Source organism: Ictalurus punctatus, chromosome 27, assembly GCF_001660625.3.
Source record: "Ictalurus punctatus breed USDA103 chromosome 27, Coco_2.0, whole genome shotgun sequence".
NCBI lineage: Eukaryota > Metazoa > Chordata > Actinopteri > Siluriformes > Ictaluridae > Ictalurus > Ictalurus punctatus.
The window spans coordinates 9,906,700-10,034,507 of NC_030442.2; the positions used below are offsets into that span (position 1 = coordinate 9,906,700).

Genomic DNA, 127,808 nt, shown 5'->3' on the forward strand with positions numbered 1-127,808 from the left:
TTGCCACTTAACAACCACAAACATGATAATTCAGGGCTTGGTACATTAATTATATAAATTCAATAAAAGTTTACTCACTGATGGGATGAACATTGATTTATGCAGGTAATTAATTAGGTTATTTATCCTTTTATTAAAATAAAACATTAATTAGTACAAGTGTAAGTACATTGTTAATATTGCTTATGGTGTATTAATGCTGAAATACATGGTTTGTTCATGTTAACTAATGCATTAATTACATAGGTAGATGTTGACCTGCTATGGCATTTCTGACTGTTACACCTCCTGTGGTGCCCATAGGGTTCCCTCTCTCGTCCTTCAACCTTGACAACATGCCGAACACAACCAAAACGATGCAGGCATCCACTATGACTAAGGCTGTAGCAAGCCCCACTGGCAATGTTAATGCACAATTGCCTAAAACTGGCACCATTAATGCATGCTCACTGCCACTGGTTCCATATGACATAGGTCAGCTGCAGGATCGTCAGCCGGGTACCAGCGTTCAACAACGTTTCGCGCCTTTAACTTCAGAATGTTTCCTGATGGTGGAGCAGTGGTAGGGACGTCTTCATGCCACCCACTGCAACTAGACCTCAGGTTCTGTGTTACTAATAATAATGCTAGTATTACCTAATGCATTAAATAATGTCAATTAAAGAAGCCATAATGTACTTTTTGATAGTCAGGATGACTCATAGATGACTAAAGTCAACAGACAACAACTGTGTTTTTTCTTTTGGCAAGTTTATGAAAATAGATGTTCTTCTGACAAAAGCATCTTTGCAAAATAAAAATTTTGTTTATACTAAAAAGAAAACGCGCAAATGGAGACATTTAAAAAAAAAAATCGAGTAGTCATTGCCCTGAATAGAATTAAACGAAGCCTGCAGGAGAGGCTGAAAGGGAGGCCTTATTTCATCAGCTTGGCCTGACAGAGCAGTTATTCAAAAACATTAGGTGGCAAAATATAGCTTTTGATGCAATTAAAATGCATGGCATTGTATTTTTTGAGGAGTGGAAATGTTGAGGTCTGACGTCTTCAATGGTTATACGTATGTCTAGTCCTGTACCAAAACATTTATCCAGTTACATTTTAACTTCCCAGAATGTGCCACTCAATTTATAGCCCTGTTGGTCATCACCATCCTCTGGCTGCTGTGACAGAAACAATTTTGTGGTTTCTCTCAATAATTTGCTAGAATTCTAAAAATCTGTAAAAAATATTAAAAATTACTGTAAGGTAACAAACAGCAGTACTACCTGCAAAAATCCTTGGTGTAAAATGAACACTTACAGTATGTGTATATTGTAAGTTCAACATGCACACAAAAAACACATCTCACAAAAGTTAAATTCGATAACACTATTGTTATTTTAATATTAGAGATTTTGCTGTGAGCAAATCACAAACAATAAATACTCCAAAACTGAATATCTGTAACACTTTCATTCAATGGAATATTTGTAATGTTATTCTTATTGTTATCATCTCTAATTTTCCTAACCGTTTTCCATTTGCCATTTCAGTTCCATCAGGACTGTTTATATTTAAAGTGTTTTGAATGAGCCTGTAGGAGCTTCAGTGTTGCTAAGGGCATAACTCTTTATGATGCCTACTGCACACCAAAAAAATCTACCTAACTTGCCTCGTGGATACTGCACTTATTTTCCATCACCTCATCAATACAGTACATGCTGTAGCTGTGGGTAATCTGTGAGCACAAGTTCCCATTCAAACCCTGGAAAGTTTAAAGTGGGAGGGACAGGGTCTCTCAGTCTGGCTTGGATCTTGACTGAAAAGTGTAACTGAACTGCTTGGAGCAAACTTCAAACGGGTCCCCACTGTGTCGCTGTATGACTGCTTTGTCCAGCCTTCTCTAACTTCCCCTTCTCTAACTTCCTCTAACTTTCATGGTCATTACATGAATGTAAATCCAAAGGAATCTGATATTTTACATGATTTTACCTCATGATAAATCTGATGAGATTTAAATAGATGGCTGGTTTTAGCCATGCACGAAAGACTACATATGTGACTTCTTGAAAATCAGTGCCTTAAGACAACCTGATGCTCAAACACATAAATCGTCAGCAAGGACTCAGAAACAGACAAAGCTTTTTTGCTGAATGAACAAATGCTGAATGTTATCTTGCATCTTCCAAGCCCATTTGACAGCTTTAACGGGACAAGTTGCTTTTACCAAGTGTTGGCAGATAGAATAAAGTTTTAAATTGAAAATCATTTGATATACAGGTGGCTTCAAATTAAAATCTGCTAAAGGACTCCATCATATAATTGACAACCAAACAGTAGACTTTAACAAATGATTGACATTGATGACACACACGGTTTCAATTTAAGCCTCAGGGGACCAGTGGACATTTCAATGTACTCAAGAGCTCTTTTCATTAAAAAGGCCAAATGCTTGAAAAGTTCAAGCATCCTCCTCATTGCCAGTCTTGTGGAAGAGAAAACCCAAACCTCAGAGGAAATACATGAGCTTCTTCACAAATTTGTGCGAGAATGCTGTGCTCCTTCAGGCAGTTGTCATTCCAAGTGCTTTGTACTATCCTGCCCAGTGGCATCCAAATGTATTTTATGTTGCCTCACAGGAGGATGAGAGGAAGCTAGTGACTAATAAGTGTATGCAATCAGGGAGAACAGGGTATACCTTTATGTAAGTGGTCCTAAACTGTGTCACTTTATTTTAGACCTGGCAGGTAGTCATTTGAATTTATCATGAGTCAAAGTTCAAACCCACCATGAAATGTGTAAATATCAGCAAGACATTGTGACACAGTTGTGATGAACTTTTACAGACTTTCACTAGACCCCCTAAGATGCCCAAAGAAGTTTTTCCACCTAATGCTTCCAGCCATCAGGAGATCTTTTACAGTGTCCTTCTGTTAAAATTTCATGTGGTGTTTTTAGAGAGAGCTGTATCTATTTATTTTACTTCCTGCTGGAATTGAACAGGGCATTTGTAATTCACGAGTGTCTACAGTTCCACGCTAATCCCAGAGCAGGAGAGAGTGAAGCCAATTTTTTCTCAACAGGACTTTATGTAACACAAGCCCACATACCCCACTGCACATATGTGCATTAACCTGTCAAATATACAGCAGTACTGTTAGACCTTGACTAACATTGCATTGGACAGTTCAAATGGAACAAGAATGGTGCATTATGTGGGGGAAAAAGGCAATGAATCCACTTTCTGTTTCAGTTACCTGTGTTGGAATTGCACAAGCTGAGTTTAAATCTTTTTTTTTTTTTTAATATCACCAACATTTGGTGAGTTCTCTCTAACAAGCCTGCTACTTTGGGCAAATTTGGTTCTTCTTCATGAAAAGCCAATAAACCAATAATACACGTAGTAGTGATTAACCGTTTTTCAAAATCATCTCTATAAAAACAAATGTGCATTTGTTGGTAACTGATGAACTACAGATGCATTTATGCATTTATAACTATTAATATAACGTCTCAATATAACCTCTATTTTGGGGGGCTTTTTCTTAGCCAATGTAAACACAGATTCCTGAAATTCTTAGAACTAAATCATCCTCTCCCACCACTAACTGTTTCTCTCTGTAGAATTACCAGGGTGGTGCGTCATAGGCAAATCTAAATATGCACGAGATGAATTTCTCCACAGTTCACTCATCCTACAAGAAAGTCAAACCAGTCATGGTTCCTGTAAGGGTCTATGTGTTTCCTGAAGTCTGTGAATGTTTGGAGAAGAGAGTAACGGAACACTATACCCTTATGCTATGGGACAGAGCGGGCATTCTTCTCGTCCTGCTTCAACAGCTGATTGAAGACTGTGTTCTTTGCAATTAACATGTTTCACATACTTGCACACGTGCTTGCACACCCATCACAAGTCACAGTGTTCTAATGGGTTTGTAGATATTAAGAGTCTCAATGATCTTAACTTTGAATTAATGGATGGAGGTTATTGTGTGCAGATTAGATGCTGGCTGCCATTTTTGAACGTAAATACAGTTGGAACCAAAAGATGCTCCCCAATTAATGTTTATTACCTAACTATCCATTTTACGCTATGTTATACATTATTTATTTCACAGCATTGTTGAATTCTAAAAGGTGTTGATTAATTTTCTATAACAGCACCGCTGTGACAATAGTGCCAACTGTGATTCAAATCAGACCTCACTAAAGCTTGTGAGGCTGAATGGGCACACCAAAATCTCATGGAAGGCCTTCCAAGAAGATTGAAGCCTATCATAACAGCAAAGAGGAGACAGACTAGATCTGACTAGATCTGAACAGACTAGAACAGACTGAACAGACTAGATCTGTAAGGGGATGTTCCACAAGCATATATGGGTGTGATTGTCAGGTGTTAACATACTTTTGGCCATATACGATATGTGGAGATTGTATTCGTTTATCATAATTGATTAAACAAAACCTTCTGAAGACTTTTGAATCTCACTGTTAGTGATTTTACTGTCCGTAAGTGGCATAAAGTTAGGATGAGGATAAAGGTGTGGATAGGTGAGTATGAAAGGCGCATGTAGTCTCAATAATGGCGCCCCACCAACTTCTCTTAAGGACCATAGGAATGGGAGAGAAAACAGTTTTAGTTAAGCCAATAAGATTAAATTCTATGCTCTCTCTCTCTCTCTCTCTCTCTCTCTCTCTCTCTCTCTCTCTATATATATATATATATATATATATATATATATATATATATATATATATATATATATAAACATACATAATAAATTTAAAAAATAATAAAACAGAGCTTTTGGAACTGCTTGTGCTTTACTTGGGATTTACACGTTGAATATGGTTTGATCCTTTCTAATAAAGTTCCAATTATAATAAACATCCAGTTATGGTATACAACCACCAGTGCGTGTAAGGAAATAACTTTGAGGCTTTGAGGTCATTTTTTTTGATACACACTAAGCTTATGTTGTTGTATCCACTTAAAGATAACATGATTTTCTTTTCCATCCCTTCCTAGCAGACTTGGCAGCAAAGTACTGACCAAATAAGGTTTTAAATCCAGACACAGTTACAGCTGCTGATAAGAATTTTGAGGCAATAATAAATAAACACACTTTTACTATCAGTGTAACTCAAATGTTGGTAAGGTCTGATACAATGGACAGATGCAGAGCATTTATAATGGCCCTGTTGTACTAGTCTGACTCAGCGGAATATGCGAAACACCCTTCACTAAATAGAAAACACATGTGAAAGGTGGGCTCCTGAGGGCCTGCTAACAGAGCTGCTTTTGTACGTTAAAGCCAGAGGTTGATGGATAACTGTAATAGATTTGCAAAGTTCCAGCTTAGTCTGTTGGTTCTTTTGTCAGCATTTGAAAATACTCCCCAACTGCTTGCATGGATGTACGTAACTTACTGACGTACAAGAAATACAAGGAAACTATGTATTAAGATGATCTTGTGTTTGAAGCTAAAATAAAGGTTTTCAGCCATCCAGGTCATTCCAAATGTTTAAGAGTAGTGAATTAAAGGAAAATTCCACCCTGAATGACATAGTACATAAAATTAAGATTTATAATGATATATTTTGCATATTCTCCCCATGCTTCGGGAGTCTTTCCGGGTACTCCGGTTTCCTTCACCAGTCCAAAGACATGCACTGTAGGCTAATTGTGATCTCTAAATTGCCTGTAGTGTGTGAAAGGGTGTGCGATTGTGCCCGTCCAGGATGTCCCCCGCCTTGTGCCCCGAGACCCGAGTTTTTTCAACACAAAATCTCACACACACCCCCAAAAAAAACACATTTTCCCAACAATTGACTGTCTTTATTTTCACAACATGTTAACAACACAAACTTGTAAGCATCGACATTTAAACAAGACAACAGAGAACAAAAGAGCAAACAATGGAACAGACCAGAAGAGAAAGTGTGTGTGTAGAGAGAGAGAGAGAGAGAGAGAGAGAGAGAGAGAGAGAGAGTGTTTGTGTGTTAGTATGTTTGCTAAATAAACTAATTATTTGACATATATTCATTAATATTTAACAGTAGCGGAGGAATGCCCCCAAATGTAGCGAAGTAAAAGTAAATGGTAAATGGTCTGCACTTATATAGTGCTTTTATTCAAAGTGTTTACACAAAAATTTTAAATGTGTTTCATTCACCCATTCACACCAATGGTAGCAGAGGTGCCATGCAAGGTGCTAACTTGCCATCGGGAGAAACTTTGGCTTCAGGGTCTTGCACAAGGACACTTCGGCATGTGGAGTCATGTGGGCCGGGAATCGAACCACCAACCCTACAATTAGTGGACAACCCGCTCTATCACCTCAGCCATAGCTGGCCCATTTCTGTGATTAAAAATGAACTTGAGTAAGAGTATGGCCAGTTAAACCTACTCTTAAAAGTACTTTTTTTCTTTCAAAAAGTTACTCAAGTAAATTTAATGAAGTAAGTGTAGCACGTTATTTCCTTCCTCTGCTCACAGGTATTGAAAATAAAGCACCAACCAATAAATTAGCATACAAATCACTAAACGCATCACTCATTACTCATTTCAATATAAACATATTTAATTTGTTTTCGGGTGGAGTTTTTCTTTAAGGTGACTGGACATGTGGTATATTACTGAAAGTGCTTTTTCACATGTGAAGTTATTCATCTTTGCTTATCAGATGTACTGATGAAGCCTCGCAGATGAAATAAAATGAAAAAGTCTTTAAAATGATGTAAGTTTGTAATGTTGTAAGTGTCATCATGACTTCATTCTCCTTTAACCTTTCCAGTAGGTGAATATGGTGTGATGGTTTGTTATCAAGTTCTGTTTACATGTGTCATGTGGATGACATTAGCTGCAGTCCGGGTTTTCATTTGAAAGGGTAATATGAGCTTCATCAGCATTTAATCGAAGGACTTATTACTTATTATCCTTACCTTACCGAACCACATTAAGAACAAGAAGAGCTGTCTTATAGCCATAGTCTTGATGGCATACTTTGTTTCTGCTTACTCTTTGTGCAATCGAATGTCAGGATTTCTAGTCACAGAACGACACTGGAAGTTCGTTAAAATTAAAAAAACAAAAGTGCATGCGTAAGTTTATTCGAAAGCATTTATGTATAAGCAAGAGGGTGGGCTCCGCATGTTGAGTGTGCTCAATGAGCAGCCTTGTTAGTGCAAATTGTTGATCTTGCTATTTATAAAATGCTCTATTCATAAATGGAATAGAGGCCCACTGTGACCACACCTATCCAGACTCTGACACTGTGGCCAGAGAGGAGGTCCATTGCCATTGCAAGGCTGGGGTATGACAAGCAAAAACAAAGACGCCTCAAGGAAAAGCTCCAGGAGCTGACATCAGTTACAAGGTCTTGGCTCCGATCTCGAGCTCACACACAGCCTCTATGTTCCACAAGCAGGAAACAGGAACGGTTGTCTATAATGGTTTAAAGTTGTTTCAGTGTGGAAGTGAAGTCATTGTGTGGTTGATATATCATGTAATAGATGTAGCTTTGGTTATTGTGGCTCAGTGATTTAGAAAATGATATATCAAATGATACAGTGTATGTCATGATACAAGGAATGCCATTCCTTTTTTTTTTTTTAATGAGCACATGATGCCTTGTCAAAGTGTGCACAATAGATTACAGTAGTCATTTGTAAATAAGCAGCTAATCTCTTTCATCCAAAAAAAAAAAAAAAGGACTGAGAATAATGCAAAGAGACTTGTTTCCAAACATACTTTGTAGACGGTATTAAACCATTAACGATTGCACTATTAATTATCACCTTTTAAGAGATATGTTTAAAAACTTACTCTACATTGTATGTATTGATTAAACCATTAACTATTTATTATAAACTGTTACCTATGCATTAACTATTAAACTGGATAATTAAACCTTCACTTCATAACCTTTTTGATGTATATTAATGAAGCAGCATTATTAAACAGTGGAGAAGAGTACTTGGTGTGTTTATGTGGCTGCACGTCCTCGAAAACCTAAGACATTCATTCAAGGTTGGATTTGAGTCCAATTTTTTTTTTTTCTACACTTAAATACTGTATGCTGTAACTGTCACGTTCACCATGGAAAATTCCCCCCACAACCGCCAGAGGGCACTCTCACTCACAATTTGTTGAATTTCTTCTTTTTCCTGTTGTCTGGCCCACTTCCTTCCTTGTTTCTACAGAACTGTTTTGTACTATTAATAGTATCTTTAAAATGAATTGGATCTAGGATAGCCTTGACGGAATAATACTGCATTATTCTTTGTCCCCAATTTAATTATTACATAGATGTTGTAATTAGATTATTACATAGATGTTGTGATCTTGGTTGTGATTAGAGCTGCAACAACTAATCCATAAAATCACTAATAATCGATTATGAAAATTGTTGTCAACGAATCCCATTATTGATTAGTTGGTCTCCGCGCGGCAAATGGGAGATTTACTCATTACATTACTTCTGTTCAGAAAACATGCCTCGGAGAGTAAATACTAAAGTTATGTCAGAAATGAAGTATTGTACACTTACACTGTACACTCTACTGTCTAGTGTGTGGATTTTATAAAGGTAATATCATCTCAAATATAACACTAGCGGGGTTTTTTTTTATACTAACTGGAAGTATAAGCCACGACGGCGCATAACGTCATACGCATGCTAGCATTAGCAAATACCCAGAGTCACCGATAATGACTTTCTTCAGTTTACTTTCTGTCAGCGTTACCTTTTATTCCCAACATGACCTCAGTCACCATCAGACGGAGGCAAAATCGTCACGTGACTGAGGAAGAAAGTGTGTAACCTCCAAGTCCTCTAAGGGAGGCAAGCATTTTAAACACCGTGGAAATCAAACTGATGCACGAGAACAAACTTATGTTATATCCAAAATGCTACACTGTGTGTAAGGGGTAGGGGAAACTGGTGCAAGCTGCTTAAAAGGTTTAGTTTAATTTAAGTTTATTGTCATTATATGCTGTATTTGCGCTCTTGCAGTGTAAATTCTGTCGTTTATTATAACGGAAGTGATGTTAGTAACGAGGCCGCATTGCTGATCATGCGCTGTGCAGACACGCTGATACACAGAGCGCGAGTAAGATCTGTAATGTCTAATTCAAACATTATGATCAAAAGTAAACACAAGTAAAATAATATTCCTAAAGGCAGTGAGTAACAGAAACCACAAGGTGCAGTGAAAGTGAGTTTTTATTATTAATGTAGGACTGTAGTTTAATTCGGTGCTTTTTGTGCATCCATAAACATAATGCATAAATACTATAAAAATAAATTATATATATATATATATATATATATATATATATATATATATATATATATATATATATATATATATATCACTTCCATATATATATAATTTATAGTATTTATACATTGCTTTTATGGATGCACAAAAAGCACCCGATTAAACTACAGTCCTACATTAATAATACATATTCTTGTGTGTGTGTGTGTGTGTGTGTGTGGACAAACAGTTGTGTAAAGTTTTAGTCTGAAGTCTCAGTTTGTGGAATTTAATTTAAATAATAATAAAAAATGGTACTGAAAGCTTGCCCCGTCCAATCCGATTAATCGAAATGCAATTAACTCCCCATTAAACTGTCCAACTTTCATGAACAATTTTTAGATGTGTAGAAATTAGTCATGCGGTACAAATTATTCAAAAACAAGACTATTTTCAAGATGAACTGGTTTAACAAAGGATTCATTTCTGTTAAAGCTAACCCTAACAAGGTGGATGTTTGTGTGTGTGTGTGTGTGTGTGTGTGTGTGGTCCCACTAGATATTTCTGTCACATCATCATCAAAACAGAAAAGAATGACAGGTGACAAAGTTTTATAATGTTTCAAAAACATAAAATAAATTAATAACAAGAAATATAGTCAACAGAACTGACTGAATTAATCAATGATTATTTCCTCACCAATCTCAGAGTGAATAGTGTTCAGACGGATTCAGGGATGAAGAGTTCCTAGATTTAGATTTAAAACACTGATGGCCTACAGTGTCAAAAACGGACCAGCACCCACCTACCGTATCACACCCCGCTCTGCACCGTGCTCCCTCTGATCTATAAACACTGCTCGATTACACCCAACATCTCTCAGGGTACAAGGAAGCCCTGGCAACTAGGTGGTGGATTGAACATCCCCTGTCAATCCAAACAGCTGTCACTGGCTGTTTTCAAATGATGACTAAAGACCTACCCCTTTACATAATACTTAAATTAGCTCTTTGTTATTTAAAAAAAAAAAAAAAAAAAAAAAAAACATTCTTGTGTGTTTTTCATATCATACTAACCTCCCCAACAGGGGTTTTTAGACCTATGGTACTCTTAGTGTCTGACTTAGTGAACCAGTATGAGGATGTGTTTATTGATAGGGACATTAAAGCACTTGCATCTGACAAATACCACTAGTAAATGTAAGTGCAGTCAAGTGAAATGAATGCTGAGAGACTTTTACCTCAGGTGATCAAAATGTTGTGGATAATGCTGACAATCAAAATGATCACTGGTTTCCCAATGTAAACGTATAATACTTATAATAAAATTTGCAAACCTGTTGTTTTCAGAACCATATGTAATAGAAAATGTCAGGATTTGACCTTGTGTGAAGGGTTTTCCCAGGCTGCCACACATACAGTAAAGCCTACTGACTACCTGGGGATGTTATTGTTTCTTCTGGTGTTTTCTGAACAGCAAATTTAGTGTTCCCCTAATTGCATCACTTCATAAATGTGTTGCAAGTGCAGTTTAGGGGAATCCCAGCGTATGAATGGGAAATAATAGCACAAGGAGAGTGCTCAAATCCCTCCTATTTTAACGGGAATTTTCACAACGGTGGGGGATTTCAACAACCTGGCAACCCAATCGATTTCGCGGCTTTGGCTCTAGTGACGTTTGGATTCAGGAAGAGGTAGGGCTTTACCAGCTCAGACGCTGCTAGCAAAGGTAAGTTGCTAAAACACTTCCAAAAGGGAATAAGGAAAACTCTTTATGGAAATAACAAGAGGTGTCGAAAGAAAACAAAATATAAAAATATACACATAGCTAGCTTTTTTTTAAAAAAAAAAAAAAAAAAAAAAAAAGCTCAATTGAATGTGAGCCGAATTAGTAGGGGTAGCTAACTTAGCTGGCTAGTTAGATAGTTAGCTAGCTAGACTAAAGTTAAGCCAGCTAACGTTAGCGGATTGTAGAATTTATACTTTATACTCATTTAAGCTTTCAGGCAGAAAGGTTTGCAGAACTCTAACGCCGTATCTTCGAATACTGTGTTGTTTGTTGTATGAGTTGAAGTTGCTGGTTAGGAAATTTGAAAGCCGAGCTAACAAGCGTTTCAAAAGTTTAGACAACTTTCACCCCCACGGCCCCGCCCAGTCATGTGTGTTTGGGTTTGTGTAGCAATAACAAACATCGTGTGTGTTTGTGTTTGTGTTTGTGTGTGTGTGTGTGTGTGTGTGTGTGTGTGTGTGTGTGAGAGAGAGAGAGAGAGAGAGAGAGAGAGAGAGAGAGAGAATGTAAATGTGTTTATATTGGCTTTATCTCGTCATGACTGAGGTCCACTATCACATAACTTCATAACAGTTATTATTATTATTGTTTTTGTTGTTGTTATTATTTTACATAGTAGTTGATGCTCTCATTAAGGTTACCATGATGCCATAATTTTGGCTCCCAGTAGGGGTGTTCAGTATTGTTACCTCTTTTCAGACGAAAGTATTTAAAGCGCACCCCAAAAGTGGATAAACATAATGATGATATAATATGCAAATTTCCATATTAATTTGTTCAGCATGATCACTGGCATATCAAATTACAAATCAGGGTACATGAAGAAGGAAGATGTTCACTTAGAATATAAATTAGTTGAATAGAGTTTTATGAGAGTAGAAAATAGTAGATAATAATTTATTTCTTATAGAGAAAAAGTCATATTTTCTCATGGCACCATAAACTAAATTTTTATGCATTTACAAAGTATTATACTTTCTATCAAGAACACTTTGATGGTGAGCGGTCGTAAAAAGAAGAAGGGTGGGACAAGCAGTGGTGATCAGGGATTGGTCGCTGGGAGACGGTGGTGATCAGGGATTGGTTGCTGGGAGATGGTGGTGATCAGGGATTGGTCGCCGGGAGATGGTGGTGATCAGGGATTGGTCATTAAATATGACACAAAAAAAACAAAAGGAAATTAAAACATCAAATTGCCCAGTTGTTCTTCTTTCTAAGGAAAATATTTTTGACTTTCCAGGAAATCTTTTACATTGAGTATTAATCACGTTGTAATTTTATACCAAAAGAGAGAGTGTCAGGGGAAAAAAATGAGCACTGAGCTGAAGAAAATGAGATGGTTGTTTCTGTGAATTCTAGTCAGAAATTCCTTGTTTTTCTGTGTGTCTGATAGGTGTCATGAATGGTAAAGTTACAAACGTTAGTTGTAGCTACAAAATCCGCCCTATGCTTTTCGGCAGCAGACTGACGGATTGAGAGCCTCTAGAGTGAAGAACTTGATTGGCTACATTTTTTTGCACAGCAATTCTTAACCAAATGTTTGTTCTGAAAGCCAGTGTATTATTAAAATGGTTATGACTGTCTTAGTAAAGTATTATCATTTAAAAGTGGTGTACTTTAAAAATTAGGCTATAGACAATGTTAGCGATAAATTTGTTAAATAGATTATTTACAATGTAAGAGGGGCCGCGAGGGTTTCTAAGACGCTTATAGGAATTCCTTGCATGGCTCCGCCATCTGTGTTTATATGCGTCACACAGCGTCAATGCACTACAAAATTGACAGTATTGAATTGCCATTATTGGAAAAATATTAAATATTCACATGCATTTGACCTATTCATAGAATCCATTTCTCCATTTCCTGGTCATCTTATTACTTATAGTACCATATAAAAGTTACATGCATAATGATGCATGTGTTGACTGTGTAGTCTCTGGGGAAAAGGTGACATCTTAGAGAGTGCATAGGCCTATATAATATTCTGTAGCAGAGGTTCTTAACCTTTTGCAACTAAAGCCCCCCAAGCCTTGCCTTTCATATGCCCCCCCCCATATTGGAGGAGACCAGGTACAATGATTATCTATTCTATATAAAATCGATCTACTTACCTACCTACCTACATATACCTAATCTGTTTTTGATAGATAGATTTTTTTTTTTGTACTTTTTTAAATTACTTTTCATAACTTATGATTTTTAAAAAATAACTATTTTATGACTTTTATAAAGCTATATGATGGACAGGTATGGAACATGAATGATCAAAAATCATTCTGAACACTATAAATACTTTGAACAAGAGAACTAGGCTCTGATAATGTGTACTATTTTACATGTATAACATGTTGCATTACATTCGTCTTGCATCCTAAAAACATTTGCATATGAATGATGTAAACTAGAAAGAAGGGCGCGTCTCGTTATCCATGACATTGATAAATCTCCGGCTCTCAGCCACTCACTAAACAGAGCAGATGCAGAGAGAGGTGTGAGTGCAGCGGGAAAGCAAGACCGTGCGCTTGCAGGACAGGGCTGGCCACATTTGGAAAGTTGCTAAGGTTTGTCTAAAAAGTCGCTAGGCGCTTTTTTTTTTGTCCTCTTAAAAAAAAAAAGTCACTAATCGGCAACACTGCTCTGCACTGACAGCTAGATAAAAGGCAGGCTAAACTCAGCCTCTCTCCAGCAAAAAGAAAATGCAGAGTGAGAGAGAATGCAGCTTTTCACTTATACACATTCTATTTGAAAACCAATAAAATACAGAGTTCCCAAATGATGCCCTGTCTGTTTTTTTCTTGAAAAAATCCACGCCCCCCTTCTGATCTCTGCACGGCCCCCCAGGAGGGCGTGCCCCCCGGTTGAGAACCACTGTTCTATAGTGTAAAATATTTTGCGTTTAAACAATGAATATAATTTTCAGTACAACAGTCATTTATAAAGAAGTAAGGTAAAGTTGTTTGATGCTTAATGCAGAAATGTACCAGTGTACCACTAACTGGTAATATTTTTTCTTCTCATTCCTCTCCCGTTTTTATTTATATAGATGGCGTGTGGTGACATGCATAAATCCAATCCCGATGAGTATCCATTCTCCAGATGTATGGCTGAAATGGAGAAGGAGAGGGAGTCATACTTAAGCCCTACAGAAAACCCATCCACAATTAGTGTCTCATCTGGCACCCAAGCAGAACAGCAAGGCTACGATGTTGACTTTGACCCTCCACTGGAGAGCAAGTACGAGTGTCCCATCTGCCTGATGGGTCTAAGGTCAGCTGTGCAGACACCATGTGGCCATCGCTTCTGCAACAGCTGTATTAAAAAGTCCATCAGGTGAGCTTTTTGCCATTTCTTGTGCTGTACATTGAACTGGGAGCTTTAAGCCAGCATTTTATATCATTATTATTATTTTTTTTAGGTTTTGGCCAGTAGTAATGATGTACACTAAAATGTAATCTAAAATGGCTTCTGAAAAACTCATCTGACCTAAATTTACATTGAACGCGTTGCATTCGTTTACCAGCTTATGGTATCACGTATAGTAGTATTTAGTATTTTATTTAGTTAATATTGTATTTTATGCCAAAAGCATAAATGAGTCTTAAAACAGTTGAAATACCCATCCTCCACTATTCTATTGATACACATATAGCTTATTTGCTAAAACATATATGTAACAGTTCTGCAGCAAGTAACATTTTAGGTAGTGAAGGACACAAGTAATTGTACTTTCATTCATGTATGGTTCAGACTTTTTAATTTAAATATCAAGTTATCAATTAATACTTATTTTATTTGCTTTTGAATACAAAAAAAAACTATTTGTAAGGCTTATCCCTAATTTTTAATTCGAATACATTTGCTGACTTTATAGTTTTGATCAACTGTAATATTGTCTGATCGTCCAAAAATCTATAACGGTTGTCAGAAATAGACAGACCACTTATCATTATTGGCGTTGGCTCTGTAAAAAAAACCTATACATTAAAATTTTAAAGGGACATGAATGCCTTTTTGGTATTATGAATCCTGTGAAATAAAAAAAAAAGCAGTAACATACATCTTAAATTCCATGGTGGTCCCAGTTGAGGATCAGTAAGACTGAGAAAAACTCTAACTTGTTCATCTTTCTGGCAGGGACACAGGGCAGAAATGTCCAGTTGACAATGAAGTGCTGACAGAGGACCAACTTTTTCCAGATAACTTTGCCAAGAGGGAAATCCTCTCTCTCACTGTGCGCTGCCGCAATTTTGGCTGTAATGAGAAAATGGAGCTCAGACACTTTGAGGTAAATTTTTATTAATATGGTGAACATTCTGTCTGATCCCAGAACTGCTGATGTGTTCATTTCTGACGAGAAAGAAAAAAAATTGGGTTAGAGGAAAACCACATTAAAGTAATATGAGCTTTTGTATGTTAATTAAGGTGTGTATTTCCTCTGCAGAATCACTTGAAGCTCTGTGAATTTGCCACAGTGCCCTGCCTGCAGTGTAATGAGCCTGTATGGAAGAATAGTATAGAGGAACATATGAACCAGGAGTGTTTACAGCGCCTGATCACATGCCCTGACTGTGCAGAGAATATCATCTATGCTAACAAACAGGTGAGAGGCAACTTAAAGAACTGTCCCTTCAGCTCTAAAACCAACTCTTAAAGCTAAAATATGGACTGAAGGGTTTGAGAAAGACCATGCTTGAAACTCTCTACATAATAAATTCAGCTTTCACAAATCTCTCCCTTTAGTTCTTTGTGTTGTTTGCATGGTGAAGTTTGACACTGACTGTACCACACGTACCTAATTTGCTTCTGTCTGCCTCTAATACGGGATGGGCATGAGTATTCAATTACTCACAAGTGACAGCAATGATTGGTCATTTAATAAACAACACTTGATTTATTTATTTTGCAGCTTAATCAGATATGTTCGAACTCATTTGAAGTTCAGTTTCAAGCAACAAACTGTGAATCCTTCCTGAAATGGAGCCATATTCTTTTCAAATTCTACAAGTCGTTATGGTGGCATTTTAGCTGGAACTGCAGTCTGATTGGTTACAGTGACCTTGGGGGCCAGCACTCGTACACACTTTACCCTAGTACCACATGCATGTGATGTTAGCACAGTAGAAAGAATTAAGCTAATTGCTAAAAATAAATGTATCCCCTGCGACTTGTTGAAACCAGGTTGTTGAATTGTATTTTTTGAGTTTTTCAAATCACCATGGAATGAGGTTCATCTCTGGCCTCTTGCCATTGTCTGGTATAATCCACCACTTTCCTGTTGTTCTCACAGATGACTCTGTACTAGACACTGGAAAGTTGGACTTTATGTATCTTACCTTGATCATTCAGCAACCAGTCTGCTGTAACTTTTGGCTGTGCACTCCGATTCACATTAATACATATTGAACTCAAATGGAAACACTTGACTGAAATGTTTCTCATGATCTTAAAAATCTTTTGATCTGAAGGTGTATAATTAAATGTTTGAAATCAGTGTTGTAGACAAATACAATCGTGCCAACATATTCATTTCTTTTATTAGAAAAATAACATTTTATTTACAAAAAATATTTTTTTGAACGGATGACTTGGAGCGAAATATTCCGAAAAGCAGCCAGTAAGTGTCCAGCGTAGGTGTGAACTCCTTTAATACTGTTTAAAAAACCTGCTGATTCGACCAGCTTCCTCTCCATTCACAGCTGACGCTTGACCACGCCTACACCCCCCACAATTACATAATCTATACATGGTCCAAAACGTTACAGTGCAAAATAAACACCGAAATGAGGTTACCTGATTTTTTTCAGATGACCTGATATATGTATGTATATTAGAGCTGCAACAACTAATCGATAATAATCAATTATGAAAATCGTTGTCAACAAATCTCATTATCGATTAGTTTGTCTGCGCGCACCACGGGGTACAATTACTCATTATGTTACTTCGGTTCGGAAAACATGCTTGGGAAAGTAAATACTAAAGTTGTTTCCCAAATGAAATAATATACACTTACACTGTGCATGGAGTACTCTACCGTCTAGTGTGTGAATTTTAGAAAGGTACTATCATCTCAAATGGAACACTAGCGGGTTTTTACTAACCGGAATTATAAGCCACTTCCTAGTCGACGGCGCTTGACGTCACACACAAGTAATGCGACACCACTAGCTTTAGCCTCAGAGTCACAGACACTGAATTTCTTCAGTTTACTTTCTGTCAGCGTTATTTTTTTTCCCAACGTGCCCTCAGTCCTCATCAGACGGAGGCGAAATCATCACGTGACTGAGGAAGAAAGTGTGCGACCTCCAAGTCCTCTAAGGCAGGGGAGCATTTTATATTAAACACTGCCGAGAAGATTTATAAACTTTATAAAGCAGAGTTTCTGCAGCCTGGAAGCATGACAGGGGTGCGGTCGCGAGTTGCTTAAAAGGTTTCATTTAATTCCGGTTTATTGTCATTATATGTTGTATTTGCGCGCTTGCAGTGTAAATTCTGTCGTTTATTATAACAGAAGTGATGTTAGTAACGAGGCCGCGTTGCTCCTCACGCGCGATCCAGACGCGGTGATGCACAGTGTAGTGCGAGTAAGATCTGTAATGTCTACACTATGATCAAAAGTAAAATAATATGTCTAAAGGCAATGAGTAACAGAAACTACAAGGTGCAGTGAAAGTGAGTTTTTATTATTAATTTAGGACTGTAGTTTAATTCAGTGCTTTTTGTGCATCCATAAAAATAATTCTATCTATTTATCTATCTATATTTATCTTATTTAGTTAGTTTATATTTATATTATATATAAGTACTTATGCATTATTTTTTTATGGTTTCACAAAAAGCAACAAATTAAACTACAGTCCTAAATTAATAATATATATCCTTGTGTGTGTATGTGTGTTGGGTTCTTTTCTGTTTTGGACAAACAGTTGTGTAAAGTTTTATTCTGAATTTATATTTGTAACACTCAGTTTGTGGATTTAATTTTAAATAAACAAACAAAAAAAAAGGCACTGAAAGTCTGCCCCACCCATCTGATTAACCGATTAATCAAATAGATATAAATAATAATAATCAACCAACTAATCGATTATGAAAATAATCGTTACTTCCAGCCCTTATGTGTGTGTATATATATGTATGTATAATATGCATCCATTATTGATTTCTGTAAGATCAAATGTTACTTTTTACCATATGTGTTAATGTTGTGGTAATGTCTTTTCTGCAGTTTCATGAGCAGATGTGTCCCTTCGTGAATACAGTGTGTGAGTACTGTAACATGGAGTTCATTCGGGGTCAGGTGAGCAATGCATTTTATATATGGGCATATTTTCCAATGAGTTTAACATATCTCAATATAATCTGCTTATTAAGCGGACTATCATGATATGTGTTTCAGTTGTCATCACACTGTGCCACAGACTGCCTGAAAGCTCCCGTTGCCTGTACTTTCAGCATGTTTGGTTGTCAAGAAAAGGTAAAACCATACTGCAGAGATGACATCATTTAACTTTTTGTTAATTTATTTCACTTTGAGTGAGGTAATATACTTATGACGGTCTAACAGAGTAGCATAGTGATTCATGGAAAGGATTAGGCCTTGTATGTCACAGAATGCAATTTACATGCTATTAACAGAATAAATAAGTAACTTCTTTTGTCTTAGATGGCAAGGAACGACCTGGCCCTTCACATGCAGGAGTTCACTCAGATGCACATGCGCTACATGGCCGAGTTCCTGAAGAACCAGACTATGAACGGCATTCCGCCAGCTCCAACATGTGGCCCTTCGTGTTCTTCCCCATCTGAGCATGGTGCCTCTGCCAGGGTGGGAGAGCCATGCCAGTGCAGCCAGGACATGCAGCAGCTACGTGAGACTGTTGTGGAACTCGAGGGCCGCCTCGTGCGCCAGGACCACCAAATACGGGAGCTGAGCATTCGCAATGATACACAGCATACGCAGCTAACGGAGCTACGCAAGAAGCTGGCGTCGCTGGAAGAGAAAATGCACGAGCTGGAAGCTCAGCAGTACCAGGGTGTCTATGTTTGGCGAATCGAGGGATTCTCAGCTCACCTGCACCAACAAGAAGCCGGACAACCAGTTGTGCTCCATAGCCCACCATTCTACACGGGTAGACCGGGCTATAAGCTGTGCCTGCGACTGCACCTGCAGACACCAAGCGCACCACGTTGCTCTAACTACATCTCGCTGTTTGTGCATACAATGCAGGGTGAGTTTGACAGCCAGCTCCCATGGCCCCTGCAGGGCACCATCCGGCTGGCTGTGCTGGACCAGGCTGAATGCCAACACCATGTTGAGATAATGGAGACCAAACCAGACCTACAGGCCTTCCAGAGGCCCACAGTGCTGCGCAACCCCAAAGGCTTTGGCTATGTCACCTTCATGCAACTGCAGGCGCTGCGCCAGCGAGGCTTTGTCAAGGACGACGTGCTGCTGGTGCGCTGTGAGGTCATGCCACGTTTCGACACCAGTCTCAGGAGAGAGGGCATGCAACCTCGAGGACCTGAACCATCCCTCTGAGCTTGTTGTAATTACTTAATCTCATTGCTGTTGCCTTAGTTCTCAGAGACACATCTTACTAGATCCAAAGTTTCCTTTTGTTTTAAGAGAAGATCATTACATTACATTTATGTACGACTTTGAAGCAGTGATCTAAAAGGACTATGTCTTGAAGTACCACAAACAAAACAGTACATTGCTTTAACGTCTCTGAAATGCTGATTAAACAGGGGCGTCATAGATTCGCCCACTGAAAGAAACCAGAAGTATTAAGAGCAGCTCTAGGGGGTGTACTGTGAAACCAAGAACCTGCTTCCTGTGTTTGTTTGGTTTTTTTTTTGGTTTTTTTTTCATATAATTTTCTTAATAACTGAATAGCATTTTGTGAACGAATGCCATCATCCTAAAGGAAATGGTGGTGTGTAGCAAAACTAATATCTGTAGGTACGTCTACCCTGAATGCACTGGAGAAAGTAAAATAATTTCATAATAACCCCCTTTTGTAATTGATAATGTATGTGCTGCCATAAGATCATCACACACAATACCACTAATAGAAAGAAGTAACAAAAAATAACAGGTACATTCATTTGACAAATAACAGAGTATTGTTTTCTTAGAAGAACATTATCCAGAAGTTACAGCATGAAGTCAGAGCTCCAAAAATAGGGTATTTGGCTGAACAACAGAGCTATTCAATCATAAAGGAATGCAAAAGCCTCAAGGTGAATCATGTCAAGTATACAGCCATGTGAAAAAATAAGTACACCCCATGGAAATTGTTTTTTGACACATAAGCAAACATTTGGTCATCTTTGAAATGGTGCCTATTACTAAAGTTGATCTACATGAACAAAACCACAAGGAAAATTAGCTTTTCAATCATTTATTCAACAGAATTTTCAATAAAGTGATATTATTCTGTGGAAAAAGTAAGTACACCATTGGCCTCAGAAGCTAGTATTGCCCCCTTTAGCAGAAATAACTTCTTGTAGGCGTTTTGCATAATTGTCCACTAGACTTGCTGGAATTTTTGACCACTCTTCCATGCAATATTCTTTCAGTTGCAAGATGTTTGAGGGTTTTCTTGCATGTACTGCCGCTTTCAATCCCCCCAAAAGAACATTTCAGTGGGATTCAAATACGGGCTTTGACTAGGCCATTCCACAACCCGACATTCTTTGCTGGATTTGCTAGTGTGCTTAGGATCATTATCCTGTTGAAATGTCCACTTTCGACTCAGCTTCAACTTTCAGACAGATGGCCTCACATTATCTTCAAGTACTCTTTGATGTGATGCAGTATTCATAGTTGAGTCAAGAATGCAAGCCGTGCAGTCCCCGAGGCAGCAAAGCAACCCCAAACCATAACATTTCCACCATCATGCTTCACAGTTGGTATGAGGTACTTCTCAAAAGCTGTCTTTGGTCTGCGCCAAACATGTCTATTGTTACTGTGGCCAAACAACTCTATCTTTGATTCATCTGTTGAGAGCACAAAATTCCAAAAGGCCTGGTTTTTGCCTATATGCTCATTGGCAAACTGTTGTCTTGCAAAGGCTTTTTCCTGGCACACCTCTCATGCAGCTCAAATTTGTGCAATCTCTTTTCGACTGTAGAAGCATGCACTTTGACACCAATAGTTGCAAGACTTACTAGCAGATCCTGTGATGAAATTTTGAGCTCTTGGGCTGAATTTGCTGGGACGGCCAGTCTTGGACAAATTGGCACTTGCTCGAAATCTACACCACTTCAAGATGATTTTCCTTTCAGTGGAATGATGTATTTCAAATAATTTGGAGATCTTTTTAAAATCCTTGCCAGACTCATAGGCATCCACTACCTTTTTTTTCTGAAGGCCTTACAAAACTTTTTAGCTCTGGGCATGATGACACCACACACCTCAATAACAAAGGGAACACCAGACACTAGATATGAGAGGGGTATAAATAAGACTGGTTCCACCTGCACTCCCTAAGCAGGTTCTAATCACTGGCACCCAATCTTGAACACCTGCTTCTAATTTAATGGATTTGAAGGTGTGATAAATGTAGGGGTGCACTTACTTTTTTTTTTTTTTTTTTTTTTAAACATGAAACATGTGACTGGTCTGTTTTTTTTTGTTAATTGAAATTGTGAAAATGACTACAAAATGCCAATTTTATGTCATTTGATAGTGTATCACCTTTATTAATAGGCACGGTTTCAAAGAGGATCAAATATTTGTTTTTCCAAATACGTTTTTTTTTAAAAATCCATAGGTTGTACTTATTTTTTCATATGACTGTATCTGTTTTTACTTATTTGTATTCTATGGTTTTATTTCACATGTTGAGCATGTGAAAATGTATCTATCGTCAAGAATCAACCTACTGTATATTTGTCTATAGATAGATATGTGTATTGTGTGTGTGTGTGTGTGTGTGTGTGTGTGTATGTGTATATATATATATATATATATATATATATATATATATATATATATATATATATATATATATATATATATATATATATATGAAATGTATGTATATATATGAAATGTATGTATGTATGTAAATGCTGACAACAAGGACTAAAGATGTGGCGTAAAAGTCAACTTGATGACTAATTTCTTGTTTTATTATACTTTTGATTAATTAGAATTTTTGTGTGGGTAGTACACCAATGAACATTTTAATATATGAAAAATAAATGTGTAAGCTCCATCTCTTCACTCACTTATTCATCTTTCCAGAATGGCTAAGCTTTTAGTTTGAAAATAAGTACATCCAGCAATGTCTCAACAACTGTGGCTTTGAAATGTGGGATTGACTCGACAGTGATCCCTCTTATCCCTTTCCCTCATTTCATCAGTGGTCCCATGTGCATCTCCTAACCCTGAATGCGTCCTACTTGTAACAGCGAGAAGCTGCATGTTATTGATGAAGGATCTGCCATCGGATACAGAGTGACGCCGCAGGCTGCTTCCTCTCTCCACATGCCCCTCGCCCTCCTGCTCCAATAAAGGAGTCAAAAGAGAGACCTCTGAAATATGCTGCGTGATCCTTATCTCAGGTTGGATGAGGTGCTTACTTTCTCTGATTTCTTCTTCATAGCCTGGCAGAATGAATGAGGAAGGCACAATAACATGTTAAGAAGGTTTAAAATGTAAAATGCTGACTCATTAAGATCTGTGACTTTGAAAGCAGGCTCTGTACCATGTAGGTAGTGAGTGTGTGATTTTTATTATAAATGTTTTAATTTTGTTACTATATATATATATATATATATATATATATATATATATATATATATATATATATATATATATATATATATATATATATATATATATATATATACACTACTACTACTACTACTATAAAAGTGGTGATCAGGAAAATTGCTGTAAATACCTTTTAGTGTTATAACAAATTGCTCCTGGAAACTCTTGTTATAGTTTTGTCCTTAAGCTGTTTGATGTGGTTTGGTGTGCCTTTTTAATTTTTTTTTTTTTTTTTTTTTTTTTTAAACCACCATTTAAGAAGAGTAAATTTGGAAGTGGTTCCTAGCATTCAATAACCTTTTGACAACACCTGATCTTGATCATTAACATATAGACATATGTAAGGAACTTGTTACTTTTGTGTTTGCAGTTCCACAGATAGGGAGAAACCACCATTTCCAGCATTTTCTCAAGGCGAAAATATTCCTTTGAGGGGCCTCTGGGCTCATGGACTCCCTGGACATAAACAATCACACAAAGTAGGTACAAGAAAACTTGTATAGTATGTGTATTAATGTGTATGTGTGTGGAAATGTCACTTACCTGTAGGACTAACAGCATCTGTGTGATGGGCGTGGGGAGCAGAGAAGTGTTGGTGGGGAGCAGCTCCTCCATTGGAAGCCTCATCAGGACGAGATCCCTGAAGGCTAGCAGGGCCATCTGCCTTACTGTGAACTCATGACCCTGGAGTTGAGCAAAATATACAGGGAAGGGCAGCAGTTCAATAATTTAAGTGCTGATATGCTTGTGACGGTGTTATGGCTCAAAGTTCTTGTATTGGAAAATTAGTGTGAAGTTGTTATACCTGTAGTGGATAAAAAATGGCCTGCAGTGTCGGCAGAATTTCTGAGAAAAATTGAATCCATACATCAGCTAAGAAAAAGAGCTGACTTTCCCCTGGGAACAAATTAAATTATATAGTCCATATGTTGTACTGAGCTGTCATGTAGAGTGCAGATAAATCTGTCAGCATTTGTTTCTTACCTTCATATAGTTGAACCTCTTCTAAAATAGACCGAAGCCCTTTAATCAGAAGCTGATTCTACCAGTAAAAAAAGAAAAGTATCATTATATTAAAGGTATTCTCATTGACTTTACTGAAGTTAGGTGAAGCTAAGCTGAAAACACCCAGCCCTTCCCTTTCTGGCAAGCCAGACACCCAAAACTCACAAGCTCGAATTTGTGAATGAAAGTGCAAGAATGAGTCAACAGCATATACTAAACAAAAAAGAAATACCTCATTGTTCTCATTGATTGGATGTTTTTTTCTTCTTCATGTTCGAGCCACAGGGGCAGTTTATCTAAACAGATATTTTATTGAAGCTACCAGGATGTGAAAGCTTTGCCAAATATAACATGAACTTGTCTAACATCATAGATCCCATTTTTAAATCCATTTTAAATGTGCTGCAAATGATCTACTGAGATTTATCATTTTTAGGTGATGTGCGTACACATACAGTAGTGTGCAAAAGTTTTAGGCAGCCTATTCTTTTCAGTACAAACTTTGCTATAGAGTTTTGATTTTATGACTTCTACATTATCAAGTTAGTACAAAAAACATTTTAGATTCCCAAACATAATTAAAGGTTGCAGCATATTAAGTAAAGAAAAGCAGCATATTACGTAAGAGACCACTTTTCAAAAAAAATAATGAAGGCTGCTGGGTTTTGCTGCAAATAGAAGAAGCAAGTGCGACAGCCAGTATCTCCAGAAGAACCGTAGCTGGTTCTGCAAGATGCTCAATAAAACTTACAGCTAATTTATTTTTAAAACTGCACAAATTGTACCGGAGGCTACTATTTTTATTTAATTTTTTTTGTCACACAAAATATTGACTTTGTTTCACTTACTACTGTTTGCTGCTCTTTATATATATGTATAAGTGTATATATATTTTTTAAAATGTAGAAACATTTAATTTAATTATTTTTGAAGGCATCTTGCTCTACAGCATTTCTTTGCATGTGCCTAAAAGCTTTGCACAGTACTGTACTTGTGAAAACACATTTTTGTAATCGAAACTCAGTAAAAACAATAATCTGTTATTGTGTTCATATTGGAGCAGATCATGTTGCATACCTGGAAATACTCTTCAATGAATGACCCCATTTCTGTTTTTAAAAGCCACCTGGCAAGATGAAAGGGAGAAGGATTTGAGATGAGTTGCTTTTTTGTTCATATATAAACTTTACCAAATATAAAATATTACTTCATACAAATATTAATCCATATTTATTGTCTAATGATTATACATGGCTTGTTTTTTATATATATATATATATATATATATATATATATATATATGTGTGTGTGTGTGTGTGTGTGTGTGTGTGTATGTATGTATATATATGGGTATATATAAGTATATATCTCAGTGCCTAATATTGGCACAGGCTGTGAAAAATTCACTCTGTTCTCATGGATAGCAAACACAACACAGGTTTATCAGAAAAAAAAAAGTTCTTAAATACAGATGTGCAACAATTATTGGCACCCCTATGAATTCATATGAGAAAAATATGTTTGAAGTATATTCCCACTGATTAAAAAAAAAATTTTTTGTACACCTGAGTGACTAGGAACAGGAAACTGTTCAACCATGACTTCCTGTTTCAGAGGGGTATAAGTATGAGGTTACAAATAGGCCAAATTCCCTAAGTCATTCATAACAATGGGTAAGACCAAGGAATATAGCTGTGATGTGCGGCAAATGGTTGTTGCGTTTCACAAAATGGGGTGTGGCTATAAGAAAATAGCAAAAGCATGGAAAATGCCCATTTCCACCATCAGGGCAATAATTTAAGAAGTTCCAGTTAACTGGAAATGTTATGAATCAACCTGGAATTGGACGTGTGTCTGTATCGTCCCAATGAACTGTGAAGAGGATGGTTTGAGAGGCCAAAAAATCTCCAAGGATCACAGCTGGAGAATTGCAGAAGTTAGTTGCTTCTTGGGGTCAGAAAGTCTCCAAAACTACAATCTGAAGTCACCTACATCAACACAAATTTGGAAGGGTTTCAAGAAAAAAGCCTCTACACTCATCCAAAAACAAACTCCAGCGTCTTCAGTTTGCCAGACACTACTGGAACTTCAAATGGGATCGGGTTCTATGGTCAGATGAAACCAAAATGGAGCTTTTTTTTGGCAATAAACACCAGAGGCGGTTTTGGTGCACACAGAACGGTGACCATATGGAAATGTACCTCATGCCCATGGTTAAATATGGTGGTGGCTCATTAATGTTTTGGAGCTGTTTTTCTGCCAGAGGACCTGGACATTTTGTTAGGATACTGATATGGCATCATGGAATCTATCAAATATCAACAGATATTAAATGAAAACGTGACTGCCTCTGCCAGAAAGCTTAAAATGGACTGTGGTTGGATCTTCCCGCAGGACAGTGATCCAAAACAGACATCAAAATCAACACAAAAATGGTTTACTGGCCACAAAATCAAGGTCCTATCATGGCCATCCCAGTTCCCTGACTTGAAACAGATAGAAAACATGTGGGGTGAACTTTAGAGGAGAGTCCACCAGCATGGACCTCGAAATTTGAAGGATCTGGACAGATTCTGTATGGAGGAATGGTCTCAGATCCCTTGCTATGTATTCTCCAACCTCGTCAGGCATTATATCAGAAGACTCAGAGCTGTTATCTTGGGCAAAGGGAGGTAGCACAAAGTATTGACTAAAATGGTGCCAATAATTGTTGCACATATATTTAACAAAGATTTGTTTTTAATAAACCTGTGGTTTGTTTGCAATTGTTTGATATCCATGAGAGCGGAGTATTTTTGTAACATTTTTTCGAAAAATAACAATTTTTCATTGCCTTCTTTGCTCATATTTATCAAGGGTGCCAATATTAGCAGAGGGCTGGCTGTGTGTGTGTGTGTACCTGATACTCTCATTTAAGAAGTAGAGTTCATTCATTTGCAGTCCTTTACCACGAAACACCTTAATGACTGCAGAATAGATACTAAAACAAATTTTGCATGAGGTTTATATATTTCTTGCTCGTTGATAATAGTAAAAACTGACTCAAACACAGTTTCATGTCTAGTGATACCATTTAGTTTTATGGGTAAGGTGTAATCTCTACCTGTTCATATCACTGACACTGGAGTTAGACTGCGCCTGAGGTAATGCTGGCAAAGTCACAGTGCTCGAGCTAGGAACTCGCTGCTGACTCAAGCTCATCGTCCTTGATTTGCTTCAACACATAAACAAAGGTCCTACACAAAGTTGTATTTAATCAGCTGAACATTCGGCATATCCATTACAAGTAGAACAGTGACATTCATCTTCATGTGATTATTAGGTCAAAGCAGGTAAAGCTGTTAGGAGTTTTCAGATGAATTATTTTTCGAGCTTGTGAAAGTGGCCAGGTGGGAAGGCTGCACTTCCTGTGGTGTAGTAACTTCCTGTTACCAATACTGTGAAGTGTGCATACATGTGTTTACTGATTAACACACCACTCAGCCCTGAGGGTGTTTCAGCTGAGTGACAGAATATATCTCAAGGTGATATGCTAATAGAGACCTAGAGAACAGAAACATGTCAATGTTTTGACAGTGACAGCAAAGATGGAACCGAAGCATTATGGAAAATATAACTAATTGCTATAAATAAAAATATAAACCATCCTATTTATAGTTAAGTCCCAGTTAATATGCTATCTATTTACAATCCAGTGAGCATTTCACCTTCCAGTTTTTCTGTTTTTTTCCCCCCACCTTTTGAAAACATACAAGTATATTGTATTTTAACCCAATCTCACCTATAAGAGTTTAGTAATATATTCTGCAATATAAAATAAGATTTAGGCAATGTTGACTGAATTATAATAAATAGACTACATACCCAAATTGTTACTTTACAGGTGGTCACAGGTGAAAGTTGTATTCAGACATGATTCCTTTCTTTCTGTGGCACAATCTTCATACAAAGTTTTACAATCAGAATAAACAATTTCTCATGACAGAGAGAGTAACTGTTCAGTTGGTGACTTTCTCCAGCAATGCTGTGAGCAAACTGCTGAAGTCTATTTTTTATTACTTCCCTAGGTCACTGATTCATTAACTGAGGGAACACGGCGTTGCATTGGTCATTCCGACAATGAATAATCAGTGCGTGAAGGCTTGGATGAATGTCCTATGACTAGTAAAGAACGCTGCACTTTCAAAGCCTGTTTGGAGGTGAGCAGAAAATAAAGATCATTTATTAAAGATAATTCCTGTGATTCACACCTAGCATCTTACATCATTGCTTAAAACAGGGAAGCTAGGTGGAGGAAGTGCAAGTTGGATCACGAGTCATTTTAGCCACAGAATTTCATTTAAAAAATGACATCAAAGGGTTTAACGGATAAATTCTTTAAAAATTAAAAATGGAATATTAGTCATTAGTCTTTAATCCCTTAATATTACAGATAATAAAAGCATTTAAATAAAATTTAAAAAATGTAAAAAAAAAAATGAAAATATTATTCTACACCAATTATCAGCAAAATATGTCGGTGGATTTTAAATATATGATGTAGATTTGAAAAAAAAAAACATTTAAAAATGCAACAGTGAAAATAAATAGAAAGAAAATGAAATGCAGTGCATGAAATTACAAATACAAAATACAAAAACATTCATTTTGCCATTTTGGGAGGGTGGAATTTAATCTCTATTACAAAACTTCAGTTCTGTTAGTAGTTGGATAAGCACATAAACAATATTTTGATATTACAGTCATTACACAACTTGAGGCTTTTCCTTGTTTGTGCGCACTTAAGCTTGTCATTCCTTTTCATCTTTCTTTGATGAACATGCTGCCCCTTTACTGCTGTCCTTGGTGCCTGTGAAATAAACAGATGCTGTAACGTTAAACTGTAACAGAAGTAAAAGACTGAAGTTGGAGTCTACATGATTGTTTATCAAGAGGAAGACCTACGTGGGCTTTTGGGAACATCTTTGTCACATTTTAGTGTACTCCTTTTGAAGCATTCTGCCATCCAGGATAGCACCTCTCCACAGTATTTCACCTGAAGGTCAAAAATATAACTGTGTTGGCCAGAGTTATCAGGAGGATAGTACCATCTTGATTCATGGGACATTTGAAGTAATCGATTTTACCTCCACTTCCATAAATGCCAAACGTTTTTCTTGCTCTTTAAACCGTGCCGCACTCATCAGCAAGCTTTGCACCCTAACATGGTGATAGTAGTGGCATCAGTAAAATAGTACTCACACAAAGCACACAGCTCTATACAGTCAAAAGGGAAAAGCTGGAGACTAACTCACTTGGAGGATGTGCTCTTGAGTCTCTCCTCACTGCTCTCCAGATGACGTTTCTCGAGCTTGGCCAGGTAATTCTCCTTTTGCACAGACTCCCAAGTCATCAGCTTCTGATCTAACCCTGGTGGCATCTCCCTCTCTGGCCATTAAACATAGTATCATGTTAATTCCAGCTACCTTTTTCACTGGTAGTAAAATACTGGTAGAGTATTCCTGACTAATATTTTGTGGAGTGGTATGTAGTCCAGAAGAAACATGCAAAGTATATTTTGCAATGGATGTATCACATGTTATGCATGTGTAAGTTTTGCGATGCTACAAAGCTCATAGTCTCTCAAAAAAATGGATTTATTCTATCCAACAGAGATCACTGCTCCAGACCTGCCTAAAACGCCTCGATCGAAGTCCAGACATAAATTCTGCAAGCATCTAGGTCACAATTTGACTAACATAAATGCACTACGTGTCTTTGTTAGAACCATTTTTTAAACTGTATTTTATGTTCACTTCAGGACATCAAGTTGTTACAGTGAAGAAGACAAGTTAAACCATTCTAACATTGGATCTGAAAGGTAAGGGTTTTACAAAATAAAAAATTACCGCTGTGAAACGTTCTGCTCAAGTTGTGCTTGCAAAGTTGGTTCCGATTGATCTGTTTGATCATCCGAATTTTCTGAATCTGACTCGGGCTCGAACTGATACGGTAAAATCGACGACATTATTAATTGTGTTTATAATTGCTTTAGAAGCCTTGGAAGCTGAAGCTTGTGATTATGGTAAGGGATGTTACGTGCTTCCGACACACGCTTGAGGTTTTGGCCAATCGGAGCACTCTGGGTACTGCAATAATGTACTGTATGTAAAAAAAAAAAAAAAAAAAAAAAAAAAGTGTTTTTTTGCACTTTCAGGCTTGTTAATCTATTCTATAACACCCAATAAACAAAATAATGAACTTTTAAAATAGCATCATATGACCCCTTTAAGTGTTATATACTGATATATGGGTTTAGAAAAAAACAAAAGGGCATAATTATCTTGTACTTGTATATCTTCCACCTTGGAAGGTGATTATAGTGTACCTCTAACTAATTTAATATTTAAGTAATTTACGTTCCATAATTGAACCTTAATTCCACTGTTGTTACCTTGTCTGCACCTTAGGGAAGAAAATTTTTTCTTGTATCTTTTTTAAGGACTATGTAGGATGACCGTATCCTAACTATTATAAGCCCAAATGTGAAACTGTTCTCTAATCCGTTTACTTTTGGTAAATTAATTTTTTTAATTCAATGTTAAACATGACCAACCCAAAATCTCAGTGTTTTCCTCAGCCTTTCCAAACAACGTCAGAAAGAGTTCAGAGATGTGGCTGATAATTATGAAGGGTGGAGCAAGAGCGGGTCGGCTATGGTACTCCACAATCAGATTATACCGCTGAAATTTCCAGAAGATATCTGTGTTCCCCTGTACCAGCTGGAATGTATAGCTGTGAGAGGGGCACAAGCAGAAATGTGAAAGCTGATGCAGCCTGACAATACATTACACTATGTCCTGCATTTTAAATGAAACTCACTGAATGTCATCATTGTTTAGTGGTAGTACATTACTTATTACTTATGAAAGAGAATCAAATCTAAGTAATTGTATTTAGAACCCACTCTAACCTGAACATTGCAATAAGCAGATTTAGCAGAAGAACGTTAGTGACAAGTAAATAGATAACCAGCAGCAGGATGACCAGCCAGTTAGCATAGATGTTCGGGCAGGGGGGCAGAGTGCCGTCTATGATCAGATGCAGATCCATGGTACAGTTATCATGGGGCATTTTAGCCGCTGTGGATAGAAGTGCAGCAAATAGTATATGATTAACCTGCTCTGTCTCCATCTTGTGGCAGTCCCTCAACTAATAATACATTAAGTCTTCATTTAAAATACTTTCTGGCATGTTATATTGGTTTGTCTGTGCTAAAAGAGATAGATAAAATGGTTAAAGGAGATTAGAAATGCATTAAATGCACTATGTGACATAGGCTATGTGTAAGCTGCATCAATAAAAAAAGCTCACCATCTATCTCCTCGAGGGGAATCTGGCCGAATATGTGCAGGTATGGTCTGTAGAGCACTCTGCGGAACACCCAGTCCAGTCGGGGGTCATTTGGGTGGAGCAGAGCCTGAGTCGCTACTCCATATGCAATTAGCCACACACTCAGGAAGAACAGGAAGAAGAATACGTCCTTCATCTGAAAACAATACAAACATGTCCTGAATCAGTAAACAGTCCATACCAACTACATTACTACTATCAGTAAGAAGAAGAAAAAGAACCTTATTAATTTAGGACATTTCAAACTTTTACAATGTAGCTGAAAGCGCTCCATCTGTTTGCTGTTAGTGTTTGCAAAAAATATTTACATATATATATATTCTGTCATATCACAACAAACCAGTGACTACATTTCCCATCCTGCACTGCGGCCTACAAACATGGCTGCCATGGATTGCAATTCCCAGAACACTCACTCATTCTAATCACGCACCTGCATCCAATTTCACACACTTACTCCACAGTATAAAGAGACTGTTTTCTAACAATGTCTTTGCGAAGTATTAGTGTTACCACTGTACCAAGCAATTGTACCCTGTTCCTCGTTTTGTTTCATGGTTAATGATCTTATTCTCATATCTCGTTCTCCATTCTAGCTTTGCCCAGTTTGACATCGCTATTGTCTCATGTTTGTCTGCCTGTCTCACTCTCATTAACCTCTTATCTGCATTATCCGTCCTATATATATATATATATATATATATATATATATATATATATATATATATATATATAGATAGATAGATAGATAGATAGATAGATAGACACACACATAAAATATATATGTATATTGAATTACTTAAACACATTAGCTTACTAAGGTGAATGTGTGAAGTACAAAATAATTAGACAGAAGACAGAGAAACAAAAAAAATTGTAATATAAATAATTAATGATAAAAATATATTATGATTCAAATTAAAAAGTAAAAAGATGGATGTCAAGCTCCTTCTAAAAAAATTGCTAATAGGTGGAACCCCCCAAATATTAAGTAGTAGTGTCCTCCAGATTTCATAAACATAATGGCAAAAAGCCTCTTTACACATTACACTAATGTCATCCCTGTGGGTTTCAAATAATATATTATAATGTGGTTACCATTCTCTCAACAATGATGATCTTGGGCCCAAGCTGCTTGTGGATGGCAAAGATGTGGATGAGCCTTAAAGTATAAACCATGAAGTCCAAAGCCAGGACGGTGCGTCCAGCCTCATATGTTCCTTCTGACATCCTATACATACCAAATGCATTATTGTTTGACAAAATGTTTAATTGAAAAGGGTTTGTAATACAAAATATATATATATATTTTACATGATTACAAAGGCATCCATTAGCCAATTAGAGCTTGAAGAATAATTGAGATTACAATAAAAAAAGTTGTCAAATACAGGTTACATTTATTAAAGGGTGCTTTCATTCAAGTGTCTATAAAGCATCGTACCTGCATGACACCCCAATCACGAACAGAGAGATGGCTACCATGTCACACTTGTTCCAGTTATCCTCCACATAGAGCTTAAACTTCTTCAATATACTCATGTCTTCATCTGAGAAGAAACTCTGGGACACATGGCACATGGAATTCAATTTTACAAACTCAACTGTTGCAATAATTTGTTTTTAGCATTAAATAAAAACATTTTTAGCTCAGTTCAGTACACAGACTGTTCAAGGTATTAACACATGACACAAATGTTTCCCTTGAAGAAGGAAACTTTCATATCATGTTTTATTTATATGCATGTGACCCACTCAAGTTTCATAATATTTTTTCTCCACTTCTCAACCCTCCCCCTCTTCCTCTCTAACTGCTGATGACTTTGCCACCTTCTTTGAAGAGATTAACGAACTCTGCTACTCCATGTCTCAACACATCCTCACTTTTATCACTTCCACTGTAAATGGCTCATTTACATCCAGTCATTTAACAACTACCTTCAAGTCTGGGCTATACGCTTTTTAAATAATCCAGGCTAGATAGCAACTCATGACTGGTATCACTTCTCTCCTTTCTCTCTTGAATTCTTGCATGTGCTGTTTACAATCAGTTGACCTCCTGGACCATAACCATTCTGGCTACAAAATGGCACACTTCACAGAAACTGCCTTTGTGGCCGTTACTTGGAAGCTTCATGTGGCTAGATCAGCCAAATTATTATCCAAACTGTTCCTTCTTGACCTCTCAGCAATCACCAACATGGTCAACCACAAGACTGTCCATCCTTACAGGACTTGGAATACGTGACCCAGCATGGCGATGGTTTGCTGGATGACCAGTTATATCTGATAAGGTGGAGTCCCACGTGGCTCAACACCTGGTCCTCTTTCCACCCTTGGACCCTAGTGTTTCTGTTCATATATCTGGCAGACAAGTATGGTGGACATCTCATCAAGGATGTTACGTGATTGGACGATAATTGAACACATGTGTCGGTCACATTTTTTTTAGCACATTTATTGGATAATTTAACACGTTGAAAAAAAGTGTGTAGGATATTAACGCATCCTTTCTGAGTGTGCACCATCTACCTGAAGTCACTGATTAAAACCTGTACCACATTTCATTTGAGCCACAAGCACAGCTTGGACTGATCTGCTATCCCTCAAGACATGAGGAAAATGTGCATCAACACTCTTTGTATTGGCACCAAGGTGGTTGAATGAGTCACTAAACGCTTAAGCAAGCATTAAATCTGTACACACACAACATTTACAACATTTACTATTCCCATAGCTGTACTAACTCTCATTCAAACTTGTCTCTATCAGGGTTTTAGCTTGATGGCATTACTAGATCATGGCCTGTGTTCTAGCATGAGAATGTGTGTGTAGAATCTACAACACACATCTGTAAGTCATTCTCGAAACTTCTGGTAGACTTATTTGGTAAATGAAAGTGAAACTGCATCATATGAATGCATATCATAGAGTTGAGATCATTGCACATTTGCATGGCATGTGGAATTCTTGATGAGGGTAAAAATGCAGTTGTTTCTGTGTCACAGATGCAAACTGCAGACTGTGCACAAAGTAAATATTTTAGACTAAATTCCAAGCTTTACTTTAATGTTCACACTTCATTGAAGTAGGTGTCGTAGACTTGCTAAGCCTTTAAAAATGCTAATCTTGAGAAAGTTCTTGAAATTAAAACAGGTATTGAAACAACTGTAATAAAATAATCAGTATCAAAGTAAGAGGATCTATACAAAACAGCTCAGTTTTCATTGCATCTACATTGGCATACCTATTAAATAAGCATCCAAATAGTCAAGGAATCAAGGACTGCCCCCTGTCCAGAAGTGCCAGTTAATAAGCAAGAGCGTATATAACAGGCCTTGGAGGATTTTGAGTGTGCAAAGTTCCTGTTCCACCAAAGCATGATTCAAGTGGTATTTGAAAGTTTTTGGGAGCTTTATTCAAAGGGTTATGCACACACATCCATTGGTGCCTCTTGAAAGCAAATATTTGAGCCAAAATCATAAAGGCAGTTAGTCTACACCATTCCCACCTGGTGTGAGGTTAGTGCCTCATTGGCTAACAGACACACTTCCTGATACATTGTATTACCGTGACTGGGAAGGGACGAGCTGTGGGGTAACCAGATGAGGTGTCCCCTCCCTTATGTAAAGTCCCTTGCTGATTTCCCTCTGGAGCAGTCACAGAACAATAATTTGAAGAACACTTTCAACCAGGTCATTTAATTGATGGATGAAATGTTCATCAAAGCTGCAAGATTATTTGCTTTGAGAAAATGCTTGTTACTGTGACTACCATTGCAAAGGCACAAAGCAAGCTCAATTTAAAAAGCTAATGTGCTGATCTTATCCTGGATCTGATGTGTGCAATTCTAATTATAGTTACAAATATGAAAGACAAGCTTTAAAATGGGACTGACTCCCATTTCATATTCACACCTGTCTGAGCTCCTCCAGTACTAGTGTAAAGACCCAGAAGTAGAGAATGATCTCAGCTGGAGAAGGGCCTTTTGGAGGTGGAGGCTGGAAGTCCAGCAGCAGCACGTAGGTGAAGAGCACTAAGAAAGCGAAGTACATGATGACATTGCCTAGGAATACAGTGACAGGGGCGCTCCAGAAGCGCTTCCAACGTCGCAGAATGAACTGGCTCCAGGCTGCACCGCAGCTTTGAGCTGAAGAATCACCGGCAGCCTCCACATCACTTAAACACACACACACATAGAAGACAGATAAGAAACAATTTCTCTATAAAGGTATTATAAGACAATTTGGAAATCTTTTTAAAAATCCCATGTCTTTCTAAAGTTCCTTTAATGAAAGGACTAACGCTGGGTCGTCATCAGTCAGTAGCAGGGCTTTCTCTGTCTCCAAACTATCCAGCTCTGCAAACTGCTCTCCTCCAACTCGATTCTCTAACTCCTCATCACTGAAAAACATACACACACTCAATGCTGATGAATGCTGATCTAATCAAGCCATTGTCAGTGATGATAATTTGTGCTCTACCTACAAGATATGGAATGACATTGTTTCTAAGGGGTTTCTACCTGAATTTAATCAGATTGGTCCATATTAGAGGTGGAAAGAAGAAAGACACAACCAGTTTAGAGATGGCTGTATCTGTTTTCATGGCTCCCCACCAGATTTTAGTCAGCAATGCCTAGTGAAGAACACAATGAGTGATAAAGCAGCATCAGCACAATCCCAGGACCCTTGTTTATATTATATATAAATCTCACAAACCCATATGTTATTCACAATAGAACATAGAAAACATATCACGGGGCATAGAAAACGGGGCAGTGGTGGCTCAGTGATTAAAGGTTCTGGGCTCTGATCAGAAGGTCAGGAGTTCAAGCCCTAGCCAAGCTACCACTGTTGGGCCCTTAAGCAAGGTCCTTAACTCTCAATTGTTCAATTGTATAAATGAGATACATGTAAATCGCTCTGGATAAAGGCATCTGCCAAAATGCCATAAATGTAAAATATCAAATGTTTAAACTGAGGAAATGTACCATTTTAAGAAGAAAAAAAAAAGGTAATTTTGAATTTGTTGGCTGCAACATGTCACAAAAAAGTTGGGACAGGAGCAACAAAAGGCTGGAACAGTAAGTGTTACTAGAAAAAACAGCTGGAGGAACATTTTGTAACTAATTAGGTTAATTGGAAACAGGTCAGTAACATGACTGGGTATAAAAATAGTATCTTTTTGCACTTTTAATTAGGTAAATTCAGCAGAACTTTTTTCTTTCACTGTATGGTGAGCTAGTGAGCACAAGTCTGTAAATTGTGCATCAGAAACAGGTGGAATGGGAGCTGTTACCTGGACTCCATCATGGGCAAAAAAGGCCTTTGCATCTGCCTCTGTGGCCAGGTTCAGCACAGTGGTTTGGTTCCAGCAGCTAGTTTTTCTCACCAGCAGAGCATATGCCCGGTCCTCACTGTTAGAGTAGCACTCGCTAAACAAATCTGCAGCCGGCATAAACAATAAAATAATTTTTAAAAACCAACATTTTTTTAACAATAAAGTACAATGCACTTAACATGTCCACAGAATAATGTATGCAATTAGTCATTAGTCATTAGTCAACAATGTAGGCAGATGGTAAGAATGACAGATTATTGGATGTTCAAGAATCTGTTGATGTGTACTTAATTTGGGCAATTTTTGTGCTAATATTTGTAGCGCAAATCTCACCCAATGCAAACTGCTCATATTTGGCTTCCTTCATGCTCCGAGCATTCTCGGCCTCTGACTCCAAATGAGCCATCTCCTTTAGGATTTTACAGCCAGCAAGAGCTGCAGCTACTGCCTCAGGTCCCTGTGACACACATAGACACAATGCTCAAAAATAGATGTATAATCAAGGTATGGGAAAGACAATATGGGTGCATGATACTAAACTCCTCAGAGACTGATATTAATATAATTCCAGCTCAGTGGAAAGGCTGCACTGCAACATTGCTGTAATTGCAATCATAAAGCTTTTAGCAACCACCTACAAACCAATTTGCTTGTGATAAACCACTTCCAGATAAAATGGTCTTTCTAAGGATAAAGCGATAGAGATGTAAATAGAGTTGGTTTATGAAAATCAGCCAGTCACTCCAAAGGGCTGTGTGACCTCACCAAGGCCCAGAAGTAGTTGGCCATATTTTGTCTGTTCTGCAGGACAGCCCAGAGGAAGAGATCCCTCAAGGGATGCTCACAATGCTGCTCCAGGTCGATGAGGTCTTTCTGGTTGTGGAAGAGCCGACCCTTGCCTACCCTCTCCTGGTGGTGATGCAAATAAAACCAAAGCATTATAACTCTGAGGGGACATTAAAAGGAGACTTGCAATGAAAAACCTACAATCGTTTATCAAGCACCTGAAAGAGCTCTGTTGGTTTCTCTTTCTGAAGGGACACGTAAAGGTTCTATGATAAATACTGCCACAAAAGGTTTCGCTTCCAGAGAAAGTCATAAATAGTACTTTAAGTGGATAACAACCATACGGTATACTTGAATAATAATTTTTTTCTAGAAGTGTATACACTCTTAGGGAAATTGGTTCTATCAAGTACTGAAGAAGCTAAATAGTTTGTCCTTCTGGGGAAACTTTCTTGGGGAATGTTTAATGTAGAATCATTTTCCCTTTTAGAACGATAGAGCCATTAGCCGTCCAAAAAAAAAAACCCTTGCAGAACCCTTCTAAATGAGTACACTGAGATGGAGCATTTAGACCAAAACCCCAAAGTCATTAAAAAAAAACCTTTTGCAGAATATGGTTATCATTGTACATCTTGTATCATATTATATGAGGACATAATGTGGAAAGTAAATCTACTATGCCTATGTAAGAACTACAAACTACTTCCTGTTTCAAAACATTTCTTTATATTCTTAAATGTTTGTATTTATGCAGCTACATATACAGAAATGCTCTCTTACCACTGGAAGTTTCTGGTAAAAGCCCCTGCAGGAGTCATGCAGAAAATCCTTCAGGACCTTAGAGACTTCAAGCAGAGTGAAGCGAGGCCGTCTATCCCCCATCTCCATGTGAGCAGGTCCAGCCGATCGAGCTGATAGCAGCACCTGTTTCTCATTGTGTTTCTTCAGGAGGAGGTTATACAGGAGGCTCTTCTCACGCACAGTGCAGTAGAGCTCCTGGAGACGGCTGTAAGTCATAAACTCGGCCAGGTTCACCCCATTGTCCACAAACAGGCGAACAAAATCCGGCTTGTCATTGACCAAGGCATCCATCATGACCTCTTCAAGATCATCTGCCTATGAGAAAAATATTATAAATATGGTGAATAAAACTTCCATCCCTGAAAATGAGTTGAAAATTGATCCATTGATAACAAACAGATAACTACATAAATAGATACAATACATTCACTACAAATTCCTTTACAGTGATTTATAGTGACATTGATATAAAATCATGAGTGTCTCACAGTCCATTCTACATCTCCATTGAAAATCTCGCTCTTTGCAATATCTACTCTGTTCCAGGCCACAGCCAGTTTCAGCTCATCCAGGAAGTCCTGTGCCTCCTGACTCTGACTTTTATTGGCTGAGGGAAAAGTGAACAGAAGACAAAAACTTAGTTAAACAAGGCAAAATGACTCAAATCTGTGTTGCATTATAAAAGTGATGAATAACAATTAAAATTGCATTAAATATTATTAAGGGAGGAAAAAGCTGTGACCTTTAGGAGGCTAATTATTTTGTAGATAATGTAGATGGTAATAACATACTGGAAACACTAACCTTTAACTAGTGCTTTGAGGATAACCGTGTCTAGATCGGAGTTCTCCTGCTCAGGGTCATGTACCATCAACAGGTGGAGATTATCCATAATTTTCAGAATCTAGTAGGAAAAACCCCACAAAATTGGAAAATTCATTGGTGAAATGTAACACTAATTTTGTTAGAGCAAATACAAAAGTTAACGCATTTTGTTGTTTTTTTGTAATGCATTTAGCTCTTACCAATTTGATCCAGGAAGTGACTGCACCACTTTGGCCATTGGGAAATGTGTCGATCAGAAGTTCTTGAACAATGTCAGCATCCCAACAAGCCTGGTTTATCAGTGTAACTAAAATGTCTGCTACACCGCCCGAGCCAGCCAGGATCAGCCATGGCGTTGAATTCTGAATTGTCTTGTACATCCTCTACATGTGGAATGGAGCCCAAGAAACAAACATCTTACTTTATTTTAGTAACTTAAGTGAAACATCCATTTGAAAGCATTCTGTTTCATTGAAAAATATCATATTATTACAGACCTGCAATATCCTTGGTTCTCCATGAACAAGCAGACATAAGACAGGAATTTCAAAGCTGCCAGGCCCTGAGAAAATAAGGTTTAAGAGAAAAAAGTATTTAGACTAATAAAAGCTACAGTAAAAGTCAAAATAAGGATCTCAATGAACTAGAGACAAATATGCAAGTACCTCCATGTCCAGTACGCTGTAAGGAGATGTGTTTTAGCAGTTTGACACGCATGTCACTGGTAGCACCAGGCTTCTTCGGGTCCTCTTCCACTAGGATGAAATGAGAGTGGTTGCAGTCCAGAGAGTACACAGTCCCATGGGGAAGATCCTCTGAGGGGTAGGGCGCTGGCTGATCAGGCTGTAGATTTAAAGAACAAAATTATGTTTGCTCTTAAAGGGGTGGTTGATGGGAGAAAAACCTTTCCATTTATCCCAAATTTAGTGGGTAATTTGTATTTGAATTATACCATATTAATGTGCTTTTAGTAGAAACTCAGACTTTTATGGTGGGTGCTCCATATAATCTAAGTCTAATAATAATAATAATAGTAATAATAATAATAATAATAATAATAATAATAATAACATATTGTGTAACAAAGACATCTAATCTCTGATTTTTTTTACTTGCTATAACAAGACATTTAACTGTTATGGAAGGATTCTCGTGTTAGCAGTCAGCACTTTGTAATGGTCCATAAGTTTGGTCTCAGAACTAGAGGAATTTATAGTTTCTCTGTAACATGACAAAGTGTTTTTTTTTTTTTGTTTTTTTTTTTTGTTTTATTAACTTTAAGGGAGAGGAAAAAAGAGGCTGGTGTGAGAATGACTGTTTATAGCTGTTATAATGTAAGTGATAATAGGAACTAATGTGTCTCACAGACTTTCCATAACTTTAAATGTTACTATAAACTGCTAAAAGTATATTTCATTCTTTAATAAAATAAAAATCACAATCCTTTCACATTTCTGCTATAATAGGAATAAAACACTTCAGGATCTTATTAAAAAAAGAATCGTCTTCAGGTTAGTAATAGTAACTCTGCTTCACATTGGGCATCGAGTATTTTCCTATAACAGCACACCCCTTGTGTTTTATTTCATACATCAATGACAAACATATAAAATAGGAAATGTTCATAATGATACGCATTTTCATATGATTGTAAAAAATCTAGGCAAGTAAAATGAATAAGGAAATATTCCCCCATGCTGTAGGATGTCACAACCTTGGTGGAGAGCAGCAGTTCTCGGTTGTGGATCTTGGTCCAGGGAGCGATCCCAATGGCCACCACACGGACTTTTGTAGAAGTACTGGCCAATGAATGGTCTCTCACTGCCTGGCCCAGATGCTTTGTGATGCCAAACCGCAGGCCGCTGGTCAGGATCCATGCTCCTGGTGAGGGTTATAGTAAGTGACTGCTATGAATGCCAAACATGTTTGACCTGCCTAATTATTATTTCTTTGTGTAAAATAAGTTTCCTGACCTGTACTCTGTGCAGCTTTCACTAAGCCTTTCCTCACTGTGTCTCTGAGCCAGGGTTTCATCTGAGCCTGTTCATCACCACCCACTAGCCCCACTACCAGGTGTGGAGGAGCAAGACCCCACTGCTCAGTCAGCAGCTGGTAGATCAGCTCTGGCTCTGTGTCACTGCTAACCCTGGCAAACTGGACTGACAAATAGAGTGTATGAGTAATGCACATGTCTAATAAGCAAGCAAACTTTTATATGGCAGAAAATAGGCTGTAATAACCGGATTTATATGACTTTGTATAACTTGTGGTCAATAATACAAAAAACATTTGTCATTGTATAATTGTTCATGCTTGTGTACAAGTTTAAAGACATTTTTGAAGATATTCAATAACACAAAACATTCAGAATGTCTTCTCTAATTGCCTCCTGGCTCCTACTAAGTGTATCCTAAGTTAAGCAAGTACATTTAAATGGCTTCACAACTTAGTCAGTGCCTCATTATCTATACCAATAACGTTCACTGTATAAGTATTTTTGGATTTTAGTGTAATTCCCTAACAGTATGTTATACATTCTAACACATTCTTGGTGTCAAAAATGTAATCCTGAAAATCTCAAAATGCCTGGTTTTAATATAGTTATCAGTTCTAACATACCTTGCCCCTGGTCTTGTTGGTCCCAGTAAATTCAATGTCCCCCAAACGACCGGCTGTCCAATGGGTTTTATTCCGCTTCTCTTTAGCTTTATGGCTTGACCCTTCTTTGGTTTCTACGTCTTCAGAGTAACACTGACAACTTAACACATTTCTGTATATATGACACAACCACAGAAACACATGCATTACATTTTAAATAGCCCAAACAAATAACATATATGGAACACATAATATAATACTGGCACATAATAAAATATATAAAATGAGCAATGAAGGAAAACATCAACTTTTATATGTTTGGGATCAGGAAGTGATCTCACTCTCACCCTTCTTCATCTTGTTCAAGTACTGATTCTCCACAATTTGCACACTTCTTCCCAGGTTGAATCAACACCTATATACATACAATATAGATACTCAATTTATGCATACATTATATGTGCATACTGCCATACACTCACTGTCCATTTGATTAGGAAAACCTGTACACTTGCACATTTATGCAATTATCCAATCTGCCAATCATGTGGCAGCAGCACAATGCATACAATCAGGCAGAAAGTTTCCACACTTTCTGAGTAAATTCTAGAGTCTGTTGCGAGTGAAAATCCCAGAAGATCAACAGTTTCTTAAATACTCAAATCAACCCATCTGACACCAACAACCATGCCAGATCACATTTTCCCCATTCTTATGTTTAATGTGAACATGAACTGAGGCTCTTGATCTATTTCTGCATCATTTTATGCATTGCACTGCTGCCACATGATTGGATAATGGTGTGACTGAAGAGAATGAAGAGTATAGGTGTTCCTAATAAAGTGGACGGCGCGTACATAAGCATTGTTCAGAAGCCTGTTCATGCAAAACAGGCCTTATTTCCATTTCCATTCTTTGCACATGCAAACATGCTGCTTTTCTGCTGGTGGAGCCACAGGTGACTTCATGGACCACAATAGATTTTCCTTGCTGAAGGAAAGCAAGTCAGTAGAGCAGACTTGGAAAGAACAAAAGGAAGAATCTAAGATGGAACAGCAGAGTCTGGAGTTTTGCTACCTTCCTACAAATCTAAACAGTGAATTCATGAAACTGACCGATACGAAAATCACCGTATTTAAATAATGATTTAAATATGTAAATACAAATGGGGGAAAAAACAGTGAAATGTCTTGGTGAAGTTGTTTTATTCCACTGTAAAATGAAAGAATCTGTAACTGACAGATATAATTATTGCCCCAGTAAAACGAGCAAATTTTTTTCATTAAGGAATGTCGGTACAGAGAACATTTTACACTTTATGAATGAAAGGGACCATATTATGTCCATATTATAGACCACTTTGGACATAATACTGCACAACAATGTACCTAACAGAATAATAAGAAAAACTAATTGTATTCTACTGGTTATAGCTCTTTGCACAAAAAAATATGAATACACACATCCCTCCCTACATTATGATCATGTAGTGAAATCTTTTGAAAAAATTTTAAAAGAAGTGTTTGGCAGTTCTCACAGTAACTGTAATGAGATTCCTGAATAAATCATAACACAGTAAAATCGATACACATTTACACAGAGACCCATAATCAGTTTACAAGTTCCACTGTGAAACGTGGCTCTCAGAAAGACCCTGTTTTATGTAAAATGCTACAGGTGTACAAATATATGTGTGTTTCCATGGCGACAGGTGGAGGTCATAATTTGACTAGGGACTATGGCAGGATGTGTGTGTGAGAAAGTTTATAAACCATGCAAAAGTAATCATTTGCATCAGAAATCACAGATCATGATTACATTTTATGTAATAAAACACTGGCTTTATGTCTTTCCTGGGAGCCTTTGTTAAAATGAAAGTTATTTTTCATAATCTTTGTACAGTGTATATACTAAACACTATTACACCAAAAACATGAATTCCAACAAATCACCCATGGCTGTTCAAATCCACCTCAGAGAACTCTACTTCAATGATGTGAGCTACCAACTGAAATTACAACAATATGTCAAAGGACAGATTTATACATCAGTTTCTACAGTGAAACCTCTCCTTTCATTGCCTTTAGAGCTTTAAATGGAGTTTAACAGAAATTGAAAAAAACATATATTATCTAAATAGACAGAACAGGCTTACCATAGGAGTGTCCTGAAGCTTGGACATCTTGCTTTGCCTCTTTGTCTGCGCCTCTGCACCTGCTGTGTTCCAGCTCTCACCCGAATACTGAGCAAATACCTTTCATTCAAATCAGGACATGAAGCTCAGGTGTGCTCTTACCAAAGATGACCAGCCCCACAGCTGCTGCTAAAGAGCCACATGCCCTTACCTGTAGGCAGTTCTCAGCGCACCTACATCCCTCAGCACTATTATTTAACTGAAATCACAGTTCCGTGTAAATTTTTCAAAATCAACTATGAAAATGACAATATTTATATGTTTAATCATAGCATATAATTTTTTAGACTGTGTTCACAATATTTAAAAGCATTAGTGGCTGCTCTTTCATGCCAAGCACTGCACTGTCATTGGGTAATATAGCACTAGACAGTAAAATCATCATTTATTCATTTATTCACAGCTACTTTTAGACTTTCTGGTATGCTATGACTTTCTGTCTGTTATACATAGTGTGAATTATGCACTTATGGGAGTTAAAATGATTACTGTACTGGACAGGATTATTGACAATGAGAAAGAAAATGTACTAAACTGTACTTTTCCACAACAAGGAACAGTACAAGGAAATGTACAGTTTAGTACCCTTTTTCTGAGAGTGTACAGCAAATAATAGATCTATACATTTAAATCCATGTTTGCTTTTTATATCTGGTTGTGCTGAATTCCTTTTGAGTGATATCTTATTTTTCTAATAAACCTGATTCTGACTCTGATTCTAATCCCTGTAATATTTTAAACTATTACAATTAAAATGCACACTCGCAGACAAAAAGGGTACTAAACTGTATCTTTCCTTGTCACTGGGCTGGTTCTCTCAAATGTACTTTTTGTAGTTTAGTATGTGTCTTTTACCTAGAACGGTGCATATAGTGCCTTTAAAGCTTTAAAACATAATTATGGTCCAATTATGGATCTTAAACGTTTTAAAGGTTTTAGAAAAATATCCATGTTTCCAGATTAAAGATCTAAAGGTCCAAAAGATAAGCGTATCACAGAAGAGACAAGGAAAGGTAGTATCCATTTTTTTCTGAGAGAGCACCTGAGAAAATGGACGTTTGCTATGGTGAACATAACTAATAATAAAATGATCTCATGATTAATACTAAGAGTCAGAGAGACATTTGGTTTTCTGAGTTTTCTCTCTTTCCATGAAACTTAATGGATTATGTGTATTAATGATTTCTCATTTCAGTGTTTAAACATCAATATTAAAAATTTCAGCATACGTTATTTAATAATAATAATATGTACATATATATTTTAGTGGGCCTTTGGCTTCTGGGGGCCCAAGGCTGCATATATTTGCCTAGTATAAGGCTGCCTACCTTTGCCCTGGCTTAAAGGATTGATTTACTGTAGCTCACCTGTTCTCAGTAAACAGGCCACTCATGCTGCCAGATGCCAGCTGAAAGCTTTTTGTATTCTGAGCTATGTTTTATCATTTGTTGTCTAATAGATTTCCTGTATAACAACCACATCTTGACTTTGAGCATGCCTCAACCCATATGAAAACAAACATTTATCAAATATTCCATCGATTTTCTATACTGCTTATCCTACAGGGTCAGAGGGAATCTGGAGCCTATCCCAGGGAGCACAGGGTGGGGTAATACCTTGGATGGGGTGCTAATCCATTGCAAGGCACCTACACACCTCACCTACACATTCACACACCCATTCGCACACTGTACACTTTAGACATGCCAATCATGCATGTCTGTGGACTTGGGGTGGAAACCAGAGTACACAGAGGAAACCCCCACAGCACGGGGAGAACATGCAAACTCCTCACACACAGGGCAATGGTGAGAATCGAACCCCCAACCCTGGAAGTGTGAGGTGAACGTGCTAACCATTAACCCACCATGTGCCCTAGCGGTTATTCTTAAACGGTTTACAAAATACAGTTCTGGGAGACATGTGGACTGTAAATAAGCAAAATATATAAAACATCTTTAAAGAAGTGTTTATTATTGAACAGGGTGGGGTAATACCTTTTATCATTATCATTATTAGAAAAGTTGGTATTTTGGTAAGTTGGTATTTAACCGGCTTGATCAGTCAAACAAAGAAATTTAAATATTACAGTTTATGTTTCCTATTTATTAAACTTTTCAGTTATGTTTTTGTGAGTCTGCATGCTGAGTGGATCCAGAATCTATCCTGGAAATACTGGCACCAGGCAGAAATACATACTGGATGGGACACGAAGCCATCATAGAGCATCACACACACACAATTGTCACTAAGATTTGCAAGTCCACATACTGGCATGTTTGTGTAAGTTGAGAGGAAACCAGAGAACCCAGAGGGAACCCACATGGACACGTGCAGAACATGTGAAACTCCTTGGAAACTCAAACTCGAAATACCCATTTCGAGAATAATACGCACTAACTAACTAACTAGATAAATAAAAAGAACAGAATAATGTAGTTTGTCTAAATGCCCACAAGAGGGCGGTGCGCGACAGAAATATCCATGAAGCTGTTGCTGCTCAAGAACCATTTATTGGCGAATAAAACCCTCTCTCTCTCTCTCTCTCTCTCTCTCTCTCTCTCTCATATATATATATATATATATATATATATATATATATATATATATACACACACACACACACACACACACACACACACACACACACATAACCTTCGCACCTACAAAGATTACAGACTGCAGGCTACATTCCACTTTCAGCGTAGGCTTGGTGTAGATAGATTGGTGTGTCTGAGTGTTTGTGAGGGTTAACATCAGAGATGATCAGACGTGTTAATGTCCCCTACTTGTAACTGACCGATTTTGATGGTCTTAAGATCATTATTTGTAATACGAATACACTAACAATAAGAAGATTTCAAGTTTGATTGCTTTATCTATAGATAGGACTTTTAGGCCTATGGTGTCAGTTTCATTCTTGATTAGTAATTCTCTTTTCTTTCATTTAAACAAATGATTGCCTCATTAGTTATTAAGTAGTAAAGTTACAGTTACAGGTTTCAGCACAACATTTTTTCATATTTTACAGCAGTGTGAAAAAGCAACAGCAAGAAGGGAATAAAAAATATGCAGAACCCCCCCCCCCTCCCCCACACACACACAATTTCTCACTAAGCCAACTGAATAAATAATATTTATGCTTATAATAAAAGTATTTCAGAATTACTTTAGGATAAACGTTTAATCACGACTTTTGTCAATACGAAATATGAATTATCTGCACTTTTTAAAAAGTAAACGTCTCCACTATCTTTACATTCACGGTTCGCCCGTGACTTTGGTGCGATAACAAACATTTACTTTTTACACCATAAGTGAACCGACTTTTTAAACCGCCGAAATTGTGCATAACAAATGATGTGTAATTATGTTTTCTTTTTTCATTCTAAAATTAATTCAGTGCTCTGAAAAATCTTGTTTTCTGTATCCGGAGGGATACAGTGTGCTTCTGATATTCACTTTACTCTGAATGGGATATTGGAGTAAATTTGAGTAGGCCTTAACTAAATGTTCTTATAGGTTAGTAATCATAAATATTCTTTAGCTGTAGACTTAATTTCGAGAGTAATAAAGTTTTGGCAATTTAGTCTGCTGTTTTGTTCAAGTAACAATTTGTAAGCTGTTTCTTTTCACCAAACATGGCCTGCTAATGCTGCACTCAAAATCATATATAACGTGCAGACTGTATGTCAGAATAGTTTGGTTAATAACAGGCTCTATTTTGACGGACTACAGTGTGGCAGGATGCGGTTACAGATGTAGATGCTCAAAATGTTCTCTCAGAAGTTTCGAGGTGAGGAGCACATTGTGGTAGCCACTTACAGCTTACACATAAACTAAGACATGCATGAAAAGATATAACAAACATAAAAGCTTATTTAAAACGGAATTTTATACTTAGTAAGCTCATAAAATCCTTTTAGCCAACTAATAATTTTACCCCCAAAATAGATTACTACTACTACTACTGCTGCTAATCATCATCATCATCATCATAATGTAATACTACTGCTACTACTATTACTAATAATCCATTTTATTTTCTAATATTAATATTACGAAATTAATCTTGATATTTGGCCAAGAGCAAACAATAAGTTGCTGTATGGTACAGTAGGACAGCATCTTATTAAAATATTCTTCTTCTTTTTTAAAAATTTTTATACGGTCACGTGATGAATAAAAAATATAATCTTTTTTGCATTGTGCAATATTTATCTGTAAACACTCTCTATATGGCTACAATATTCTATTATTTTTAATAGTTGTGTATTATCCACTTCAGATCATAAGTTCATAGTAAATGCGTTATATTACCAGTGCTGTCTGTGTTTGTTTTTGTTATTGCAATGTTTAATGTCTATAAGCACAACAGGCAAGGCAAATTCCTTAATATAGTCTCGTTTGCTAGGGCAATAAATAACGATTATATTCTTTGACGTTTTCATAGATACATTATCGCATGAAAATATTAAAATAACCCCTTTTAATTTCTGCATTTACGATCAGTTGTGGCTGTTGTGTCCGTCTTTTTCAGCTCAGCATCGAGGCGCATCCCGCTCTCTTAACAATGTTCACGACTTTCTGGCTTTTGTGCGTATTTACATCAACTCGACTAAACACACCAAAGAAGCATTGTGCTCGCGCACTATCCGCTTCTGGCCAATGCGCTTCGGGGAGGGCGGGGTTTGTCGCAAGGGGCGGGGCGTGGAGTAAACCAATCCCCGGCTACTGCTTTGTACACACCGGGCCTTCGAGCACCAAGAGGATAAATATAAACCTGGTCAAACGTTCCTGAACACAAAACGCCGGTTCCGTTCCGAGTAAGACCGAACTAACTGCAGCGCGTCATGGCTAACGTGGACATACAGAGCCTGTGGGAGCGACACGCCGCACGCAGGACGTTTCCTGTTCTCGCCCGCACGAAGGTCTGCCGCAACCTCTTCGGACCCGTGGATCATGAAGAGCTGAACTGCGAAATGAAGCGGAGACTGCAGGAAATGTCTGAACAGGACCAGAGCCGCTGGAACTTTAACTTCGAGGAGAACGTGCCGTTGCCTGGAAATTACGAGTGGGAGGAAATAGCAGTGAGCACCGTGCCATCTTTCTATAAGGAGTCGGTGCGTAACGGGAAAGCGCGTGCTGTTAACGCCCAAGACGCCGAGTCCAGCACGGAGTGTGGATGTAAAAATGAAGCGCAGAGTTCCGCTGAAGCTCCGAGTCCATCTGCGGAGGTGAACCAGGAAAACCGGTCTGGAGCTCTGAACGCCCGAGAACATGGCACTCCTGTGTGCCGGAGAAGAAACAGGACCTCTGTGCCAGAGGAATTGAGAAATAGCACTACGCACATTACAGGTAATATACATCAATTCAGGTACCAGATTCTCTTAGGAAGTAACATGGGCCTAGTTATTATTAATAATAATAATAGTAGCCCAATACTTTATACACAGTCTGTATTATTATTATTATTATTATTATTATTATTATTATTATTATTATTATTATTATTTCTATTTCTAACATCAATCTTTCTTTCTGTCCTTCTCTAGACTTCTTCCCCAGGAGAAAACGGAGCTTGGACTCTAAGCTGACAGAGCGCACATCCCAGTCCAGCTCCATCCCTGCTGAAGTTACTCCACGCAAGAGAATCAGATGGTAAGGGTTAAAGTGAGAACAACTTTCTTTTTCTTCTTCTTCTTCTTCTTCTTCTTCTTTTTGTCTTCTTCAGTAGTTTAAATGTATATAAAATGGTCATAGTAATTGGAAAACACCTTTAACAATGGCAGGAAGGTTTTTCTTCAGTGAGTCATGACTTGCTGACTGTTTGGTCCACCACCAAAAGACTTTATCACTTAGAAGCTAGATTTAATCGCACGTATAAGATTTGTTTAAATGGTTTGAACTTCTTAGTCTTCTTAGTAAAGCTTTCAGTATGTTCAATCCTTTCATAATCCCTGTTATTTCTTTTGTTTTTAGATGCTTTGCACTGAGAAATGCAGAAGTCCTGTGTTTTATCTGCTGAGCGGATGAAGGACACATCGAGGACGATCTGAAGACTTTTTATTATTATTATTATTATTATTATTATTATTATTATTGTTTCTCTTTATCTGATCAATGTAGCAATACTGGCTCTACCAGAACAGACTTGGTTGCAGTGTTACAACGTCTGAACGGTGCAATTATTTTCAAATTATTATTACTGTATTTTTAATCTTGTTATTATTATTATTATTATTATTATTATTATTATTATTATTATTATTATTATTATTTTCCCTTGACATTTTGTTTTGAACTTTATTTTGTAGTCTACATTGTTTCTTATATAATTTAGCATCTGAATTTGTGTCTACTTGTGGAAGAATATACTAACTTATGTCTTATTTATGATCCATGATAGTGTCACGCTTTTATTTACAGCTATTGTTTATTTACCGAAATATTTTTTATGTTTTATTTAAGTTTGTTGGATGACGTCACGATGCAAATAATGTTTCTGAGCCTCTTCTTTAATATATGTATATACTAGCTTTGTATTGAAGAATTGAATGGGTGAAAAAAATAAATTATATTTTTGTTTACTCGGTGGTATTGTTGTGTCTGTCGTGAGCAGGATTATAATATCTCAATACCTAGAGCCTGCGGGAGGTGGGAGAGTTGAAAGAAATGTCCTGCCCTTTGTATTTATTGGATGTGAACATTTGAGAGTAACAACAAAGAGAAAGAGAGAGAGAGAGAGAGAGAGAGAGAGAGAGAGAGAGAGAGAGAGAGAGAAGTTTTAGCTTCTCAGCTGTTCCACCCTGGACAGCTGCTCGGTTATAGGGGGGATTTAAAGACCACTTTCTTTCCCCATAATGAAGGAGGAGGCAGGTGCCCTCTGAGAAACACAACCCCCATCCGCTTTGTCCCAGTGTAAGAGCTTCATTTTCAGCGCCCTCTCAGCTAATGAAACACTTACGGAGAGCCGCGGAACAAAACTGGCTCCTGCTACACACACACACACACACACACACACACACACACACAGAGACACACACACGCCGACCACCTGCCTCCCACTCTACCTACACACACACACACATGCAGGGTAAATAACATGCATCTCTATTGGAGCGCATGCAGGACACCACAACAACACGGCTAATTAGAAATGCCTCTTACTAAGAAGCAAATGCTCCAAAGTTTACGGTGCAAACGAAAATAATTTCCAGACATTTATAGCATTTTAGATTCATACTGAGTTTAGATATAGCTTATAAATAAGTATCAGGTAAACTTGGTGTAGTATCCACCTATTTCTGTTTTTATTTTCTTCTTCTTTTTATGGCCATTTCTATTTTTATTTATTTTTATCTGTAAGTAATCGTTTTCGCTAGACTATAAATCTAAACATATGATTTTTTAAAAATTTCCTGTTAGAAGTTATGCATAACAGTGCTATAAGCACACAGAAGGATTTAGTGTTATATTTTATAGTCAGACATTTTTTTAAAAAATTGTGCTTCATCTACAATATTAAGTAAACTATAACTTCAAAATCCTACAAATAATAACCCATTTTTTAGTTTAGGTTAGATGCTTAGTTTAGGTTAAATGTTTAGGTTAGATGTTTAGATAGTCTTTGTGTTTCAATGCTTTTTGGAAACAGGCCAGATTTGCAGATTTAAAAAAAAAAAATATATATATATATATATATATATATATATATATATATATATATATATATATATATATATATATATATATATATAGTGTCTGGAATTGAAGCGTTTTAAAACCATTTTTTAAATAGCATAAAATAAATGTTAATCAAACACAGTATATGTTATAAAAAATAATAATTCTGATATCTGTAATCTGATTAATGTGTCCCTTGTTTGGAATTGTCTGGAATTTTTATTTTTATTTTAGAAACCTCAAAATCAGAGCCAAATTTTACACTAAACGAAATTGCATTCTGAAACACAATATATTCTTTCTTTCTTTCTTTCTTTCTTTCTTTCTTTCTTTCTTTCTTTCTTTCTTAAAGTACAATTCGTTGTTTTGCCTTTGAGCAAAGAGGAACATCACCAGCATAAACATCATAGATAAACTGTATTCGCATAAAAATTCGTTGCCTATAGTTTTCCCGTGATATTTTATTTTTGTATTCTTTGCGGTGAGACGCAGTCGGTGGGAGGATCTGGGCGTGTCTCATTTCTCCGACCATCTGGCAGGAAAAAAAGGCCGCTGCCGAACAAAAGGAGCGAAAGGCGCGTCAGGCCGAGCGAGTGCCATCGCATTCACCTGCAAATGAGCTTGTGCGCCTTAATGGGAGCCCTGTGCGCCCCCAAATCCTCTGTTTGATTTGGCTTTTCTGCCCTATCTGCAGTCGTGTGCAAGAAAACAGAGATTGGCCCCCCAAGGCTCCCATCAGACCCCAAGGAGGAACGATGGGTCTCATGTCTTATCTGTCTTCCTTTTGATCAGAGGCACTCTATGGTATCAGCTGAGTTGATGACATTACATTTTCGCCAGCAACAGAGATACAATTGGAAGGATTATTGTCTGCCATCATGATTTAATAGCAGAAGCAAGACAAAATAGTTTTACTAGATTAGTCCAGCCTACACCAGAAAGCAAATATCTGCCTGAAGATGGGGAATATTTGCGTCTCGTTTGTTTGTTTGTTTATTTATTTATTATTTATTTATTTTTTAACCAAAGTGCAATTTCCTTTGTTTGTTGTTGCTGTTGTTGTACTGGATTGACAGGGTACACTTATTTTGTATGTTATGTTAAAACATCTGTAATAACATTACATATTATGTAGTACAGAAATATCTATACAATTTATAGGTCTGCACGCCCGGCGGGTAGAACTGGGACCTCATTATTTGATCTTTTACAATAAAATCATTATGTCCAGATTGTCAATATGCTGTACCATTACCAGTGGGATTTCTAACCAGATGGATGATTTTCCGAGACTCTTGGGACCCCGATATTGACTTGCAGAAATCCCAAAGTGCCATAGCCATTCATCCCCTAGCAATCTGTACACACCTCAGTGAAGTCAGGTCTCATATCTGAATCTATTCTTTTGTCCAGCTCTTAGATCATTAAGAATACATTAGTGTAAACAGGAATTTTTTGGTGCATTTTATATACTACTGCCATTCTTAATTGCTAAATTGAAATCATACCAAACATAACATGATTCCTTAATACATGCTGTCGAATTGAAACATGTAATAATCTCATTTGAGAAAGCTCATATTTAAGACACACATTTTCTCAAACGTTATCAAAGAAACCACTTTCCCAGTTCTGTTAACCCTGTAATAACTCTAGCATGCTGCCAAGTTGCTGCCAAACCATCAACCCATCCATCTTCCAAACACTTTAGCCTCTTTCCATGTCAGGGCACTTCTTTTTCTCTCCAAATCATTTGGCCCATAAAACTATCCGAGGCACTGGCAAGCTGTGTCTTTAAGGCTGGATACACCTCTATGGGTTCACTAGCTTGAATTAATGGCATTTGCTCCCAAAGTTTGCTCAGCAGTCTCAGAAAAAGTGGCAGCAGTGCGTCCTTTTAAACGCATAACAAAGGCCCATCATTTATGTGGCGGCATATGGCCCAGACCCCCACAGTAGCAAAGCCTGCCCTTCATGCTGCCTGCCCGCTCTGTTGTCCTCTTGCCTTTACTGTTGACACAGTTGTCTTGTTGCAGGGTAGCAAAGTCTAAAGAACAGTCAGTGCTGTTACTATGCTTGGCTCTTGTCACTCACTCAACTTCTGTGCTCTATTTTTAAAGAATTTAAACCCCTCTGTGTTGAGAGTCAGCCATGTCAGTCCTACATGATCTTTAAATGCTTTTGAGTCATTATGAAAGAGGGTTATATAAGAGGCTAGAGCCATGCTTGTCTTGTGCATTTATACACACATATGTGTATGTATTATCAGCAGCTTAGGGAATACTGAATAGAATTAACATTATTTAAAAAATGATCAAGTATTTCGGAAGACAACTGTGTCTAAAACTTGGAAAGAAACATCTGATATTAGTCACCATGAGGAACAAGATCATGTGCAGAAATTTTTTTGATGACACTGCATCAGTTAGTATCATATTGACTTTATATGCGTCAGACCAGCCCTTAATTATTTTTGCTGAGTAATGTGTTATATAAAAATGGAGAACTGAAAATCATTTCAAAGAAAATAAAACATTTATCAGATTTTAAGCTGGATCATGGAAAGTGGAAGGATAGTTGCACTTAAATGAAATAACGATGTCCTCAGGTGCATGAAGTAAGAAAAATTTCAAAGTCCAAGGCAGAAGCTGTCCGCACACTGAATGAAGTCAGACCACAAAGGTCTTATCAAAATATATATTTATTCATTTAAACTGGCATAGTGAAAAAAGTGCAAAGATCAGTGAGTTAAAAGAGACCAGTGAGCAGACGTTTCAGCCCATTGCTTTCTTCAGCGCTCACCTAACCAACAAATGTTCATCCCTTTTGTAGACACAGAATTATTGAAGATTGAGACCAGCTGAGCTTAATCAAGGCTCAAAGTTACTTCTTGTAACTTTGTGGTGTAGTTTTTGTGTTTTTGTGATGTAAGACTATATTTTCTGGAACTAAGCTCTGTAACTAAGATAACTAAGTCGAATCATTTTAAGCAATACCATAAATAAAAATGTGTTTTAGAAAAGTCTAAAGAATGACTTGTTAGTAGTTGGTTAAATGTGAAAAATCTAGTATGTAGTTACTACATGCAACAGAGCTTCTTCAGAAATTCATTAGGTCAAAATGGTTAGGACAGTTGCTTGATAAGATGATAAGTTGAAAGATTTCTAAATGTCTGGTGTGATAGATGCATAATAACCCAATCTTTCAACTAGATAGATTAATAAAAAACTATAACTAGACATGGTCAGTGTGTGAGAGCTCGTATTGCACATCTTACCGGCAACACTAGTCTATATGATAAACAATATTCGATAGCGGCAGAGGAACGGCCATGTTCCTTCACAAGAGAGGGGACAGGGGGTATACAATTAGGTCATCTCCATGGCAATGAGCCCCTTCACCCAAAAGAGGAGAGGTATCGCAAAGAGGTCACAGGTCATGGTGCTGCCCATATGGTCGTGTGCTGCGTAAGTCATTGATCTGTCAGGATGCACTAAAGGAATTCAAGCGTAGCTGAAAGACTTTTTAGAAAAAGGATTACAACTGTTCCTGAATACCATAAATGCCTCCACATCACCATCGAACCACTAAAGATCTATGTTAAGGACCAAAAAAGAACGGGAAAACCACAGACACAGAAACAGTTTCAAGATGGGACCTCACTGAAAAGTCATACAAACAAACACCTTAGTGATGGTTAATATTTTTTTAATAAGAATAGGCAAAATAGCATGTATAAAAATCAGAGAAAAAAAAGGATTCATCAGTGTTGCTTCTGGAATAAACCAGTAAAACATCTGGCTCATTATTTAAACCACACTAATATTTTAGCATGTGAATGGAAATCAATACATGTATTCATGTATGCATTTCTGACTCAATGTATACATGTTTTAATAAATAAACTAGATTTCAAATGTACAGATTGGAAAACCACCCCATATCACTGGATCTAATAAATATTTATGCAACCACTGGATGTGCATAGCTTGCCATAGGCAACCCCATACCTTGCAATAAAACCTAAATTTTCGATTAATATTAATCAGCATATCAAGAAATTCTAGTAATTAAAAATGATCTCACATATTTTTTCGTATACAGTAAACACACCACGCCACTCAGTAATCCATGTCATACTGTATGTGTATGAGAGATTCCATTCTTTCAATCCGTCTTACAAAGTAACTCATTATGATTGGTCCACCTGAGTAAATCTAATCAAGATTAAGTACAAATTCAGTGTTCTTTTGTCTGTGTCTACTCTTCTCCAACACAAACCTCACCCCAGACAAGGCACCAGATTCACTAGCTTTGGAGGCTGCTTCAGCTCAGGAGCTCTCCTCAAGGTCAGCTGGACTTGGAGTGGAGAGCTGGTCATACGTGGGCAGACTGAGGTCACGTGTTAGCATGGGGGCCCTTTGACCCTGCAGTGCTCCTGCCACACTGCTAACATCACTCTCCTTCTTCAGCAGGAGGTTCAGAGATTCAGCGATGAGGTTCAGAGTCTTGTCCATGTGTGTGATCTGAACACAAGACACAAGAGAGTGCATCATGTAAAGTCACATATCGCAAATCTTCAGGAATATAACCTGTTGAGGTCAAATACTCTGAGCTAAAGTACATTAAGTGTACTACAAAATAGCTAGACATGCAAGTTTTTTTTAAAAAAAAAATCTTTGAACAAATTCTGTATCAAGAGCTGCTGCTGTAATCATAACCACCATCTTATGCTCATACTATTTATAATGTACTCATACTGAACATCCTTTAAACACACTCTGCACTGTTTGACATTATAGTATACAACTGTAGAAGAGCAGTGCTTTATAATGTCACCCAGAAGCGGGGTCTCAGGCACCTTTCCTTGCCATTGTTACCTCTGGCTTTGCTTATTAGGGAATTAAATATAAATCTACATCCGGATTTCTGTAAAGTAGCTTTTGTGACTAGGTCTTAGGTGCTATACAAATGAAAAAGAACTAAACTGGAATTTTTTGTTCCAAGAGCATTCAGGATGTTTTTTTGGGTTCTCCCAGAGTCCAGGAAACAGAAAACAGACTGTAAAAAATTTATTGTAAAAATTCAATCTCAATATTTCTTTCTTTAAAAAAAAAAAAAATTTTTTAAAATAAATGTACTTACAACGTTCACATTGTTTGCTGCAGGAACAGTAACACTAGTGGTTCTCTAGTGTTATTTACTTTCTAAATATTTTTTGAGCAGCAATAATAGGAGAAAGCTGCTATTGGAGCCGTTTTTCTGTTTTAAAAAAAAAAATCGCAGAAATGTTATTTCGGGAACATTACAGTCTGTCTTTCTTAAAACTTGTTGAATATTTACTAAACATTTCACTAACACAGGCACTTTATGATATCGTAGTTGCTTTTTTTTAGTTATTTTAGTTATTCCAGGACTTCCAGTGAGTGCTGGTTTTGTGTACATTCCCAGACTGTTAATACTTCCAGGAATTTAACACAATAAAATACCTTTAAATATCTGTAATTCGTATCATAACATAGCTCCCATTTCAGTTAGCATATCATCATGTACATGTATTTGGCTTATAATGCTTAGGATATTAAAGATAAAGTACATCCAAAAATATCGTGCCTTCTTTTCTGTTTAATTATTTTGTCCAGACATGAAGCAGCAATATATTTACATTACATGTTTAGATGCATATGGAGATATACTGCTATGGGGTTGAGTGTCCTTCCATGTTAAGTGATCTTTGGAGCCGAGTCCGTCTCCACCCCATTACAAATCACCAGATGAGCGTCTCTGAGCAACAACATAGTTTATACAAGGGTAGCTTTAAGGCACACAATCGCAAACACATTCACAAACATACACAGCCATCCAGCACATGGCATGGGATTCCACATGTAAACATGCGCAAGCTCTCCCATGTAGACGCTGATATACAAATATACATCCTTCTAAGCATGGAGAGACAAAAACCAGCTCAAATGGAGTGGAATGAGACTGCTGGATATGATGGCTTACAGCTGAGAGCTGACATGCTTCACATCAGGCATTGCAAAGAATTTCACAGGCTGTTTATAAAGGATCCTAAAATCATCGATGCTGTGCATGAAATTGCATACTATGACCTAAAAGTATTCTATATACTAATCTAGAAGATAATAAATCTGGATAAATTAAATTATTAACCACTTTGTTGGCGTGTGTAAAGAAAGGTATGTTAAAAATGCATGTGGGAGTCAAATTACAGTAGTCATGTAGGGATGGCATTACACTCTTTCCTGTCGATCAGAGCGACACGGACATCTGTGAGCTCATGTATTCTGCAGCTGACAGTTACTCCTTTCCTCCAAATGTATTCAGCTGTCCTGTGACATAACATGAGCATAAGTTTGAAAAATAGGCGGTGGCTGGCTTCACACATCCCAGAGGAAGCACATGCTAGCTTTCAGCCTCCCAGGTTGCTAAGTGTCTTTTCAGGTTTTTTTAAAATACATTTTTGAGTCAGAAGTGGCATAATGAATGCAGTACTGTTATCTGATACAAGCTTATCATTTTCTGTACTGTTGTGCATGATGAGGCTAACGCAAAAAATGCCTGCTGCACTACAATTTGTTGGACAAATACTACATTTGTATTCAGACAGTGATGTACACACAAAAGTAGTGTAGTATAAAACACCAGTATGTGATTTGAGATACAGTAAGGGCCATCTGGTAAAAATGGGTTAACCCCACCTGGACCATAGGTTTAAAGCTAAAAAACATTTAAAAAAAATACCCTGATGCTCATAATGAACATCCTTTCAACATACTCCATACTGACTTTATAGCATACAGTTGTGCAAGAGTAATGATTCATAATCAGAATCTCTAGCAATCTGGATCAGAAACTCAGAATCTGGTATCACCCAGAAGAGGAAGGGCTCCATTTTATGTCCCCTCAAGCATTCTTCCTCATGTATTCCAGAGAGTTTTCCTTAGTGCTGTCACTGTTGGCTTGATCATTAGGTTTCTGAACTGAACTGAAATTTGATTTGAAGTGAACCACTCCCTTACATCCACTGGGGCTAATCTGCATCGCTGTCACATACAAAACACTTCATCAGCAGTGACTGAGAAGGCTCACATAAAATATAATAGTGGGTATAATAAACATGAATGAGGTACATTGCTTTAAAAGTTTTTTCATTCAAATTAAGCACACATTTATCAATCAAAGTACAAATCATACAAAGGGACAAAGGACAGAATGTCTTGCGATCATTTAAAGAAAGTTTTGCGTTCACTGGTTTGAACGAAAGAATGCTCAAACTGCAAGTGCTTGTTATTCAGAAGGGACGCAGCATGATTATGGATTTTAAACCATTGTTTTAAAAAAAAATAGGAAGCACAAATTGTCCTGTCTATCCGTCTTTCAACGAGTGAGTGTGTTTCTTTGTGTATGTGTAATAGTTTTAAACTAATGCCTAGGCAATGAGAGTGCTATAAGGCTCAAACTTGATACTTTTATTATAGTAACAGCGAGTTACTAATGGTAGTAAAATTTGTTTTAGTGCTCCCATTAAATATCACAACTAGCCATCACTAGACACAGCTTTACAACTGATTACAATGAAAGGGTTTATCATTGGGACTAAATGTGTGCATATGCAAAAATCTTATGATCATACACAATATGTCTACATATTATACATATCTTTCTATATGTATATATATCTATATATATATAATATGAGTGTGATATCTTATGTAATATGTCTTTGTCCCACATACTGGAGTAGCTGGTCTCACAGTGGGTGGCAGAGCAGAATGCAGCGAGCAAGTCAGAGAAATGCCTCAGGCGCATGTTTGCCTAAAAAGCTCACGCTATTTGTTCCTGTTTATGTCACACACTGTCTGCTTCCTGTTTACCACTGTACTATGGGAAGAAGAGCAATAGATTGTGGGGCGGGTCATCCTGTCATCACTGGAAGCAGCCATCATTGTCTCCGTGGCAACTAAAAAAAATAGTCAATGTGGAAAAAATAAAAGTGCAAATATTTGCAAACTGATCTGCCACTGCAGCGTGTGTCATACTAATCCAGTGAGCTAGGTATACAAAAAAAAACATGGCTGTTGTCTGAGTTATGAGAGTATGAGAGTATGAGACACAGAGTAGGAGTGCAGTGCAGACACAAGGTGGGGGAGAAGTACGTCAGTAAGTGTGTGTTTTCCCCGGAGTTCATGTCTGGGCCAAAAAAAAAGTGTTTGTAAAGGGATTTAGGGCCAGAGTGGCAAATGAACAGGAGCATAGTGAGTGTTTGTAAAGCTCCTGAGTCCCTGGCTGTCACTCAGGCCAGTTAAGAGGCTACACATGCATACAAACTCACACACACACACACACACACACACACACACACACACACACACACACACACACACACTTGTCTTAGTATTTTTGTGCGGACTTTCCACTGCTATAATTTTTAATTCAGACAATTAATGCTATTCTTACACCTTAATTTAATCCTAACCTTAACCTGACTAACCAAATAGAAACCGTCAGAAAAAAAACCCTGTTATGTCAAACTGTTGTGGGGAACTGTTGTCTCCTTTATGACACTAAACATCCTTATCAGCACACCGCTGATTTCAGTTCTCTTCAGTACTCAAGAGATAAAAAAAAAAAGACATTACAGTAAGGGTAAAAAGACTTGTTTTACTTCCCCTAGCTAAACAGCATGAAGCCAAGCCTGGGTAATGCTTACATATGCTTCAGAAAACCTCTTTATGGTCCTCATTAATGGTGAGTGAATCAATGTCACAATGTAGATTTCAAGAATTTGTGATGCTTTCTGAAAGCATTTCGTTAGAGATGGCAGTATTTCAAGTATTTCAAGTACGAGTCACTTCAAAATGAAAGTGACTTTCCCACCATGTTTGAAAACGCAAGGGCTTACCTTGTCCTCCATTCTGTTGAGTCTGGAGCCAATTGTATTCGTGCCTCTATCTCTAGCTCGCTCTGAAAAGGAAAAAAACAAAAACAATTCAGGGATACCAACAAAATAATGACGAAACATATCAGTTTTTTTTTTTTTTACATGAATTCACCAAACTTTAATAAAAACAACATTAAATAATCATAATCCATTTGCTCATGGACAAGGTAGAGGTGTTACTACTACTACTACTACCATTTATGATGTAGTGTTTATTATTACAGAAAAAAAAGAGTACAAGTTTATGTCTTTTTGACTTACTGGTTCTAAATGTTACTGTTTTTTCTATTTCTAGAAAGCAAAATGTATTCATTCTTGTTACAATTTTTAGGCCTCCTAGACCAAACATGGTGTAGTAAAGAAGTAAGAAGTAAATGAACTATAAGATTAAAACAAGAATATCTCCATAACTTTCCCCCCCCAAATATTCCAAAAATATTGGATTGGTGCCCAACAGCAAATTTGATATAAGTATAGCAATTATGCATTGTGGAGTCTATTGGTGTTATACACAATGTCTTAAGCCTCTCCAGTATAAACATCCCTCAAAGTTACATACTTTATGTGCTGTTTTTTAATTAGTTTGTTTTATTGTGACAAAGAAAGACTTTGTTTAGACAGCTTTACCTGAACTTGTCTGGAACCAGGACATCTTCCCCAAACTCTGATCCAGTCTATGGAAGGCAGATAAAGCAGATTAGTTAATGTGATATATTCATTGCTCTAATAGTCCATACAGAAGTGACATACATTCAATTAGAATACATTTTTTAAAAACGGCTTAAATCTGTAGTACGCTTATAAAACCTCCAGAATTTTTTGAGCTGGAGCATATATTTCACAGAAACGTGAAAGAAGTTGGAAGCAGTATCCCACCTCCTCTGTAGCTCCTTGATGCGTACCATGAGGTTGACATGGCCTTGAGAGTACTGCTCGATCACATCTCTGACATCATATGGTTTACGTGCTTGCTGCAAGAACATAAACATGGTCAGGGCTGTGTTTCTACTTGTCCTTCCTTATCTTATAAGTACAACCTAAGGAAACATTTGTACTACAAAAATAAACACCACAGAGATACTGAAATTAACACGTAACCACATGAGAAAATGAGTAAATCACTGCATAATTATGAACGTTATATATACATTCATCACCTCACATTTATCCTGCTGTAGATCAAAGAGCACTAAGAGCTCTTTGCTTTGAGTTTAGCTTTGAAGAAAAGAAACCCACATGTGCCAACACCAAACGTTCATATTGATCAAGCACTCAAGCACTGATTCCTTGCTTTTGAACCTGATTAGATCTGCAGTCTGACACCCTGAGCTGTTTGACTTTATTTGATGACACCAAGTAATGTGGAGAATGTGGGAAGTCATGTGTTTGTTATGAGGCTTCAGTTGCTTAAGCAAGAAAAAATGCAAACATTCACACATCTCTGGTAAAAGAACTCCCAATTCAGACGGGAGTAGATCTGTTCAAAGAAGAGCAAACATGAGTCATGAGTTCAGACACTGAAACTGGCTGCCAGTGTCTGACACACGTTCATGATTATGTGTTTGGTGTCACAAGAGTGTGTGAGAGGTGGAGAAGAGGAGGGGTGAGGGGATTTCAGAGACACGTAAGTGTGGTAAGCCAAAGGCAAATGAAAGGACACTGAGAGGGAAGGAGGACAAAGATTGAAAACGCAACAGAAACAGACTGACCATTGTCGAGTGTCTAATGCAAGAAGGGGGAAGAGTGTGTGGGATGCAGACCTGACACCAACACAAATGTGTGTAGCTGGATATAATATGTCCATACAATCTAGAACCTATATGACCCGAAGATGAAAGATTTTTTGTTTGTTTGGCCTGTATTTTTTCATTTAAAGAAATCACTGTGTTTAATGAAAAATAAAGCGGTATGATTAACCACTCAGCAATTACTGCTCAACATTGAAAAACATTGTTTTCTCAAACTTTTGCTAAATCTTAAGCCAATCATGAACAACCTTAGTAGTTTTCTTTCCACATTCTACTATTCGTATATACTCATTGGCGTTATATATTCACTTTATATATTCACTTTATAAGGGACCCTGTAGAGACTGATTGGAAAAAGCCAAGGTGATGATTTTCCAATATTCAACTGTCCAGTTTTGGTGAGTCTGTGCCTACTGTAGCCTCAGAGTACTGTTTTTGGCTGACTGGAGTGGAACCCTATGTGGTATTCTGCTGTTGTATCCCACCCGCCTCAAGGTTTGAATGATTGCAAATTCGGTGATGCTTTTTTGCTGAGCATGGTTGTAAAGAGTGGTTATTTGAATTACTGTCAGCTCAAACCAATCAAACCGTTCTCCTCTGATCTCTCTCATCAACCACCGCTCACTTCACATCTTTGGTTTTTCGCACCACTCTTGACATTGTTGTACATGAATATCCCATTAGATCAGCACTTTCTGAACTACTAAAACCAACCAGCCTTCCAACAAACTAATAGGCACAGTCACTTAGATCACATTTTCACCCATTCTGATATTAACGGACCTGTACTATATGTGCATGGTTTTACACCAGTGAGATTACACTATGTCTGATAGGGTGATAATGATTAATAGAGTCCTACAAGGCAGATACTTTTGAGTACAATTCATTAGGTAAGGAAGAGATACATTTATATTGCTATAAGCCTCAGAGGCTTATAAATGATGATTGAGTAAGGCTGCATTCCCAAGCACTTTTTGGTATTAATCAAAACCACATCGTTACCATTCATTTCAACGAGAAATGCCCTGACAGACAGCTCGAACCAATGCTTGCCAGTGAATCAAAATCACACTCCATCATCTGTTACAAAAGTTCACCTTTTGATGAATTGTATGCTGACGTATACATGGGTTAACCAACAGGAGATGGTCTCAGTGAGACTTCAACAATTCATGTCAGTTTTGAGAAAGACAAAGCAGGAAATTTACATTCACAGCTGTACATCCAGCTCTAAACATATATGTGTATAACTGTAACTATAACTATGTCTTTGTGAACGTGGCATTTTACTGATATCTGCCTTTCTCTGCATAATTAATAGTGCTTGGCTTGTAGGAATCGATTATTAGTTAACAGCCCCTGAGGCCTATAGCAGCAGAATCATTTCCTAGTAGTACTGTGATTAAGAGTTGTGCTGCCTTTTAGGAAGTGCTGCTTTTCTACCCATTCTAGGCAAAAATATCATGTTGTGCATTAAGCAGTACTGGTAGCTCTTTTAGTTCCATTGCTTCTTGTTGGTGTTCATTTTGAGCAGGTAGCAAAAATACAAATGTAAAAAGCAGTTTTCAGTTGCTAAATGTTCAGGAATTGTGCAGTGGATAACGACCTTTTAGCATGACTCCAGCTCTTCAACAGGCACCGGGAGAGACATTAAACCTCAATTACATTGGAACTCCTCATGGAGACACAATTATAGTTCGTAATTACTCACATTATGGTGATAAGCAATCTGACCTTAACACTGAAATCCCACAGCCAAGAGCACAGTATGAGATATAAAGTTACCTGCCTGCAGAATCACTGCATAGAGATTTCTGATTTCAGAGTAGAATTTATTCATAGTTAATAAAAATCTAGTCAGTCTTACCTGGAACCTTTTTTTGGCCACAAAATAGCGCATTCGCTGGATCACTTTAATAGCTGCCCGGTGGGTTTCTCGCAACCTGTGTATTAATGGGTGATCATAAAGATGAGGAAGAGAAAGGGAGAAAGATACATTACAGTTAGACATAAGAAAGTTAGATTAAATTAGATTCTCAAAGCTTTAGTGTCTCTGAGGGCATAAAAAGGGCAGAATGAACAAGAGACCCCTATTTCACTTTCGTGCTATGGGGTGTGTGTTTGAAATTGTGCCAGACTAATGCATGGTCTAGGTCCTTCACAACTTACAGAAAAGGCAAGGAAGACGATAAGGCTGTAAAGCACCACTGGCATCATTAAGATATTAGTTCCAAAACACCCAGTGCACCCCTGACACAAGCTATTCTACACCATTTGCAAAAGAATCCTCTCTGACTGGGAAAGGCCTTCAGGTGCAGCTTGAAGGAGTTAGTGCAATGGCCTATAATGCTGATGAGCCCAGGTAATTACTCAGGCAGGGGTTGTGACCAGGACATGAACCAAACTAAGCCCCAATGTTGTCAGCCATGGAGGATTTTGAAAGGGTTGTGTGTGAATGGGAGTGTGGCTGGTGCGAGACTTGCTCCTTGTTGTAGATACCCTGTTTAAAGGGACAGATGACATCCTTGTAGAACCTGTATAAAGAAGCCCTTCAATAGAATTGACCAATTGATCTTAATAGGAAATGTATAAATGTGTCAGTGTTGCTCTAAATGTATTTGTGTTGTCTGTATTTGTGATGTTTTGCCACACCAGTGCTTGCAGGTGCACCATATCAATTAGAAGAAAACTGCAAAGAAAGCTATTAGCATCAAGCAGGTTGCAGGTGGTAAGACATCAGTGATTTAATTTCCCATAGCTGCCTGAGGGTGTTTGGTTCCTGAGCACAGGGAAATGGAGCATAACATATGCACAGCTCCAGGCAATGGCATATAAATGGCCTGTAGTCAGTTCAGGATGCGATCTAGCATCCTTCTTGGCAACGAGAAACAGCTAATATTCCTAAAGTAGAATGAGACTTCCAATTAGGGCAAAATAGGTATGAGCATTCTAAAATATGACCAAAAAAAAAAGTCAACAATCCAATTTCCCCATGCTTGTAGTTTTAACTGGAAAAAAAAAACAACTCCTTTCTGATATGGATAGCTAAGTTTTAGCTTGAGTGGAGCGCAATTATTCCAAACACCACCCTTGGCCCATTTTTTACATTCCACTGTTGGACAAGACATGCATTACATAACACTCTTTGGGTTATTGAGTCTTCATTCTCAGTCACAAAGATGCCGAACGACAGTGACTAACATGAAGACAATACAAAGCATGCCATCACTGTGGGATACAGCCCTACCACTGACAGCCTTATGATGACCCTGCCGCCTTTAAAAAGGCCTCTGCAGATGACAACCACAAGATCATTATGCTCTGGAATCAGACGCTTGTCATTCCAGTAGATTGGCAAATGGAGCTGAGAGTATTTATGTGCGTGGGAGAGTGAGAGAGATCGGGGGGAAGAAGAACATGGGAACCAACCCATCTGTCTTGGGGACAGCACCACTTCCTTTCCCCATCCCTGGCTACCAGCGTAGCAACGCTAGTCTCATGACCCCATCAGGGTCACCATCTGCCTTTGGTACTGGCACAAAGCCTGGCTAATGGCAGACACTGGCAAGAAGCTATGCAAAAAAAAGAGGAGAAAGAGATCTCCTGGAACTGATAAAGCAAGTACGAGACAATCAGCAATGGCAGTCTCTCTTCCAGGCACTGATATCAGTAGCAGACAGATGTAAAAAAAAAAAAAAAAAAAAGAGAGTGTCTGGAATAGCAAAAGAGAAGTTAAAGATGTAAACATCTGTAAATATTAGCACACAAGAAGAGCTTCTGTCTCAACAAGACCCAACATGTTCAAGTAAAGCAAAGTCAACTTTATTTATAGACTGATTTTTATGCGACATTGCCACAAAGCATTACAGTCTCCAGAGCTCTATTGAGGGAGCCGGACAAACATTAGGGAAAAGCCATTTAGATTTGTTGTTAATTAAAAAAGTGCATCAAACCAAAGTTGGCACACTATGACCTCCAAAAGTCATTTGCAAGTCACGACATGTGTGCTTGATTGCATGATTGCGTGGACGCTAACGGATGTTGTGCTTGTGTCAATGATAGTCACAAGCACACCAAATAAAGATCAAAGACGTGCAGCGTGGGACAGGAAACAGCCACGCCATTACTGCCATCAACACCCTGCTCTGAACAGCCAGCCCACCTGCATCACATGTGCAGGGTGTGTTCAACATCCAACAGACAGGGCGCTGCCTGTTAAACACTGATGTCGATTCAGGTAGGTTTTGGAAATGCAGAAAGAACACTTTCTTTGGCACTGAGTGAACCCCTGACTGGAGCTGTACTGAGGTAAACAATCACAACACTTCAGTGTGGCATCATTAACAAGGAAACGAGGGAAGTAAACAAGTTGTGCGGACAGAGAGGGATTTTCTACATGTCTTTCTCAGACTGAGTGGTAACGCCACACAACCTGCAGCATCTGTTGACTTTCAAAAGTCAGCGATTGCTCGTAGAAAGCAACAAAAAAGTACTATTTATAATGTTTAATATTTTCTTTATCAGGCATTTTCTTTAAGTGGTATTCGTGTGAATTTTCTTCGGAGCTAATAGGACCGTTATCAGGACCAGATAAACAGGAAGGAAAGCAATCAGGTTCTGGAGTTCCTTGTTAATCTTATCATCAAAATAGAGATAGAGACATTAAGCCTACAGCAGCACTCAGTACATGTACACACACATCCACAAGGACTGAGCACACAAAACCGAACAAACACACAGCTGTGAGGTTATAAAACCGTAAGACGACACAGAGATGTGAACGAATGCTTTTCAGCAAACATGGAGAACAACTGAATGAATAGATGTCACTTTCTTTTATCCCCTCTCTCTACACACCAAAAACCAACACGGTCCTGACGGTAAAGCGTTAATGACAAACAATTTACATCATCAGTCTAAAATCTGGAATACACACTGCTGTGCTCAGCAAAAAAATCTGCATGAATAAGCCAGAATTGAGCAATAAAAGTGTCTTGAAAATGCTTTGTGCCCCAGAATAGATATCATGTGACGTGGGTCTGTTACTACAGCACTCCCCTTTCAAACACACACACACACACATTCACACACACACACACACCCGCCCTTAGCCGTGTCAGAGTGCACTCTTGTCCTCGTTGCTCTGAGTCAAAAGTTGAAGTGCTTTTGTGTGGCTGTGTTGTGCTGCAGGCTTTGGGAGTGCAGTTCTGGGGCACTAAAAGGCTGGAGGCTCTAAGAATAGCCCCCCTGCAGCAGGAGGGGAACAGCCCAGTGATTAGCCCCAGTCTGGAGGGATATGGGGGGGTCGGGGCTTCTGCTCAATAAAACATGCTAGCCAAAACAGCGGCCCACTCGTCCACTCTCAGAGAAAATGCCTCCATGATGTTTTTATAAGTGTCCAGCACAAGATAAGCACATGCGAGCCCAGTCATTGACCAGCCCGATCGTAGGTCGTAAGCAGGTCCGGCATGCCTAAGGACATCACATGCACACACACATAAACCAACACATACAGGCACACATAAATACACGCCCATCGAACCAGGGGTCCCCATGGCTTCAATCAAGCAAAGATCTCTTTCATCCTGATCATCAAAGGACCAGACTAGTAAACCCAGTATTAAATATCCAGTGCTGGATTACACCATGACTAAACGGCCAAGCCTGCTGCCTCCATGCTCACAAGCCTGGTGACAAACTGTCATTTGGCACATATTCATATAAGACTATAAATAACTGCAGTGTCACTGCATGACAACATTAACAATGTTCAAGACCTGAAATGCAAATCATAACACATTTGTAATGTGTCATTTCGCTGGATATATTTTCCCCAAACTGTGCCAATAACATAACAAATATGGCTGCATTTTGATTACAAAATAAAACAAGTATATAAGGAGCCTCCAAAAAAGGCCTAGTCCTTCAAGAGCAAGGCTGGGTTGAGGCTCGGCAATCTGCCAACAGGTGCGTCAACGAATAATCCAACACATTGAGAACAACATTCCCCAAAGACAAATCGGTAGGATTTTGGACATTTCACATTTTACAGTGCACAATATAATTAAAAGATTCAAAGAATCCGGTCTCATCTCAGTGCGTAAAGGGCAAGGATGAAAAACCACTTCTTCGTCACTTTCTTAAAAACCATCATGAGTCTTTAATGGATATCCTGACATGGGCTCGGGAATACTCTGGTAAACCTTTGTTAGTCAACACCATTCGCCGCTGCATCCACAGATGCAGTCAAAGCTTTACCATGCAAAGCAGAAGCCATACATCAACACTGTCCAGAAGCGCTGTCGACTTCTCTGGGCTCGGTCTCATCTGAGATGGACAGGAAGACAGTGGAATCATGTTTTGTGGTCTGACAAGTCAACATTTCAAATAGTTTTTGGACAAAACAGCTGTTGTGTTCTTCGGGCCAAAGAGGAAAAGGACCATCCAAGCTATTATCAGTGTCAGGTCCAAAAGCCAGCATCTGTCATGGTATGGGGGTGTGTCAGTCCCATGGTATGGGTAACTTGCACATCTGTGAGGGCACCATTAATGCAGAAAGATATGTACACATTTTGGAGCAATATATGCTGCTGTCCAGAGCAGGACAATGCCAAACCACATTCTGCCCGGATTATAATCACATGGATGCGTAAGCAGAGAGTGTGGGTGCTAGCATGGCCTGCCTGCAGTCCTGACCTATCTCCGATTGAGAATGTGTGCCGCATTATGTAGCGCAAAATAAGGCAATGTACAGTTGCCCAGCTGAAGAAATGCATAATGCATGAATGGGGAAAATTGTGCTTGCTAATCTTAAGCAACTGGTGTCTTCACTCAGCGCCCAAAAGCTTAATAAGTAAAGCTGATGTCACACAGTGCTAAACAGTCGACTGTCCCAACTTTTTTAGAGTGTGTTGCAGTCATCAGATTTGAAATGAGTGTTTATTTGCAAAAATAAATTAAATTCACACAGTAAAACATCACATAAAGTGTTTTCAATATAGTACAGGGCGAATTGAATTTTCTTTTTTTTTTTTGCATTTTCCATACTGTCTCAACTTTTTCAGAACTGGGGTTGTGACTTCCCACTTCAGAATTTAGTCACTCACCAATAAGACCCAGCTCTTTCGAATCCAAAACAGTTCTGCTAGTGTTTTTTTTATTATTATTTTATTATAATTTTTTTAAATAATTGTTCTTGCATATGGGTCTATAGATTCAATAAAATCTGATTCTATTGTCTGATTAACAAAATAATATTACATTGTGTTTGGTATGAAAGCTGTCTAAGTAAATGTACAAATAGCAATGTGTTACATACAGTTATTTGCATTAATAAATGCAGTAAGCTTTGCAGCATTAATATTATTGCACCTCCTCTGTCTGCATTTAAAGTTTGAAGAAGAAGGTTCCTGTCCATTTATTCTGATTCATTTATTCAGAACCCTGCTGTTTTAGTTAAACACATCTTAACATTTTCTTCAGAACTGGCTCTAAATTTTTTAAATGTTCAGATTTTGATAAGATTCACTGGATTCTTTTAAATGTTGGTTGTACCGTATGCAATTAACATCATTACAGAAGAAATACAATTGTAAATATTTAATTACAAATAAAATATGTATAGCTTTCATAACTGTTTTTACTGTTGAAGAAATTATTTAAATAATTTTCTGTTAAATGCATTTTACCATCATTTTTGCTCATAAAATAAATATTTTCTTTGTAACACTGACCTGCATAAATAAGTACAGCATGGCTGTTTGACTGAAATTGGAATGAATGTAGTTGACATTTTCCCACCATTATTGTTTGCCAGCAAATAATTAACAATAAGTACTGAATTGCCATTTGATTCAAAACAATGGTTGTTTCTGACTTTTGCATACAGAATGAGGATCCAAAATCAACCAAAATCCAAGATTAATCTCGATTACAGTGTCATTTCTGTATCAGAAAATTTAAAGAGACTGTAGCTAGATTGTTCATACCAAATAATTATCTTTAATCCCTTACAACTGTTTAAGAACAATATAATTGAGCTCTTACAAGTCATTTTCCCCAAACCAGAATGGGATAATGCAACAGATCAATTGTTGTTTTAAAAACATTTTACATTTCAGTGTAGTTAACAGGAACTTCATTCATGTGCAGTAATAATGAAGTTCAAAGTTATGCAATATTTTACAGATTCGTCTGACAGCATACAAGAGAATCCTCTAGAATTACATGCAATGGTGGATCCAGCTATCTATCTCAATCTGTATCTCCTCCCCTCCTCTCTCTATCTCCCTCTCCCTGTTTCTCCTCGGTCTCTTGTTAGCCCTGACACACTGTAACGAAACGCAATTACTGTTAAAGAGGAAAGAAAGGGTGGCCGTGACGGCCCTGATAAAGAGACTTGTGCTGGCAAGCCGTGCTGAAGAGGCATTAGTGAGCCAACGATCCTGTCCTATTCATCACGCTCCGCACACTCCTGTGCAGTTTTACACACAAACACACACAGGCACACACACAGCAGTCTAGACAGTGCAGCATATTATGTCCAGACAGTACTGTATATTAGGTCAGTTCTAATAAGGAACTCCAGGAAGGCCATTATTTCTGCCATATTTCATATATGTCAAGTGTACCTTAAATAAATAAATAAAAATCTCATATCTAATATCATGACTCTCCAAGGGGTCCACAATGTATATTCAGAGAGTCAGAACTTTTGTTTGCTTTTGTTTAGTATTTTTCCCATAATGTGATGATGCTGGAGATCACTATTCACTACTACCGATACCGATACTCATTCTGTATATAGCTATGTATGTATTACAGTTTTACCACAAAATTGACTGTTCAGTTGAACTGACTAGGTTTTATAATGACTCTGTCTGACTTAATGTGTTTTTTTATAAGAAGATATTCCATAAATCTAAAACATAATAATTAAAAAAAGACATCAAATCATGTTGATGTGAAAATAGCTGTATAACATGATATCAAATGTTTTAACTCTACATTTTTTTTGGTTCTGTAGGTGAAAAGTTCTGCAACAAAACCCTCTAATGACCAATGAATATAAATAATGGTACAGGCTTGACTAATGTCTGTAATATTTGAAGAGCTGTATTATACAGTATTATACTAATAAAATTATTCCATGCTGCAAAAGGTTGAAATAGATGTTAAAGCCAAACATTATGATACCATTACATAATCCATGAACTGTACCAACACTAATACTAACTTTTATGGTGAAAATGTTAAAAAAATTTTGAACAGCACAAGTCTCAACAGGCCCGGAGGTGATTGTTTCTTACGATAAGAGTGTTTCTAACAAAGCTGCCATTGCAGTCCTAGGCCGGGAGCCCAGTACGACCAGAGCTGCTTGTCAATCAGGCCATTGTTGGAGTGTGTAGAGCTGCAGACAATGGCTCTTTGTCTCAGGGCTAGAGTGGACGACCGGGCCCTGCCTTAGTCACAAGAAACCCTTCTCTGTTTGCTGAGAATAAATCAATCTTTTGAGCCTTTGGTAAACCACACACCCCACTGTCACAAGGCAAGAGGAGCCGATCTGAGCAAGAGCAGACGGCCACTCGTGCTTTCACTCACTCACTCAGTCGGTCATGCACCTGCTTCTGCTGTGATTCCATCTATTTTCACCTTTGCCATGCCATCAGCTATGAGCTTGCGTTGTCTAACGTATGGAGCATTGCAGAGGGAATATCAGGTGAAGGCAAACATACAGGTGTCTCAAAAACATCAGCATCTAAAGCTGATGGTTTCATGTATGCATCGTTTGTTCTATTATTCTCTGATCTTAGAATATGCATTGAGACAATATTCTAATTATACTCCTCAGTGGTATGGGGTAAAGAAAATGCCTCTGTGTGCAAGTGTCCGTACTAATGTGTATGACTACACACACACACACACACACACACACACACACACACACAGAGAGAGAGAGAGAGAGAGAGAGAGAGAGAGAGAGAGAGAGAGAGTGTCGCAGAGGCGTAGCTATGGTATTGTTCTCTCCCCACCCCCAATGCAGGCAAGCTGCTTCAGCTGCAGACACAGGGATGATGGCTTAGACCCTTTCTGTCCTCTTAAGTTAACAGGCCAAGGTCAAAGGTCATCACACGAGAAAGATTGTGAGCAACATGCTTGGGGAGGAGAGCAGAAGAGTGCACAGGGATATTGTGTAAGAATTATATTTTTTTTGCTCGCTACGTTCGGCCATTTTAAGTGACCTGCTGCTCCGTAGCACACAAACAAATAAACATGCACTCACACCCACAGAGAGAAGGAGGAATAAAAGAAAGAGCAAGAGAGAGCAAAAGAAAAGGAGAGAGACAGCTGTTACCATTGCATCTCAGTGTGAGATGAGTGAAAGCTCATTAAACTTCAAAGATCAAACAGAAGCAGCCAGTGACAAGAGAGCTTTTGTACAGGAGATGTAATATGTGTGCTTAAGAAGGAGAGGTGGAACCAAATCAAACATCTATCCGAGAAAGCAAAAAACATACCTAATGTATATTTGCAGCTAAATATCTATGTAAAAAAATTCCAAAGACAGATTCAGATGTGAAAATGCAATCTCATGATAATGATGATGTTATGCCATTAGTTTATACATTTATATGAACTGTGTCGGCTTTGTCCTCGCATCCATAATTTGTGGTTGGAGGTCATGGACAAGCTATTTGTGATGCTGATACTCCATCTGCCATTACTTAATGCTCCATCTCAACTGTAGCATTACTTAATGCTATATCTTCATTATCAATACCCAGCCATCTAAATTCCTTTATTTTAATTTTTCTCACCATTACGAAACTTATTATATTACCTGGTCACATTTTTTAAACAATATTTTACAATACAGGATGTCCCAAAAGTTTACATACACAGCCGAAAATAAAAAAATTTAGCAAAATGTCTTCCAAATTTATTCGTACTTAGTTTATATTAGATATTTTTTTTCTTTCAGATACCCTTTAAGAATGCCTTTGACAAAAGAAGAAGATATTGAAATCATTCTCTTGGCTGATCAGGAAGCTCTCGCAAGGTTGCGATGGACTTTAACAGGAAACATGGCAAGTACATCACAAACAACACTGTTGCCAAACTTGTTAATAAATTCAAAAAGACAGACTCCTATGTATGGAGACTTTTGGGAAACCTTGTATATTGCAAATGAATCCCTCTTTGCATATTTTCTATATGTAAAATGTATATGCAAATAATTTGTTAATTATCCTCACCATGGTCACAGCATGCATTTTTTCCCTTAACATTGTTGTTATCGTATTTGCTTCCATGTGCATTTCTACTATTAATTAAACTTGCACTATTAGGCCTATATATGATCTGTAAAGAGAGTTATGGTCCCTGAGAAGGAAAATGTGGTCAAATGATATTGACTCAGGTTTAATATTATTATTATTATTATTATTATTATTATTATTATTAACAATACTTCTACTACTACTAATAATAATAATAATAAGTAGAAGAAGAAGCTGTCATATATCCAGAAATATTTCACAAATATTACCAAGATGATGAATAGCCAAGAAAAATATTCCTAATGCTAAAAATAACTCAAAACCAACTGTTCCCGGTGCTGTCTCCAATAGTCAACGAAATTATCACTGAACCATAGGTATGCAGGATTACCTACTCTTTATATTTTTGCTGATTACAGTCATTGCAGAGCAATTTCCTTCTTTCCAAGTCCATGAAAAGTTGCTTAGTCATTCAATTTTGAATAGGAGAAAAGCCACTGGTAACTGACAGGTTGTATGCTTTGATTTTCATGAGCATGGAGTTAAAGGAAAAATCACCACTGCCCTCTAGTGGATCACACCTGGCGCCAAAGAAAACAACAATCAGTCTTATGAGGCCACATTCCTACAGTCGATTTGCAGTCATTCAAGCATCAGAGTCAGTAAGAGCGATAGCCCCTGACGTCACATACCACAAAACCTCCGAGACGCTCTGTATCATGAGGATGTCCTTGTTTCTGTAGGAGAAAGGCCATGCACAATCTCTGTGGAACACAAATTGCAAGCAAAGCGTGCATTCGTACTGTTCCACATGCTACATGGCTAATGGAGCACAGAAGTCCAGCTAATAGCCCACTCGCAGGCAATCCACACCCATGGGAACAACATGACTCCAGGCACCATAAATCTGGCCCTTTTCCACAGGTTTAGCCCCCAAATAAATTTTAAAGAGGAGTGATGGTGCTCTCAGGAGGAAGCTTGTTACTGTCGGTGTGAAAGCTATAATTGCTTTACAGATCTTAGCTAAGTTTCAGGAGGTTAGCAGACTGCTGAGACTTGGATTGATGCTAACTACAGATAATCAGGTTTTAACTGATGATAAAGCTGACTACTGTGTACAAACTTGATTGTGATATCACTTGTAAAAGGATTCTTTGGTCGTGATTTGAGCTAGGCAATCTCAGAGCACATAATAATAATAATGTGAAATGCTCACTGATGGCTGATTTAGTGATACCGCAACCAAAGACAGCCAACAACAACGTTCTGGCAGTGTCAGAAATGTTTTATTTAAATCAAAAGTAATGTGGCTTTTACTATGATGCTCATATAAAAGAGACCAATAGTAGGACAGCAGACAATGTCATGACACCACAAATACAAGAGTGGCAATGGTGAAATGTAAACAAAATATGCTATCCTTATTATCCCTATTAATAGCCTTAATGCCGCAAGCTTGCTTGCCTCGCACCTCCAGAGTTAGGGGGTTTGATTCACACCTTTGCCCTCTGTGCGTGGAGTTTGCGTGTTCTCTCCGTGCTTTGGGGGTACTCCAGTTTCCTCCCCCAGTGCAAAGACATGCATTGTAGGATGACTGACATTTCCAAATTGTCCGTAGTGTGTGATTGGCTGTGTGAATGTGTGTGTGATTGTGCCCTGCACCCCTCCAGGGTGTCCGTTGCCTTGTGCCCTGAGTTCCCTGGGATAGGCTCTAGGTTCCCCGCGACCCTGTGTAGGATAAGCGGTACAGAAATTGGATGGATTGCCTAAAACTTACTTTGAAGACTGTTTCTACTACTCTGCATGAGCAGAGATCCCTCTGATCGAATGTATTGTAGAACGCAGTGTTTTAGCAACATGTAGCTACTTGTGTTGAATTTTGTATTTTTATTCATAGATTGAAAGAAGTCATCCCATGGTTAAAATGAACTAGCTAATAAAATGGGACTTTACAGCCTAGATAAATAGATATTTGCTTGCTAGCCACTAAGGCCAACTTCATTATTGACCTAGTTATTTAATCCAGAATACTGAAGTCATTTTCAGCACCAAAAAAATAATAAAAAAAAGCTATTTCCATTTAGGAGTGAAAAAGAAAAGGAAAAAAAACAAAAAACAAACAGAAGCCAAGAGAGCCAGCCAGCAAAAACAGCAAAATAGTCCAATGTAGAATATTAAGCAGAGTTAAGCAGAGTACTGTGGAGTTTTTTTATTTTTATTTTTATTTTTCATGCTTACGATGTAAGGCATTTTGTTTTTGGCAAGACATTTTTGTGCCTGTTTGCTTTTTGTGTGTCTATTTTTCACCAATTTTTGTCTTTTTTCCACAGATTTTCTGCTTCGTTAGCAAGCTAGTCAGCCAGCTCTTTGCTAACAGTGTGCCAGATTGTTGTGTAACTACAAATGATGATACTTTGAAGTGTTACTTTCTTTATCTAAATTTATAACTTGTATAATTAACAATACTTTCTTTTAAGTGACAGCTCAGACAACTTACTACACTATCAGCTGTCAGATTGACCTGCCACTATTTTCATTTAATTTTTCTTCTTTACAATTATCTTAATTTTTAATTAGCTCTGAAAAATAAGTTCATGTGCTCAATGAAGTTAGTTTTATTTATTTAAAAAACGTGTAATACTACAATAATGACTGCACATAATTACATACCTAGAGGCTTGCACACTTTGAATGCTTCAAACAGCATACTAGCACACCAAGTAGTAATTCAGTACACCAGTGATGTCATTAGTAATTGGATGCAGTATTCAATATTTCCTGAATATGGAACTCTGTTTAGGTCTTCTGTACTATACTTAATACCAAACATGGTGCCAAACACAATTCTTATCTAAGCAGCACTCAGGGATGCTGTCATGTTTGTTCTATAGAGATAGATTTTTTTCTCTCTCTGGGACATAGGCAATGTGGTGCTTGTCAGATGTGTTTGCTGATACTCACTCTGACACATGAGAGACAGGCAGGAGAAAGATATCCCTCTCTGCTTCCATTTCCACGTCATCTGCAAAACTGTTGCTTCTCTGCAGTGGGGGATGTGACTGCACCTCCAAAAACTCTGAGCTTTGCTTTACTATAAATGCACACACATTTACTCTCACTCACTGAGAGACTGGGGTTTTAATGGAGATATCATGGTCTGACATACAATGATGCAAAGGAACCAGGAAGCACTGTGTATAGGACATAAATCCGATCTTCCTAATAAGGACTGTTTTTTGGAAGAAAAAAAAATGCAAGATTGCAGAGAGCAGTAGGCAAAATGCAAGTAAACTGTTATAAAATCCCATTTCTGTTTATAAAAAATACTAAAAGGCCAAACATCACAAAGGTTCACACTTTTCAGTCCAAAACAATAGCACACAAAAGGAGGAAAGTGTCATAAGTATTTCCTCCCTCTCCCTGTATGAACTGTTATTTCAGTGCTACTTAGGTTGGAGTAAACAGGCCTAATAGCTAAGATCAGATTACCTGGAGGAGGGGAGAACTGGAAGGAGGTTATAGAGGTCCAGGAGTGCTGTCGTTCTACAAAGGGGAGGGAGTAATACACATTATATCTCCTGCTTCTCCTAACCCCTTCATTATTTTAGTCCCCAGAATTTAACCCAGATGCCAATTTCAAGAACTTCAAATCATGTGGCCAAATCATGCTGCCAAGTGAACAAAAATTATTCCAATAAACAAAATGGGTGTGTTCAAGCAATGACAATGCGGCACACATAACAGAAAGTCCCACACACACCCTGACAGGATTTTGTGGTAGGAGTGTGGTACTAACAGCAAAGACATGCAGCAGCAGACACTAACAGCAGCTCACCAAATCTTCTCGGAGCAAATGCTTTTACTGTGAGCAGAGAACAGAGGGAAGAAAAGTGAGGCAGATCATCACAGTTATAATTGAATGATTTGAGCGGCAAGTATAGTGAAAATTAGGAAGACAGTAAAATCAAGAGATTGAGCTGATTAGTGTAAAGACTGACAGTCCATGAAACTATTGATACTACCGGATGTTTCAGTACTGTACACTGTATCCTGACTGTGGTCTCGGCCATCGTCAAACACTGAGTCAAAGGTGATTGTGGGGATTGTAGGAGTGCTTGGGCCATTGTCTTTCTCAGTGGATTTCATCTTTCTTCTCATTTTTACCTAATCAAGCAAAGCAAAATAGTAAATGCAGGCAGTAGTACACTATATATAGAGACTTGCATAAGAATTCACCCGCTCACACCTTTCCAAAATGTGGAGTGTTTCGATCACAGTGAATCATGGTGGTGGTTGCAACATGTTGACCCCCCCCCCATCAACCACACAATTTTCTCCCTAATTTGGTCTTGTCAATTCCCAACCACCAGCCAGCGCTCCCATATCATATGACAGCTATCAACTGGAGAGGGTGAGGAGTAACATGTGCCTCATCCAATACGTGTTAAGTCAGCCAACCGCATCTTTTCAAACTGTTGGTCAGGCTGCATCACAGAGCAGCGTGACATACTTGGAGGAAAGTGCCATCCATAAATAACCACAATTAAGCCAATTTCAGTTCCATATTGTAACATTACAAAATGTGGAAAGGTTCAGAGGGAGTGAATACTAATGCAAACCATTGTGAAGGTATGAAATCCATTCAGCAGCACCTATATAAACTGTAATGGGCTGAGTTCAAAATCTTTGTTAAATCTTCAAACAAGCATCACATGGGACACTCTTATAAGATCCATCCATCCATCCATCTTCTACCGCTTACTCCTTTTCAGGGTCACGGGGAACCTGGAGCCTATCCCAGGCAGCATCGGGCACAAGGCGGGGTACACCCTGGACAGGGTGCCAGTCCATCGCAGGGTAAAACTCTTATAAGATATTATCTACTTTACAGTGCGTTGGAAAACAAGGTCCTGTTCTGCTTGCTAATTATGGATGGCCCAATGACCCAAGCCAGTTTTTTATTTGTAGAGACACAATTTTAAAATTAATTTTAAATACTTGATATTAGATTACTATCAACTTAAACAATATTTATGAATATTAGATGGACACTAAAAAAAAAACTCCTGATAGTAGGCATGTGGTAAAGAGATGAAGGGAAAAAATTACTGAGATTTCCAAAGACCAATCAAAGACACTTTCATTTTATTTTGTTCCTTTCAAGTCATAAGGTCCCGTACATCATCTTGATATATTTAAATATGATTTGAAACATGATTCATGAAGTTGGCTCAACCAAATAAAATATATTTATTATCTGCTTTTATCATAAATTTTAAGCTGCTCATATTGACCCAAGCAGAGGGAATGCTAGGGGTAAAGCAACAAGCAAAAAATATTCTTTCCTACGTACAAGTTTTTTAGCCTTAGGACTCAATGCTGCGTGACTTGAAAACACATGCTTCCTTCGCACAAACATCTTATAGGTGGAAGAGTCAGGGTTTTCTACTGCAAAACATCTCCAGGATGTCTGAAATCAAGTGGAATAAAAGAAAGATAAACAATAAAATCCACACATGTTGAAGTAAATGAAAGCTTTAGACAAAGGCCTGTTGAACATCGCTCAATCTGACCTGTATAAGACATGCAGCAGCAGGAATTTGCCTGTTGAAGTGCTTCTGTCTCTGTTTCTGTTGGACTTTCAGGGCAAAGCCTGAACCCAGAATGCCCTGCAAAACATGCTTGTCTATATTATGTTCATTTGGTGTAGGAGTAAGAAATAGGTTGTTGTGGATTCTGTGACTTACAGCAGGCAGGGCAAAGAAGGACATGGCAAAGACGGCAAAACAGGACCCAATGGTTTTGCCAATCCATGTCTGTGGCACTTTATCCCCATACCCAATAGTGGTCACTGTCACCTAAAGCATGAAAGGGAAAAAAATGCATGAGATGTGGATGGTTCTGGAAAAGATTTGGTTATATAGCTTTGGACTATGAAGGGAGCCTACCACTCCCCACCACAGAGCATCAGCATAGCTGGAAAATTCTGTGATTCCACTGCTGTCCACTGCATCTTTTTCTGCCAGGTACACAAAGTACGAGCAGAAGATCAGACCCAAGAATCCAATATAGAGAGTTGTGATCAGTTCCTGAGAAACATTCATTACAGAGAAATACTTTACAAGCTGTGTATTTTTATAAATGTATTTAATAACTCACTATAAATGTGATAATATATGTAAAAGGTAATGAAAGATTCTCTTGCCTGGCGATGAATGAAAACCACTGATCCTAGCAGCCTCCAGGTTCCTCCCTGACGATCCACATGCAACATTCGTAGGATCTGCAAAAAGCGGATGCCTCTGGGACAAAATATGCGTGATAACAACAAAGCATCAATACCATCCAAGACCAAAAAAAAAATTTGTAAACAATCTAGACCCTCATTACCTGACGGCAGAGGTAGCAAAGACCTGCCCATTAGAGCCTACTGAAAGAACAATGACCGAGGCCACCACCACAATTAAGTCTGTGGTAAAAATAGAGAAAAATTGTTGGGAAATGTAATCAGTGGCAGCAAAACAGTCATTTCCATTACATAATTATGCAGGCACTTGGAAAATGCCTGTGGGTTGAACATACTAGACAATGAACTCAGTGAATGTACTCTCACCAATGATAGAGATGGGCTTTCTTGCAAAGCGGAGCCTCCCCAGAATACCCACATATTTACTGCGGCATCCTGCAGACCACAGCCTCACCACATACTCCACTCCGAAAAATACCACCAACACTATTTCCTAGTAAGAAGAGATGCATTCAAATTTCTAGCCTGCTTAGACAACAGCGGTTTTCATGATTTTGACAATGGGGATTGTTTGGATTATTCATTCAAACTGCACTGGAATTATGGTAAAGTGTGTTTACTTCTTTCAGTAACCACAGTCGCCTGCTGCAAATTAAGGTAGACAAGGAGGTTTCATTTTGTGGGGGGAAAAAAGTTTGAGCTTAATAGTGGTGAGTTTAAGTTGCATGTAGCATTAAATTTTGTAGAGGAATAGCATGTTTAAATCCATTTTAAAGGTATTTTCAGGACAATGACCTATACAAGACATCATAAAGTTTTATTCTATAATCTTAAATAACTACGTTATTGAAAGAACATATAACTGAAATAACTACTTTACTACATGATCATGGAAGAATATTGTCCAAATCTATTACATGTGATTTATACACTCCAAATATCCAATAAGACAATCATTTGGCAGCAACACAATGCATAAAATCATGCAGATACTAGTCAGGAGTTTCACCTAATGTTCACATCAAATGTCAGAATGGGGGAAAAGTGATCTCAGTGACTTAGACTGTGGTGTGGTGTCACATGGGCTGGTTTATTCATTTCAGAAACTGCTAACCTCCTGTGATTTTCATGCAAAATAGTCTGCATGGAATTACACAGAATCATGAAACAACAACAAAAAAAGCATCCACTGAGCAGCAGTTCTGTGGCCAGAAATGCCTTGTTGATGCAAGAGGTCTGAGGAGAATGGCCAGACTCCTCATGTCTCCTCTTTAATATCATGGTGAACAGAAAAGCATCTTAGAAAGCACAACACATTGAACCTTGAGGCATATGGGCTACAACAGCAGAAGACCACACTGGGTTCCACTCCTGCCGGCCATGGACAGGAATCTAAGGCAACAGTGGGCACAGACTCACCTAAATTGGACAGCTGAAGACTGGAAAAATGTCGGCTGGTCTGATTAATCTTTATTTCCGCTGAGACGTGCAGATGGCAAAGTCAGAATTTGGTGCCAACAGCATGAATCCATGGACCCAGCCTGCCTTGTGTTAACAGTTCAGGCTGGTGGTGGTGGTGCTGTAATGCTGTTTACTTGGCACATATTGGGCCCCTTAATATAAACCGAGCATCATTTGAATACCACAGCCTATCTGAGTATTGTTGCAGAACATACTGAGTTTAATAGAGTCTTCTAATACGGAGGCAAAGTTGACAGGCGTCATGTGGCAATACACGAAGCCAGTTCATGGTCACGGCCAATAACAGCAGTCTCACTCTTTAACTAATGAATACAAAGGGAGGCACAGTGTCTGCCCAGTGAGGGAATCAGACAAGTATGAGTTATGAGGCTGGCCATGACGCCCTCTGTTCCACAAGCAGTCTGGAGAACTGGGAACAGACTGGACAAGCAGCCTGGGAAAGGGAACACAACTACAGTCACTGGGCGGCTTGTCCAAATTGCCCATTAGTATGGAGTAGAACAACAGGATCAGTCTGGCAGGAGGTGAGGGGTCAAACAGGGTTGATGGGTCAAAGGAGGTGATGTTGAGGTTGACAGTGAAGCCATGAGGAAGGTTCTCTTTGCCAGACAGCAAACGGTTTTAACCTGAAGTGACTTCTCGTCTCTCAAGTTGACTCCTTTATAGTATTTAGATGAACATTTACTCATTCATGAACATTTACTCACGCATCCACTCAGTCATTACTCCTTCTTCCACTCTTTCACTCATGCCTCCACTACCTCCCACACACTGATCACCTCACTGACAGCTCAAGGACACTCATGGACAATCTCTTCACATATTTCTGTCATTTTTGAGCATGTTGCAGTATTTCTAGGGGCACTATTACCACTTTACTGCCACGAAGGACTAAGCCCTGAGTGCAATATAATGATATATTGATTACAGTTAGGATCTGCATTTTACTTACATACTAACTATGCATACATACCCTCATACCCTACCTATTAATGTATTCTGCACATTTTGTGCGTGTGTGTGTGTATATATATATATATATATATATATATATATATATATATATATATCTTGACACATTTTATAATATAATAAGAGATTGATATTGCAAAGATATAAGCGTCCCTACAAAGGAAGAAAATTTATGGTGACCTTTTAAATATTTGTGATTTTTGGAGGGTGCCATTCAATAATTTTTTTTTTTTTTTTTTTTGCATTGCTGTTCATTTATGAACATTTTTACAGATTTTTTTTATATACCTATTATCTATTAAAAGAATCACCAAGGAAAAGTAATAATTCTACACAATTTCCATTGTGAATCCTTATTTCTTACTCAATTAAAAGCAACATCCAAACAGAATATGAAACGATTTACTGAACTGCACTTACACTGCGGTGAGACGCCTGAGCTCACCCCATTTGTCCCAGTGACTTAGCCCACTGAGTTTCTAATTAAGTCTAGGCTAGTGACCACACTGACCAGCTGTCACCTAAAAGGTCCGGGTGGAGGGCCAATGGGCGCCATGGGGGCCATGAGAGCAGCTCACAGGGAGAAGAAGGAAACGAGGAACCAGATGCAAGGCCTCTTTTTTTTGTTACCATGGCAGTAGCATTTCCCATCCAAAATGTAGCTGGAATGTAGTCGCCAAAGGTCAACGAAGTAAAGTGGATAGGCTGGTAAAGACTAGGTGACCTCATTAATATCCATCATGCAAGGTTACATTATGTATTCATGAACACATCTTTCAATATCAGCCTAGAATATCTGAGGTCATGTCCATTTGACTGATTGACATGACAACATTAGAAAATTCAAATTATGGAGAAATGGATATTTTTAGAAAAAAAAAGTATTATAATAGAAATAATGTTTCAGGGATATACTGTGTATTAAAGATGCACTAAGTAAGATTTTTGATAGATATCATTAATATCATTATAGATGTTGCAAAAAAAAAATGGCAGAACTGCATGAATGACCTGCGTGATCCTTTGCACAATTTTGTAAAATTATTATTTTTTTTACATTTCTTGAATTGAAATTAGTCGGATAGTGCAAACTGTCACTGAAAACGCATATCGATGCAAAGAGTCCCTCGTGTTTCCAGACTATACAAAGGAAATACAAATGCCAAATGAGGGGGAGGGTGAAGGCTCTTATCAGTGTGGTGAAAAATGACACGGTGATCATTCCTCACACCCTTTGCAACTCTTGAGTGTTACTGAGGAATATTCAAAACCTCTAGGGGATAGGAAGCAGTTTCACCTCCTAATAGTTAATGCCCTTTGATCATGTAAACAACAAGTTTTTGTACCTTATTGCCGTTTTGTTCAGGGCAGATTATGGCAAAGGCTTCTAGATAATGTTTAGTTTTTCTTATTGACGTCAACAAAAAAAAACAAGGTCATCTGTAATACTCCCTTTGGCAAAATTAGGTCAAACATTACCAAAGATAGAGATGGAGATGAGTGAAGCACAGTAGTGTAAGCTCATTATGTATTTATGGCCATTTCAAGAATGGTATCTTTTATCATTATATTGATGCTGTGAATGTTTTACAGTTTTATCGCTGAGTGTAAGTTTGCAGCAGGTACTCTTCTCTGTGTGGAGTTTGGCACCTCGTAGCTGAGGTTAAATCACCCGAAAACAGAGCATGATGAGGTCTCGTCACACCTCATTAGCATAAAGACTTGGCCTGATGACACCTATCTGATTTCTCTCTGGGATAGAAAGAGTTTACACATGTAAGTTCACGGCTTAGGGGCATGTGTAAAAAACCTCTACGTATTGGACTGCCCTGTGTGAGTTCCTACACTTCATGTCTTCCTGACAGATGAGCTTCCCTTTTGTGGTGTTATGTTGGTCACGTTGGCTGGACAGACCAATGACCCAGGTGGCACGTTATGCATTACAAATGTGCAGTAGCATTCCTATCATGAGAACAATGTTGTACTAAGCTGGATTCACAGTTCAGTTTATTTGCATTTGAGTCCCATCTATTGAGTCTTTCAGGAAGTGTTAAGAAGTGTTAAAGAGTTGTTGCCATGATCTGCTAATTAATATGAGATATTAGTTCACTCACTGAGTTAGACCAGTTTTTACCAAATATAATATACAGTTTGCAAAGTGATTCTGATCATTGTGCAGGCAAATTCAATGCAGAAAAGCATCAAAGTACATGATTTCTGTCTTTGTTCAGCCCAACAGCTGTGAAGCGAATACACAGGCCTGTGCTCATTAAAACGGGGAGAGCTGGGGGTTGGGAGAAGAAAGGAGGGGTTCAGCATGGCAGGTTTACTTCCTGTGAGAAATATCCTCATCTATGTCATGATGTACCTCCATTAGTAAGTAATAACGAATGTTAAATCAATAATGCTCAAAACCTGGAACACCTGTTACAGGGCCTCTTAAACAAGACCAGAGCCTGGCCTAATCCCTAGTGCTCATTCCCTGCGTCAGGGCTGTGGTATTAACTTGTGATGCGCAGCGTCGCCTGTAAAGAATGCATCGCATAGCTTTAATCCTCTTTATCCAGTGGATAGGCTGATCTCTGACCTCTAATGTGCCATCACCACACTATAATATCAAATTTTAGCTTTCCCCTTTTCCCTACCAGCCTGGCCTAATTGATTCTCTCCATCTCTCCCTTTGTCTCTGTCTTTTGTCTTGTAATTATATTAAGTGTAGCTCAACATAAAAACAAAGGGAACGCTGTCCGAAGAAGGAAGCCGCTAGCTTGAACACATGGCACTGAGGCAGTGGAGCATACAAGCAATCAAGTGTTGTATTGATTATCTTGGTTTCTGATATCCCCTCTCACAACGTAAAGCGCCATTAACAGCATGAACCTTAATTACCCGAACAGCCTTCAATTGATCAGATATAAATCTTGAAAAAGTTAAAGCTGGGTAAGCAATCAATTGAATCACATAAAATCACAGTTTGACCAAGTCAATATCTTGTGTTCTTACCAGGCAAATTTGTTTCTAAAATGCATTTAGACTGGCAAACACTTATTTTGATGAATATCTGAATCGATTATAGATAGGATGATTTGACATTATTGTCTTGGATGCAATTAAACAGTGGGGACTTTGCCATTTGTTATTCTTTCAGTTACAGTAGCTATTTCTACAAGGCATCATGGACCTGTATTTCTGTTCCATAATTTTCACTCCATAAAGCCTAGTCATTTTATCAATTGTATTACACTATCACCCCCTGCTGGAGAGAAATGATTCATTACAACCACAGGGATTTTAATTTAAAAAATGACATTGCTCCAAGTTATAGCACACATATTGATTGTTTAGATGAAGCCTAGTGGTAGCAAAATATATATATTTTAAATGGTGTTAAAATAAAAAATTAAACACTCACCACCCAGAAAAGTGTTTCTTGGGCCAAAGCCTGATACTGATCAATAGTAGATAATACGCTGAGGATCAGGCAAGATAGTACAATCAAAAACCTGCAAAAGGAACAACACATAAAACACTCATCTGTACACCAAGCACAACAATAAAACAAATAAATAATTCCATAGTTTATTAAAACCAATTAAAATATAATACATATATAATTCATATAATATATGCCGGGAACACACTCTGGATGGGACTCCAGTTCATGGTAGGACACCGTGCTGACTCCTATTCACACCTAATCTCAATTTAGCACAACCAATCCACCTACAGGCATGTTTTTGGGAGGTGTGAGCAAACCAGAGAACCCAGAGGGAACCGATGTGAACATAGGGAGAACATGCACTGAAACTCCACACACACAGTAACTCAAGCTCAGGATCAGGATCGGGACCCTGAAGATGAGGTGAATACACTACCTGCTCCACCACCATGCTGCCCTTCACACCCGTCAGAAAACTGTATTTCATCACATTGATGTTTTTACTAATATTTTAGTGTTTGACATGTCTTATTAATCTTGTCCACTAGGTGGCAACATTGTGTCTGCGTACGAATAGCAGTGAAAGCAGCTGGCCAGGAACTTGAAATTCACATCCTTGCAAAAATAAAAGCACAGTGGCTTTTATAGAAGTTTACCTATAGATACTCATAATCTCATAGAAATAAGAAAACACCTCAACAGATTATATCTTTGAAAATGTCATTACAATTACTATAACTCAGGGAAAGAGGTTTTGTATGCTCAATAGTTTGTTTAAGTGCTAGTTGGTAATGTCCTAGAAAATGTCCTAGAGCTAGTTGCTAGCAAGGTAGCTATTTATTTAGCCATGTCAAGTGTACATACATATTTTGGCATGACATGTCACTAAGAAAGAGAACATCTCATTCTATTATTTCAACTTATTAGCTGATGGAAACGATGTTCCTTCACTGGGTTCTCAGGCTTTTGTGTCTTCGTGATAGGGTGAGGAGCTCGACAGTAGAGTCGCTGATCTTCTGAATGAAGGTTTTAATGGTTATAATGGGAGTTGTATTGGTTTTAATGGAAACTGTAATGGTCCCTGTGGGTCTCTACTGGTAATTTTTTGCCTTCTATTGGTAGCATGTTATTTATAGTGGATACCATTAAGGACGGTTCTAATGGTTAGTTGATGGATTGTAATGGTATTTGTAGTTGAAACCATTAGAATTTCTATGATAGTTTCTATTGATTTTTCAGCAGGGTGGATAGAGAAGTCTGGACAGACCATCTCATCTTGTTTCCACTGTGATTTCCACCAGGAAAAAAAGGAAGGAAAATGAATGAATGAATGAATGAATGGCACACAGCTGAACCTGACACAGAGCACGGCAACGCACATAGCTAAATTTGCACTTTATTTTATCATAATTTAAATCCTCAAATTTGCTGCTTGTAGCCATTCCTCAGTACTAAAACTGCACACATTTGCAGACCGTTGGAGCGGATGTTTGCAGGCAAACATAAGTTTTAGATAGATTAAATTTGTTCGGGTAGCAGAAAGTATCAGCATTAGTTTAGTTTGGCACCCAGTCAGTTACTTAAGTGGATAACACACACCTTGCTTAGTCCACATAATTACATCATGAAGCACACAAAAATAACAACTAACAAGAAATCTTATCTGAATGGATCCAATGTGTTCTAACATATTAGGATTTCTTAATTCTATTAAGCAAACAGCAATTGGGACAGATCATTTTCCCCTTTATTTTCTATAGTTTCAATATTTCTTCAGTAACACTGAGTAGTTTAAATAAAACCGATTCACAATTCTGTTTAAGTTCATTTAAAACCGTTTAATATATTTGAAGACTCAGTCACTCTAGTAATGTGTCATACTCATTTGCTAATGAGTCGTTCTGTTCAGTGGAGTCATTTCACAAACGCAAATGAACTTTTGTCATTTACACACCACAACAAGCGTAATCTTGATAAGCTTAAACTTGTCGTCGTTTCCGTGTGCTGTTGAGGTTCCACAAACAAAGGTAACATGCAGTCAATAGAATTTTAGTTTAAATCGATCTTATCTTCAATCTTATTTTAAATCTTATTCATAATTAATTAATTGAGTCCTAACACCTACATTTAGTTTGTTTTTAAATGATCTTTTCTTTAGTAATGGAGTCTTGCGGGGTGAGTGTGTATAGAGGCTATGGCGGTGGAGTGCATTGCCTATTGTTTTCTCTGTGGCGATGGCACCTGCTGCCTGCAAGTGTTTCTGGAGCTCTTTCCGAGTGGTCCTTGGCTCTTGGGCTACTCTTCTGGCTATTCTTTTGACTCCCAGGTCAGAAATCTCGCAAGGAACTCCTGTGTGTGGCCGGTTGATGACAGAGTGATATTGCTTCCACTTGTGGATAACGGCCCTAATGGTGTTTACTGGAGGATTCAGTTTTGAAATACGTCTGTATCTGATTCCATCAATATGTTTCACAACAATAAGGTTGCAAAGGTCTAAGGAGAGCTCTTTGCTTTAACCCATCATCAGATGTTTCTTGTGTGACACCTTGGTAAGAAAAAGCCTTTTTATAGACTATTAATTTACTAACCCAGCTGATATTAATTTGCACAGATAGGAGGTATACTTTCTAACTACTTATGGATATCAGCTGATTTCTTCCCTTACTTGCATTGAAGAACTGCTTTTTCTTAGTGTGTTCAATAGTTTTTTCCCTCTCCCACTTTATTACACATAACTTTATTTATGAACTTTAATGTTGTGAATTCCTTATATTTGCGGATTTCTTGAGTTAATATTGATATCTGGTGAAAATTTCATGCGAATAGCCTCATTGGAAATATATTTACTGAAAAAAATGTTGACATGTTCAATATAATCATAAACACTGTAATCATATACATGTACATGAAAGGTTGCTGACAGCTGAGCAATGTCAAGGACAGTCATCTGGTCCAGGTGTCAGACTCCTTGCTAACAAGAGCTCAGATATAATAGTATATAGTGCATATATACATAAATATATACACACACACACACACACACACACACACACACACATATATATATATATATATATATATAAATAAGTGAATGTATGTATATGCAAATAAGATGCATAGCTTCTGGCAGCTTTCCTGAGGAATCTTAGCCCATTCCTCACGAGCAATTCCAGTTCAGTAATATTCTTGGGTTTGCATGCTGCAACTGCCTTATTCAAATCCCACCAGAGATTTTCTATGGGGTTCAAGTCAAGTGACTGTGATGGCCCTGTAGAATCTTCCAAGCCTTATTTAATTTGAGGTATTAATGATAATGAGTCTTTATTTGTCACATATACATTACAGCACAGTGAAATTGTTTTCTTCGCATACCCCAGTATGTTAGGAAGTTGGGGTCAGAGCGCAGGGTCAGCCATGATACAGCGCCCCTGGAGCAGAGAGGGGTAAGGGCCTTGGTCAATTTCCCAACAGTGGCAGCTTGGCAGTGCTGGGGCTTGAACCCCCGACCTTCTGATCAGTAACTCAGAGCCTTAACCGCCAAGCCATTCTTGGGATCATTGTCCTGTTAGAAGGACCAATGACGTCCAAGCTTCAGCTTCCTCACAGACGGCATGACGTTTTCTCCTAGGATTTCCTGATACTTCAATGAATCCATCTTGCCTTCTACACGCTGCAGGTTTCCAGTGTCAGAGGAAGCAGCCACAGGGCATCACCGAGCCACCACCATAAGTTCCATAACTTTGGTTTAATTGCTCCACAGAACAGAATCCCAAAATTTCTGAAGCTTATTTATGATTTTGAGCCGACTTTTCTTATGCTTTTGGGTCAGTAGCGGTGTACGTCTTGGAGTTCTAGCATGGAAACCTTCTACATTTAGTACATGCCTTACTATGCTCACTGAAACCTCAGTGCCTATTGCCACCAAGTCTTGCTGCAGGTCTTTTGCAGTCACTCGAGGGGTTTTCACAACTTCCCTTCTCGGATATCTGGTTGCAGCCATTGATAGCTTTCTTTTTCTGCCCCGTCCAGGTATTTTATGTATTTTCTGCCCCTAGCCAGTTCAGGTATATCATGTGTTCCAGCTCAAGCACACCTGGTGCAACTAATGACACCCTTGATGAGTTGCATCATGTGTGCTTGAGACAACACCTGTTTTGCATATTTGTGCTGTTGTGAGGGATTCTTCTCAGAGGGTTGAATAATTTTGAAACTGGTGAAGTCATTATAAGTTGCATTTTCAGTTGAATTTTGGGAAACCACTTAAAGCAGTCATTGTGTTGATCTATTTCAATCGCTTTTGTTTGATTTGTTCATTGCAAACAGCTGAAAGTCTGTAAATTTTGACAATAAACCTGATTTGCAATGGGGATTTGCAATTTTGATTGCAACTGTACAAAAAGTACCCTTTGCTGAGAAACAAATAATCCCTAGAGGGAACAGAACAGTATAACTCTAACATTACAGAATGTCCTAATTACTTAAATGTTCTAATGAGCATCTGAGATGCTACTATTTATAATAATTAGACTTTAATATGTTTGATCTCTCGCTGTGTGTGTGTGTGTATGTGTGCGTGTGTTTAAATTGTCAGTGACCAATTTTGCAGCTTATCTACTAAGTGTAAAGTCCAGGTGAGCTTGAAAACACGGGGTTGGAGGTTAAACACATCTCTGGGTTGCTCTCCTACAAGGTCAACTGCATTACTGAATGGTTGGACCAACAAAAAACCCTGCTTCAAGTCCTCCATACTCAAGATAAAACTGTTTTCTTAATTGAGAGATAAGCAAGTTTTACCTTGAGCAGCTATGCCATTATTCAGACAGGGGCACAGTTTTGTCTACGCTAATCCTCTGAAAAACCTAGGTATATTAACAAAGAGGCCAGGCAGATATTTTAGAATGTATTAGATAAAACAGTATCAGACATTTAATGGACCTGGAGAACATCTAAATGTATAACAAGGTTAGAAAACACTGCACTGAAGCTATTACATAATAATTTTTCATAAATGTGGACTGATTCAATTTGATTCACATGGATCTATTTATTGATGTTAACTATAACATAACCATGAGTTAATTGTTCTAGACAGTGAAACTGCAATTAGAAAGAAGCTCTGTAATGACCATTTTTATCTCACACTTTTTGTTTTCATTCAACATCAGAGAGGTGTTTTGTACAGCATGTCAGCCAAAATGTAAACGCCTCATTCATGCATTTAAAAAACATTACCAACCAGCAAAACACAACCAAAGAGCCGACAGCATGCAGCACAGCTGCTGTTATGACAAAGGAAGGCCAGCTGTTAGCTGTCAGCGCTGCCACATAGGGAGGGGCCAGAGACGTAAGGAAACACAGTCTATTAGGAAATGGCTGCCTGCCAGAAGTTTCATCTTCATCAGTCATCAGTCCTCATCATAATCATTTTTACCAAGTGCATGAGTTTTTATTGCCTTCAGAAGGGCTTTTCAACACAAGACGAACCTGCAGTTACAACAGAGTCTACAAAAACAGCCCGCAAATATGACCGTTTTATATGAATAATACATTTGTGCTTCAGTGAAACCAGCAGAGCTCAGCAAACACTGCTCATGCTAATTAGTTCTAAAAACAAAGCTAAAGCAGACAGAGTGACCAACAAGGTCTTTATATAAATGTGATGTCACAACACAATATATCACTTATTAATCTTCATTGTGAAACTGGCAGTAGATTGTGATGTGCCAAAGAGTCCTCATTAAATGACAAGTGCTAAGCCTGTTGTGTGCTGTAAGCAATCTGCATCCTCATGGGGGGAAAGAGAATCTTTCATTAGCACCAAATCGAGTGGACATTATTCTTTCTTTCTGTCAATGTCCACGTGGGTTTCACCTGGCTTCTCTGGTTTCCAAAAGCATGCTGGTAGGGTGGGCTGGTTATGATAAAGTGTGAATGAGTGTACTGTATGTACTACAGGTGTATCTAAAAAAAAAAAAAAATAGAATATCATGGAAAAGTTCATTTTTTTCCATAATTTAATTCAAAAAGTGGAACGTTCATATATTCTAGATTCATTACACATAAAGTGAAATACTTCAAGTCTTTTTATGTTTAAATCTTGATCATTACAGCTCACAGCTCGTGGAAATTAAAAATCCAGTATCTCAAAATATTAGAATTGTTCCACTTTTTGAATTAAATTAAGGAAAAAATTAACTTTTCCATGATAGTCAATTTTTTTGAGATGCAGCTGTGTACCCCTTCCCCACCCCAATCCAAGGTGTACTTCCAAAGCTTTGGATCCACTGCAACTCTGATAAAGAGATTACTGTAGATGAATGAATTAAAAATAGCCCAACTTCAGAGTAAATTAGTGTAAGAGTCATCCGTTGTACATGACTCATAACTGTGGAGCAGCTGAGGATTAAGGGCCTTGCTGAAAGATTCAACAGTGGCAGTCTGGCAATAGAGGGATTTGAATTCACAACCTTAACCACTGACTTATCACCTACACAGAACTACAAAAAAGAAGATGCTTTTATCTGCCCAGTGTTATGGACTCCTTCCATACATCTAATGTTGCTCTATTAATAAATTGCATAACTGATATTTAATGCCTCTCATGCATAATGTGCATTAGGCTATTGGTTGAGGTGTTTTATTATAATGGACATGTTGTAATTGTGCTATCTTATTCAGCTTGTCCATTTCCTATCTTGCCTTCTGCCTTTCAGAATGAGCCTCATATGACAACAGCAGACATTCCACTCTGTCTTCTATCACTCAGTCTTATACAGATGATCATAAACAATGTGCTATAAACTTATACCACATGTACACAACAGCATGTGCACATTCAAGCATGCACTGGTATGCAGAAACACACATAAAGACATGCAAGTAAACACAGACTGTCATGCTGTAATGATAAGTGCAGTTCATCCCTCTACACAAGTAACTTTGCTGTGGTTGGAGCAGAGGTACTGTAAGTAAGCGAACATCTCAGCTCATCTTGCTCGCCTGCCTCCTATTCATACTCCCTCATACAAGAGAAAAGGTTACAATTTAGCCATCAGTCTAGAACTTTTCATGTGACAGCTAATTGAATGAACAATATTAAGAACAGGTTTATTAGGAACAGTGTTTTCCCGTGCTGATAGTCTCTAATACTTCTTACAGGTGCATGAACTGGTTTAATGACAAATAGTTTCTTTCCTTGCACATTATTTCCCTGCTTCCTGTTTTCTCCTCCAAATCCAAGCCCAGTTTTTGCTATTTCAGGAACAAAAATGACCAGATCTTTGCAGGCTTTGGGAGGATGTCAAATTGACAGTTCTGGATAGATTCTAGGCTGAATTTCAACTGGACATAGCATGCCCCTATATAGGGTATAGAAGTCAGTACTACTTATTGCATGATATTTTGAAAAGTTTCCTTGTTGAATGACTTGAAATATTTCAAATATATATCATTTGTGAGCTCAGAGAGATAATACCTCAGTCTGTCTGTCTATCTTTCCATAATCAACATAGATGAAACATACATTTTAAAAGCAATCTTGTAAAAGCCCATGTGCTCACTGGACTTGTTATCTATACAGTTTAGCACACAGAAGGCACACTAACACTCCCAGACTTCCCCCCTATCACAATCCAGCAGCAGTAGGTCACGAGGTCAGCAGGCCCCTGGGCTCCAGAGAGCGACCACGATGCTGCCAAGTTTAGCAGCCCATTATCACCTCCTCTCCTGCTAGGAACAGAGAACATGACAAGCAGCTGGTGCCTTCATTCTGCACATTCCTCTCACACTGTCTTCAGATGATCCTGAAAACAAGACTTTTCACACCATGAGTGCAATCTCCACTCTTAGAAATCTCACCTGATAGTCAACACTAACGTCATGGATCAAATGCTGGAGTGTTGTGCTTAATATTGGTTTATTAATTCCCTCCCACTCTTTATGACCTTGATTTCTGTGCCAATCAAGTGGACAAAGACAGTTCAGCTGCTAAGCAAGATGTTCTGTAAGTTCAGTTAAAAATACACATTGTGACTAAATTTATGTTCTGCACTTCAGTGTATTCTCCTCTTAAACAATACCCTTACCTCTTCAGTGTGAAATCATGATGATGTATTATTACAACTATAAGATGTTACATCATAATACCCCCTTTATGGTGTCTTTCTGATAGATTATCATTAACGTAAGTTATTACATAACAATACCATCAGAATAGCATAAGATATTTAAAATATCGCATCACAGTACCCCTTTCTGCTGTTATACTGGCTTTTCTCAGTAGTTCCTGAACACACACCAAATGTAGCAGTAATAGAACATTTAACAATTATCACAGTTCTAGAACACTCACCAAGTATAGCAATTCTAGATCAACCAACTATCACAGTTCTTGGCCAACAACCAAATGTTGCAGTCCTAGAACGCTCAACAAACTGCTGCAGTATTAAGACATAAGCAATTTTTACAGTTCTAAAACACTCATCAAATGTAGCGGTTCTAGAACTCTCATCACATGTAGTAGTTCTACAACACTAACCAATCCGTCAGATCTACAACACTCACCAACTGTTGCACTTCTAAACACTCATCAAATGTAGCAGTTCTAGAACACTCGCAAACTATTTGCAGTTCTAGAACACTTACCAAATGTAGCAGTTCTAGAACACTTGCCAACTGTTGCTGCTACATGGTGAGTATTCTAGAACTTACCAAATGTAGCAGTTCTAGAACACTCACCAACTGTTGCAGTTCTAAAACGCTCCTCAAACTTAGCAGTTGTAGAACACTCACCAACTGTCACAGTTTTAAGACGTCATCAATTTTTACAGTTCTAGAACGCACATCAAATCTTGCAGTTCTAGAAGGCTGATCAATGGTTACAGTTTTATTAAGGCTCACTAACTAAGCAAAAGATTACTTTTCATGAACATGTTGTATTACTCTCTTGGCTTCAGAGTTATGTCTGTTCCTCAGTAAATAATAAATAAATAAATAAGTAAATAGGTAAACAAACTATATATTATAACATAGAATATTGTAACATATTGTAATATATGCTTTACCATAATTTCTTTCGCACCGCTAGTACTCACACTGTAAAGTGATACACAAAGCATTTCCACCCCGACGGTCTTTCCAAAAAGTTGTACACCTGTCCTTGAAGGTAAGCGCGGGTGAGGACGGGTCGCGTGGCGCTGTACACGGACATCCGGTGGCCGTAGTTGTACAGGTGAGAGACTCGGCGCTGAGGCAACGCCTGTGGCGCGTTCCCGTCCTGCTGCGCGCTCTTCTCCCGGGTGGCACGCGCGCCCGGATCCTCCGCCATCTCCAACTCAGGAACAGAAGAATCTCCAACGCGCCAGGATTCGGACACGTTCATGTTGTCTAGCGACGAAAAGAGACTTGCATGAGAGGAACAGAGAACGCAGAGCAACTTTCACTTGACTGCAGTGTTTCTTCAATCGGGTGCCAGTGATGGAACTGAGGTTAGAAGATTAAGCGCCTTCCTTTCTATTAATACACACACATTATCCAGACTCGCACATGTATTCTCCGCTCTGTTAGTATTTTAAGAACGCATTCGATTACATGATGTTAACGGATTCTGAGAGCATAACGTAGACCCCATGCCTGTTAAATCGAGCTACTGCTGTTAAATCTCAAACCGCTTCCTATTGGAGGTGTCGTGCATCTACGCAGGACCCAGTAGCCATACCCTGTGTAGCGCGCTTATAACGAAATTCATTTGGAATTCAGCCTCATTCATTTCCGATGAGTGACACACAATTATCCGGCAGGTAATTAAAAACGACCTCTTTCTTTCAGTGCATTGAAACTATTAGTTGTATTATTCAGTTAAACGCACATGTTGCTTATATTTCTGAGCTCTGTTATCTAAATATTGTTACACATGTCATGAGTATTTGCAAAACTCAAAGTTCATATTTGCAAAAGACAATTGCAGGTCATGCTTCACAAAGTCTGGTGTCTTTTTGAGCCCATAAACACATATCATATATGGCCCATTTATGTGCTTGTAAAAATGTGTCAGTATTATGTTAAAGTCAATGACCGCTCATTAAATACTCATAGTCCACTTTTCTACAAACACTTGTACACCTGCACATGTGGCAGCAGTGCACTGCATTAGATCCTGCAGATACAGGTCAAGAGCTTCACTAATGTTCACACCAAACATCAGCTTGAGGAACAAATTTTTGTCAGTGACTTTGAGCGTGTCATGGTTTGAATAATACACACCCATTTCTATACTTTATACAGAATGGTGTGAAAACCATAAAAAGCAAAAAAAAAAAAAAAAAAAAAAAAATAGCAAAAAAAAAAAAGAACAAGAAAAACATTCCATGAGTAGCAGTTCTGTGAGCAGAAATACCTTATTGATGAGAGAAGTCAGAGGAGAAGGGCCAGACTGGCTTCAGGTAACAGGAAAACCTATGGAAACCAATCTTTACAGCTGTGGTGGGCAGAAAAGCATCTCAAACCTTGAGGCAGCTACAAGAGCAGAAGACCTCATTACTTTCCAAACCTGTCAACCAAGAACAGGAATCTGAGACTATAGTGGGCACAGACTGGATAAAAAAAGGTATGTCTAAATCTAAGCTCAAAAATGAGCGGCTAGACTTTATTCTTGATGATTGTATGTTGCCAAATCTCAACTGTCTATTACAGGATTACTTGTCCTACTTGGCCACACCACAATCTATGGTCATGAGCCGCTGCTGCATAAGGCTAATATTGCAATACAACACAATTCACAATGTTAAATGATCTGTTCCAGTCTTACAGACATTAGGAGGACCAAAACATTTTTCTAAATTGTAATACAAGATACTTCATGTAGTACATGTAGTACTGTGCTGCTGCATTATGTATTGCACAATGTTCCTGAAGAAACATTTTCTTTCAGTGTATACAGTTGTACAGAGGATTGACTTGACTTGTACTGACTAGCCTAAACATGTACTGACTAGCCTATACTGTTTAACCCATTGTTAGTGTTGAACAAGAAGCATTTTCTGTTGATGGTTTTAAGGAAAATATTCCCTGCCACATTTCCATTGACTTAACATTGCACATTCTAAATGTCCTTCCCTGTGCCATGGGTGAAAGTGTAAAACCTCTTGTCCATGACCTTGAATTCATGCTGGATCATCCTTGAGAATTAAGGGAAGCATTGATTCGCTGAGCCGTGGGTTTTTATTGAAGTCATGTCGCACCAAAGTGGTGACAGATCCTGTTGACAGGCAGATATTGAGATAGAGAGATGTATACGGAGATCATCAGTGCCGAGGCTGCTCAGGAAATCTAACCTACATAGTACTGCAGGCTTATTATACTAGTGAAGGTCAAATAGAATTAAAGGTTCCCTGGTGTAATCAAAACCCAGATTTTTTTTTCTTTTATATGAAAGAAAGATGTGCTGGATCTGAAACAGCTTTGCAATCGACTTATTTGTACATAAGATTTGTACCATAAGACAGATACAGATACAGTACCACGTAAGTTAGCAAAACAGTGACATTCAGTGCATGCACACATGTACACATGTCCAAGTATAAAACTGTGTTTGAGAGGGTGTGTGTGTGTGTGTGTGTGTGTGTGTGTGTGTGTGTGTGTGTGTGTGTGTGTGTGGCAGGGGGCACATACATCTTGTTTAAAAGAAAAATGGATGGAGATCTCAGGATTCATTAGAGTTCCATTCAGCTTGCAGAGGTTGCAGTATATATGAGGTGACTAAATATCCAGCAGCACAGTTGAATTTCTGACTGAATTTTGGAACACAATTGTATATTTATTTATATACATGCAAGGCTTATTGCATATATTAAACCACTGTCTCATTCAACTAAAGTCAGGATAGCTCGATTTCACTGTTGCAGACTAAGTAGTCTGTAATATGGTATAGCTGAGAGAACAAACGCTACTGGCTCATTGCAATGTTACATGATGTATCTCTTGGCTAAACCATGCTCACTATTCATCTTAGATTGGCTGCTATGTTTTACATTGTACAGCAGAGTGCAGTATTACAATGTTTAGCCTTGACTTCTATTCTCTATCACTTACATTTACTGAATTATTACTGAAAAGTGGATCTTTAATATATTATGATACCCTACTTTGATATTAGAGTGCTTTTATTATTATAGTAGCTATTAGTGGTTTTCATGACATAGTATTCATTAACAATACATGATGACTTTAAAAGAAAATACTGTTAGAGTTAAAAATTTATATTGTTACAGAGAATCCACCACTACATGTTGTATAATATATTCTGAAGGTCTAAAGGAGTTCAGGTATGCTAGAATATTCTATTTTATACTACTTGAAATGGTCCTGTTATAATTCTATAAATATACAACCAGATCCGTAACTGAAAAGATGTCCTTTTCCACATCGTAGACTCATGACATCACTGTTACAAGTGGCTAATTCATTCGCAGGAAATTGTTTTTATGATCTGAGTATTTCACTTATATTGCCCAGACACAGATATTTAGTCTTGTCAGCATTTTGCTTTGTTCAGGTATTTTAAGCACTTCCCAACATTATTTACCATAAAAATCAACGAGCAGGGATTCTATAGCTGTACAAAAGTGTAGCAATTCCCAAGAGCTAATGGATGTCAACAGAGCCAGGAGTCTTTAATTATGCCCATCTGCCACCACTCTGTTACTTGAGAGCATCTAGTATCTCAACAAGGCTTGTAATTGAGGTAAAATAGGATATTAAATGAAAGTACAAGAATATTTATATGAAATATTATATATCTAGGCTCAGTGAAAGGGAGAAAGTTCATTTACGTGGCTTGTTTGGTGATGGCAGCTTGTATGATCTCATAGAAATTCACCAAATTGAGTTCATGTAGGGTCTAACACTCTGCCAAGGTATGAAAATGTGAAAATGAATATATATATATATATATATATATATATATATATATATATATATATATATATATATATATATATATATATATGAAGGTACTTTCAAGAATAAGGTGACAGCTGTGTCTCTGGCTGATCAAAGCCCAGCTTCTCATCTTCTCACTTAATCAAGTCACCAGGCATTTCTTGAAGCCGTATATATACTAAGGCTAAAATGCTATATACTAAGGCTAAAATGTGTCAGTAAGTGTTAAATAAAAGTGTGTTTTAAATTTAAAAGATGGGTGTAGTATAAAACATTTCAAACTTACTTAATTTAATTTAACAATATGTTAAATGTTTGAAAGAAAATGTAATATTTTACAGACACCAGCATTAAAAAATGATCCTTTCTAAACCAGTTTGCAGAGTAACCAGGACTAAATAATACTTTATCTATCAATACCTTGATTGATTGATGATTGTTGAGGTTTACAGTGACACTAACCTGAATGGTTTAGCTAGTTGCTACCACTGCACAAGCACTGCTTTAGTTAGCTATTCAGTTAATGAGTACATGCAATTGTGTAATACAAACTTTTTATTTAGTTTAACTGAAGCTAACAAATGTCACATTATATCATATATAACATAATATAACAATATTTTAATATGAATAAGGTGCAATTTGCAGTTTTTGTAGCCCTCTGGTGCCTACAAGCTCAAGTGCAGGTGAAAATCCTGACAAGCCTTCCCTTTCTCTCATACTGACAACACCCCCTCTGGTGAAACTATATATTCATTGTCAGTTCTGCTATGTTCCAGGTTGGGGTGGATATAATTTCAGGGCCAGAAAAGAAAGAAAAAAACTCTGACATTCATTGCATGACATTGCTGTTGTTGGTTTTGTTGTTGTTACTTAGCTTGTATAGAAAATAAAATGTACTACAGTGCAAAAAGCAGTCTGATATCTTATTAAAAAAAAATAAATACCGAACACAATCATATTGATAAATGAAGGTACTGTAGCTAAAGAGATTTACATCTGAGTTATACCAGAAGATTTTATCTACTGCTTAAAAAATTGATACTGAGGGAGGTTTAATTACAAGCAACCAGGTTGAACCTTATAAAGCCAAAGCTGCATGTGTCTAAGCCCTAGTTTTAAAAAAAAGGCACTTTCAATATGCATCATTATTTTTAGATTCTACATTTGTAGCACTGTTGAAATAGACCCTCTTGAACTGTAAATGTGGATTGCATGATTGATAGAGTTTTGCCAACAGAAAATTTTCACCCAGACTGAACCTTATAATACTAAAGTCATACTGGAGTCCACTATTAGACAATATCATGCTTCATGCTGAACATTTATATTGGAGGGTTGTTGGTAAAATCATAGACAATTAGAAACAATCTCTGTTGAGGAAAGTGTGTAAAGCTGTTTCTTTTTTCATTACATTGTGGTAGGGTCCAAAATCAAATCCACAGCCAAGTTATTTTTCAGTAGCTTAATCAATGAGACCAGTTAAGTACTGTGGACTAACTGTGATGACCTAAGGGCAGAACAGCTGCCTGTAGATTGGCCTTGTTGGAAACAAAGCTGTCTAGACCTGTGGCAGAGAAACGGAATGGCTCTGAAGTACTATAAAGCTATAACCCGTCTCTGATGCTTTACCTGTGTGGGTCTCTTTGTTCTTTGTGTGTTTCTAAGCCCTTGCTTGGTTCCTGGTCAGAGTTACCAAAAGACTTCACGGCAGCACTGTGCACATACACCAAGAATATGGCAGGAACTATTTTTAATTAGGATATTCGTTGCTAGACAATTTTTCCAGAATCTGGAACACATGAGGATGAGGTGACAAAACAGTGACAAAACTGAGCTAAATAGAATATATTGCAGCACAAAAACTGTTATATAACTGCAATGTTAATACAACACAGTCACCTCACATTTAACTGAGCAATCATTCAAAAATTAGTCAGAAATGAAGATGTTATCTCCAGTAACGTCTTTATGTGCACCAAGCTCATATAGCTGAAATGTTAGCCAAAGACTTTCTTACTTTTATGTCGAGGGCACAAACATGATATGTTTCACTAAAGACATTATCATGAGAGGATAAAGACTTTGGCATAAAGTCATCCCTCTAAGGGATTCAAGTAATCGCTTATTTTCCATAGCACTCACATCTGTTGTCCCTCAACATGATAAACAGGGAAAGGTCAACACCCGGAAAGGCCGCTACAGGCTACCAAAATATGAGAATTAATCAGTAATGCTGCAGTCACAAGGGGATAACAGTAATTACTACTTAACTGGGGAAAACAACAACACTGACCTTGGAGCAGTAATTCTAAGTTGGAATTTTGGTAGCACTTTTACTGACCATTCCTGAAAACTAGGCTTCTGGCAACATGAGCATGCTATGCTATTTCCAAGGATATGATATTTTCTATTAAAGATTAGGAACAGATATGCTACTGTGAACACAGCTAAAACCAACAGCAGAAACTAGATAAGACTGCAACTATCTAGTAAACAAAATGGCAATGTCATTTCAAAAAAAGTCTGGAGATTTCCAACTAAGTCCAAATAGTGGAAAATGTCACATTCCTCTATATTCTCCCACATGATATGAATGCGTCATTAGAGACAACATGATTATACTGAGGATGTCAGAATCATTTGTTTGGTACATTGCTAAGAAGCAAGAAAAAAAAACTGTTTAGCATTTAAGCAGAGATGCGTCAAAGACTCCCACAACGAGAGGAAGACACCAGCATCACCCCAGATGGTTTACAATAAAGAAAGAAACCACTTGTAAGCTTCACGAAAGGCCAAGCTAGACTTAAAAGTAAAAAAAAAAAAAAAAAAAAAAAAAAAGCTGCAAGGATCTGGGCAGATAAGATAAATATTAACCTGTGCATGACTGAAGGAAAAGACAGCTAGGTATAAAAATGGCCATGATTCCTTCCAACAACTTTAAATACCCTCAAATTAAAGCTGACATTTTAAACCAATTTTCTGGATCACAGAGCCATACTACCAACAACAAAAATCAGCCAGGTTCAATTATTTACATACTGCATGATATGTTTACTCTGCTGCCTGTATAAACTGTCTGGGTGTTCGTCTGGCATTTGGCTGGATGTTCATTCTGCCTTCTAAAAAGACACTGTCTGTTCTGAAAGCTCTGAGTCAGGAAAGGTGAAAACTGTAGCCAGTCTTTGAACACTGAATTACACTGCTTTTTCTTTCCACCCTGAGGTGTTATCCCTGAGGTTATTCATCTGGGCTGTGTGTATTTGTATGTGTGTGTGTGTCTATGCATGTGTGAATATTATTCACTGTGTGAGGCTGGGATAATGTGAACTGCAATGATGCCCTCTGTGGAAAGTATGGGATATTTTTAACCCTGGTGCTTAAGATCCTTTTGAACTGAACAGGGTTTGTTCCCAGTAGTATCTTTGATCGCTTTTGTGAGTTTCTAAGAGATTTTTTTGTCCATGTCTATGTTTGAGGGAAGTCAATGGGTTTTCTGTCTTTTCAATGCCAGAAAGCATTGATATTCAGTACATTTCATGTTGAGAGTGTCAATCGAAGGGAGGGTGGAAGCCTGCCCCCAAGGAAGTTCATAAACGTGTATGAATCCTTGAACACACACCAGCTGAAAGGGGAAGAATTCAGCACTGTCTATAAGAATACTAATGTGTCTCATGCTTTTTTTTAAAACACCAGGAATAAATTAGCATGAAATAGCTCTTCAGTGAGCCCTCACTTTGCTCTCTCCTCATGGATTATAAGTGGGTTCACCTCTCCTCACCTCTCTCAGATTGTAAAAGCAATATACATTTAGACTAATGGCTTATAAATTGTTTCGGTATCTGGACACAGTTACATAAAAGTACTTGGAAAGATGACATAGACAGATTGTACAAAATATGTGTGTGAATGCAATTTATCTCTATTCTAAATATGTCAGTGGTAGTATATTTACATGGTAATGGTGCCAACTGCTTTCAAATACATTTTATAGCACTTCTTTGTATATTAGAGTAATTATAGCCTAGTAATAACTTGTTAGAGGTAATCAAGATTGTTCAGATCACGAAGTTCAGGCAAAGGTCAAGTCTGTCATTTGTCAATTTTTTTTCTTTTTGATAAATTGTATGTTTAATACATTATCTTAAACTGCCGTAATATGAATGGGAAAACTCATTTGTAAATTGTACATATTATTTATTCACTGGCAACCAACGCATTATCTGAAACTGTGCAACTTTGATAAAGGCTTAAGCTCTGCCCACTTATCACAACTATATCATGTCATATATTCCTGATAAACTTGATTTCTGATATATATGTCAGTATATGTGTCATTATGATAAACTGTACCGATTTCATTTATAAACCTTATCAACCAAAAGTGGAAATACATTAACATTAAACTCATTGTATTTTTAAATCCATTTTCCACAAATCAGATTTTTCTATGTTCAGAACCAAAAAATCTCATGCAGTTTTTCTATGTTTGTTCCTGTCCCTAATTAGAAGGCTATAACAGGAATGTCCTAAAATTTGGATTACTTTTGGGTTGGATTTACAGTAGATTTTATACTAGAAACTGGCATGATTTGTTTTATAACAGTGCATGGTATTTTTTTGATTAAACAACAAAAATGATTTTCAAACACAACTCTTTCTTTTGAGCGCATCTTCACAGTGAACTAATGTTTTAATTCAAACCACATCAGAAGTCTTGATTATTGTATTTATTTTGCTGTATCTTACCTTAAGTACTCAGCTATCATTTGGCAGGTGATTTTCTCCAACCTATCCTACAGATTTGTGAGACAAAATCCAATCCAGCCATCTCCCTGAGCAGTTTGAGGTTAACATTCTTGTTCAAGGGCCTGCGCTGCCTCTCTACAGTCCTGAGTTTGGAACTCACAACCAGTTATTAGGATGTAAGACATTTTAACTTCTGTGGCTTTTAAGGGCGACACCTTAGATGTGTCCAGTTCTATAAACCCACTTTGAACATGAAGAAATAGAACTGTAACATGTCTGAGGAATTCCATCATAGTGATTTCTGTGGGATTCTAATCTTAAACTGTACATCTGGGATGGTGGCACTTACAATTTTGTTAGCATGGTGTGAAATTGTCATTCTGTACACCACACAAACATACACAGGGATACAGCAATACTATGAACACACTTGGCACAATTTCTCTCCCAAGTGCTATGAAATGGAAATTGAGTTTTCCACTGAGTTGTGACATACACAACACTTGCTGCCGTGAGGGACGGAAGGGCTTGTTAGTCACTGTCTCTCTTTCTCTCTCTCTCCTCTCTCTCCTCTCTCTCTCTCTCGCGCTTTCTTTTTTTCTGAGATGCTTTTATTCCACGCTGCTAAGCAAATGAGATCAGCAGATGAACTGCATGGACTCCGGAGTGACTCTGGCGAATATGCCAGTCACATACACATCAAAGAGTGGATAGGCTGCCATTAGAGAAAGCAATGGTCTCATTGGCCTTTACATTAGCAGAAAGAGAAGAAGTGGCTGAAGAAACCCAGCACAGGCAACTTTGATAGAGCAGAATGACACATTCAGGTATAGTATGAGTTAGAACATAGTAAACATTTGACAAACTCTATCTGTCCATCAATCCATTTTCCATACCACTTATCCTACACAGGGTTGCAGGAGAGACTGGAGTCTATTCCAGGGAACTCAGGGCACAAGGCGGGGGACACCCTGGATGTGGTGCCAATCCATCACAGGGCACAATCGCACAGCCATTCACATACTACGGACAATTTGGAAATGCCAGTCTGCCTACAACACATGAGTACCTGGAGGAAACCCCTGGAGCATGGGGAGAACATGCAAACTCCACACATACAGAGCAAAGGCAGGATATGAACCCCCAACCCCGGAGGTGTGAGGTTCTCAAACTGGATAAGGGAATGTCACCTTAAGCTCAACTTGGCAAAAAACGGAACTTCTCGTCATCCCACAACCTCACTGTACAGATAGGCTCAACCACACTCAAGCTAACCAGGACAGCCAGAAACCTTGGGGTGACTTTCGATGACAACTTGACCTTTACAGACCGCATTTCAACAACTGCATGATCCTGTAGGTTAATTCTGTACAACATCAAGAAAATCAGACCCTATCTCACTGAACAGGCTACACAGGCTCTTGTTATCTCAAAAGTGGACTACTGCAATGCTCTACTCCCAGGCCTCCTAGCCAGCTCCATCAAACCCCTTCGGATGATTCAGAATGCATCAGCATAGCTTGTTTTCAACCAGCCCAAAAGGACCCATGTCTTTTCATCTCCCTCCACTGGCTTCCTGTAGCTGCCCACATTAAATTCAAGGCCTTGATGCTCATGTACAAGACCTTGTCTGGAACAGCACCTCCCTACCTCAATACTCTCTTTGAGGTTTATGCTCCCTCATGCAACCTGCGATCAGTTAATGACAGACGCCTGGTAGTGCCTGCTCAGCGAGGCATGAGGTCCCTTTCCAGAACCTTCAAATTGACTGTCCTTCAGTGGTGAAATGAACTTCCCACCTCAATCCAGACAGCAGAATCCATCACCATCTTCAAAAAACAGCTAAAGACCCACCTCTTCGGTGAACACTTAACTAACCCCTTGAATATTTCAGAAGTTTTTAATTGTGATGTGAACATTAACAAATTGCTTTGTATCTGTCAGAACAATCTCTTACACTTGCAATGACTTAATGATCCTCATTCATTCATCTATCGTAACTGCTTTATCCTGGTGAGTATTGTGGACTATTCGGAGCCTCACCCAGGAACACTATTTGCGAGGAGGGAATACACTCTGGATGGGGACGCCAGGCCCAGACACATTCACACACTCATTCAGTAACCTGAGCTCAGGATCGAACCAGGGACCCTAACACCATGAAGCAGCAATGCTGCCTGCTGCACCACCATAATTTATAATCAATAATAATCAAGCTCATTTAATTCTAAGCATAGTCAGTTAGGAATACTTCCATGTGTATCCAGTGTAATATGAGAGTCTTTTGTAGTATGTAACTTAATTTTGAAAGATATATTTATAAGAAGCAACCCAATTAAATGAGATGCATGTCAAGCTTTTATTCCATACAATCTGCTTTTTAAAGTTGTTCCATATGATTTTCATATTAATAATATTATTAGGAACGTAAGTATGTAAGATACAGCCATGATGCATCTCAAAACTGAATTAGTCCTGCTAATATTATATATTAATTTCCAATGAGGCTAAATATAAGCAGAGTGCCAAATCATAGTTCATGATCATCTTGTGCTATGTTACTTTTGTAAATTCTAATATGGATGATGGCTGTAATTTTAAACAGCCTTGTTTATTGGCATCCTGAATCTCTTCAATATAACACCTAGGTTTTGACTGAATGATTTGCAAGTCTCATACATGTATTTTAGCAAAGTTTCCCCAGAATTCTTGTTAAATTCATGCTCATTAATGCATTAGAATATCTTGCAAGTTTTAATATTTATATATACATTATCTCACAAAAGTGAGTACACCCCTCACATTTTTGTAAATATTTGATTATATATTTTCATGTGACAACACTGAAGAAATGTCACTTTGCTACAATGTAAAGTAGTGAGTGTACAGCTTGTGTAATATTGTAAATTTGCTGTCCCCTCAAAATAACTCAACACACAGCCATTAATGTCTAAACCACTGGCAACAAAAGTGAGTACACCCCTAAGTGAAAATGTCCAAATTGGGCCCAAAGTGTCAATATTTTGTGTGGCCACCATTATTTTCCAGCACTGCATTAACCCTCTCGGGCATGAAGTTCACCAGAGCTTCGCAGGTTGCCACTGGAGACCTCTTCCACTCCTCCATGATGACGTCACGGAGCTGGTGGATGTTAGAGACCTTGTGGTCCTCCTCCTTCCATTTGAGGATGCCCCACAGGTGCTCAATAGGGTTTAGGTCTGGAGACATGCTTGGCCAGTCCATCACCTTCACCCTCAGCTTCTTTAGCAAGGCAGTGGTCATCTTGGAGGTGTGTTTGGGGTTGCTGTCATGCTGGAATACTGCATACTGATCATGCCGCAACACACGCTTGACACCATCTGAACCAAATAAGTTTATCTTGGTCTCATCAGACCACAGGACATGGTTCCAGTAATCCATGTCCTTAGTCTGCTTGTATTCAGCAAACTGTTTGCGGGATTTCTTTTGCTTCATCTTTAGAAGAGACTTCCTTCTGGGACGACAGTCATGCAGACCAATTTGATGCAGTGTGCGGCGTATGGTCTGGGCACTGACAGGCTGACCCCCCACCCCTTCAACCTCTGCAGCAATGCTGGCAGCACTCATACGTCTATTTCCCAAAGGCAACCTCTGGATATGACGCTGAGCATGTGCACTCAACTTCTTTGGTCGACCATGGCGAGGCCTGTTCTGAGTGGAACCTGTCCTGTTAAACCGCTGTATGGTCTTGGCCACCGTGCTGCAGCTCAGTGTCAAGGTCTTGGCAATCTTCTTATAGCCTAGGCCATCTTTATGTAGAGTAACCATTCTTTTTTTCAGATCCTCAGAGAGGTCTTTGCCATGAGGTGCCATGTTGAACTTCCAGTGACCAGTATGAGTGAGTGTGAGAGCGATGACACCAAATTTAATACACCTGCTCCCCATTCACACCTGATACCTTGTAACACTAACAAGTCACATGACACCGGGGAGGGAAAATGGCTAATTGGGCCCAATTTGCACATTTTCACTTAGGGGTGTACTCACTTTTGTTGCCAGTGGTTTAGACATTAATGGCTGTGTGTTGAGTTATTTTGAGGGGACAGAAATTTACACTGTTACACAAGCTGTACATTCACTACTTTACATTGTAGCTAAGTGTCATTCCTTCAGTGTTGTCACATGAAAAGATATAATCAAATATTTACAAAAATGTGAGGGGTGTACTCACTTTTGTGAGATACTGTATATACACAGTATATATATAAAGTTTTACCAATTGTGCCATTCAACACCTCTAATAGAATGCAATAGTATTAGCCACACCATCCTTGATGAGAAGCAGAGAAGCTGACTAATGCTAATGAATCAAAACACTTGTTCAGCGCAGCCCTTGTACATTTTAAACCAGAAAGCCAGCATGAGGCTTCTTGTGAATGCAGAATGAGCTTAGGTACCTTTGAATTTCTTTGATAAAAAGTATCTGTCAGCATGAAGAAATCCCCTTGGCAAGTAGGTAGTATTAAAGGAACAGGGGTTTGTTATTGCACTACTTATGAAAGTGGATGACACTTATTCCACTAAAACCTTCTACAGAGAGTAAAATGCAGGGGGGGGGGGGGGGGGGGGGGGTCTGAGATTAAAGACAACAAAGGGCACACTGTTTAGAATATCATCGCATAATAGATCCAGCTGTTCTGCCTCTCGGGAATGATCTGTTGTGACGTAGGAGGAAGAGGAGCAGATGAACTTGTCACCAGCATAAAGTAAACAGAAGCAGCGTCACAGATATGGGAGTAGACAGGTAGAGAATCCTATTTCCAGCAGGGTAATTACCGCTGCCAAAGCTGATATGACAATGTCATGTCCTGGCAAAAAAAAATCCAGAAAAATTCCTGGCACTCACCTTTGCATCATAGCAGTGTCTTCCTGAATAGGCTCCACTTGTCGAGTAGTGTGAAATGATATAGGCTTTTGGAGCAAGGCACCTGAATGAACTAAAATAATGTGGCCAGACAGTCAGGAGGATGCAAGACGTTGGAAAGACAACTCTTTTTGCTCAGAGCAATGTGGAAGGCTTAATGTGGCTTGAAATTTAAATTCTACTTTTAGAGGTAGTGGCACCCACAGCCTTCACCTGTAAAGCCATGAAATTGAAAGAAAGTGCAATGCTGCAGGTCAGGGTCAAAATGTGGAGTTGGTTTAATCACGCCAAAGAAAGGAATATATTTGAGGATGTTTCAAGGTTACCATGTAACTATTGGGCTTTGCATTTCAAATAGATGGCCGTTCCCATTAGCATTCTGCATCTTTTTTTAGTGTCATGGCTATATGAATGGGAGAAATGTATTAAGAAGAAAAATTTCTCTGTGACCTTTCTTTCCACTGACATTCCTCTGAAGGCAGATGTCCATTTGTCATCCCTGCCCACAGAGCAACATGAGTGCTGAACACACTCCCTTATCTGACTCTCCTGATGCAGGACAGCCATCATTCTGTAACTTTCTCTTCACTTCTAACACGCACTTATCCTGGTATTAACCCCCATTTTCTGTTCAACCCTGAGAAATGCATGTCCCAGGGTAGGACTTTTCATTTTACAGCAATGCAGTTGTAAAAAAAAATAGTCATGTAGAAAAAAAAAGTGCACCCCATGGAAATTGTTGGCTTTTTTTTTTTGTTTTTTTTTTTTGGCATATTTAGACAAGCAAACATTTGATCCTTTGAAACAGTACCTATTAATAAAGTTGATATACTTGAACAAAACCACAAGCTTTTTCAATCATTTATTCAAGAGAAATATCAATAGATGCAATATTGGAATATATGGAAGAGGTAAGTATACTCTTGGCCTCAGAAGCTAGTATTGCTCCCTTTAGCAGAAATAACTTCTTGAAGGCATTTTGCATAATTGTCCACCAGGCTTGCTGGAATTTTTGACCACTCTTCTTCCTTGCAATATTCTTTCAGTTGCAAGATGTTTGAGGGTTTTCTTGCATGTACTGCCCATTTCAAATCCCCCAAAAATATTTCAATGGGATTCAAATCTGGGCTTTGACTAGGCCATTCCATAACCCTCCATTTCTTCATTTTGGTGAAGAAATCCATTCCTTGGTGGATTTGCTAGTGTGCTTAGGACCATTGTCCTGTTTAAAGGTCCATATAAAGGTCCTCATATTATCTTCAAGCACTATTTGATATGATGCAGAATTCATAGTTGAATCAATGAATGTAAGCTGTCCAGTCCCTGAGGCAGCAAAGTAAACTCAAACCATAACATTTCCACCACCGTGCTTCACAGTTGGTTTTTCATGCTTCTCCTGAAAAGCTGTCTTTAGTCACAGCTAAACAAGTCTGCTGTTACTATGGCCAAACAACTCTATCTTTGATTCATCTCTCCAGAGCACATTATTCCAAAAGGCCTGGTCTTTTCCTATATGCTCATTGGCAAGCTGTAGTCTTGCTCTAATGTTCTTTTTAGACAGCAAATGGCATGCTTTCATGCAAGTAAATTTGTGCAATCTCTTTCTGACTGTAGAAGCATGCACTTTGACACCAACAGTTGCAAGACTTACTAGCACATTGTGATGAAATTTTGGGGTTCTTGGAGACTTCTTTTTGCATCAGACGGCCTGCTCTTGGGTGGAATGTGCTAGGACGGCCAGTCCTGGACAAATTGCCATTTGTTTGAAATCTGCCCCACTTGTAGATTATTTTCCTTACAGTGAAACGATGTATTTCAAATAATCTGGGTGTCTTTTTTGAAGGTGTGATAAATGTAGGGGTGTACTTACTTTTTCCATGCGACTGATCTGTTTTCTTGTTAATTGAAATTGAGAAAATGACTACAAAATGTCAGTTTTAAGTGTCATTTGATAGAGTGTATTAACTTTATTAATAGGCACTGTGTCAAAGAAGATCAAATGTTTGCTTGTCCAAATATGTCCAAAAAAATGTAAATAAAATAAAATAAACTTTTCATGGTGTGTACTAATTTTTTGACATGATTGTATTTGAAAGTACCCTTTTTGTCTTGGGTGCAATTTACCATAAGCAGTTCACCTACTGGGATGTTTTTGGGAGGATGGAGGAAACCAGAGAACCCAGAGAGAACACAAGCTGATAATGGGAGAACATATGAAACTCTCCACAGACAGTAATCTCTGAGGTCAGGATTGAATGATGAACCATGGACCTGTGAGGCTCAACACTACCCATGCACCATCATGTCACCCTTCCTCTTAGTTATTAGCAAAATAAAATTTGTTTAGTTGAACTAGTTAGCAGAACTAGAAGAGTCTTCATATAATTAGGGATGGTGTGTGTGTGTGTGTGTGTGTGTGTGTGTGTGTGTGTGTGTGTGTGTCTGTGTGTGTGTGTGTGTGTGTGTGTGTGTGTGTGTGTGTGTGTGTGTGTGTGTGCATAGGTGGGAATGTGTCAGCAACTAAAATGACAGTTTTGTTTAACAAAACTGGTTCAACATGTTGTTCTTTGTAATCTCTGTATACAAATAGGATAAAAATGGATTCAAAGGCATTTGGATGCAAGTGTGTTTCTTTATTAAAAACATCCCATGCTGTGTTGTTGAAGTCAATAGCAGGGGCCAAAACACTCGAACGTTAAAGTGAAATCCACATCATGAACAATAGCACAGGAAAAAAGGCCAAAACCAAATAGCAAAATTAAAACTAGGAAAGAACTAGAACTGAATTAAAAACAAGGAAAACCTTTCAACTTATACAAATAGGCAAAAACACAGGTGGTTCAAGGCCTCACTGTCATTTGCTTTATAATTTACATTTACTCATTTGGCTGATGCTTTAATCCATTGTGACTTACAATTGAGAGATGATGCAAGGTGGCAGCTTATTGGAATACTGGGACTCAGCCTTCCATACAGTAGCTCAAAGCCTTAAGCAATGAGCCCCCAGTGCCATATGCTGATCTGTTTCGCATGTTTGATTTTGGATGTTTGAATGACAGAGCCATCCATGGTTGGAAGTCCAAGACAGCATAACTGGCACTTCACTTTGGGTGAGAAGGAGTGCCTTATTTCCTTCTTCCTCTTATATTTAACCAATCAATAGCCAATCACAAGAATCTGTCCTTTCATGGGAACAGAATAGGTTAGTACTTTCCTCTAAGCTAGTGCTTTGTGAATAAACAAAGGCCAAACTGTGGGAAAAACATTCTCCGGGGAGAAACTTTCAGGAAAAGATAATAATCACAGAGCATAAGTATTATAACATTTTGCAAAGACACACAGGAAAGGCAGAAGTATAAACAGTATATAACATGATTAATAATAAGGGGCAAATGCACAAACATTGATTGGAGGAATGTTAGTGGTAGAACTGGAGCAGCAGCAACACAGGAAATGAGCTAAAACTAAAATGTAACAGATGGCTATGAAATGAGAAACTGAGCTAAGTTCCATGTTGGGAAAAATATTAAAATGATATTAAACTTGAATAATATTATGATTTACAATGGCTCATTTCAATCTTAAGAGAACTGCAAGGTTAAGCACTGCTCGTAGATCAGCATCTATATCATAGCAGTGGAAAAACAGCTGGCTTACATTCCTCTGGCTCAGATAACCCAGTGGTGGCATCTGTTGTGGTGGATACAGCAGTGAGAGCACTCCTTGCTTGGTCAGAGAACTCTCATTTACTGACACCATGAGGCCACCATGCCTCACAGCATTGCCAGCCATGCTAGCCCTGTCCTGCCTCTCACAATCTTTCTCATCTCCACCACGCCAGGATCTCAGCGGAGGCCATGTCAGTTGTGATGCACTGCTCAGCTTCTTTGCTCCAGGAAACAGTGGTAAGGCCAGTCAGCTGAAGCAAGGCCTTCAAAATGGTGAGCACAAACAAGGGCCCCTCAAGACGGGCCAGTGGTAATTATGTTTGTCATGTCTTGGCACATGGTTTTAAACTTTGAAAAGAGAGGGATGTGTCCTCCGTCTGACCCCTGACAAATAGGGTTTTTTGTTGGTGAAGGGTAATCTGTAAGGACAGCTGTTGTCCACAAGGCTGGAGTATACATTTTCCTTGTGGAGCAGGAAACACACACTACATGAACTAGATTTACAAAGTCTATGGGATATTTAGTTCAGTTACAAACTGAGTATCCAAATTAACATCTATTTATCCCAGATACACAGTCTGTATAAATAATGGATGTCCATCCATACATATTCCTTAATGCTTATCCTTCACCGGGTTGCGTGGGAGCATGGAGCCTACCCCAGGGAACTCGGGGCACGAGGGGGACACCCTGGACAGGGTGCTAACCCATCGCAGGGCACAATCAATGGGTTTTACATGTTCACACATTACGGACAATTTGGAAATGTCAATCAGCCTACAACGTGTGTCTTTGATCTAGGGGAGGAAACTGGATTACCCAGAGGAAACCCCTGAAGCATGGGGAGAACTCCGCACACGCAGAGAAGAAGTGGGATTGAAACGTCCAACCACTGAGGGGCAAAGCAAACGGGCTAACCACTAAGCCACCCTGCCCCCGTAATGGATGTCATTCAGTGTTAAAACATTTCAAACTGAGCTTGACACGCTTTTGCTACTGACATCCTGCCTTTTCAGTGTGCCAATACTTCTCCTCCAGCCTCTCTCACAGCCAGGGTGATTCATGAACTAGTGTTCAAATCCATAGTAGAAAAGGCTAACAATAACATATGGGCTGATGAAGCAGGGCACAAGTGCATAAACTCAGAGTGTTGGTATTAGGGGCAATCAAAAATCATTGTCATGGTTCAAAGTGAAGCTCAACATACATGTAGACAACACACATGTAGACAACATCAGCGAAGGGAGACCCATAAACAAAATAATAAGGCAGGTACAATTTGGGAAACTGGAAATAACAGAGAAATAAAGCTCAGAAATGCTTGATTACAATTGATGATATTTGTACAGATGAGATATAAAACACAGAACAGGTTAGGGGAACAATGACAAGACAAGGCAGAGACAGGACTGTCTCTAGGTGGAATGTAAATAAATACACAAGGAGAACTAAGCTCATGGGCACTGAGAGGGGAAATTTTGACCATGTTATTAATCCTATATTAACAGCTAAGCTAACAGGGACTTGTATGCACCACATAGTCTAACAATAAAAAACAGATTATAAAACATGTGTATTAAGTAAAATGTCTAATCTTTTATATAGTGTTCTGTAATGAGATTTTATCATTTACTTAACATTTATGGAAGGCATGTCCCACTTGTGAGCACTTGTAACTGAGGTAAAGATGTTCCTTTAAGTTCTCCACCACAGAAAATTCTTCAGGACAAAGGGCTTTATTCAGTACAGAACACAGAGTAACAAAAAGACATTTTTTCCCCCTCTTAGCTTTAGAAAATTAGACACTACATACATTTTTATTTTGCTGATACAGCACAAATATACTTTTCTCCATTTCTTAGATTTTAAAATATACCATGAAAAGGAAAATAAATTAATTGATTCATTTTATCATTCCTGTAGTGGCATTGTCTATGGCACTGTCCTCTACCACTTCTCACTTCTCAACCGGTCCCACCATCTCTCAGGGTACTGATAATTCATACATCTAGACACTTCTCTGTTCTGGCACTTAGATGGTGGAATGAACTTCACCTAGATGTCCGAGCAGCTGAATCACTGGCAGTTTTCGAACGCTGTCTAAAGACCTACTTCTTCTGGAAGTAATTAAATTAGCACTTTAACTAAAATAAAAAAGTGTTATCTATGTGCCTTTCTTACTATATTACCTCCCCATCAGAGTTTTATGACTGATGGTATTCTTAGTCTGTGACCTAGTGAACCAGTATCAGGATGTATTTACTGATAAAGACTTCAAAGCACAGGCGCACGGGCACATGGGCGCACGGGCACATGGGCGCACGGCCACATGGGCGCACGGCCACATGGGCGCACGGCCACATGGGCGCACGGCCACATGGGCGCACGGCCACATGGGCGCACGCGCACGGCCACATGGGCGCACGCGCACGGGCACATGGGCGCACGCGCACGGGCACATGGGCGCACGCGCACGGGCACATGGGCGCACGCGCACGGGCACATGGGCGCACGCGCACGGGCACATGGGCGCACGGTGGCTTAGTGGTTAGCACGTTTGCCTCATGCCGCCAGGGTCGGGGGTTTGATTCCTGTGGCTCTGTGTGTGCGGAGTTTGCATTTTCTCCCCGTGCTGCGGGGAGTACTCTGAGTACTCCGGTTTCCTCCCACAGTCCAAAGTCATGCATGGTAGGTTGATTGGCATGTCTAAAGTGTCCATAGAGTATGAATGGGTGTGTGAGTGTGTGTGTGATTGTGATGCCCTGTGATGGATTGGCACCCTGTCCAGGGTGTACCCCGCCTTGTGCCCGATGCTCCCTGGGATAGGCTCCAGGTTCCCCATGACCCTGAAAAGGATAAGCGGTATAGAAGATGGATGGATGGATGGACTTCAAAGCACTTCTGTAAGTCATGCTGGATAAGGGCATATGTTTTTTGTTTATATGCAATAAATGTAAATGTATGGGGTAAATCTACTATTGATCACCTCAGTAATTTTGTCTACATTCATGCACCTATTTTTCCTCTGTAATATCTATCTTCTCTTGTTTCTGTAATTTTTGTTTATTTACTCACGAAACCAAAGGCTCTTCTTTTGTGACTCTTTGATTCTCTGAAGATGGAGAGAATATCTGCTGCATGAAAAGGCTCAACCACCCACCAAACCACCCACCCAACACCAGAAGCATAACCTTGTCACGACAGATAGGCTCCTTTAGCATGCCAAGTCCTCACCTCCTCTTTACTTCATCATTGCCATCTGGAAAGTGTAGCCTCCCATGCTGCCTCAGAGCTGCACTCCATGCATACTAGCGTGATCCTGTTATAACACTGATCGTCTCTGACCATCTCGTTCACTAACCTTTTGGATGATTCATCATTGAATGACTGCAGTTCTGTGTATGCCCAAAGGTTCTCATACTTCAAAGTAGAAGGAATTCACATGAGACAACTTTTTATTTATTTATTTTATTTATTTATTTTTTGAAATGCTATAAATGATGAAGGTTAGTACCAGGGCAGATTGAGCAGATTTAGCTTTTCTTACAACGTGTTCTCTATGTAGTCTGATGAAATTGCACTTCTAGTTAGGACCTCTGAATGTTTATAGTGAGGTCTGTCAGTCTATGTCTGAAAAGCATTGAGGATGTTCCTGCATACTGAGGTCTTGAACACACTATTGCGATTGTGTTTAGAATCTGGTATGAAGCAATTGCACAAAGGAATCTCAACCGCTAACCACATGTAACCACTTATTATATGGTGCTGTCTCCTGTAAAGCCCCACATTGTTATCAAATTAATTATTCCTTTGATTATTACTTATACCCCTATTAAAGATGGGGTCAGTGGGTTTTTTTTCAGTCTGAACTTTCTGAACTTTCTTGTCATATTTAGTCTGCTCAGAGGAGAAACTCTGGTCTTTTTGATGAACAGGGAAGAAAATTCCGTAACGTACTACACTCGGGCGCACGGTGAACGGTGGCTTAGTGGTTAGCATGTTCCTATGTATGCAGAGTTTTCATGCTCTCTCCATGCTGCAGGGGATTCCTCGCCCAGTCCAAAGACATGCATGTCCAAAGTGTCTGTAGTGTGTGAATGTGTATGTGATTGTGCCCTGCGATGGATTGGCACCCTGTGCAGGGTGTTCCCTGCCTTGTGCCTGATGCTCCCTGGGATAAGCTCCAGGTTCCCCGCGACCCTGTAGGATAAGCGGTATAGAAAATGGATGGATGTATTACACTCTTCCTTTACAGCATAAGTAAATCTTAGAGCTGAAAACACACTCATTTAGATAGAAGGCTGGTTTGCAAACTGCACAATACAAACTTAATAGTATCCTTAAATAGTAATGACAACAATGGTGTAGCAACACACTGCTTATGGTAGTATGCATTTTGGGATGCAGCCCAAGTATTCGAAACTCGCAACTGAATGAAATAACTTTATTCTGAACATCAATGTGATTGTCAGTTACTGCATACCAAATGAAACAGTGAAACCTCTCGTCATTTAGCTTCCGTCAGGCACTTAGCTCTTAAAGTAATTGCCTGATCAAGCAGCAGTGCCCATGCATCACTGACTTGCCACAGTCTTACTGTGCTCAGTCAGCCTAATTGCTCTCAGCACTAAACTAGTTACCTATTGTTAGATAGATAGATAAAATATTAAATCTAGTTGAAGGAGAAATGGTTGCGCTGCTATAAACTGACAAAACTGAGCACCATGACTTTTTTGCAATTAATATAGATAAAACATAGTGTAGAGTATGAAACTATTATGCCTGGTGTTTTTTTTTAAACCTGTTATGCATTTTGCATGTTTTTGTCATCTAATCTGTATATTTTGTTCTTAAGTCTGTCAAAAAAAAGTCCTTGAACCATTAGTGCTTGCATGCTATTTAAAACCCCCATCAGCGAACAAGAAGACACATATAAGTTGAGGTGAAAGCTCACCTCACTCAAGGCCTCAGCATACTACGTGCAGAGACTATGTTTGACTGGCTTTCATGAAAAATATGCCACAATTCTACAGCAAACAGACATCAAGCAGAGGCTTCACTTGCTGTGACGCACACATGGCAGCTGGGCAAACTTTGTGGACGAACATGCTACGTGACAAAGCCAGTGACTGGAGAATTTATATGTGATATGTGACAACTTGAAATTATAGAGATTAAGCTTGAACAAGTGGTTTCATTCTCATGCAATCCTTATAAAACATCATCTCCACATTATATACTGTATACTGAGGCCTTCCCAATCAGCCAATATAACCAAGTTTGGAATATAAAATATGAAGAAACTCACTTTCAGCTCCCAGTTGTTACTTGACAGCTATCATTATTTCTCTAGCTCAACAATTACTCAATGATACAAACTCCACATTAAGGATAAATTGGCTGACGATTATTTATTAGTGTCTCAAAAAAAAAAAAGCCAAAAAAACCAACAACCCAACAACAGATAAAGTAATCTCCATCACTCCAGAATATTTTTTCCGTTTATTGTATACAATATCGGATTATTTCACACTCTCACTCCTATTTGTTTATGCTGTCACACTATTTTGGTCTTCTGTTTCTCTGTCTCATTGCCTGCAGCTCCTGCCAGTCACCAGTTAGTGGAATTCTTTCATGCCTGAGTTGGAGTATGATGAATTACTATTACAGGATTGTCAGGGTAGCAGCTCAGGAACATCATATTATACATTATTTTTTCCCCCTACTCCATTTCTATTCGTACTTACTGTATTTTAAGGGAAATTTGATCAGATGAATTATTATCAGATACGATGAATTAACAGTATGCATAAATTGAATACACTACACTATAAAAAGCAAAAAAGCAGACTTTTACTATGAATATGCACTTGTCATACATAACCACTCTGTTTATAATTGGTATACAGTTCTAATAGGCATACAGTTGTATTAGGTATGAGCTGATCTTATGCAATTTATTTGACTAAAATATATAGATGTGTATCCTGGAACATTCAATTCTATTGTAAGCACTCAAGAACTTCAAATGCATGGCCTAATTTCAGAAAATCTAAATGCACCCATTGATTCCATTTATTATTCAGAATTGATTAAAACCAAGCAGAGTAGGAATGGTAGCGTGAATGTGTTTAGAAGTGTGTGAATATGTGTGCGAGAGTGCAAAAGTGAGAGAAAGAGACAGGCAGCAATGAAGGGAGCAAATGAATTTAAATGAATTTAAGTGTCATGACCATATTAAAAGGGAATTCAGTGAATCACATGGACATGTGTCTGGTGCATTAGTCAACCATCAGTAAAAATCATCCAAATCCATTAAAAGACAAGATTAATTCAAAGTGTTGCAGCACATCAGTGCAGGGTACTTTGAATGACCTTTATATAAATCTTCCTAGAAAAAAGTCTCCCACTATAGAAGCAGAGGAGAACTTAGCAGGAGGAGGTGATGTGCATGCAGGTTGATTGGCTGTCATTATTTCACAGTACCTGCAATTTCAGCATCTGCTTTTCACCAAGATGTGCATGCATAATGGCAAAGCAAAATGACAGGCACCACAAACCTGTGGCGCCATGAGTAAAAGCAAGCCAGTGTACAATGTTTTCAAATCACAGGGGAGAGAAAAAGGTTGGATTGAATCCTAAATAGGGATGGATGAATGTATCAGAAGAAAAAGCTAATAGAGTTGTGTGAATTTGAGTACATGTGAGAGGCAGCCCAGGGAAGGCAAAGAGGCTTTCTTATTTTTCATGAGGGGGTGGCGTGGAATGGCAGATGGTTAATTCACTTAACTCATTTAAACCCACTGGTAAATTTCATCATCACAGTTTACACCTCTTTTTTTATATTCTAGTAATATGTTACACAGATTTTTTGAGATTCACACATGAAACAAAACTATATACAGTGAATATAAAAAGTCTGCAGGTTTTAGGGATGCAAAAAGTTTAACAATGATAAATAAGGTAGGAACTTTTCCCACTTTAAATGTGATATAACAACCAACAAAATTCAAGTGAAAACAAGAACATTACAACTGCAATAACTTGATTGCATATGTGTGCACATAGCTCAATTAATACTTTGTTAAGCACCTTTTGCTCGTAATACAACACTCAGTCTTTTTCAGTAAAAGTCTATCAAGTTAGCACATTTTGATTTGGCAATTTTATTCCATCTCCCTTGCAGAAATGCTCCAGATCTATCAAATTGCAAGGGGATCTCCTGTGTACAGTCCTCTTTTAGTCATTTCATATGTTTTTGAGAAGATTTAGATCTGGGCTCTGACTGGGCCATTCCAAAACATTGATCATCTTTTGAAGCCATTACTTTGTTGGCTTGGATTTGTGACTTGGGTTGTCATTGTAGTGTTGAAAGTCGGAAGTTGAAATTCTTCTTCATCTTTAGCTGAACCAGGTTATTGCAATGGTAATGTTTCTGTTTTCCCTTGAATTTTGTTGGTTGTTATATCACATTAAAGGTGGAAAATGCTCTGACAAAATTTATTTTGGTTTCATTTATTACATTACAAAAACCTGCAGTTTTAACCAGGGTCTGTAGATAGTTTATATATCCACTGTGTCTGTATGCGTGTTTAGATATTTTATGTTCATATAGATGTTTTATCCCACAGTCACGGTCACAAATTTCATGTATTATTTGAACACACTGTTTGGGGAACAAGTCGCTGCTAGTTGAGAGAAAGTAGTTATTTACAGTATGTCTGTATAATGACTAATTTGTCCCTTTAGGATACATGATATGTTGGTGATGATGTAACATATTCATACAATTTTATTAAAGGCTCTATGTGCTGTTATAGGAAAATAATCAATGTAAGGGTGGTGTAATGTCACATTTATTACCATATAGTTAATTATTTTCCATTTTCCAGTTAGTTCTGGTCCATTGATTTGATTGGTCAGGTGGCGTTCCAAGAGTGCCACTTCCTAGTTTGAAACGGTTACTACACAAGTGTTAGCGAAATTATCAGCAGACATGGCAAACCATACTTTTCAGGAATAACATTTTTGGCTTAAATTATGAAAGCTTGTCAGTTGAAGATGAAAAGGAAGAAGGGACAGTAATTTTACCGGAAGCACTTTTAACGGGAAAGGGAAAATCAATGTGAGCTAGCTAGCCGTCTAGCTGATGTGCTATGATGTGAATGTGGCTTTTTCAGGATCTATTTCCTCTAGCGGAACAAAAATACACAGAACATTTGGCCATATTGTGTCCGGTATGTCACGTACTTGATAATAATATCTTGTTTATAGAACTATTGTATAAAAGCAATATCACACTCATAATCATGTGGTTATGCTTAATATATGTATGGCTTTGATTACCTACAGCACTCGATCTGCTGGCCCATGCCTGAAGCAAATTCAGTATTACCACTTTCTTGTTCATATGATATTGCTTAAATGTCACCATACAGTCCCCTCCAAAAGTACTGGAACAGCAAGGCCAATTCTATTGTTTTTGCTATACATTGAAGTACATTGGGTTAGAGATCAAAAGATGAATATGAGATCAGAGTATCTGATATTTACATGTAAATGTGTTAAACAACTTAGAAAATCACACCTTTTGTTTTCAAGTGATCAAAATATTGGAGCATGTGACTGGTAGGAATTTCTTGCTGCCCATGTGTGCTCTGTTAAATTGATTGTTTAAAGAATTAATAGCTTGGAATGCCTACTATGCTTACTCTAGATGTCACCTGTGAAGACTGTATTTGTTGTTAAAAAGGATCAACCATAATGAAGACCAGAGAGCTGTCTATGGGAGAAAAGCAAGCTATTTTGAGGAACAAAAATTCTGGAATCAAGATGTGATGGAAAGGCCAAAATGTGGAGAAAAAATGGATCTGCTCATGATCCTAAACATAGAAGCTCATCAGTAAAATATGGTGGGGGTAGTATCATGGCTTGGGCTTGCATGGCTGCTTCTGGAATAGGCTCACTAATCTTTATTGATGATGCAACTCATGATGGTAGCAGCAGAATGAATTCAGAAGTCTACAGACAATCTGTCTTCCAATTTACAGAGAAATGTATCCAGTCTAATTGGGAGAAACAGTCAATCACCAGAGCTTAACCCAGTTGAGCTTGCATTTCACCTCCTAAAGATGAGACTGAAAGGGACTGTATATTTTTTTCCTCTTATACAGCAATTGGACACAGATTATACATTTCTGTTAATTAAAGAATCATACATCTCACCATTCATTCCATTTTATTTACAGTTATTGTTTTGGAACATCCACAAAAAAAGTGTCCGTTACCACAGTATGTTATAACAGTTATAAACAGTTGTTCCCTCACCAGCTTATTTTTTCTCTCTTCTGAATTTAGTAAGACAAAAAAATGCAGGTTTTCATGTTACTGAGAAACTTCAAAGCACAAAGTCAACTGTCCGAAAGATTGAAGACTCCTTCTTTAGAAAAATGATAAATTCTCATAGAACATGTAACTGTATGAACAATTAATATGTTTTTTAAAAAAAATCTATTTATGTAGCACCTGCCATACAAGCCCCTTACTTGTTAATACTATAGAAAGGATAATGAATTCAAATGGGGATATTAATATAAACTGTGCAACTAGAACCTTGGAGCATCTTCTGACCAATCAGACAGCACTGTGGTATACATTTATTTAATACATTTTAAGACTTACAGTGTAAACATTCAGCTAACAAATAAATGTATTTTATACATTATGAGCCTGTTAGTGTTAGTGTTCATAATCACAAGACATAAAGTGTCTATTAGTGTTCTTCACTTCATCAAAGAAACATATTAAATGCACACCGTCTGTCTCTTGACAGTTGCAATTGAGGTTGCGCATTTATAAGCCATTTGCCTGTCAGCACCTAAGTTGTTTCCTTAAAAAAAAGCACATATGTTTAGGGAATACAAATGTTAAAGCTGTTTAAATAGGTTATCAGAAGTGTATTAATGTGCATAACATCACAGGGAAAAATGTGGCCTCAAATGCATTCCACACATCACTTTTCACAGAATGTGAAGGTGGCTTGAACTTGTCACTCTGGTGGCAGCCCAAAGAGGGAGGGGGGAGGAATCAATATTGGCTCTCAGCCTCCAAAGATTTCAGCTCAGCTCTCTGGTTCTTTTACAAAAGAAAAGAAGAGGCTTCCATTTACAATTAAGTCTGTCACATGGTACTCTGAAGGTCTCATCAAGTCTCACATTGTTATTGTGGAAACATTCAGTGAGTAACTGGTTGTCAAAAACACCAGTCACAGATCCATGAATTTAAAAAATTGGGTGCACAAATGTGATTTGAATATTGCCTACTCAACCGCTAATAAAATTCCAGTGGCACCACTTTGGCAAGCTGACTAAAGATTTGCTGTGCCACTTGGGCTCTTTAATCAGGATGTGCATGGGGTTTTGGGCCACTGCATCACAGATATTGGTTTGTATACTGTATGTAATGAGGTTATTTGTTATGCAATGAAGTGTCTCACTTTTTCAGGAGCTTATCTTGTGACAGCCAGCACATTTAAGCAGCCTCATAATGGGAATAGAGCAAAGACAGCAGCTGTCACCAGCTTGACTGCTCAGAAATGGAGTGAAAACTGTGTTCTTTTGGAGAAGTCGGCTATACGTCTGTTTTGTGATGTTGTGAGACTGTCTGAAATAAAATGATAAAACCCGAAGCTGTCTCGCTCCCCTCCGAAAAGGAATGGTGACCTTTTATTAATGCGCTGATGCATTTTAGAATTCTTTAGAAAAGAGAACGTACCTGTGCTGACAAAAGGCCCATTTTCCTCACCCATTGCCTTTGTTGTATTAATTGTTTGCTTGAAGGCTGATTGGAGACAAGGTCTTCAGTGAGTCCTGGTGCTAGCAGCGAGATGACCCATTTTTTCCATTATAAGCAATCAAGTAGAGGAATAAAAACAACAGCCGAAAAGGTTAATGTATTCTGATTTCTTTCAGTGTGCAAATGACCACATTTCGAAGAAAAAAAAATTGTGCAAACGTGTACCTTTGATTAAACATCAGTGCATAAGTGCATGCTTTTATATAGAAAAAAAAGGTATACAGTTCTGCTCAGATGAAACTCTGAGAATTAAATTAATCAGTAGTGTGTGTTACTACAATACTAGCTATGCTGAGAATAGTGAACCACCCAAATAATTTCTACAGTGGTGATCTATGGCAGGGGTTCTCAAACTTCTCGCAGCCACAGTTCCCTTTAACTACAAATATATATATTTCCAAAGACCCTCTCACAGACATACATAGATATTTATAGGCTTACTTGTTTTTGAGTAATTAAGGTTTGGATTAAACCCATTCAGTAAAGATGACCAGTCAAATAAGTGAATAATAAGAACTCGATAATATACTATATACAACTTTGCTGGGTTGTGATTTCTGCTGTTGCAACAGTATAAAGAAATGACAGACCCCCTGGCTAAGTTTCATGGACCCGTGAGGGTTCCCGGCTGCCACTTTGAAAACCACTGGTCTATGGTAGAATGTTTCGAGTGGGACAGCGCGACTACAGTCAGCAGTTATTTACTATTATATACAAAGTGACCTATTGTACATCATGCTTCATGTACATGTATGTAATTCTACGTAAAATTATATCCTTGCTAATCATTCCCCTTAGATAAACTGTACATCACAGATATAAAACTGTTCTATGAAAGATATGAGCCCAGTCAGGCTGTGAGAATGGGTGGCATGGTGGTGCAGCAGGTATCATTGACACGTCACAGATCCAGGGTCCCTGGTTTGATCCTGAGCTTGGACTACATTGTGGGTTTCTGTGCATGTTCTTCCCATGCTCATGTGGGTTTTCTTCAGGTTCTCTGGTTTCCGACCACCTCCCAGAAACATGGCAGTGGGTGTATTGGTTAAGATAAATTGCCCCTAGGTGTGAATGAGTGTGTAAGCATGGTGCCCTGCAATAGACTGATATGTTCCAAGTATTTTCCTGAGATTCTTGGTTCTTGATCCACTGTTACCCTGACCAGGATCAATTAGATTCTGAAAGTGAATAATGAAATGAATATGTAAATGAGCTGAGGATGATCAGAAGAAGGATGAATACTAACAAATGTGTTCAGGGTTAAGACAAAATACACATTGACTATTTTCCCAAGACTGAAACAGCAAATGTGTGCATATTTACCAGTGCAGTGGTAGGCCTTTCCTTTTTCTGTTTTTGTTTTTCATTTAATAAAAAAAAATCCAGTTGTATTTTTCATTTGCCCTACCATTCAAGCATGACAGCGCATGCATTTTGTGCAAGCACTCCTTGTTTTTGTCAGCTGAAATCCTAACCCTTCAGCAGTAAATCTTTTGGGTAACTGCAACAATTTAGGCTGATGCAAACAGCCAGGGCAGGATTTAGAAAGCAAACATATTGGAATGTGTGTTCGGGTCATTACCACACAGCTGCTTTGAAAGAATTCTCCGAGCCACAAAAAGGAGAAACCATTGTGTTCATTGCATCTTTAATCAAAACTAAAAAAAAGCAGGTCATTTTATTGCAAGGAATTACTAGAAATGCATGGTACATTTGAAACATACAGCAAATAGACAGGCTCAAGTATGTCTGCTATTTTTCTTGAGATGATAAGCAAATATTTAGCTAAAAGGCATGAATGAATATAACTTGCCTCTTGATTACACAATAATCGCAAATAACACCAATTTCTCAGTGTGAATATGAATTCGCAAGAAGCAGCTGAGGATAATCATATTAGCAAGGTGACCTTTAGCGATCAATGTGCTTTGGCTCTGGGTGACCTTTAACTGAACATATGGTCTCACGGTGAATACCGGTAGTGAATTGTGAAGTGAAAGAGACTTTAGCTACGTGGCCCCACAGGTGGCCTGTGTGAGCATTCAATTTGCTAGTTGGAAATTGGAGTTTGTTTTCATGTGTTCTAAGGGTTTTCTGCAATGTCAAAATGCTGGAGATCAAACTTTCTCTAATTACCACACCATAAATAATAATCTACTTGTCCTCTGAGTCTTGAAAGCCATAAGGGCTTGCGGTGAGACTCTGGCAATAATAATAAATTCAAACAAGACTTAACAGACTTAAGTGTGATAATGATATGCAGTGTCCAATCATCAGTGATGATGTGTTGTTCAGTGGGGTGGCACGGTGGCTTAATGGTTAGCACGTTTGCCTCAAACCTCCGGGGTGAGCCTGTATGTTCTCCCCATGCTTCGGGGGTTTCCCCCAGGTACTCCGGTTTCCTCCCTCAGTCCAAAGGCATGCCTTGTAGGCTGATTGGCATTTCCAAATTGTCCAGGGTGTGTGAATATGTGTGCAATTGTGCTCTGTGATGGGTTGGCACTCCATCCAGGGTGTCCTCTGCCTTGTGCCCAGAGGACAATGGGAAATGGATGAATGTTCAACAAAGAAAATGGATGGATGTTCAATAAGGACCTACCCTTTATGTTTAAGTTAACTCTGCTGTTGTGTTATTTGGTTATTAATGTTTTATTTGCTTTTACAGGCCACAATATTTTTTGGTTTTGGTATTTGGGGGTTTTTCCTCAGCCAGTGCAACATGAATATAATCAGTTGTTGCTAGTCAAGTCTATATTGTTTTAAGATAATATGCAACTTACTGTTTAGATTTCCTGTACTGCGCTGTACTGCATAGTGTTGGAGTTTCTGTTTCTTTCCATTATTCATTTATACTGTATGTATAGTTGAGAGGATATGAATTATTGAAATTACAAAACAAGTCTAGAAATAGGATTAATACTCATATTTGTTTTAATGTAACCTAAGAAATATCAGATATAAAATATTGAGTATATTAATTATATGTTTGCTTAATAAGATGTTGTTTTTGCATTGTGAACTTGATCTCTCAATTTGATTAAGGTCATCACTTAATTTGCCAAATGCAGACTTTCTGTAGACTATCACTGTTAAATATAATCATGTGACTTATCATCATTTGAATAAAATATATACTGCATCCTACACTCATTTTCTCACATGTAAGTCAAAATGTTTCACACCAATTACATCTTCATGGCAGTTTGTTAAAGGCAGCAAGTGTGCTATAAAACAAAGAGCACTTCTCTGTGTCAGAGGGCTGGGATTTCTGGGAGTGGTGTGGCACAGCTGGCAGGCATTCTCCAGGTGGAAAAGGTTATGAATCACTTGATTACTAACAGCTGATGGCCACATGGGAGTAGTTGAATTAATTCATATCCACCTTCTCTCCCAGCATAGTGAAATTCTATTTCAGCATGTTTATGGTTGACAATGTAGAAACATTGTAGAGACAGGTCTGCCTGCATCATTACAATTTAATATGTAAGTAATAAATGTGTTCTCTCTTTGGATGGTATCATCACCTATTATACATACACACTGTGGAACACAGGGTAGTGGAAAGCAATAACTAAACAACTAAGTAATGCTAAATGGGTTTACAGTCATAGCTAGTATTACATTTCTTGAATAACATAAAGATGAATTGTTTTTCAGATGAGTGTAGCGCTAGCTCAGCAGTTAAAGCTCTTTACTATTCTCCAAAAAGCTATCAGTTCAAGTCCAATGATTTCCACAGTGCTGCTGTTGAGCCCTTACGCAAAGCCCAACAACCACCAATTTTTCATCTACAGTATATGCCTGCGTTAGATGCTGTCTGACATGTAAATTTTTTCCAGATAAAAGTGTCTGCTGCACGAATAAATCTAAACGTAATGAAGAAAAGCTGAAATGCTTTGTTTTACTGCACCGAAGAAGCCTTATGCAATCTGTTTTGGCATAAAAATTTAGAGCAGTTTATCATGTAGATTGTTTCCATCCAAATGTCTAGAACATTTTCAAGACAATTTTGCTGCAAAATATGAAATGGGTTACATAAGTATTCTGAGAAATGTGTGACACATACAGTCTCCTGCAAAACTATTGGAATGGCAAGGCCAATTCATTTGTTTGTGATATTTGGGTTTGTGATCAAAAGATGGATATGAGACGGAGTTTAGGATTTCAACTTTTATTTCCTGGAATTTACATCTAGATGTGTTAATCAAAGTAAAACATAGAACTTTCTGTATGACCACGCAATTGGGTGTATGACCACCCAATTGTTAGGTAAGCAAGTATAGGAACAGATAAGTCTTCAAGTAAATTAAAGTAAATAACACATTTGGTTGCATGTCCCTTGCTTGTAATACCTGCATCAAGCCAGGGACTCACTGACATTACCAAATTGTTGGTTTCTTCAATTATGTTTCTTTTCCAGACTTTTATCACAGCCTCTTTCAGTTGATGTTTGTTTTGGATGGTTTCTCTGTTCAGTCTGCTCTTCAGGAGGGGAAATGCTGCTCAATTGGTTTAAGGTCTAGTGATTGACTTTGCCAGTCTACAACCTTCCAATTTTTAACCTGATAAAGTCCTTTGTTGAGTTAGCAGTGTGTTTTGGATCGTTGTGTTGCTGCATGATGAAGTTCCTCCCAATTAATTTGGATGCATTTCTCGGTAAATTGGCAGATAAAATGTTCCTGTAAACTTCTGAATTCATTGTGCTGCCACCATTATGAGTTACATCATCAATAAAGATTAGTGAACCTGTTCCAGAAGCAGCCATGCGAGCTCAAGCCATGACACTACCTCCACCATGCTTGACTGATGAGCTTCTGTGTTTTGGATCATGAGCAGATCCTTTCTTTCTCCACACTTTGGCCTTTTCATCACTTTGGTAGAGGTTAATCTTGGTTTCAGAACTTTTGTGGCTCATCTCGGTAGTTCTTTGCAAATTACAATCTGGCTTTTTATTCTTACTGTTGATAAGAGGTTTGTATCTTGTTGGTTTGGCCTCTATATTTCTGATCACAAAGTTTTCTTTGAACAGTGGATTGTGATACCTTCAGCCCTGCCCTGTGGAGGTTGTAGGTGATGTCACTAACTGTTGATTTTGGGTTTTTCTTCTCAA

At 38.2% G+C, this 127,808-nt stretch overlaps 5 protein-coding genes and 1 long non-coding RNA gene across 16 annotated transcripts; 3 read left to right on the forward strand and 3 right to left on the reverse strand.

The window, feature by feature from the left end:
• The first annotated feature begins 10,919 nt into the window (after positions 1-10,919).
• On the forward strand, positions 10,920-26,055 carry traf6 (TNF receptor-associated factor 6). 4 transcript variants are annotated; one of them, XR_006981222.2, is made up of 10 exons: positions 10,920-10,972; positions 14,076-14,362; positions 15,167-15,317; positions 15,474-15,632; positions 18,261-18,332; positions 18,432-18,509; positions 18,699-19,581; positions 22,409-22,619; positions 23,191-23,299; positions 24,889-26,055. XR_006981222.2 is itself a non-coding variant. In XM_053676541.1 (8 exons), exons 2-7 carry the CDS (start codon positions 14,076-14,078, stop codon positions 19,572-19,574), a joined length of 1,623 nt encoding a protein of 540 aa, XP_053532516.1. In that variant the 5' UTR covers positions 10,920-10,972; the 3' UTR covers positions 19,575-19,581; positions 22,409-22,694. The 4 variants fall into 4 exon arrangements, 2 of the variants coding, with proteins under 2 accessions (XP_053532516.1, XP_017313922.1); XR_006981221.2 differs by lacking the exon at positions 24,889-26,055 and having other exon boundaries at positions 22,409-22,609; positions 23,191-23,254; XM_053676541.1 differs by lacking the exons at positions 23,191-23,299; positions 24,889-26,055 and having other exon boundaries at positions 22,409-22,694.
• Positions 22,153-27,030, reverse strand: LOC108259205 (proline-rich protein 5-like). 3 transcript variants are annotated; one of them, XM_047151602.2, is made up of 8 exons: positions 26,929-27,030; positions 26,725-26,805; positions 24,903-24,951; positions 23,805-23,862; positions 23,626-23,666; positions 23,364-23,504; positions 23,177-23,276; positions 22,153-22,651 (listed from the first exon to the last, which is right to left on the reverse strand). In XM_047151602.2, exons 1-8 carry the CDS (start codon positions 27,024-27,026, stop codon positions 22,335-22,337), a joined length of 885 nt encoding a protein of 294 aa, XP_047007558.1. In that variant the 5' UTR covers positions 27,027-27,030; the 3' UTR covers positions 22,153-22,334. The 3 variants fall into 3 exon arrangements, with proteins under 3 accessions (XP_047007558.1, XP_017313933.1, XP_047007559.1); XM_017458444.3 differs by having other exon boundaries at positions 23,626-23,717; XM_047151603.2 differs by lacking the exon at positions 26,725-26,805 and having other exon boundaries at positions 23,626-23,717; positions 26,929-27,026.
• A 1,370-nt stretch (positions 27,031-28,400) lies between these two features.
• On the reverse strand, positions 28,401-43,893 carry trpm5 (transient receptor potential cation channel, subfamily M, member 5). 2 transcript variants are annotated; one of them, XM_017458419.3, is made up of 26 exons: positions 43,726-43,893; positions 41,918-41,985; positions 41,592-41,742; positions 40,946-41,126; positions 40,687-40,853; positions 39,638-39,815; positions 39,470-39,534; positions 39,173-39,355; positions 38,952-39,051; positions 38,636-38,754; positions 38,127-38,462; positions 37,326-37,469; positions 36,894-37,017; positions 36,519-36,664; positions 35,743-35,855; positions 35,523-35,621; positions 35,135-35,396; positions 32,662-32,780; positions 32,316-32,448; positions 31,179-31,353; positions 30,778-30,946; positions 30,421-30,599; positions 29,120-29,252; positions 28,952-29,024; positions 28,770-28,860; positions 28,401-28,674 (listed from the first exon to the last, which is right to left on the reverse strand). In XM_017458419.3, exons 1-26 carry the CDS (start codon positions 43,750-43,752, stop codon positions 28,616-28,618), a joined length of 3,594 nt encoding a protein of 1,197 aa, XP_017313908.1. In that variant the 5' UTR covers positions 43,753-43,893; the 3' UTR covers positions 28,401-28,615. The 2 variants fall into 2 exon arrangements, with proteins under 2 accessions (XP_017313908.1, XP_017313909.1); XM_017458420.2 differs by lacking the exons at positions 41,918-41,985; positions 43,726-43,893 and having other exon boundaries at positions 40,946-41,131; positions 41,592-41,714.
• Positions 43,894-48,512: 4,619 nt separating this feature from the next.
• On the forward strand, positions 48,513-50,354 carry cdkn1ca (cyclin-dependent kinase inhibitor 1Ca). The gene is made up of 3 exons (XM_017458448.3): positions 48,513-49,122; positions 49,320-49,425; positions 49,747-50,354. Coding segments are annotated over exons 1-3 (612 nt in total). The 5' UTR covers positions 48,513-48,617; the 3' UTR covers positions 49,748-50,354.
• A 4,787-nt stretch (positions 50,355-55,141) lies between these two features.
• kcnq1.1 (potassium voltage-gated channel, KQT-like subfamily, member 1.1) lies at positions 55,142-96,406 on the reverse strand. Of its 5 annotated transcripts, XM_053676636.1 has the most exons (18): positions 94,681-96,406; positions 85,562-85,652; positions 80,062-80,188; positions 79,839-79,917; positions 79,654-79,750; positions 79,397-79,537; positions 79,196-79,306; positions 79,022-79,117; positions 78,802-78,918; positions 77,471-77,612; positions 77,284-77,310; positions 76,938-76,991; positions 76,410-76,539; positions 64,037-64,112; positions 61,295-61,389; positions 61,046-61,092; positions 60,380-60,441; positions 55,142-55,976 (listed from the first exon to the last, which is right to left on the reverse strand). In XM_053676636.1, the coding sequence occupies exons 1-18, from the start codon at positions 94,965-94,967 to the stop codon at positions 55,782-55,784; spliced, it is 1,974 nt and encodes a 657-aa protein (XP_053532611.1). In that variant the 5' UTR covers positions 94,968-96,406; the 3' UTR covers positions 55,142-55,781. The 5 variants fall into 5 exon arrangements, with proteins under 5 accessions (XP_053532611.1, XP_053532613.1, XP_053532614.1 ...); XM_053676638.1 differs by lacking the exon at positions 77,284-77,310; XM_053676639.1 differs by lacking the exon at positions 76,938-76,991.
• Positions 95,007-105,990, forward strand: LOC108259209 (uncharacterized). Its single transcript, XR_006981242.2, has 3 exons — positions 95,007-95,073; positions 103,327-103,449; positions 103,903-105,990. It is a non-coding gene; the product is annotated as an uncharacterized LOC108259209 (long non-coding RNA).
• Positions 105,991-127,808: the final 21,818 nt, after the last annotated feature.

Bases quoted from the DNA above. Each gene is read 5' to 3' on its own strand.
- trpm5 (XM_017458419.3), bottom strand. From the start codon at position 43,752: ATGTCCAAGCTTCAGGACACTCCTATG. The intron at 30,600-30,777 runs GTTAGAGTGGGT...CCCCTCTCACAG, and splicing joins CTGCTTATTGCAATGTTCAG to CTATACATTCCAGCTGGTAC. The intron at 29,025-29,119 runs GTGAGTTAGTCT...TCACCATGTTAG, and splicing joins CTCAAGAGCACATCCTCCAA to GGTGCAAAGCTTGCTGATGA.
- cdkn1ca (XM_017458448.3), top strand. From the start codon at position 48,618: ATGGCTAACGTGGACATACAGAGCCTGTGGGAGCGACACGCCGCACGC. The intron at 49,123-49,319 runs GTAATATACATC...GTCCTTCTCTAG, and splicing joins TAGCACTACGCACATTACAG to ACTTCTTCCCCAGGAGAAAA.
- kcnq1.1 (XM_053676636.1), bottom strand. From the start codon at position 94,967: ATGAACGTGTCCGAATCCTGGCGCGTTGGAGATTCTTCTGTTCCTGAG. The intron at 79,751-79,838 runs GTAATGAGGGTC...ATTTTGTCCCAG, and splicing joins TTTGCTACCTCTGCCGTCAG to AGGCATCCGCTTTTTGCAGA. The intron at 79,118-79,195 runs GTAAGTCACAGA...CATGTTTTGCAG, and splicing joins CCTTCTTTGCCCTGCCTGCT to GGCATTCTGGGTTCAGGCTT.
- LOC108259205 (XM_017458444.3), bottom strand. From the start codon at position 27,026: ATGAGCTTGAGTCAGCAGCGAGTTCCTAGCTCGAGCACTGTGACTTTG. The intron at 23,863-24,902 runs GTATGCAACATG...TTTTACTGGTAG, and splicing joins TCATTGAAGAGTATTTCCAG to AATCAGCTTCTGATTAAAGG. The intron at 22,652-23,176 runs GTAACAAGTTCC...TCATTCTGCCAG, and splicing joins GTGGAACTGCAAACACAAAA to GCTATGAAGAAGAAATCAGA.
- traf6 (XM_053676541.1), top strand. From the start codon at position 14,076: ATGGCGTGTGGTGACATGCATAAATCCAATCCCGATGAGTATCCATTC. The intron at 15,633-18,260 runs GTGAGAGGCAAC...TCTTTTCTGCAG, and splicing joins TCATCTATGCTAACAAACAG to TTTCATGAGCAGATGTGTCC. The intron at 18,510-18,698 runs GTAAAACCATAC...CTTTTGTCTTAG, and splicing joins TGTTTGGTTGTCAAGAAAAG to ATGGCAAGGAACGACCTGGC.